Source organism: Melopsittacus undulatus, chromosome 27 (assembly GCF_012275295.1).
Source record: "Melopsittacus undulatus isolate bMelUnd1 chromosome 27, bMelUnd1.mat.Z, whole genome shotgun sequence".
NCBI classification, from domain to species: domain Eukaryota; kingdom Metazoa; phylum Chordata; class Aves; order Psittaciformes; family Psittaculidae; genus Melopsittacus; species Melopsittacus undulatus.
The window spans coordinates 790415-934190 of NC_047553.1; the positions used below are offsets into that span (position 1 = coordinate 790415).

At 55.0% G+C, this 143776-nt stretch overlaps 5 protein-coding genes and 1 non-coding gene across 8 annotated transcripts; 5 read left to right on the forward strand and 1 right to left on the reverse strand.

Moving 5' to 3' along the window:
• Nucleotides 1-12710: 12710 nt before the first annotated feature.
• On the forward strand, nucleotides 12711-20804 carry RPS9 (ribosomal protein S9). Of its 3 annotated transcripts, none has more exons than XM_034072400.1 (6): nucleotides 12711-12786; nucleotides 14532-14642; nucleotides 15700-15822; nucleotides 16693-16879; nucleotides 19433-19625; nucleotides 20756-20804. In XM_034072400.1, exons 2-5 carry the CDS (start codon nucleotides 14546-14548, stop codon nucleotides 19608-19610), a joined length of 585 nt encoding a protein of 194 aa, XP_033928291.1. In that variant the 5' UTR covers nucleotides 12711-12786; nucleotides 14532-14545; the 3' UTR covers nucleotides 19611-19625; nucleotides 20756-20804. The 3 variants fall into 3 exon arrangements, with proteins under 3 accessions (XP_033928291.1, XP_033928289.1, XP_033928290.1); XM_034072398.1 differs by lacking the exons at nucleotides 19433-19625; nucleotides 20756-20804 and adding exons at nucleotides 18542-18719; nucleotides 18938-19027; XM_034072399.1 differs by lacking the exons at nucleotides 19433-19625; nucleotides 20756-20804 and adding an exon at nucleotides 18542-18794.
• LOC117437793 (small nucleolar RNA SNORD88) lies at nucleotides 20561-20654 on the forward strand. Its single transcript, XR_004550504.1, has one exon. It is a non-coding gene; the product is annotated as a small nucleolar RNA SNORD88 (small nucleolar RNA).
• A 690-nt stretch (nucleotides 20805-21494) lies between the features above and the next one.
• Nucleotides 21495-54141, forward strand: POLD1 (DNA polymerase delta 1, catalytic subunit). Its single transcript, XM_034072404.1, has 26 exons — nucleotides 21495-21537; nucleotides 23517-23664; nucleotides 25387-25494; nucleotides 26027-26167; nucleotides 26657-26782; nucleotides 27863-28031; nucleotides 28765-28988; nucleotides 30262-30428; nucleotides 32308-32412; nucleotides 34193-34333; nucleotides 35926-36036; nucleotides 37068-37259; nucleotides 37990-38078; nucleotides 38696-38812; nucleotides 39572-39685; nucleotides 40913-41060; nucleotides 42585-42680; nucleotides 43354-43491; nucleotides 44752-44927; nucleotides 46613-46765; nucleotides 48353-48455; nucleotides 49214-49346; nucleotides 50917-51033; nucleotides 52111-52163; nucleotides 52856-52953; nucleotides 53993-54141. Exons 2-26 carry the CDS (start codon nucleotides 23517-23519, stop codon nucleotides 54087-54089), a joined length of 3264 nt encoding a protein of 1087 aa, XP_033928295.1. The 5' UTR covers nucleotides 21495-21537; the 3' UTR covers nucleotides 54090-54141.
• Nucleotides 54142-56034: 1893 nt separating this feature from the next.
• Nucleotides 56035-74859, forward strand: LOC117437760 (protein arginine N-methyltransferase 1). The gene is made up of 10 exons (XM_034072375.1): nucleotides 56035-56079; nucleotides 59969-60067; nucleotides 63518-63673; nucleotides 66900-66963; nucleotides 67957-68099; nucleotides 69131-69218; nucleotides 69291-69406; nucleotides 70936-71086; nucleotides 73305-73426; nucleotides 74738-74859. Exons 1-10 carry the CDS (start codon nucleotides 56047-56049, stop codon nucleotides 74819-74821), a joined length of 1056 nt encoding a protein of 351 aa, XP_033928266.1. The 5' UTR covers nucleotides 56035-56046; the 3' UTR covers nucleotides 74822-74859.
• Nucleotides 74860-75728: 869 nt separating this feature from the next.
• LOC117437767 (reticulocalbin-3-like) lies at nucleotides 75729-86700 on the reverse strand. Its single transcript, XM_034072389.1, has 7 exons — nucleotides 86658-86700; nucleotides 83998-84218; nucleotides 81397-81581; nucleotides 79368-79525; nucleotides 78241-78301; nucleotides 77433-77632; nucleotides 75729-76522 (listed from the first exon to the last, which is right to left on the reverse strand). The coding sequence occupies exons 2-7, from the start codon at nucleotides 84216-84218 to the stop codon at nucleotides 76415-76417; spliced, it is 933 nt and encodes a 310-aa protein (XP_033928280.1). The 5' UTR covers nucleotides 86658-86700; the 3' UTR covers nucleotides 75729-76414.
• Nucleotides 86701-89176: 2476 nt separating this feature from the next.
• LOC117437759 (carnitine O-palmitoyltransferase 1, muscle isoform-like) lies at nucleotides 89177-117204 on the forward strand. Its single transcript, XM_034072374.1, has 19 exons — nucleotides 89177-89234; nucleotides 91427-91577; nucleotides 92755-92876; nucleotides 94029-94182; nucleotides 97791-97892; nucleotides 98381-98518; nucleotides 100269-100346; nucleotides 101347-101454; nucleotides 102211-102295; nucleotides 103847-104021; nucleotides 105103-105303; nucleotides 106877-106982; nucleotides 108183-108302; nucleotides 109404-109553; nucleotides 112393-112524; nucleotides 115945-116097; nucleotides 116167-116268; nucleotides 116893-116985; nucleotides 117079-117204. The coding sequence occupies exons 2-19, from the start codon at nucleotides 91428-91430 to the stop codon at nucleotides 117157-117159; spliced, it is 2250 nt and encodes a 749-aa protein (XP_033928265.1). The 5' UTR covers nucleotides 89177-89234; nucleotide 91427; the 3' UTR covers nucleotides 117160-117204.
• The last annotated feature ends 26572 nt before the right edge of the window (nucleotides 117205-143776 follow it).

The following is a 143776-nucleotide window of genomic DNA, read 5'->3' on the forward strand; positions in this document are numbered from 1 at the left end:
CCATTGAGAGCCCATTGAACCCATTGAGACCCATTGAGCCCATTGAGCCCCATTGTGCGCCATTGAACCCATTGAGCCCCATTGAGCCCATTGAGCCCCATTGGACCCATTGAGCCCCTTTGAGCAACACTGAGCTCCATTGAACCCCACTGACCCCAGTGAGCCCATTGAGGCCCATTGGACCCATTGAGCCCCATTGAGCCCAGTGAGCCCCATTAACTCCATTGATCCCATTGAGCCCCATTGAGCAACACTGAGCTCCACTGACCCCAGTGAGCCCATTGAGGCCCATTGGACCCATTGAGCCCCATTGAGCCCAGTGAGCCCCATTAACTCCATTGACCCCATTGAGCCCCATTGAGCAACACTGAGCCCCATTGAACCCCATTGACCCCAGTGAGCCCATTGAGGCCCATTGGACCCATTGAGCCCCATTGAGCCCCATTGACCCCAGTGAGCCCCATTGAGCCCCATTGAACACATTGAGCCCCATTGAGCCCATTGATCCCCATTGACCCCAGTGAGCCCCATTGAGCCGCATTGATCACATTGAGCCCCATTCCCCCCATACCCCCATTGCCCCCATTGCCCCCACTCACCACACGTTGCTCTCCTTGCTCTGCTCCCCCATCACCAGGGTCCCGTGGGTCTCCCCCAGCAGCTCTGGGGCCACCCAGCGCAGGGGCACCCACAGCCCAGAGGGGGTCACGTAATAGTCCTCCTATGGGGTGGGGGGCACCCATTGGATCCACCTGGTACCCATGTGACCCCATCCCCATCCCATCCCATCCCCATCCCCATCCCATCCCATCCCATCCCCATCCCATCCCCATCCCATCCCATCCCATCCCATCCCCATCCCATCCCCATCCCATCCCATCCCATCCCCATCCCATCCCCATCCCATCCCATCCCATCCCATCCCCATCCCATCCCATCCCATCCCATCCCCATCCCATCCCATCCCATCCCATCCCCATCCCATCCCATCCCATCCCCATCCCATCCCATCCCATCCCATCCCCATCCCATCCCATCCCATCCCCATCCCATCCCATCCCATCCCATCCCATCCCATCCCCATCCCATCCCATCCCCATCCCATCCCATCCCATTCCCATCCCATCCCATCCCATTCCCATCCCATCCCATCCCCATCCCATCCCATCCCATCCCATCCCATCCCCATCCCCATCCCATCCCCATCCCATCCCATCCCATCCCATCCCATCCCATCCCCCCCTCACCCTATAGTTGCTCTGGGCTAGTCCATAGTCCCCCAGCCTCACAGTCAGCTCCGAGGTCAGCAGCACATTGCGAAGGGCCAAGTCCCTGTAGGGGCAATGGGGGGGACCCCAAAATGGGGGGGTCCCATCATTGGAAGGTCCATCATTGGGGGGGTTCCCATCATTGGACGGGTCCATCATTGGGGGGGGGGGGTTCCCATCATTGGAAGGGTCCATTATAGGGGGAGTTCCCATCATTGGAAGGGTCCATTAGGGGGGGGGGGGGGTTCCCATCATTGGACGGGTCCATTATGGGGGGGGGTTCCCATCATTGGACGGGTCCATCATTATGGGGAGGGGGTTCCCATCATTGGAAGGGTCCATTTTGGGGGGGGGGGGGCGTCCCATCATTGGAAGGGTCCATTATGGGGAGGGGGTTCCCATCATTGGAAGGGTCCATTATGGGGAGGGGGTTCCCATCATTGGAAGGGTCCAATTTTAGGGGAGGGGGTTCCCATCATTGAACGGGTCCATCATTGGGGGGGTGGGTCCATCACTGGACGGGTCCATCACTGTGCTGGGGGGGTTACCGGTGCACGAAGCCGTTGCGGTGCAGGTGCCGCAGCCCCCGGGTCAGCTCCAGCGCCATCCGCTGCAGTGTGGCCACATCCCGGGGGGGCAATGGGGGCGTCCCCGTCCCCCCCAGCCCCGACCCCCGCTGGGCCCGCAGGTACCGCTTGAGGTCACCCTATGGGGGCAATGGGGGGTTAATGGGGTCAGTGGGGTCAATGGGGATCAATGGGGATCAGTGGGGTCAATGGGGATCAATGAGGATCAATGGGTTCAATCGGTCTCAATGGGACTCAATGGGGGGGTCCCCGTCCCCCCCACCCCGGACCCCCGCTGGGCCCGCAGGTACCGCTTGAGGTCACCCTATGGGGGCAATGGGGGGTTAATGGGGTCAGTGGGGTCAATGGGGATCAATGGGGATCAGTGGGGTCAATGGGGATCAATGAGGATCAATGGGTTCAATGGGTCTCAATGGGACTCAATGGGGGGGTCCCCGTCCCCCCCATCCCCGACCCCCGCTGGGCCCGCAGGTACCGCTTGAGGTCACCCTATGGAGGCAATGGGGCCGTTAATGGGGTTCAGTGGGGTCAATGGGGATCAATGGGATTCAATGGGTCTCAATGGGACTCAATGGGGGTGTCCCCGTTCCCCCCAGCCCCGACCCCCGCTGCGCCCGCAGGTACCGCTTGAGGTCACCCTATGGAGGCAATGGGGGGGGTAATGGGGGTCAGTGGGGTTTAATGGGGATCAATGGGACTCAATTGGTCTCAATGGATCTCAGGGGGTTCAATAGGTCTCAATGGAGCTCAATGGGTTCAATGGGTCTCAATGGGACTCAATGGGGGCGTCCCCGTCCCCCCCCAGCCCGGAGCCCCGCTGGGCCCGTAGGTACCGCTTGAGGTCACCCTATGGGGGCAATGGGGGGTTAATGGGGTCAGTGGGGTCAATGGGGTTCAATGGGGATCAATGGGGTTCAATGGGGATCAATGGGTTCAATGGGACTCAATGGGGATGTCCCCGTCCCCCCCAGCCCCGATCCACGCTGCGCCCGCAGGTACCGCTTGAGGTCACCCTATGGAGGCAATGGGGGGATTAATGGGGTCAATGGGGTCAATGGGGATCAATGGGACTCAATGTTGGTCAATGGGGGTCAATGGGGTTCAATGGGATTCAATGGAGGTCAATGGCGATCAATGGGTGTCAATGGAGGTCAATGGGGTTCAATGGGATCAATGAGGGTCAATGGGTGTCAACGAGGGTTAATGGGGTTCAGTGGGATCAATGGGGATCAATGGAGGTCAATGGTGTTCCATGGTGATCAATGGGTGTCAATGAGGGTCAATGGGGTTCAATGGGCTCCATGTTGGCCCATGGGGGTCACGGGAGTTCAGCGGGGGTCAGTGGGGCTCAATGTTGGTCAATGGGGTTCAATGGGGCTCAATGGGGTTCAGTGGGTCTTAATGGGGTTCAGTGGGGCTGTGTTGGTCAGTTGGGCTCAATGGTGTCAATGGGTCTCAATGGGACTCAATGGGGTTCAATGGGCCTCAATGGGTCTCAATGGTGTTCAAGGGGTCTCAATGGGGTTCAATGCGACTCAGTGGGGTTCAAGGGGGCTCAGTGGGGTTCAATGGGACTCAATGGGTTCAATGGTGTTCAATGGGTCTCAATGGATCTCAATGGTTCTCAATGGTTCTCAATGGTCTCAATGGGCTCAATGGTCTCAATGGTTTTCAATGGGCTCAATGGTGTTCAATGGTTGTCAATGTGTCACTCACGAGCTGGCAGAACTCCATCACCAGCAGCAGGGGGGCGCTGTCCCCGCACAGCCCCAGGCACTGCAGCACATGTGGGTGCTGGAGCCTCCTATTGAACACAACGGGAGGGGGGATCCCATCATCCCCGCACCCCCCCATGGACCCCCAGACACCCCCATGGACCCCGAGACCCCCCCATTGACACCAACCCCCCCATTGACACCAACCCCCCATTGACACCAACCCCCCATTGACACCAACCCCCCCATTGACACCAACCCCCCCATTGACACCAACCCCCCATTGACACCAACCCCCCCATTGACACCAACCCCCCATTGACACCAACCCCCCATTGACACCAACCCCCCATTGACACCAACCGCCCCCATTGACACCAACCCCCCCCATGGATCAATGGACCCCCCCCCCCCCGTTACCGGTATGGTTCAGCCTCGCTCAGGAACCGCCGCTGTTCCACCGCCCCGGCCCCCGCCCGCAGCTCCTGCACCACCACGGGGGCGGGGCCGGGATCCCCCCGGAGCTCCCCAAGGATCACCTGGGGGGGGGGGGCAGGAGCCCAGAACAGCCAAAAACACGTTAAATAAACCAGAACAGACCAAAACCAGCTTAAAATACCCCAAAACAGCCCAAAAAGACCTTAAATATACAAAAACAGCTCTAAAACACCTTAGATACCCCAAACCAGCTCTAAAACACCTGAAATACCCAAAACAGCCCCAAAACAGCTTAACTACCCAAAACCAGCCCAAAAAACAGCTTAAATACCCCCCAAAAAGTGCTAAAACACATTAAATACCCCCAAAACAGCTCTAAAACAGCCCGAAAACAGCTTAAATACCCCCAAAAACAGCCCCAAAAGAGCTTAAATACCCCAAAACAGCCCCTAAACACCTGAAATACCCCAAAACAGCCCTAAAACACCTTAAATACCCCCAAAACAGCCCAAAGCAGCTTAAATACCCCAAAACAGCCCCAATACAGCCCCAAAACACCTTAAATACCCCAAAACCAGCTCCAAAACAGCCCCAAAAGCAGCTTAAATACCTCAGAACAGCTCTAAAACAGGTTAAATACCCCAAAAACAGCCCTAAAACACCTTAAATACCCCAAAACAGCCCCAAAACAGCCGAAAGCAGCTTAAATACCCCCAAAACAGCTTAAATACTCACAAACCACCCCCCAAACATCCCGAAAACAGATTAAATACCCCAAAACACCCCCAAAAGAGCTTTAATAACCTCAAACCAGCCACAAAACATCTCGAAACCAACTAAAACACCTCAAAAACAGCTTAAACACCCCAAAACAGCCCCCAAATACACCGAAAGCAGCTTAAATACCCCCCAAACAGCTCTATAACAACGTAAATACCCCCAAAATTCGCCAGAACCAGCTTAAATACCCCCAAACACCTTGAAAACAGCTTAAATACCACAAAACCAAATTAAATACCCCCAAAACGACCTTCAATACCCCAAACACCCCAAAACCAGCTTAAATATCTCCAAAACACCCTGAAAACAGCTAAAACACACCGAAAACAGCTTAAATACCACAAAACCAACCAAAACCACCTTAAATACCCAAAACCAAACCCAAAACCAGCTTAAATAGCCCCAAAACCCAATCCCCCCCATCCCCTATTACCCCCCAACCCCCATGCCCCCCATTACCCCCATTGCCCCCATTGTCCCCATTACCCCCATTACCCCCATTACCCCATTACCCCATTACCCCATTACCCCCATTGCCCCATTACCCCCATTACCCCATTACCCCCATTACCCCCATTACCCCATTACCCCATTACCCCCATTACCCCATTACACCCATTACCCCATTACCCCATTACCCCCATTGCCCCATTACCCCCATTACCCCCATTCCCCCATTACCCCCACTACCCCCACTACCCCCATTACCCCCATTACCCCATTACCCCCATTACCCCATTACCCCATTACCCCCATAACCCCCATTACCCCCACTACCCCCATTACCCCCATTACCCCATTTACCCCCATTACCCCATAACCCCATTACCCCCATTACCCCCATTACCCCATTTACCCCCATTACCCCATTACCCCATTACCCCCATTACCCCCATTACCCCATTACCCCCATTACCCCATTACACCCATTACCCCATTACCCCATTACCCCCATTGCCCCATTACCCCCATTACCCCCATTCCCCCATTACCCCCATTACCCCATTACCCCCATTACCCCCATTACCCCCATTACCCCATTACCCCCATTACCCCCACTACCCCCACTACCCCCATTACCCCCATTACCCCATTACCCCCATTACCCCATTACCCCATTACCCCCATTACCCCCATTACCCCATTACCCCATTACCCCATTACCCCCATTGCCCCATTACCCCCATTACCCCCATTCCCCCATTGCCCCCATTACCCCATTACCCCCATTACCCCCATTACCCCCATTACCCCATTACCCCCATTACCCCCACTACCCCCATTACCCCATTACCCCCATTACCCCATTACCCCCATTACCCCCATTACCCCCACTACCCCCATTACCCCCATTACCCATTACCCCATTACCCCCATTACCCCATTACCCCCATTACCCCCATTACCCCCATTACCCCCATTACCCCATTACCCCCATTACCCCATTACCCCCATTACCCCCATTACCCCCACTACCCCCATTACCCCCATTACCCCATTACCCCATTACCCCCATTACCCCATTACCCCCATTACCCCCATTGCCCCCATTACCCCATTACCCCCATTACCCCCACTACCCCCATTACCCCCATTGCCCCCATTACCCCATTACCCCCACTACCCCCATTACCCCCATTGCCCCCATTACCCCCATTACCCCATTACCCCCATTACCCCCATTGCCCCCATTACCCCATTACCCCCATTACCCCCACTACCCCATTGCCCCCATGCCCCCCCCACCTTCCCGAACCAGCCGGTTCCAATCTCCTGCAGGTAACTGAGGCGCTGCCGGCTCAGGCCAGGGCGGTTGGAGGGGTCTGGAATGGGGGGGGCATGGGGTGACCAAGGACCCCCATAGACACCCCATTGACCCCCTATAGACCCCCCCATAGACCCCCCATAGCACCCATTGGGTGCACAAGGACCCCCATAGACCCCCCCCATAGCACCCATTGGGTGCACAAGGACCCCCCCCCATTGACCCCCCCCATAGTACCCATTGGGTGATCAAGGACCCCCCACTTAGACCCCATTGGTACCCATAGGATGCTCATTAGCACCTATAGATTCCTCTCCATAGCACCCATTGGGTGCCCTAGAACCCCGTTAGACCCCATTGGTACCCATAGGATGCTCCTTAGCACCTATAGGTGCCCCCAAAACCATTGGGTGCCCTAGAACCCCCTTAACACCCCCCCATAGCACCCATTGACTGCCCCAGACCCCCCCCTTAAACCCCATTGGTACCCATGGGAGGCTCCTTAGCACCTATAGATCCCCCCCCCATAGCACCCATAGGATGCCCTACACCCCCCCCACCCCATAGCACCCATTGAGTGCCCCAGACCCCCCCTTTAAAGCCCATTGGTGCCCATAGGATGCTCCTTAGCACCTATAGATCCCCCCCTTATAGCACCCATAGGATGCCCTAGACCCCCCCCCACCCCATAGCACCCATTGAGTGCCCCAGACCCCCCCTTAAACCCCATTGGTACCCATAGGATGCTCTTTAGCACCTATAGATTCCTCTCCATAGCACCCATTGGTGCCCAAGGACCCCCCATAGACCCCCCCATAGCACGCACTGGGTGCCCAAGGACCCCCCCCTTAGACCCCATTGGTACCCATAGGATGCTCCTTAGCACCTATAGGTGCCCCCCCCCAAACCATTGGGTGCCCTAGAACCCCCTTAACCCCCCCCATAGCACCCATTGACTGCCCCAGACCCCCCCCTTAAACCCCATTGGTACCCATAGGATGCTCTTTAGCACCTATAGATTCCTCTACTATAGCAACCATTGGGTGCCCAAGGACCCCCATAGACCCCATTGGTACCCATAGGATGCTCTTTAGCACCTATAGGTGCCCCCCCAAACCATTGGGTGCCCTAGAACCCCCTTAACCCCCCCATAGCACCCAATGGGTGCCCAAGGACCCCCTTAACAACACCCCATAGCACCCATTGACTGCCCCAGACCCCCCCCTTAAACCCCATTGGTACCCATAGGATGCTCCTTAGCACCTATACAACCCCCCCTATAGCACCCATAGGATGCCCTAGACCCCCCCCCACCCCATAGGGTGCCCCCATACCAGGGGCCGGGGGGGGTGCGCTGGGAACGGCCCCCCCCACTTCTCCCAATGGCAGGACATAGACATCGGGCAGGGATGGGGACGACGACGTCTCCTCCGCGGGGGGGGTGAAGTCACCGGAGTCCTCCTCCCCTTCGGGGTTCTCAAACTCCTATAGGGGGACCCATAGATGCTATAGGGTGAGGGGGGTATGGATGCTATAGGGTGGGGGGTATGGATGCTATAGGGTGGGGGTACGGATGCTATAGGGGGGTATGGATGCTATAGGGTGGGGGGTATGGATGCTATAGGGTGGGGGTACGGATGCTATAGGGGGGTATGGATGCTATAGGGTGAGGGGGTATGGATGCTATAGGTGGGGGGGTATGGATGCTATAGCGTGGGGTATAGATGCTATAGGGTGGGGGTATGGATGCTATAGGGTGGGGGTATGGATGCTATAGGGTGGGGGGTATGGATGCTATAGGGTGGGGGGTATGGATGCTATAGGGTGTGGGGGTATGGGTGCTATAAGGTGGGGGGTATGGATGCTATAGGGTGAAGGGGTATGGATGCTATGGGGGGTATGGATGCTATAGGGTAGGTATGGATGCTATAGGGTGGGGGGTATGGATGCTATAGGGGGGGGTATGGATGCTATAGGGTGGGGGTTATGGATGCTATAGGGTGGGGGTTATGGATGCTATAGGGTGGGGGGTATGGATGCTATGGGGGGTATGGATGCTATAGGGTGGGGGGTATGGATGCTATAGGGTGAGGGGGTATGGATGCTATAGTGTGGGGGGTGTATGGATACTATAGGGTTGGGGGGTATGGATGCTATAGGGTGGGGGGTATGGATGCTATAGTTTTGGGGGTAAGGATGCTATAGGGTGGGGGGGTATGGATGCTATGGGGGGTATGGATGCTATAGGGTGTGAGGGTATGGATACTATAAGGTGGGGGGTATGGATGCTATAGGGTGTGAGGGTATGGATGCTATAGGGTGGGGGTATGGATGCTATAAGGTGGGGGGTATGGATGCTATAGGGTGAGTGGGTATGGATGCTATAGGGTGTGGGGGTATGGATGCTATAGGGTGGGGGGTATGGATGCTATAGGGTGAGGGGTATGGATGCTATAGGGTGAGGGGGTATGGATGCTATAGGGTGTGGGGGTATGGATGCTATAGGGTGGGGGGTATGGATGCTATAGGGTGAGGGGTATGGATGCTATAGGGTGGGGGGTATGGATGCTATAGGGTGAGGGGGTATGGATGCTATAGTGTGGGGGGTGTATGGATACTATAGGGTTGGGGGGTATGGATGCTATAGGGTGGGGGGTATGGATGCTATAGTTTTGGGGGTAAGGATGCTATAGGGTGGGGGGGTATGGATGCTATGGGGGGGTATGGATGCTATAGGGTGTGAGGGTATGGATACTATAAGGTGGGGGGTATGGATGCTATAGGGTGTGAGGGTATGGATGCTATAGGGTGGGGGTATGGATGCTATAAGGTGGGGGGTATGGATGCTATAGGGTGAGGGGGTATGGATGCTATAGGGTGTGGGGGTATGGATGCTATAGGGTGGGGGGTATGGATGCTATAGGGTGAGGGGTATGGATGCTATAGGGTGAGGGGGTATGGATGCTATAGGGTGGGGGGTATGGATGCTATAGTGTGGGGGGTGTATGGATACTATAGGGTTGGGGGTTATGGATGCTATAGGGTGGGGGGTATGGATGCTATAGTTTTGGGGGTAAGGATGCTATAGGGTGGGGGGGGGTATGGATGCTATGGGGGGTTATGGATGCTATAGGGTGTGAGGGTATGGATACTATAAGGTGGGGGGTATGGATGCTATAGGGTGTGAGGGTATGGATGCTATAGGGTGGGGGTATGGATGCTATAAGGTGGGGGGTATGGATGCTATAGGGTGAGGGGGTATGGATGCTATAGGGTGAGGGGGTATGGATGCTATAGGGTGTGGGGGTATGGATGCTATAGGGTGGGGGGGTACGGATACTATAGGGTGGGGGTGTATGGATACTATAGGGTGTGGGGGTATGGATGCTATAGGGTGTGAGGGTATGGATGCTATGGGGGTTATGGATGCTATAGGGGTGCCCCACATCCCCCCCTTACCTTGAAGCCCACGTCCCCCCTCTTGCAGCAGAGGCAGGTGAGGAGGAGGAGGATGAAGGCCACGAGCCCCGAGCAGGAGATGAGGACCACGGCATAGGGGGGGGGCAGCCCTCCCCGCCCCATTGGGATGCTCCCTATGGGGGGGGGCAATAGACACGTTATAGGGTGGGGGGGGGTGATGGGAGGGACCATTAGGCATGGGGGGGGGGGGTACCAAGGGGACAATGGGGATTTGGGTGGGGGGACGGACCCACAAACAATGGGGAAGGGGGGGACCCAAACACAATGGGGATGGGGGGGGGGACGGACCCACACAATGGGGATGGGGGGGGACACCAATAGGGATGGGGGGGGACGGACCCATATACAACGGGGACTGGGGGGGGGACACCAATGGGGATGGGGGGGGACGGACCCACACAATGGGGATGGGGGGGGTCGGACCCACACAATGGGGTTGGGGGGGGGGTCTGGACTCACCTCGGGGCGGGGGAGCCCCCAAAGCTCCGTGGGGCCCGAGCGAGGCCATGGGGCCGAGAGGGGGGGGGGGGGCCCGGGCGCCGCATCCCGGCCCCCCCCAATGGGGTTTAACGGAGGGGGGGGGGGGGGCGCGGCCGGTTCCATAACGGAATACGGGGGGGGGGGCACACAATGGAGGGGATGGGAGCGGGGAGGGGGGGGGAGCTCTGGAGCCGCTGTCGCGATGGATCGGGATGGTTCGGCCCCCCCGCGACATCCCCCCCCCCCCCCTCACCCCCCCCCCCCACCTCCGAATGGAGCCGCCGCCTCCCGGCCCCGCCCCCCGCTCCGCGGGCGCTGATTGGTGGAGGGAGGTGCCCGTCGAGAGGGGCGGGGCCAGGGATGCAGGGTTGCCATGGAGACGGGGATGGGTACCAGGGGATGGGGGGGGGCAGAGGTGGGGATGTATGGATACGTATGGACATGTATGGACACGTATGGAGATGTATGGAGATGTATGGACATGTATGGACACATATGGATACATATGGATATGTATGGACATGTATGGAGATGCATGGACACGTATGGACACGTATGGACATGTATGGACATGTATGGATACGTATGGAGATATATGGAGATGTACGGACATGTATGCACATGTATGGACAGGTGTTGACACGTATGGACACGTATGGACACGTACGGACATGTATGGACACGTATGGACATATAAGGACATGTATGGAGATGTATGAACACATATGGACATGTATGGATAGGTATGGATATGTATGGATATGTATGGACACGTATGGATCCATATGGACATACATGGACACATATGCATACATACAGACACACATGGATATATATGAGCGTACATGGATACATATGGGCACCCATGGACACATATGGGCACCCATGGACACCATACATGGACGTGTATGGACATGTATGGGCACATATGGATTGGTCTGGATATGTATAGACGTGCATGGACACGTATGGACATACATGGTCACATATGGACATGCATGGACACATATAGGTACACATGGACACATATGGACCTACAAGGACATACATGGACACATATGGACACACATGGGTACATATGAGTATACATGGACACATGGATACATATAGACACATATGGACCTACAAGGATGTACATGGACACATATGTATACACATGTGTACATATGGATATACCTGGACTCATATACATACATATGGACACATATAGACATACATGGACACATATGGATACATATGGACATACATGGTCATATACGGACACACATGGATACATATGGATATACATGAACACATATGGGTACACATGGGTACATATGCATATACATGGACACATGTAGATACATATGGACATGCATGGACACATATGGGTACGTATGGACACATATGGAACCACATGGACATATATGGACAGATATGGACACACATGGACACATATAGATACATATGAACATACATGGTCACATATGGACATGTATGGACACATATGGAAACATATGGACACATATGGACATGCATGGACACATATGGGTACATATAGACACATATGGACCTACAAGGACATACATGGATAGATATGGACACACATGGGGACATATGGATATACATGGACCCATATGGATACCTATGGAGCTACATGGGCAAACATGGACACATATGGACATGTATCGACACATATGGATACATATGGACATACATGGTACATATTGATATACATAGACACATATAGATACATATGGACATACATACACACATATGGATAAATACGGACACATATGGACCTACATGGACATACATGGACACATATGGATATGCATGGGTACATATGGACACACATGGGTACATATAGATATATGTGGACACATATAGATATGTATAGACATACATGGTCACATATGGACATGCATGGACACATATGGACACATATGGACCTACATGGACATACATGGAAACATATGGACACACACATGTCACATGGTGACATACATGCACGTGACCCACGCCACAGTGCAGGCGTCACGTGGGCCCCCACCCGAACACGTGCGCACACACATGTTCATACATGTTCTCACGTGACCACCCCCCCACCAGGGGGCGCCGTCTGCGCCCTCCCCGCGCGGCCCCTCCCCCGTCTCTGTGCTCTCCGTGCGTCACGCACGCAGCGTGCGCTCCCATTGGCTGAGCGCGGCGAGGGGGCGGGGCTATCCCCGCCGGGCTATATAAGCGGCGCAGGAGGAGCGCTCGGCCTCTGTCTGCTGCCGAGCGGAGCTGAGGTGAGGCCGGGCCCGACCGGAACCGGAACCGGAACCAAAACCGGAACCGGAACCGGGGCTGGAACCGGAACCGATCCCGGGACCGGGGCTGGAACCGGGGCCGAGGCCTCCGGAGCGGAGGGGGGGGGGGGGGAGGCCGCGCGGAGCGGTCTGCGCATGCGCAAGGGACGGAGAGTGGGCCTCAGTGGCGGAGGGAGGCATGGAGCATGCGCAGTGCGGGGCGGGACGGTTCAACACGTGTTTGGGGGGGGGTTAGCTAATGGTATGATCCAATGGGGGGGGCCTCAATGGGGTTAGCCAATGGGGGGCTCCCTTTTAATGGTGTCACCCAATGGGGACCCCCCTCTCAATGGTATCATCCAATGGGGGGCCCCCTCTTAATGGTGTCACCCAATGGGGTCCCCCTCTCATTGCATTCACCCAATGGGGGGCTCCCTTTTAATGGTATCATCCAATGGGGATCCCCCTCTCATTGCTCTCACCCAATGGGGACCCCCCTCTCAATGATGTCACCCAATGGGGAGCTCCCTCTCAATGGGACCACCCAATGGGGGGCTCCCTGTCAATGGTATCATCCAATGGGGACCCCCCTGTCAGTGGTATCACCCAATGGGGGGCTCCCTCTTAATGGTGTCACCCAATGGGGACCCCCCTCTCAGTGTTATCACGCAATGGGGACCCCCCTCTCCTTGCTCTCAGCCAATGGGGATCCCCCTCTCATTGCTCTCAGCCAATGGGGATCCCCCTCTCACAGCTCTCAGCCAATGGGGATCCCCCTCTCACTGCTCTCAGCCAATGGGGATCCCCCTCTCACTGCTCTCAGCCAATGGGGATCCCCCTCTCACAGCTCTCAGCCAATGGGGACCCTCCTCTCACTGCTCTCAGCCAATGGGGATCCCCCTCTCACTGCTCTCAGCCAATGGGGATCCCCCTCTCACAGCTCTCAGCCAATGGGGACCCTCCTCTCACTGCTCTCAGCCAATGGGGACCCTCCTCTCACTGCTCTCAGCCAATGGGGACCCTCCTCTCACAGCTCTCAGCCAATGGGGACCCTCCTCTCACTGCTCTCAGCCAATGGGGATCCCCCTCTCACTGCTCTCAGCCAATGGGGACCCCCCTCTCACTGCTCTCAGCCAATGGGGACCCTCCTCTCACTGCTCTCAGCCAATGGGGACCCCCCTCTCACTGCTCTCAGCCAATGGGGACCCCCCTCTCATTGCTCTCAGCCAATGGGGACCCCCCTCTCACAGCTCTCAGCCAATGGGGATCCCCCTCTCACAGCTCTCAGCCAATGGGGACCCTCCTCTCACTGCTCTCAGCCAATGGGGACCCTCCTCTCACTGCTCTCAGCCAATGGGGACCCTCCTCTCACAGCTCTCAGCCAATGGGGACCCCCCTCTCACTGCTCTCAGCCAATGGGGAGCCCCCTCTCACTGCTCTCAGCCAATGGGGATCCCCCCCTCACTGCTCTCAGCCAATGGGGATCCCCCTCTCACTGCTCTCAGCCAATGGGGATTCCCCTCTCACTGCTCTCAGCCAATGGGGATCCCCCTCTCACAGCTCTCAGCCAATGGGGACCCCCCTCTCATTGCTCTCAGCCAATGGGGATCCCCCTCTCATTGCTCTCAGCCAATGGGGACCCTCCTCTCACTGCTCTCAGCCAATGGGGATCCCCCTCTCACAGCTCTCAGCCAATGGGGATCCCCCTCTCATTGCTCTCAGCCAATGGGATGCTCCCGTTGCAGGCTCCGCCCCCACGATGCCGGTCGCCCGGAGCTGGGTGTGCAGGAAAACCTACGTGACCCCGCGGCGACCTTTCGAGAAATCCCGATTGGATCAGGAGCTGAAGCTGATTGGTGAGGGGAGAGCAGGCCCCGCCCACTGGGGACACCCCTGGGAACCCCCTGGGAACCCCCCTGGGAACCCCCCTGGGAACCCCCTGGGAACCCCCTGGGAACCCCCCTGGGAACCCCCCTTGGGAACCTCCCTTGGGAACACCCTTGGGAACACCCTTGGGATCCCCCTTGGGAACCCCCGTTGGGAACCTCCCTATGGGAACCCCCCTTGGGATCCCCCCTCACGTTGCCATTCCCGTCCCCATTCCCTGTGTCCCATCCCCTGTTCCTGTCCCCATTCCCTATTTCCTGTTCCCATCCCCTGTTCCCTGTTCTCCATTCCGCATTTCCCATCCCCATTCCCTGTATCCCATTCCTCATGTCCCATTCCCTGTCCCCATTCCTGGTGTTCCATTCCCTGTTCCCCGTTCCCTGTTCCCCATTCCCCCATTCCCCATCCCGTTTTCCTGTTCTCCATTCCCTGTTTCCCATCCCCATTCTCTGTTTCCCTGTTTCCCATTCCCTGTTTCCTGTCCCCATTCCTTGAGTCCCATCCCCGTCCCCTGTTCCCCATTCCCCGTTCCCCATTCCCTGTTTCCCTGTTCACCATTCCCCGTTTCCCCATTTACCATCCCCTGTTTCCCATTCCCTGTTTCCTGTTCCCCATTCCCTGTTCCCTATTCCATGTTCCCCATTCCTTGTTCCCCATTCCCTGTTCCCCATCCCTATTCCTGGTGTCTCTGTGTCCCATTCTCTGTTCCCCATTCTATGTTCCCCATTCCCTGTTCCCCATTCCCATCCCTATTCCCGGTGTCTCTGTTTCCCATCCCCTGTCCCCTGTGTCCCATTCCCTGTCCCCATTCCCTGTATTCTGGTGTCCCATTCTCAATGTCCCATTCCCTGTTCCCCATTCCCTGTTCCCCATTCCCTGTTCCCCATTCCCATCCCTATTCCCGGTGTCTCTGTTACCCATTCCCTGTTTCCTGTCCCCATTCCCCGTTCCCCATCCCGTGTATCCCTGTCTCCCTGTCTCCCTGTATCCCATTCCCTGTATCCCAGTCTCCGTGTATCCCCCCAGGTGAGTATGGGCTGCGCAACAAGCGGGAGGTCTGGCGCGTCAAGTTCACGCTGGCCAAGATCCGGAAGGCAGCTCGAGAGCTGCTGACGCTGGATGAGAAGGATCCAAGGCGGCTGTTCGAGGGTGAGATCCTGTTCCCGGCCCCATTCCCATTCCCGACCCCATCCCCATTCCCATCGGATCCCATTCCCAACACAGGGAATGCCCTGCTGCGCAGCCTGGTGCGCATTGGGGTGCTGGACGAGGGCAAGATTCCCCATTCCCCATCCCCATCCCATCCCATCCCCATCCCATTATCCCATTGGATCCCATTCCCATTCCTACCCCAGGTAACGCCCTGCTCCGCCGCCTGGTGCGCATTGGGGTGCTGGATGAGGGCGCCATTCCCCATTCCCATCCCCATCCCATCCCCATCCCATCCCCATCCCATCCCCATCCCATCCCCATCCCATCCCCATCCCATCCCATCCCATCCCCATCTGATCCCATTGGATCCCATTCCTTACCCAGGTAACGCTCTGCTGCGGCGCCTGGTGTGCATTGGGGTGCTGGATGAGGGCACCATTCCCCATCCCCATCCCCATCCCATTGGATCCCATTGGATCCCATTCCATCCCCATCTGATCCCATTGGATCCCATTGGATCCCATTCCCTGTGCAGGTAACGCTCTGCTCCGTCGCCTGGTGCGCATTGGGGTGCTGGACGAGGGCACCATTCCCCATCCCCATCCCATCCCCATCCCATCCCCATCCCCATCCCCATCCCATCCCATCCCATCCCCATCCCATCCCATCCCCATCCCATTGGATCCCATTGGATCCCATTCCATCCCCATCTGATCCCATTGGATCCCATTGGATCCCATTCCCTGTGCAGGTAACGCTCTGCTCCGTCGCCTGGTGCGCATTGGGGTGCTGGACGAGGGCACCATTCCCCATCCCCATCCCCATCCCCATCCCATCTGATCCCATTGGATCCCATCCCGTACCCAGGTAACGCTCTGCTCCGGCGCCTGGTGCGCATTGGGGTGCTGGACGAGGGGAAGATGAAGCTGGATTACATCCTGGGGCTGAAGATCGAGGACTTCCTGGAGCGTCGGCTGCAGACTCAGGTCTTCAAGCTGGGCCTGGCCAAGTCCATTCACCATGCGCGGGTGCTGATCCGGCAGCGCCACATACGGTGGGTAACCCCCCCCCCCGACACCCAATGGGTTACCCCATATGGGTTATAGGGACCCCAGTAACACCCAGTGGGTGCCCCCTTAACATCCTATGGGTGCCCCTTTAGCATCCTGTGGGTGCCCCTCCCCCCAACACCCAATGGGTGATCCCTTAGCATCCTATGGTTGCCCCCTTAGCATCCTATGGGTGCCCCCCTGACACACAATGGGTGACCCCATATGGGTTATAGGGACCCCATTGACACCCAATGGGTGCCCCCTTAACATCCTATGGATGCCCCCAGTAACACCCAATGGGTGCCCCCCCATAGCATCCTATGGGTGCCCCCTTAACATCCTGTGGGTGCCCCCCCCATAGCATCCTATGGGTGCCCCCATTGATACCCAGTGGGTGCCCCCCCCTTAACATCCTATGGGTGCCCCCTTAATGTCCTATGGGTGCCCCCTTAGCATCCTGTGGGTGCCCCCCCCCAACACCCAATGGGTGACCCCAGTAACACCCAATGGGTGCCCCCATTGATACCCAGTGGGTGCCCCCTTAGCATCCTATGGGTGCCCCCAGTAACACAATGGGTACCCCCTTAGCATCCTATGGGTGCCCCCATAGCATCCTATAGGAACCCCATTGACACCCAGTGGGTGCCCCCTTAGCATCTTAAGGGTACCCCCAGTAACACTCAATGGGTGCCCCCATAGCATCCTGTGGGTGCCCCATTAACATTCTATGGGTGCCACCATTGATACCCAATGGGTGCCCCCTTAACATCCTATGGGTCCCCCCATTGACTCCCAGTGGGTGTCCCCATATAGATTATGGGGACCACATTGACATCCAGTGGGTGCCCCCATACGGGTTATGGAAACCCCATTGACACCCAGTGGGTATCCTCTTCAGGGTTATGGGGTCCCCATTGATACCCAATGGGTGCCCCCTTAACATCCTATGGGTGCCCCCAGTAACACCCAGTGGGTGCCACCTAAAGGGTTATGGGGAGCCACACTGACACCCAATGGGTATCCCCTTAGCATCCTATGGGTGCCCGCTTTTGGGTTATGTGGACCCCATTAACCCCCAATGGATGCCCCCTTAGCACCCAATGGGTGCCCTCATTGACATCCATTAACATCTCCCCTTAGCCCCCTATGTTGCCCCCCACTGACACCCAGTTGGGACCCTACTTTAGGGTTATGGGAACCCCATTGACACCCTATTGGGGACAGCCTTAGGGTGTATGGGGATCCCCATTGATGGTTATGGCGAGGACCCCCCCATAGCACCCATTGGCTCCCCATACACCCCCCATAGACCCCCCCCATAGCACTCATTGGGTGCCCACGGACCCCCCATAGACCCCCCTATATACCTCCCTATAGATCGCCCCATAGACCCCCCCATAGTACCCATTTGCTCCCCATAGACCCCCCTATAGACCCCCCCATAGACCCCTCCATAGATCCCCCCAGAGCCCCCCCATAGCCCCCATTGGCTGCCCAAGCCCCCCCTCCGCTCCCAATGGTCCCTCCCAGCCCTCCCTTACCACAGCTCGGCCTGTTCCATTCCCCTCACGACCCGCGGGGGGGGCCGCGTTGATCTCGGCCGTTCTTGGCCCGTTTTTAACGGGGTTTTCGGTGTTCCCCCGTTACCGGACACCCCCCGTTAGTGTCCGTAAGCAGGTGGTGAACATCCCCTCGTTCGTGGTGCGCTGCAATGGGGTCCCCATTGACACCCAATGGTACCTCCCAGTCCTCCATTCCCTCCGCTCGGCCTGTTCCATTCCCCTCACGACCCGCGGGGGGGGCCGCGTTGATCTCGGCCGTTCTTGGCCCGTTTTTAACGGGGTTTTCGGTGTTCCCCCCGTTACCGGACACCCCCCGTTAGTGTCCGTAAGCAGGTGGTGAACATCCCCTCGTGCGTGGTGCGCTGCAATGGGGTCCCCATTGACACCCAATGGTCCCTCCCAGCCCTCCTTTACCACAGCTCGGCCTGTTCCATTCTCCTCATGACCCGCGGGGGGGGCCGCGTTGATCTCGGCCGTTCTTGGCCCGTTTTTAACGGGGTTTTCGGTGTTTTTGGGGTTCCCGGTGTAACCGGTCACCCCCCGTTAGTGTCCGTAAGCAGGTGGTGAACATCCCCTCGTTCGTGGTGCGCCTGCAATGGGGTCCCCATTGACACCCAATGGTACCTCCCAGCCCTCCTTTACCACAGCCCGGCCGGTTCCATTCACCTCACACCGGGCGGGGGGGGCCGCGTTGATCTCGGCCGTTCTTGGCCCGTTTTTAACGGGGTTTTCGGTGTCCCCCCGTTACCGGACACCCCCCGTTAGTGTCCGTAAGCAGGTGGTGAACATCCCCTCGTTCGTGGTGCGCCTGTAATGGGGTCCCCATTGACACCCAATGGTACTTCCCTGTGCTCCATTCCCTCCGCTTGGCCTGTTCCATTCACCTCACACCGGGCGGGGGGGGCCGCGTTGATCTCGGCCGTTCTTGGCCCGTTTTTAACGGGGTTTTCGGTGTTTTTGGGGTTCCCGGTGTAACCGGTCACCCCCCGTTAGTGTCCGTAAGCAGGTGGTGAACATCCCCTCGTTCGTGGTGCGCTTGGACTCCCAGAAGCACATTGACTTCTCGCTGCGCTCCCCCTATGGCGGCGGCCGCCCCGGCCGCGTCAAGCGCAAGAACGCCAAGAAGGGGCAGGGAGGGGGCGGGGCCGGAGAGGACGAGGAGGAGGATTAGGACACGCCCACAACGGTTAGACACGCCCCCTCGGGTTGGCCACGCCCACAGCCCCGCCCCGGGGAGGGGAGGGGAGGGGAAGGGTTTTGGGGCGAATTTGGGGGGTTTAGGGGTGGAAATGGGAGTTTTGGGGTGTTTTTGGGTGGAAAATGGGAGTTTTGGGGGCAGGTAATGTGTTTTGGGGTGAATTATGGGAGAAATAGGAGTTTTTCGGTGGAAAATGGGAGTTTTGGGTGGAAATGGGAGTTTTTGGGTGAAAAATGGGAGTTTTGGGGTGTCTTGGGTGGAAAATGGGAGTTTTGGGGGCAATTAGTGTGTTTTGGGGTGAATTAGGGGGGAAATGGGAGTTTTTGGGTGGAAAATGGGACTTTTGGGGTGTTTTGGGTGGAAAATTGGAGTTTTTTGGGGGAAAATGGGAGTTTTGGGGGGAGTTTGGGGCGTTTTCGGGTGCTTTAGGTGGAATATGGAAGTTTTTGGGGTGGTTTTGGATGAAAAATGGTAGTTTTGGGGGGGGATTTGGGGTGTTTTGGGGTGAATTAGATGGGAAATGGGAGGTTTTGGGTGGATAATGGGAGTTTTGGGGAGTTCTTGGGGTAATTGGGGTGTTTTGGGGCAGTTTGGGGGGGAATTGGGGCGTTTTGGGGGGAAACGAGGTGATTTGAGAGCTTTTAGTTGGCGATTGGGTCATTTTAAGGGGGAATTGGGTCATTTTTGGGTGGAATTGAGTCATTTTTGGGCTGTTTTGGGGTGGAGTTAGGTCATTTTTGGGTGGAATTGGGTCAGTTTTGGGGCTGTTTTGGGTGGAATTGAGTCATTTTTGGGGTGTTTTGGGTGGAATTGGGTCATTTTTGGGGTGTTTTGGGTGGAATTGGGTCATTTTTGGGTTGTTTTGGGTGGAATTGGGTCAGATTTGGGTGGAATTGGGTCAGTTTTGGGGTGTTGCTGCTTTGGGCCCCCCATGATGTCAGCACTGGGCGCTGAACCCCCTGATGCCACCTGTGCCCCCCCCAGGACCATTGAGCCCTGGGGGGGTCTGAGGGGGCCCAATGGGAGGGGTTATGGGGTGGGGGGGTCATTGGGGGATGGGGTCATTGGGAATGGGGTCATTGGGGGTCCCCATTAATCCCCCTCTTTTATATCCACAGGTCCCAGTTCCTGCAATGGGGGGAGATGACAATAAATGGATTGACCCCAGTTCTGTCTATTGTGATTGGGGGGGGGGTCAATACTTGGGGGGAAAACCCAAGTTTTGAGGTGTTTTGGGGGGTCCAGACCCCAATTTTGGAATTAAAAACCCCTTTTATGGGTGTTTTGGGGGGTACAGATCCCAATTTTGGGGTTAAAAAACCCTTTTTGGGTATTTTGGGGGGTCCAGACCCCAATTTTGAGTTTAAAAATCCCTCTTTTGGGTGTTTTGGGGAGGTTCAGACCCCAATTTTGGGGTTAAAAAACCCTATTTTGGGTGTTTTGGGGGATCCAGACCGCAATTTTGGGGTTAAAAAACCCGTTTTTGGGTGTTGGGGGGGTCCGAACCCCCTATGAAGAGGGAGGGTCAATGAGCTGATGCCATACTCAATATGGCGGCGCCCACAGACCAGACGCTGTACGTCACTATGGCGACGCCCATTGGCCGGACGCTGTAAGTCTCTATGGCGGCGCCCATAGGTCCGACGCTGTACGTCACTATGGCGGCGTCCATTGGCCGGACGCTGTACGTCACTATGGCGGCGCCCATTGGCCACGCTCCGTACGTCAACATGGCGGCGTCCGTACGCTGGCTGCCGTACGTTAAGTATGGCGGCGCCCATGGGTCGGAAGCTGCGCGTCACGTGGGGAGGCGACAACCAATAGGGGCGCAGATCCGGGGCGGAAGCGCGCGGTGGCCCCGCCCCTCGGGCTCTTGGCGGGAGAACGCGGCGCAGTGAAGGTGAGGGGGGAACTCGGGGGGACCCATAGGGAAACATTGGACCCCATAGAGCCCTATAGAGACCCATAGAGCCCTATAGAGATCCATAGAGCCCTATAGGGACCCATTGAGCCCCATAGAGACCACATAGATCCCCATAGGGACCCATAGGGAACCATTGAGCCCCATAGAGACCCCACAGAGCCCCATTCTGGACCCATAGGGAACCATTGAGCACCATAGAGACCCAAAGAGCCCCGTAGGGAGCCGTTGAATCCCATAGAGCCCCATGGAAACCCCATAGGGACCCACTGACCCCCATAGAGCCCCATAGGGACACATAGGGATTCAAAGAGCCCCATAGAGCTCCATAGACCCCATAGGGAACCATTGAGCCCCATAGAGCCCCATAGGGACACATAGGGATTCAAAGAGCCCCATAGAGTCCATAGGAAACCATTGAACACCATAGAGGCCTATAGGGACCCATTGAGACCCATAGAGCCCTGTAGGGACCCATAGACAACCCATAGCCCCCCACTGCACCCATAATATCCCATAGCCTCCAATATCGCGCACATCCCCCCCATAGGACCCATAGCACCCCCAATGCCCTCATTGCGACCTATAGAGAACCCATTGCACCCCTTAGGAACCCCATAACCCCACAGATACCCCCATTGTCCCCTATATCCCCCATTAACCCCATATCCCCCCCATTCCCCCATTACCCCCATTACCCCATTACCCCATTACCCCCATTACCCCATTACCCCATTACCCCCATTACCCCATTACCCCCATTCCCCCATTACCCCCATTACCCCATTACCCCATTACCCCCATTACCCCATTACCCCCATTACCCCATTACCCCCATTCCCCCATTACCCCCATTACCCCATTACCCCCATTACCCCCATTACCCCATTACCCCCATTACCCCATTACCCCATTACCCCATTACCCCCATTACCCCCATTACCCCCATTACCCCATTACCCCATTACCCCCATTACCCCCATTACCCCCATTACCCCCATTACCCCATTACCCCCATTACCCCCATTACCCCCATTACCCCATTACCCCCATTACCCCCATTACCCCCATTACCCCATTACCCCCATTACCCCCATTACCCCCATTACCCCATTACCCCATTACCCCCATTACCCCCATTACCCCATTACCCCCATTACCCCCATTACCCCCATTACCCCCATTACCCCCATTACCCCATTACCCCCATTACCCCCATTACCCCATTACCCCATTACCCCCATTACCCCATTACCCCATTACCCCCATTACCCCATTACCCCCATTACCCCCATTACCCCCATTACCCCATTACCCCATTACCCCCATTACCCCCATTACCCCATTACCCCCATTACCCCCATTACCCCATTACCCCATTACCCCCATTACCCCCATTACCCCCATTACCCCATTACCCCATTACCCCCATTACCCCCATTACCCCCATTACCCCATTACCCCATTACCCCCATTACCCCCATTACCCCATTACCCCCATTACCCCCATTACCCCCATTACCCCCATTACCCCCATTACCCCATTACCCCCATTACCCCATTACCCCCATTACCCCATTACCCCCATTACCCCCATTACCCCATTACCCCCATTACCCCCATTACCCCCATTACCCCATTACCCCCATTACCCCATTACCCCATTACCCCCATTACCCCATTACCCCCATTACCCCCATTACCCCATTACCCCCATTACCCCCCATTACCCCCATTACCCCCATTACCCCCATTACCCCCATTACCCCATTACCCCCATTACCCCCATTACACCATTACCCCCATTATCCCCATTACCCCCATTACCCCATTACCCCCATTACCCCATTACCCCATTACCCCCATTACCCCATTCCCCCATTACCCCATTACCCCATTGACCCCCATGACCCCCATTCACCCCCATTGACCCCATTGACCCCATGACCCCCCCACAGATGGACCCCCCCCACCCCAAGCGGCCCCGCCCGGAGCCCTCGGACGCCCCCTCCCGGTTCGAGGAGGAGCTGCTGGAGCTGGAGCGGAACGAGGCTGAGGGGGCGGAGCCTGAGGAGCCCCTCCCCCCTGCGGGCACCGGAGACCTCGGTGAGGGGGGGGGGATGGGCTCTATGGTCTCTATGGGTCTCTATGGTCTCTATGGGCTCTATGGTCTCTATGGTCTCTATGGTCTCTATGGGTCTCTATGGTCTCTATGGTCTCTATGGTCTCTATGGTCTCTATGGGTCTCTATGGTCTCTATGGTCTCTATGGTCTCTATGGTCTCTATGGGTCTCTATAGTCTCTATGGTTTCTATGGTCTCTATGGGTCTCTATGGTCTCTATGGTCTCTATGGGTCTCTATGGTCTCTATGGGTCTCTATGGTCTCTATGGTCTCTATGGGTCTCTATGGGCTCTATGGTCTCTATGGTCTCTATGGTCTCTATGGGTCTCTATGGGTCTCTATGGTCTCTGGTCTCAATGGTCTCTGGTCTCTATGGTCTCTATGGGTCTCTATGGTCTCTATGGGTCTCTATGGTCTCTATGTGTCTCTATGGGTCTCTATGGGTCATGGTCTCTATGGTCTCTATGGGTCTCTAGGGGTCTCTATGGTCTCTATGGGTCTCTATGGGCTCTATGGTCTCTATGGGCTCTATGGTCTCTATGGTCTCTATGGGCTCTATGGTCTCTATGGTCTCTATGGTCTCTATGGGTCTCTATGGTCTCTATGGGTCTCTATGGTCTCTATGGTCTCTATGGTCTCTATGGGTCTCTATGGGTCTCTATGGGGCTCTATGGTCTCTATGGTCTCTATGGTCTCTATGGGTCTCTATGGGTCTCTATGGTCTCTATGGTCTCTATGGGTCTCTATGGTCTCTATGGTCTCTATGGGTCTCTATGGTCTCTATGGTCTCTATGGTCTCTATGGGTCTCTATGGGCTCTATGGGCCCTATGGTCTCTATGGTCTCTATGGGTCTCTATGGTCTCTATGGGTCTCTATGGGCTCTATGGTCTCTATGGGTCTCTATGGGCTCTATGGTCTCTATGGTCTCTATGGTCTCTATGGGTCTCTATGGGTCTCTATGGGTCTCTATGGTCTCTATGGTCTCTATGGGTCTCTGGTCTCTATGGTCTATGGTCTCTATGGGGCTCTATGGTCTCTATGCTCTCTATGCTCTCTATGGTCTCTATGGTCTCTATGGGTCTCTATGGTCTCTATGGTCTCTATGGTCTCTATGGGTCTCTATGGTCTCTATGGTCTCTATGGTCTCTATGGTCTCTATGGGTCTCTATGGTCTCTATGGTCTCTATGGTCTCTATGGGTCTCTATGGTCTCTATGGGTCTCTATGGGTCTCTATGGTCTCTATGCGTCTCTATGGTCTCTATGTGTCTCTATGGGTCTCTATGGTCTCTATGGTCTCTATGGGCTCTATGGTCTCTATGGGCTCTATGGTCTCTATGGGTCTCTATGGGTCTCTATGGTCTCTATGGGTCTCTATGGTCTCTATGTGTCTCTATGGGCTCTATGGTCTCTATGGTCTCTATGGGCTCTATGGTCTCTATGGTCTCTATGGGTCTCTATGGTCTCTATGGTCTCTATGGGTCTCTATGGGCTCTATGGTCTCTATGGTCTCTATGGGTCTCTATGGGTCTCTATGGTCTCTATGGTCTCTATGGTCTCTATGGGTCTCTATGGGTCTCTATGGTCTCTATGGTCTCTATGGGTCTCTATGTGTCTCTATGGTCTCTATGTGTTCCTATGGGTCTCTATGGTCTCTATGGTCTCTCTCTATGGTCTCTGTGTGTCTCTATGGTCTCTCCCCACAGGCAGTCTGTTTGTGGGGGATGTGAACCCCAAGTGGTGGCGCCCTCCCCTCCCCAGGACCCCCCCGGACACCCTCTGCTTCCTGCAGCTCGACATCGACCACTATGTGGGTCAGTACCTGTGGGCCCCCCCATAGCACCCAATGACACCCATTGACCCCCATTGACACCCATTGACACCTATAGCACCCATTAACACCCCCATAGCACCCATTGGCCCCCATAGCACCCATTGACACCCCTAGCACCCATTAACACCCCCATAGCACCCATTGGCCCCCATAGCACCCATTGACACCCCCATAGCGCCCATTGACACCCCTAGCACCCATTAACACCCATTGACCCCCATTGACACCCATAGCACCCATTGACGCCCATTGACACCTCCATAGCGCCCATTGACACCCCTAGCCCCCATTAACACCCATTGACCCCCATTGACACCCATAGCACCTATTGACACCCATTGGCCTCCATAGCCCCCACTGACACCCATCCCCCCCCATAGCCCCCATTGACACCCCCATAGCACCCATAGGCCCCCATAGCACCCATAGGCCCCATAGCAGCCATTGGCCCCCATAGCCCATATTGACACCCATAGCACCCATGGGTGCCCACCCTCCCTCTCCCCCCACAGGCTCCCCCGTGCCAGGGATGCCAGGGGCCACCCATGGGCCCGTCCCCATCCTGCGCCTGTTTGGGGTCACTGCAGAGGGGAACAGTGTGTGCCTGCACCTGCACGGCTTCACCCCATACTTCTATGTGCTGGCACCACAGGGTAAGTGGGGGGGTACAGAGACCCCCATGTACATCAATGGGGTGGAGGGACCCCCATATATGTGAATGGGGTGGAGGGACCCCCATGTACATGAATGGGGTGGAGGAACCCCTATATACATGAATGGGGGGGAGGGACCCCTATATACATCAATAGGGTGGAGGGACCCCCATATAAATGAATGGGGTGGAGGGAACCCATATGCATGAATGGGGTGCAATGACCCCCATATACATGAATGGGTTGCAGTGCCCCCCCCGTGTTTATGAATGGGGTGCTGTGACCCCCATGTACATCAATGGGGTGCAGTGACCCCCATGTACATGACTGGGGTGCAGTGCCCCCCATGCCCATCAATGGGGTTCTGCCCCCCATGTACATCAATGGGGTGCAGTGACCCCCATACACATCAATGGGGTTCTGATCCCCATACCCATCAATGGGGTGCAGTGACCCCCATACCCATCAATGGGGTCCTGCCCCCCCCAGGTGTGGGGGTGCAGCACCTGGAGCCTCTGCGTCAGGAGCTGGACTCGGCTCTGCTGCGGGAGCTGCGCGGGAACAGGGAAGGATTGAGCCGAGCGGTGCTGGGGCTGGAGCTGTGCTACAAACAGAGTGAGTCACCCCAAAAACACACTAAACACCCCAAAACACCCCAAAAACACCCCAATGAACCCCAAAAACACACCAAAAACACCTCAATGTACCCCAAAACCATCCTAATGTACCGAGCGGTGCTGGGGCTGGAGCTGTGCTACAAACAGAGTGAGTCACACCAAAAACAGCCCAAAACACCCCTAAAACACCCTAAAACACCCCAGGAACACCCCTAAACAGCCCCAAAACACCCTAAAACACCCAAACACCCCAGAAACACCCCAAAACACCCCAAAAACAGCCCAAAAACACCTCAATGTACCCCAATGTACCCCCAAAACACCCCAGAAACACCCCAAAAGACCCAAAACACCCCAAAAACACCCCAAAATCAACCCAATGTATCCCAAAAACACCCCTGGGTACTCCAAAACCAAGCCAATGCACCCCAATGTACCCCAAAACCAACCCAATATACTCCAAAACCACCCCAAAACCAACCTAATGTACCCCAAAAACACCCCTGGGTATCCCAAAAACACCCCTGGGTACCCCAAAACCACCCCAAAAGAAACCCAATGTACCCCAAAACCAATCCTGGGTACCCCAAAACCACCCCAATGCACTGCAATGCAATTGGTGGGCTCAGGGATGCTGCTGCTCCCCCATTGGTTGGCTCAGTGATGCTGCTGCTCTCCCATTGGTTGGCTCAGGGATGCTGCTGCTCTCCCATTGGTTGGTTATGGGATGCTGCTCTGCCATCCCTATGCTTCTGCTCTCCCATTGGTGGGTTATGGGATGCTGCTCTCCCATTGGTTGGCTCAGGGATGTTGCTCTCCCATTGGTGGGTTATGGGATGCTGCTCCCCTATTGGTGGGTTCAGGGACGCTGCTGCTCCCCCATTGGTTGGCTCAGTGATGCTGCTGACCCTCATTGGTGGGCTCAGTGATGCTGCTGACCCTCATTGGTGGGCTCAGTGATGCTGCTGCTCTCTCATTGGTTGGCTCAGTGATGCTGCTGCTCTCCCATTGGTTGGTTATGTGCTGCTGCGCTCTCATTGGTTGGTTCATGGTTGCTGACCCCCCTGTCCCCCCCCAGGTCTGCTGGGGTACCACGGGGGGCAGCTGAGCCCCTTTGTGCGGGTGCTGCTGGCTCTGCCTCGCCTGGTGCCCCCTGCCCGGCGCCTGCTGGAGCAGGGGCTGCCATGGGGGGACATGGGGGTGCACAGAGCAGCGCCCTATGAGAGCAACGTGGACTTCGAGATCAGGTGGGGACACATACACCCCATAGACCCCATAGACACCATAGACACCATATAACCCATATACCACATATACCACATATACCCCATATACCACATATACCCCACGTACCTGATATACCCCATGTACCCCATGTATCCCATGTACCCCATAGACCCCATATACCCCATGTACCCCATATACACCATATACCCCACATACACCATATACCATGTATCCCATATATCCCATATCCATGGATACCAGATCCCATATCCCATAGGTCCCATACCCCATATATCCTATATCCCATATATCCCCTATTCCATATCCCATATATTCCATATCCCATATATTGTATATCCCATATATCCCATATTCCATTATCCCATGTAACCCATATTCTATATATCCCATCTCCCTGTATCCCTATATCCCTGTATCCCATCTCCCTGTATCCCATATCCATCCCTGTATCCCTGAAACATCCCTATATCCCTGTATCCTCTATCCCATATCCATCCCTGTATCCCTGATCCATCCCTGTATCCCTATATCCCTGTATCCCTGATCCATCCCTGTATCCCTATATCCCTATATCCCTGTCTCCTATATCCCTGTATCCTGTATCCCATATCCATCCCTGTATCCCTGTATCCCTGATCCATCCCTGTATCCCTGTATCCCTATATCCCTATATCCCTGTCTCCCATATCCCTGTATCCTGTATCCCATCTCCATCCCTGTATCCCCCCCCAGGTTCATGGTAGACTCCGGCCTGGTTGGCTGTTCCTGGGTGGAGGTGCCATCGGGGCAGTTCCATCTGCGGGGTCCCCCCCCCGGGGTCCCCCCCGTGTCCCGGTGCCAGCTGGAGGCCGATGCTGCCTGGGGGGGGCTCCGGTGCCACCCCCCCGAGGGGCAGTGGATGGGGCTGCCCCCCCTGCGCATCCTCAGTGTGGACATCGAGTGCGAGGGCCGCAAGGGTGAGGGGGGAATGGGGAACAATGGGGGGAATGGGGTAATGGGGTCAATGGGGGTAATTGGGGGAATGGGGGTAATGGGAGGGAATGGGGCAATGGGGGACAATGGGGGGAATTGGGTAATGGGGTCAATGGGGGTAATGGGGGAATGGGGGTAATTGGGGTATGGGGCAATGGGGGGAATGGGGATAATGGGAATGGGGGTAATGGGGCAATGGGGGCAGTGGGGGAATGGGGCAATGGGAGGGAATGGGAGCAATGGGGTAATGGGGGGAATGGGGGCAAAGGGGGAATGGGGGTACCATTAGGTTGCTATTGGTTACCATTGGATGCCATTGCGTGCCATTGGGTACCATTGGTAGCACTGGGTACCATTGGGTGCCATTGGGTTCCATTGGGTGCCCTTGGGTTTCATTGGGTATCATTGGTGCCATTGGGTGCCATTGGGTATCATTGGTGCCATTGGGTGCCATTGGGTACCATTGGTTCCATTGGGTACCGTTGGGTATCATTGGTTCCATTGGGTGCCATTGGTTCCATTGGTCCCATTGGGTACCATTGGTTCCATTGGGTGCCATTGGGTACCATTGGGTTCCATTGGGTACCATTGGGTATCATTGTTTCCATTGGGTTCCATTGGGTACCATTGGGTTCCATTGGGTACCATTGGGTTCTACTGGGTGCTATTGGGTGCCATTCTGTACCATTGGTCCCATTGGTTCCATTGGTTCCATTGGGTTCCATTGGGTACCATTGGGTTCCACTGGGTCCATTAAGTACCATTGGTTCCCATTGTCCCCATTGTCCCCATTGCTCCCATTGCTCCCATTGTCCCATTGCCCCCATTGTCCCCATTGCCCCCATTGCTCCCATTGTCCCCATTGTCCCATTGCCCCCATTGTCCCCATTGCTCCCATTGTCCCCATTGTCCCATTGCCCCCATTGCCCCCATTGTCCCCATTGTCCCCATTGTCCCATTGCCCCCATTGTCCCCATTGCTCCCATTGCCCCCATTGTCCCCATTGTCCCCATTGTCCCCATTGTCCCCATTGCTCCCATTGCTCCCATTGCTCCCATTGTCCCCATTGTCCCCATTGTCCCCATTGCTCCCATTGCTCCCATTGTCCCCATTACCCCCATTGTCCCCATTGCTCCCATTGCTCCCATTGTCCCCATTGCCCCCATTGCTCCCATTGCTCCCATTGTCCCCATTGTCCCCATTGCCCTCATTGTCCCCATTACTCCCATTGCTCCCACTGTCCCCATTGCCCCGCAGGTATCTTCCCGGAGCCGGAGCAGGATGCTGTTATCCAGGTGGGCTGTGCAGTTCAGAGGCAGGGGGACCCGGAGCCGTTCCTGCGCCTGGTGCTGGTGCTGAGCTCCTGTGCCCCCATCCCTGGGGCTGCTGTCATCTGCTTCCAGAGGGAGAGGGACCTGCTGCAGGTGGGGATGGGGATGGGGGACACAGTGATCACAGTGTGACCCCAGTGATCCCAGTGCTACCCCATTGATCCCAGTGTGACCACATGGGGCCCAGTTCAACCCCATGGATCCCATTCTAACCCTATTTATCCTATTCCAACCCATGGATCCCATTTCAACCCTATTTATCCCATTCCAACCCCATTGATCCCATTGTATCCCCATTGATCCCATTCCAACCCATGGATCCCATTTCAACACTATTTATCCCATTCCAACCCCATTGATCCCATTCCAACCCCATTGATCCCATTGTATCCCCATGGATCCCATTCCAACCCCATGGATCCCATTCCAACCCCATTGATCCCATTGTATCCCATTGATCCCATTCCAACCCCATTGATCCCATTCCAACCCCATTGATCCCATTCCAACCCCATTGATCCCATTGTAACCCCATTGATCCCATTGTAACCCCATGGATCCCATTCCAACCCCATGGATCCCATTCCAACCCCATGGATCCCATTCAACCCCATGGATCCCATTGTATCCTCATTGATCCCATTCCAACCCATTGATCCCATTCCAACCCCATTGATCCCATTGTAACCCCATGGATCCCATTCCAACCCCATGGATCCCATTCCAACCCCATGGATCCCATTCAACCCCATGGATCCCATTGTATCCTCATTGATCCCATTCCAACCCATTGATCCCATTCCAACCCCATTGATCCCATTGTATCCCCATGGATCCCATTCCAACCCCATTGATCCCATTGTATCCCCATGGATCCCATTCCAACCCCATTGATCCCATTGTATCCCCATGGATCCCATTCCAACCCCATTGATCCCATTCCAACCCCATTGATCCCATTCCAACCGCCTTGATCCCATTGTATCCCATTGATCCCATTCCAACCCATTGATCCCATTCCAACCCCATTGATCCCATTGTATCCCCATGGATCCCATTGTATCCCATTGATCCCATTCCAACCCCATTGATCCCATTCCAACCCCATTGATCCCATTCCAACCCATTGATCCCACTGTATCCCATTGATCCCATTCCATCCCCATTGGTCCCATTCCAACCCCATTGATCCCATTGTATCCCCATGGATCCCATTGTATCCCATTGATCCCATTCCGTCCCCATTGATCCCATTCCAACCGCCTTGATCCCATTCAACCCCATTGATCCCATCCAACCCATGGATCCCATTGTATCCCCATTGATCCCATTCCAACCCCATTGATCCCATTGTATCCCCATTGATCCCATTCCATCCCCATGGATCCCATTGTATCCCCATTGATCCCATTGTATCCCCATTGATCCCATTCCATCCCCATTGATCCCATTGATCCCATTGTATCCCCATTGATCCCATTCCAACCCCATTGATCCCATTCCAACCCATTGATCCCATTGTATCCCATTGATCCCATTCCAACCCCATTGATCCCATTGTATCCCATTGATCCCATTCCAACCCCATGGATCCCATTCAACCCCATTGATCCCATTGTATCCCATTGATCCCATTCCATCCCATTGTATCCCATTGATCCCATTGATCCCATTCCGTCCCCATTGATCCCATTCCAACCCCATTGATCCCATTCCATCCCCATGGATCCCATTCCATCCCCATTGATCCCATTCCAACCCCATTGATCCCATTCCATCCCCATGGATCCCATTCCATCCCCATTGATCCCATTCAACCCCATTGACCCCATTGTAACCCATTGGTCCCATTCCAACCCATTGATCCCATTGTATCCCATTGATCCCATTCCAACCCCATTGTTCCCATTGTATCCCATTGATCCCATTCCAACCCATTGATCCCATTGTATCCCATTGTTCCCATTCCCAGTCCTGGGCAGAGTTCGTTCGGATCCTGGATCCTGACATCATCACCGGATACAACATCCAGAACTTCGACCTCCCCTACCTGCTGCAGCGCGCGCGGGTGCTCAAGGTCAGTGACCCATAGAGACCCATAGAGACCCAGAGTGACCCATAGTGACCCATAGAGACCCATAGAGACCTATAGAGACCCATAGAGACCCATAGCGACCCATAGAGACCCATAGAGACCCATAGAGACCCATAGAGACCCATAGAGACCCATAGAGACCCATAGAGACCCATAGTGACCCATAGAGACCCATAGAGACCCAGAGTGACCCATAGTGACCCATAGAGAGCCATAGTGACCTATAGAGACCCATAGAGACCCATAGTGACCCATAGAGACCCATAGTGACCCATAGAGACCCATAGTGACCCATAGAGACCCATAGAGACCCAGAGTGACCCATAGTGACCCATAGAGAGCCATAGTGACCTATAGAGACCCATAGAGACCCAGAGTGACCCATAGTGACCCATAGAGAGCCATAGTGACCTATAGAGACCCATAGAGACCCAGAGTGACCCATAGTGACCCATAGAGACCCATAGAGACCCAGAGTGACCCATAGTGACCCATAGAGAGCCATAGTGACCTATAGAGACCCATAGAGACCCATAGTGACCCATAGAGACCCATAGTGACCCATAGAGACCCATAGTGACCCATAGAGACCCATAGAGACCCAGAGTGACCCATAGTGACCCATAGAGAGCCATAGTGACCTATAGAGACCCATAGAGACCCAGAGTGACCCATAGTGACCCATAGAGAGCCATAGTGACCTATAGAGACCCATAGAGACCCAGAGTGACCCATAGTGACCCATAGAGACCCATAGAGACCCAGAGTGACCCATAGTGACCCATAGAGAGCCATAGTGACCTATAGAGACCCATAGAGACCCAGAGTGACCCATAGTGACCCATAGAGAGCCATAGTGACCTATAGAGACCCATAGAGACCCAGAGTGACCCATAGTGACCCATAGAGACCCATAGAGACCCAGAGTGACCCATAGTGACCCATAGAGAGCCATAGTGACCTATAGAGACCCAGAGTGACTCATAGAGACCCATAGCGACCCATGGAGACCCAGAGTGACCCATAGCCTGCCCCATAGCGACCCAGAGAGACCCATAGTGACCCATAGAGACACATAGAAACATATAGTGTGCCCCATACTAACCCATAGAGACCCATAGTGACCCATAGCCTGCCCCATAGCGACCCATACAGACCTATAGTGACCCATGGAGACCCATAGTGACCCATAGCCTGTCCCTTAGTGACCCATAGAGACCTATAGCCTGACCCATAGCGACCCATAGAGACCCATAGTGACCCATAGAGACCTATAGCCTGCCCCATAGTGACCCATAGAGACCCATAGTGACCTATACAGACCTAAAGCCTGCCTCATACTAACCCATAGAGACCTATAGTGACCCATAGCCTGCCCCATAGAGACCCATAGTGACCCATAGAGACCTATAGCCTGCCCCACACTAACCCATAGAGACCTATAGTTACCCATAGAGACCCATAGTGACCCATAACCTGCCCCATAGCAGCCCACAGGGACACGCAGAGCCCATAAAGACCTGTAGAGATGCATAGGGCTCCATAGAGACCATAGAGACCATAGAGACCCATAGAGACCCATAGAATCCCATAGAGCCCCATAGATCCCCATAGATCCCCATAAAACCCCATAGATCCCCATAGATCCCATAGATCCCATAGCTCCCCATAGATCCCCATAGATCCCCATAGAACCCCATAGATCCCATAGCTCCCTATAGATCCCATATCCCCCATATCTCCCATGTCCCCCCTGCCGCAGGTGGACTCATTCCCGTTCCTGGGCCGCATCCGGCTGCGGCGCTCGGAGCTCAGGGACTCCACGTTCCAGTCCCGGCAGTTGGGGCGCAGGGAGAACAAGGTGCTGAGTGCTGAGGGCAGAGTGGTGCTGGACATGCTGCAGGTCAGCATACAGGGTATATGGGGTATATGGGGTGTGGGGTGTGAGGTATGGGGTATGGGGTGTGGGGAGAACAAGGTGCTGAGTGCTGAGGGCAGAGTGGTGCTGGACATGCTGCAGGTCAGCACAGGGTATATGGGGTATATGGGGTGTGTGGGGTATATGGGGTATGGGGTGTATGGGGTATATGGGGTGTGGGGTATGGGGTATATGGGGTATGGGGTATATGGGGTATGGGGTGTGGGGTGTGAGGTATGGGGTATGGGGCGCAGGGAGAACAAGGTGCTGAGTGCAGAGGGCAGAGTGGTGCTGGACATGCTGCAGGTCAGCGCTGGGGGTGTGGGGTGTATGGGGTGTATGGGGTATATGGGGTGTATGGGGTATATGGGGTATGGGGTGTATGGGGTGTGTGGGGTATATGGGGTATGGGGTGTATGGGGTGTGTGGGGTGTGGGGAGAACAAGGTGCTGAGTGCGGAGGGCAGAGTGGTGCTGGACATGCTGCAGGTCAGTGCTGGGGGTATGGGGTGTATGGGGTGTATGGGGTGTATGGGGTGTGAGGTATGGGGTATGGGGTGTGGGGTGTGAGGTATGGGGTATGGGGTATGGGGCGCAGGGAGAACAAGGTGCTGAGTGCTGAGGGCAGAGTGGTGCTGGACATGCTGCAGGTCAGTGCAGGGGGTATATGGGGTGTATGGGGTATGGGGTGTGGGGTGTGGGGTGTGGGGTATATGGGGTATATGGGGTGTGGGGTATGGGGTGTGGGGTGTGGGGTATGTGGGATATAGGGGATACGGGGTATAGGCATATGGGGGATATAGGGGGTATGGGGGATATAGGGGATAGATGGGATATAGGGATATAGGGGAGAGATGGGATATAGGGATATAGGGGAGAGATGGGATATAGGGATAGATGGGATATAGGGATAGATGGGATATAGGGGAGAGATGGGATATAGGGATAGATGGGATATAGGGATAGATGGGATATAGGGGAGAGATGGGATATAGGGATATAGGGGAGAGATGGGATATAGGGATAGATGGGATATAGGGATAGATGGGATATAGGGGAGAGATGGGATATAGGGATATAGGGGAGAGATGGGATATAGGGATAGATGGGATATAGGGATAGATGAGATATAGGGGAGAGATGGGATATAGGGATAGATGAGATATAGGGGAGAGATGGGATATAGGGATATAGGGGAGAGATGGGATATAGGGATAGATGGGATATAGGGATAGATGGGATATAGGGATAGATGGGGTATAGGGATATAGGGGAGAGATGGGATATAGGGGAGAGATGGGATAAAGGGATATAGGAGATAGATGGGATATAGGAAATATAGGGGTATAAGGAATATAGGGATAGAAGGAATAGATGGGATAAAGGGATATAGGGAATAGATGGGATATAGAAGAGAGATGGGATATAGGGATATATGGGGTATGTGGGGTATGGGGTATGGGATATGGGGTATGGGGTATATGGGATATGATAAAGAGGTATGGGGTATGGAGTGCATTGTGTCCCATGTGTCCCATGTATCCCTATGGTTCTCTATGTATCCCTATGTTGCCACAGGTGCTGCTCCGGGAGCACAAGCTCCGCTCATACACCCTCAATGCCGTCAGCTTCCACTTCCTGCAGGAGCAGAAGGAGGATGTTCCACATGGGATCATCACTGACCTGCAGGTGGGGACACAGCTCATGGACCCTATACAGCACATACATCATATACATCATATACAGCTCATGGACCCATACAGCATATACATCATATACATCATATACAGCATATACAGCACATGGACACATACATCATATACAGCACATGGACCCATACAGCATATACATCATATACATCATATACAGCACATGGACACATACATCATATACAGCACATGGACACATACATCATATACAGCACATGGACACATACATCATATACAGCACATACATCATATACATCATATACAGCACATGGACCCATACAGCATATACAGCACATGGACACATACATCATATACAGCACATACATCATATACATCATATACATCATATACAGCACATGGACCCCGTACATCATATACAGCACATGGACACATACATCATATACAGCACATGGACCCATACATCATATACAGCACATGGACACATACATCATATACAGCACATACATCACATACAGCACATACATCACATACATCACATACATCATATACAGCACATACATCACATACAGCACATACAGCACATACAGCCCGTTCATCACAAACATCACATAGAGCTCATAGATCAACTAGAGCCCATATATCCCATACATTCTATACATCCCCTAGAACCCATATATCCCTATATATCTGCTATGTCCCTGTAGCCCATGTATCCCTATATCATATATATTTCATATATCTCCTATATCCCATATATCTTCTATAGCCTGTATATTCTTGTATTGCAATATCTTATACATCCCAATATCTCATGTCCCATATATACTATATATCCTATATATGCCATGTACACCATGTATTTCATTTGATTCCATGTATGTTATATATCCCATATACTTCTATTCCCCATATATTCTATATCCCCTATACTCCTATACCTCCCATATCCTCTATCCCCCCTATACCCCTATATCCCCCATATCCCCCATACACCCCATACCCCATATACCCCATACACCCCATCCATACCCCATACCCCCCCCCCTGTAGCGCGGCTCAGCGCAGAGCCGCCGCCGCCTGGCCCTGTACTGCCTCAAGGACACCATCCTGCCCCTGCGGCTGGCTCAGCGCCTGCGGGTGCTGCTGAGCCACGTGGAGCTGGCGCGAGTGACAGGGGTGGCGCTCAGCACCATCCTGTGCCGCGGGCAGCAGGTGCGCGTCGTGGCTCAGCTGCTGCGCCAGGTATGGGGGCTATGGGGTCTATGGGGTCTATGGGGTGTATGGGGTGTATGGGGTGTATGGGGTGTATGGGGTGTGGGGTGTGAGGTGTGGGGAATGGGGGAATGGGGGCACTGGGTTACCAGTGAGGACATTGGGTTATCAATGGGGGCAGTGGTTCTCAATGGGGGCAGTGGGTTCTCAATGGGGACATTGCGTTCTCAATGGGGGCAGTGGGTTCTCAATGGGGGCAATGGGTTATCAATGGGGGCAGTAGTTATCAATGGGGACATTGGGTTATCAATGGTGATATTGGATTATCAATGGGGGCTATGGGTTATCAATGGAGACAGTGGGTTATCAATGGGGACATTGGGTTATCAATGGGGACATTGGGTTTTCAATGGGGACAGTGGTTATCAATGGGGGCAGTGGTTATCAATGGGGGCTATAGGTTATCAATGAGGACATTCGGTTATCAATGGGGGCAGTGGTTATCAATTGGGACAGTGGTTATCAATGGGGCAGCGGTTATCAATGGGGACATTGGGTTCTCAATGGGGGCAGTGGTTATCTATGGGGACAGTGATTATCAATGGGGACAGTGGGTTATCAATGGGACATTGGGTTCTCAATGGGGACATTGGGTTCTCAATGGGGGCAGTAGTTATCAATGAGGACATTGTGTTCTCAATGGGGGCGAGGGGTGCACAGGGGTCACCTGTGGGTGTCTGACCCCCATCTATGGGGCCAGGCCATGCGCGAGGATCTCCTGATGCCAGTGGTGAAGGTCGAGGGGGGGGAGGACTACGAGGGAGCCACAGTGATCGAGCCCCTCAAGGGGTGAGTGTGGGGCTGAGCCCCCATTGACCCCCATTGAAACCCATTGAAACCCATTGCCCCCATTGACCACCATTGACTCCCATTGAAACCCGTTACCCCCATTGAAACCCATTGCCCCATTACCCCCATTGCCCCATTGCCCCCATTGCCCCCATTACCCCCATTACCCTCATTGACACCATTACCCCCATTGACACCATTACCCCCATTCCCCCCATTACACCATTATCCCCATTACCCCCATTACCCCCATTCCCCCCATTACCCCATTACCCCCATTACCCCCATTACCCCCATTACCCCCATTACCCCATTACCCCCATTACCCCCATTACCCCCATTACACCATTACCCCCATTATCCCCATTACCCCCATTACCCCCATTACCCCATTACCCCCATTACCCCCATTGCCCCTATTACCCCTTTACCCCCATTGCCCCCATTACCCCCATTACCCCATTACCCCCATTACCCCCATTGCCCCTATTACCCCTTTACCCCCATTGCCCCCATTACCCCCATTGACCCCATTTCCCCCATTACCCCCATTGCCCCTATTACCCCATTACCCCCATTACCCCCATTACCCCCATTACCCCCATTTTCCCCCACAGGTACTACGACGTGCCCATTGTGACTCTGGACTTCTGCTCCCTGTACCCGTCCATCATGATGGCTCATAACCTGTGCTATAGCACCCTGCTGCCTCCGGGGGGCGTGCAGCGCTTCGGGTACGGCAATGGGGGTACCCACAGCCTACATCCCATATCCCACATCCCACATCCCATATCCCATATCCCATATCCCACATCCCACATCCCATATCCCATATCCCACATCCCATATCCCATATCCCATACTCCATATCCCACATCCCATATCCCATATCCCACATCCCATATCCCATATCCCATACTCCATATCCAACATCCCATATCCCACATCCCACATCCCATATCCCATATCCCACATCCCATATCCCATACCCCATACCCCATACCCCATATCCCATACCCCATATCCCACATCCCACATCCCATACCCCATATCCCATATCCCATATCCCACATCCCACATCCCATACCCCATATCCCATACCCCACATCCCATACCCCATATCCCATATCCCATATCCCACATCCCATATCCCATACCCCATATCCCATACCCCATATCCCATACCCCATATCCCATACCCCATACCCCATATCCCATATCCCACACCCCATATCCCATATACCCCATTTCCCATACCCCATATCCCATACCCCATACCCCATATCCCATATCCCATATCCCATATCCCACACCCCATATCCCATATACCCCATATCCCATATCCCATACTCCATATCCCATATCCCATATCCCACACCCCATATCCCATATACCCCATATCCCATACCCCATATCCCATACCCCATATCCCATACCCCATATCCCATACCCCATATACCCCACCCCCCATCTCCATCCCTGTCTCCCCCCAGGTTGGGCCCCACTGATTACATCCGGACACCCTCCGGGGATCTCTTTGTCACTTCCGGGGTGCGCCGAGGGCTGCTGCCGAGGGTGCTGGAGGGGCTGCTGGAGGCCAGGAGCAGGTGGGGGCTATGGGGGCTATGGGGCTATGGGGCTCTATGGTCTCTATGGTCTCTATGGGGCTCTATGGTCTCTATGGTCTCTATGGGCTCTATGGTCTCTATGGTCTCTATGGGTCTCTATGGTCTCTATGGGCTCTATGGGCTCTATGGTCTCTATGGGCTCTATGGTCTCTATGGGTCTCTATGGTCTCTATGGTCTCTATGGTCTCTATAGTCTCTATGGTCTCTATGGTCTCTATGGTCTCTATAGTCTCTATGGTCTCTATGGTCTCTATGGGTCTCTATGGGTCTCTATGGGTCTCTATGGTCTCTATGGTCTCTATGGTCTCTATGGTCTCTACGGTCTCTATGGGTCTCTATGGTCTCTATGGTCTCTATGCTCTCTATGGTCTCTATGGTCTCTATGGTCTCTATGGTCTCTATGGTCTCTATGGTCTCTATGCTCTCTATGGTCTCTATGGTCTCTATGCTCTCTATGGTCTCTATGGTCTCTATGGGTCTCTATGGTCTCTATGGTCTCTATGGTCTCTATGGTCTCTATGGTCTCTATGGTCTCTATGTCTCTCTGGTCTCTATGGTCTCTATGTCTCTCTGGTCTCTATGGGTCTCTATGGTCTCTATGGTCTCTACGGTCTCTATGGGTCTCTATGGTCTCTATGGTCTCTATGCTCTCTATGGTCTCTATGGTCTCTATGGTCTCTATGGTCTCTATGGTCTCTATGGTCTCTATGTCTCTCTGGTCTCTATGGTCTCTATGGTCTCTATGGTCTCTATGGGTCTCTCTGGTCTCTCTGGTCTCTATGGTCTCTATGGTCTCTATGGTCTCTCTGGTCTCTATGGGTCTCTATGGTCTCTATGGTCTCTATGGTCTCTATGTCTCTCTGGTCTCTATGGTCTCTATGGTCTCTATGGTCTCTCTGGTCTCTATGGGTCTCTATGGTCTCTATGGTCTCTATGGTCTCTATGTCTCTCTGGTCTCTATGGTCTCTATGGTCTCTATGGTCTCTATGGTCTCTATGGTCTCTATGGTCTCTATGTCTCTCTGGTCTCTATGGTCTCTATGGTCTCTATGGTCTCTATGGGTCTCTCTGGTCTCTCTGGTCTCTATGGTCTCTATGGTCTCTATGGTCTCTATGGGTCTCTATGGGTCTCTATGGGTCTCTATGGGTCTCTATGGGTCTCTATGTCTCTATGGTCTCTATGGTCTCTATGGTCTCTATGTCACAGGGTGAAGCAGGAGCTGGCTCAGGAGCAGGATGTGTTCCGCCGTCAGGTCCTCCACGGTCGGCAGATGGCGCTCAAGGTCAGCGCCAACTCTGTCTATGGCTTCACTGGGGCACAGGCTGGGAAACTGCCGTGCCTGGAGGTCAGCCAGGTGAGACCAGGGCACACATGGGGACACATAGGGACCCATAGGGACCCATTGAACCCATAGGGATCCATAGGGACCCATAGGGATCCATAGCACCCATAGAGCCCCATAGCACCCCATAGAGCCCCGTAGAACCCATAGCGCCCCATAGCACCCATAGCGCCCCATATCACTCCATAGTACCCATAGTGCCCCATAGTGCCCCATAGCACTCAATAGCACCCCATTGAGCCCCATAGCCCCCATAGCAGCCATAACACCCATAGCACCCCATAGCACCCCATAGCACTCCATAATACCCATAGTGCCCCATAGTGCCCCATAGCACTCCATAATACCCATAGTGCCCCATAGTGCCCCATAGCACCCAATAGCACCCCATAGAGCCCCATAGCACTCCACAGTACCCATAGTGCCCCATAGCACCCCATAGTACCCCATAGCACCCCATAGTACCCCATAGCGCCCCATAGCCCCCATAGCCCCCATAGCCCCATAGCCCCCATAGCCCCCATAGCCCCCATACCCCCATAGCCCCCATAGCCCCATAGCCCCCATACCCCCATAGCCCCATAGCCCCCATAGCCCCCATAGCCCCATAGCCCTCATAGCCCCCATAGCCCCATAGCCCCCATAGCCCCATAGCCCCCATAGCCCCCATAGCCCCATAGCCCCCATAGCCCCATAGCCCCCATAGCCCCATAGAGCCCCATAGCCCCATAGAGCCCCCATACCCCCCATAGCCCCATAGCCCCCATAGCCCCCATAGCCCCATACCCCCCATACCCCCCATAGCCCCCATAGTTCCCATTCCCGCCCATAGCCCCATAGCCCCCATACCCCCATAGCCCCATAGCCCCATAGCCCCCATAGCCCCATAGCCCCATAGCCCCATATCCCCCATAGCCCCATAGCCCCATAGTGCCCCATAGCCCCCATAGCCCCATAGCCCCATAGCCCCATAGCCCCCATAGCCCCATAGCCCCATAGCCCCCATAACCCCCATAGCCCCATAGCCCCATAGCCCCCATAGCCCCATAGCCCCCATAGCCCCCATAGCCCCCATAGCCCACATAGCCCCATAGCCCCCATAGCCCCATATCCCCCATAGCCCCCATATCCCCCATAGCCCCCATATCCCCCATAGCCCCATAGCCCCATAGCCCCCATAGCCCCCATAGCCCCCATAGCCCCATAGCCCCCATAGCCCCCATAGCCCCCATAGCCCCATAGCCCCATAGCCCCATAGAGCCCCATAGCCCCCATAGCCCCATAGAGCCCCATAGCCCCCATAGCCCCCATAGCCCCCATAGCCCCATAGCCCCCATAGCCCCATAGACACCCCATAGAGCCCCATAGCCCCCATAGCCCCCATAGCCCCCATAGCCCCATAGCCCCATAGCCCCCATAGCCCCCATAGCCCCATAGCCCCATAGCCCCTATAGCCCCCATAGCCCCATAGCCCCCATAGCCCCCATAGCCCCATAGACACCCCATAGAGTCCCATATCATCCCTCTGTGCCCCAGAGTGTTACAGCCTTCGGGCGCCAGATGATCGAACGCACCAAGCAGCTGATCGAGGAGAGATACTGCCTGAGGCAGGGGTACCCTGCGGACGCCAAGGTGGGGATGGGGGTAGGGGGGGATGGGGGGGCTATGAGGGGGTATATAGGGGGCTATAGGGGTCTATAGGGGTCTATAGGAGGGTCTATAGGGGACTATAGGGGGCTATATGCAGAGTCTATAAGGGGGTCTATAGGGGGCTATAGGGTTGGTCTATAGGGGGAGTCTATAGGAGGGTCTATAGGGGACTATAGGGGGTCTATAGGGGGAGTCTATAGGGGGTCCATAGGGTTGGTCTATAGGGGGGGCTATAGGGGGCTATAGGGGTCTATAGGGTTGGTCTATAGGGGGGACTATATTGGGCTATAGGGGTCTATAGTGGGAGTCTATAGGCTGGTCTATAGGGGTCTATAGGGTTGGTCTATAAGTGGGTCTATAGGGGGAGTCTATAGGGGTCTATAGGGTTGGTCTATAGAGGAGTCTATAGGGGTGTATAGGGGTCTATAGGGTTGGTCTATAGGGGTGTCTATAGGGGTCTATAGGGGTCTATAGGGTTGGTCTTTAGGGGTGTGTATAGGGGGCTATAGGGGTCTATGGGGGGGCTATAGGGGGGTCTATAGGGGGCTATAGGGGTCTATAGGGGGAGTCTATGGGGGGTTTACAGGGGGCTATAAGGCTCTATATGGTTGGTCTATAGGGGGCTATGAAGGTCTATGTCTCTCCTCCCCTCTAGGTGGTCTATGGGGACACGGACTCGGTCATGTGCCGCCTGGGGGTGACCTCGGTGGCCGAGGCCATGACCCTGGGTCAGGAGGTCGCGACCTGGGTGTCCCAGCACTTCCCAGCCCCCATCCGGCTGCAGTTCGAGAAGGTGATGGGGGGGGGGGGGTCAATGGGGGTCAATGGGGGTCAATGGGGTCAATGGGGGTCAATGGGGGGTATGGGGCTATAGGTGTCTATGGGTGCCTATGGGTGTCTCTATGTTCCCTATGGGTGCCTATATGTTCTCTATAGGTGTCTGTAGGTGTCTATAGGTGTCTCTATAGGTGTCTAGGTGTCTATAAGTGTCTCTATAGGTGTCTATGGGTATCTATAGGTGTCTCTATAGGTGTCTAGGTGTCTATAGGTGTCTATAGGTGTCTCTATAGGTGTCTCTATAGGTGTCTATAGGTGTCTCTAGGTGTCTCTATATGTCCCTATAGGTGTACTGGCCATACCTGCTCATCAGTAAGAAGCGCTAGAGGTGTCTATAGGTGTCTATAGGTCTCTATAGGTGTCTCTATATGTCCCTATAGGTGTACTGGCCATACCTGCTCATCAGTAAGAAGCGCTATAGGTGTCTCTAGGTGTCTCTATATGTCCCTATAGGTGTACTGGCCATACCTGCTCATCAGTAAGAAGCGCTATAGGTGTCTCTAGGTGTCTCTATATGTCCCTATAGGTGTACTGGCCATACCTGCTCATCAGTAAGAAGCGCTATAGGTGTCTCTAGGTGTCTCTATATGTCCCTATAGGTGTACTGGCCATACCTGCTCATCAGTAAGAAGCGCTATAGGTGTCTCTATATGTCCCTATAGGTGTACTGGCCATACCTGCTCATCAGTAAGAAGCGCTATAGGTGTCTCTATATGTCCCTATAGGTGTACTGGCCATACCTGCTCATCAGTAAGAAGCGCTAGAGGTGTCTCTATATGTCCCTATAGGTGTACTGGCCATACCTGCTCATCAGTAAGAAGCGCTATAGGTGTCTCTATATGTCCCTATAGGTGTACTGGCCATACCTGCTCATCAGTAAGAAGCGCTATAGGTGTCTATAGGTGTCTCTAGGTGTCTCTATATGTCCCTATAGGTGTACTGGCCATACCTGCTCATCAGTAAGAAGTGCTATAGGTGTCTATAGGTGTCTCTAGGTGTCTCTATATGTCCCTATAGGTGTACTGGCCATACCTGCTCATCAGTAAGAAGCGCTATAGGTGTCTCTATATGTCCCTATAGGTGTACTGGCCATACCTGCTCATCAGTAAGAAGCGCTATAGGTGTCTCTAGGTGTCTCTATATGTCCCTATAGGTGTACTGGCCATACCTGCTCATCAGTAAGAAGCGCTATAGGTGTCTCTATATGTCCCTATAGGTGTACTGGCCATACCTGCTCATCAGTAAGAAGCGCTATGCTGGCCTGTGTTACTCCTCCAGCCCGGAGGTCTCAGATGGGTTGGACTGTAAGGGGCTGGAGGCCGTGAGGAGAGACAACTGCCCCTTGGTGGCCAATGTGGTGACTGCCTGTCTGCAGAGGCTGCTGCTGCACCGGTGGGACAGGGGGCTCTATGGGGATCTATGGGTCTCTATGGTCTCTATGGTCTCTATGGTCTCTATGGTCTCTATGGTCTCTATGGGTCTCTATGGTCTCTATGGTCTCTATGGTCTCTATGGGCTCTATGGTCTCTGTGGGTCTCTATGGGCTATATGGGCTCTATGCTCTCTATGGTCTCTATGGGCTCTATGTGTCTCTATGGTCTCTATGGGCTCTATGGTCTCTATGGGCTCTATGGGCTCTATGGTCTCTATGGGTCTCTATGGGTCTCTATGGTCTCTATGGGCTCTATGGTCTCTATGGGCTCTATGGTCTCTATGTCTCTATGGTCTCTATGGGCTCTATGGTCTCTATGGTCTCTATGGGCTCTATGGGCTCTATGGTCTCTATGGGTCTCTATGGGCTCTATGGTCTCTATGGGCTCTATGGTCTCTATGGTCTCTATGGGCTCTATGGGCTCTATGGTCTCTATGGGTCTCTATGGGCTCTATGGTCTCTATGGGCTCTATGGTCTCTATGGTCTCTATGGGCTCTATGGGCTCTATGGGCTCTATGGTCTCTATGGGCTCTATGGGCTCTATGGGCTCTATGGTCTCTATGGGTCTCTATGGTCTCTATGGGCTCTATGGTCTCTATGGTCTCTATGTCTCTATGGTCTCTATGGGCTCTATGGGTCTCTATGGTCTCTATGGATCTCTATGGTCTCTATGGTCTCTATGGTCTCTATAGTCTCTATGGTCTCTATGGTCTCTATGGTCTCTATAGTCTCTATGGTCTCTATGGGTCTCTATGGTCTCTATGGTCTCTATGGTCTCTATGGGTCTCTATGGTCTCTATGGTCTCTATGGTCTCTATGGTCTCTATGGGTCTCTATGGTCTCTATGGTCTCTATGGTCTCTATGGTCTCTATGGGTCTCTATGGTCTCTATGGTCTCTATGGTCTCTATGGTCTCTATGTCTCTATGGTCTCTATGGTCTCTATGGGGCTCTATGGGTCTCTATGGTCTCTATTGTCTCTATGGTCTCTATGGTCTCTATGGTCTCTATGTCTCTATGGTCTCTATGGGTCTCTATGGTCTCTATGGGTCTCTATGGGTCTCTATGTGTCTCTATGGGTCTCTATTGTCTCTATGGGTCTCTATGGTCTCTATGGTCTCTATGGTCTCTATGGTCTCTATGGTCTCTATGTCTCTATGGTCTCTATGGTCTCTATGGTCTCTATGGGTCTCTATGGGTCTCTATGTGTCTCTATGGGTCTCTATGGTCTCTATGGGTCTCTATGGTCTCTATGGTCTCTATGGTCTCTATGGGTCTCTATGGTCTCTATGGTCTCTATGGGTCTCTATGGTCTCTATGGGTCCCTATGGGTCTCTATGGTCTCTATGGTCTCTATGTCTCTATGGTCTCTATGGTCTCTATGGTCTCTCTGGTCCCTATGTCTCTATGGGTCTCTATGGTCTCTATTGTCTCTATGGTCTCTATGGTCTCTATGTCTCTATGGTCTCTATGGTCTCTATGGTCTCTATGGGTCCCTATGGGTCTCTATGGTCTCTATGGTCTCTATGGTCTCTATGGGTCCCTATGGGTCTCTATGGTCTCTATGGTCTCTATGTCTCTATGGTCTCTATGGTCTCTATGGTCTCTCTGGTCTCTCTATCTCTATGTCTCTATGTGTACACAGTGACCCGGCCGGTGCAGTCCTCCACGCGCAGGAGGTGATCTCAGACCTGCTGTGTGACCGGTTGGATCTGTCCCAGCTGGTGATCACCAAGGAGCTCACACGCTCAGACAGCGAGTACAGTGCACCCCAGGCTCACGTGCGGCTGGCGCAGCGGTGAGAGCGCCCCCTGCCGCCGGACCTCCTGCACGCACCTATGGACATCCCCTATAGACACCCACTATGGACAACCACTATGGACACACCCTATGCACCCCTATGGACACCCCTATAGACACCCACTATGGACACCCACTATGGACACCCCCTATGGACACCCCCTATGGACCCCCCATAGGGACACCTATGGACACCCCCTGTAGACACCCACTATGGACACCCCCTATGGACATCCATTATAGACACCCCCTATGGACACCCACTATGCACAGTCCCTATGGACCCCTAGAGACACCCCCTATAGACACCCACTATGGACACTCGTTATAGACACCCCCTATGGACCCCTATAGACATCCCCTATAGACGCCCACTATGGACACCCACTATGGATACCCCCTATGGACACCCTCTATGGACCCCTATAGACATCCACTATGGACACTCCCTATGGACATCCATTATAGGAACCCCCTATAGACACCCCCTATGGACACCCCCCTATGGACCCCTTGGACACCCCCTATAGACACCCACTATGGACCCCTATAGACACCCCCTATGGACACCCCCCTATGGACCCCTTGGACACCCCCTATGGACACCCATTATGGACCCCTATAGACATCCACTATGGACACTCCCTATGGACATCCATTATAGACACCCACTATGGATACACGTTATAGGCACCCCCTATGGATATCGCCTATGGATATCCATTATAGACAGACACCCCCTATGGACACCCTCTATGGACACCCATTATAGACACCCCCTATGTACAACCCCTATGGAACCCTAGAGACATCCCCTATAGACACCCCCTATGGACATCCATTATTGACCCCCCCTATGGACATCCATTATTGACCCCCCCTATGGACACCCATTATAGACACCCCCTATGGACACCCATTATAGACAACCCCTATGGACACCCCCTATGGACACCCATCATAGACACCCCCTATGGACCCCTATAGACCCCCTATGATACCCCCTATGGACCCCTACAGACAGCCCCTATGGACACCCGTTATAGGCATCCCCTATGGGACACCTCCTATAGACACCCGCTATAGACTCCTATGGCCACCCTCTATGGACCCCTATAGACCCCCTATGATACCCCCTTTGGACCCTTATAGACACCCCCTGTAGACCCTTAGAGACACCCCCTATAGACACCCGCTATAGACTCCTATGGCCACCCTCTATGGACCCCTATAGACCCCCTATGATACCTCCTATGGACACCTATAGACATCACCTATAGACACCCCCTGTAGCCACCCCCTATAGACCTCCCCTGTAGATCCCTTATACACCCCCTCTAGACCTCCACTGACACCCCCATAGACACCCCCTATAGACCACCATTGACATCTCCATTGACCCCCCCATAGACACCCCCTATAGACCACCATTGACATCTCCATTGACACCCCCTATAGACATCCCATAGATCCCTATAGACCCCGAGAGTCACCCCCTATAGCACCCCCATAGACCCCCATTGACCTCCCTATTGATGCCCATTGACCCCCCATAGACCCCTATAGCCCCTATTGCCCCCCATAGGATGCGTCAGCGGGACCCCGGCAGTGCCCCTGCCCTGGGTGACCGTGTCCCATATGTCATCGTCACCGGGGCCAAGGGGGCAGCCGCTTACACCAGGTCTGAGGTGGGTCCATAGGGGACAATGGGGAATGGGGCCCCATAGGGGTCAATGGGGAGTGGGTTCCATTGGGGTCAATGGGAGCAGGCTCCATTCATGTCAATGGGGAGCGGGTTCCATTCATGTCAATGGGAGCGGGTTCCATTGGGGTCAATGGGAGTGGGTTCCATTGGGGTCAATGGGAGCAGGCTCCATTTATGTCAATGGGGAGCGGGTTCCATTGGGGTCAATGGGAGTGGGTTCCATTGGGGTCAATGGGAGTGGGTTCCATTGGGGTCAATGGGGAATGGGTCCCATTGAGGTCAATGGGGAATGGGTCCCCATAGGGGTCAATGGGGAACGGGCTCCATTGGGGTCAATGGGAGCGGGTTCCATTGAGGTCAGTGGGGAATGGGTTCCATTGGGGTCAATGGGAGCGGGCTCCATTCATTGCAATGGGAGTAGGCTCCATTCATGTCAATGGGAGTGGGTTCCATTGGGGTCAATGGGGAATGATGGGGAATGAGTCCCATTGATGTCAATGGGAGCGGGCTCCATTCATTTCAATGGGGAGCGGGCTCCATTGGGGTCAATGGGGAGTGGGCTCCATTGGGGTCAATGGGGAATGAGTCCCATTGGGTTCAATGGGGAGTGGGTTCCATTGATGGAAATGGTGAGCGGGCTCCATTGAGGTCAATGGTGAATGAGTCCCATTGGTGTCAATGGGGAATGAGTCCCATTGAGGTCAATGTGTGGGGTGACCCCAAACCCTCTGTGTCCCCCAGGACCCCATCTATGCCCTGGAGCACAACCTGCCCATTGACAGCCGCTATTACCTGGAGCAGCAGTTGGCCAAGCCCCTGCTGCGCATCTTTGAGCCCATCCTGGGGGAGGGCCGGGCCGAGAGCATCCTGCTCAGTGAGGACACCACAAACACCCTAAAAACAGCACCAAAACACCCCAAAAACAGCCCAAAACAGCCCAAAAACAGCACCAAAACACCCTGAAACAGCCCAAAAACACCCTGAAACCACCCGGAAACACCCCCAAACAGCCCAAAACACCCCAAAACAGCCCCAAACCACCCTGAAACAGCCCCAAAATACCCCAAACCAGCCCCAAATACCCCAAAATGGGTGAATGGGACCCCCGAAAATGGGATCTGGGGACCCCAGTAGGAGGGTCCTCCCCATTTAACTCTATGGGAGGGTGCCCATTGAACCCAATGGGGGTGGGATTGGGGGGGTCCCCTTTGTAATCCAATGGGGGGGTCATTGGGGCATCCCCTTTGTAACCCAATGGGGGGGAGGTCACTGGGGGGTCCCCATTGAAAGCAATGGGGGGGTTCCCCCTTTATAACCCATTGGGGAGGGATCCCCCCTTTATAACCCAATGGGGGGTCATTGGGACGGTCCCCACTTTATAACCCATTGGGGGGGGGGTCATTGGGGGGGTCTCCCCTCTATAACCCAATGGGGAGGTTATTGGGGCATCCCCTTTGTAACCCAATGAGGGGGAGGTCACTGGGGGGTTCCCATTGAAAGCAATGGGGGGATCCCCCCTTTATAACCCCGTGGGGGGTGGGGTCATAGTGGGGTCCGCCCCCCATTGACCCCAATGGGGGGGGATCCCCCCTTTATAACCCATGGGGGCGTTATTGGGGGGGGGTCTCCCCTTTACAACCCAATGGGGGTCCCCCCATTCACCCCAATGGGGGGGGATTCCCCCTTTATAACCCAATGGGGGGTCATTGGGGAGGTCTCCCCTCTATAACCCAATGGGGGGGTCCCCCCTTTATAACCCAATGGAGGGGTTCATTGGGGGGGTCTCCCCTCTATAACCCAATGGGGGTGCCCCCCTTTATTACCCTATGGGGGGCTCCCCATTAACCCTAATGGGGAGGGGATCCCCCCTTTATAACCCATGGGGAGGTTATTGGGGGGGGTCTCCCCTTTACAACCCAATGGGGGGCTCCCCATTAACCCCAATGGGGGGGATCCCCCCTTTGTAACCCATTGGGGGGGTCATTCGGGGGGTCCCCCTTTATAACCCAATGGGGGGGAGGTCACTGGGGGGTCCCCATTGAAAGCAATGGGGGGATCCCCCCTTTACAACCCAATGGGGGGGGATCCCCCCTTTATAAGGCAATGGGGACTCCCCATTGACCCCAATGGGGGGGATCCCCCCTTTATAACCCATTGGGGGGGTCCCCCCTTTATAACCCAATGGAGGAGTTCATTGGGGGGGTCCCCCTTTATAGCCCAATGGTGGGGTCCCCCCTTTATAACCTATTGGGGGGGGTCATTGGGGGGGTCTCCCCATTTACTCCAATGGGGGGGATCCCCATTAACCACAATGGGGGGGTCCCCCCTTTATTACCCAATGGGGGGCTCCCCATTTACTCCAATGGGGGGGGTCCCCATTAACCCCAATGGGGGTCCCCCCCATAGACCCCCATGCCCCCCCCCTTGACCTTTGCCCTCCGCAGGGGGGGAGCACACCCGCTGTAAGACGCTGCTGACAGCTCAGCTCGGGGGGGGGCTCATGGCGTTCACCACCCGGAAGAGCAGCTGCGTGGGCTGCCGGGCGGTACTACCGCACCACGGTAGGGGGCGCTGCGGTGCCGTGTCCATAGGGGTCTATGGGACAGGGCAGGGGAACACCCCTCCGTAGGGGAATGGGAGCGTCCAAGGGTGGGCGGTACTACCGCACCACGGTAGGGGGGGATGCTGTGCACTGCCCATAGGGGTCTATGGGACCGGGAGGGTGAACCCCCCCCTTAGCACAATGGGAGTGTCCGAGGGTGGGCGGTACTACCGCACCACGGTAGGGGGGGATGCTGTGCCACGTCCATAGGGGTCTATGGGACCGGGAGGGGGAACCCCCCTCCATAGGGGAATGGGAGTGTCCGAGGGTGGGCTGTGCCATAGAGACACGGGAGGGGGCGCTGCTGTGCGATGCCCATAGGGCTCCATTGTGTGTGTCCCATTGCCCCATAACTGCCCCATAGCTGCCCCATTGCCTCCCATTGCCCCATAACTGCCCTCATTGCCCCCACTGCCCCATAACTGCCCCATTGTCCCCCATTGCCCCATAGCTGCCCCCGTTGCCCCTGTTGCCCCATAAGTTCCCTTATTGCCCCATAACTACCCCCATTGCTCTGTAACTGCCCCCATTGCCCCGTATTGCCCCATAGCTGCCTCCATTGCCCCTTATTGCCCCCATTGCCCCATAACTGCCCCCATTGCCCCATAACTGCCCCCATTGCCCCCCCATTGCCCCATAACTGCCCTCATTGCCCCCACTGCCCCATAGCTGCCCCATTGCCCCCCATTGCCCCATAATTGCCCCCATTGCCCCATAACTGCCCCATTGTCCCACATTGCCCCATAGCTGCCCCATTGCCCCTGTTGCCCCATAACTTCCCTCATTGCCCCTTATTGCCCCATAACTACCCCCATTGCCCCGTAACTGCCCCCATTGCCCCTTATTGCCCCCATTGCCCCATAACTGCCCCCATTGCCCCCCCATTGCCCCATAGCTGCCCCATTGCCCCTTATTGCCCCCATTGCCCCAAAACTGCCCCTATTGCCCCATATTGCCCCATAATTGCCCCCATTGCCTCTTATTGCCCCCATTGCCCCATAGAAGCCTTCATTGTCCCCCATTGTGTCCCCCCCAGGAGCTGTTTGTGACTTCTGCAGCCATCGCCAGGCTGAGCTCTACCAGAAGGAGGTGATGGGGGGCTATAGGGGGGCTATAGGGGGTCTATGGGGGTCTATGGGGGGGCTATAGGGGGTCTATGGGGGTCTATGGGGGGGCTATAGGGATGTATGGGGGGCCTATAGGGGCCTATTGGGGGGCTACAGGGGTCTATGGTGTCTATAAGGGAGTCTATGGGGTGTCTTTAGGAGTCCATGGTATCTGTAGAGTGGTCTATAGGGGCTATAGGGTACTATGGGGTCTATGGTGTCTATAGGGGGGTCTCTGGGGTGGCTATAGGGGTCTATGGGGGGGTCTATAATGCTCCATGATGTCTATAGGTGGGTCTATAGGGGGGATTTAGTGGTATATGGGGTCTATGGGGGGCCTATAGGGGGTCTGTGGCATCTATAGGGGTCTGTGGGGTCTATAGGGGATCTACAGGGGGGGTCTATGGGTTCTATAGGGTCTATAGGGGGTCTATAGGGGTCTATGGGGTCTGTAGAGGTGTATGGGGACTATAAGGGTCTATAGGCGGTCTATAGGGGCATCTACGGGGTCTATAGGGGGGTCTATGGGGGGGTCTATAGGGGGTCTATGGGGCCTGTAGGGGTCTATGGGGTCTATAGGGGGTCTATAGGGTTCTATGGGGTCTATAGGGGTCTATAGGTCTCTATGGGGGGGTCTATGGGTTCCATGGGTCTGCCCCATCTCTGCCCTCACAGGTTGGGGCTCTGGCCACTCTGGAGCTGAGGTTCTCCCGTCTGTGGAGTCAGTGCCAGCGATGCCAGAGCTCAATGCACCAGGATGTGCTGTGCACCAGGTGAGCGCTGGGGGGCGGCACTGAGCACACTGACACCCACTGACACCCATTGACACCCATTGATACACATTGAGATCCATTGATGCCCATTGAGAACCATTGAGACCCATTGATACCCATTGACACCCATTGATACCCATTGAGAGCCATTGATGCCCATTGATGCCCATTGATACCCACTGAGACCCATTGATACCATTGAGAGCCATTGAGAACCACTGAGAGCCATTGAGAACCATTGAGAGCCATTGATACCCATTGAGACCCATTGAGACCCATTGAGACCCATTGATACCCATTGATACCCACGACACCCATTGATACCATTGAGAGCCATTGACACCCATTGATACCCATTGAGAGCCATTGATGACCATTGATGCCCATTGAACCCATTGAGACCATTGAGAACCATTGAGATCCACTGATACCCATTGAGCCCCATTGACACCCATTGAGAACCATTGTCCCCATTAACAGCCACTGAGCCCATGGACCCCATTGACCCCATTGACACCCACAGACACCCACTGAGCCCATTAACACCCATTGGACCCATTGAGCCCATTGAGCCCCTTTGAACCCATTGAACCCCATTGAGAGCTATTGAGCCCCATTTTACCCCATTGAGCCCCATTGAACCCACTGAACCCCATTACCCCCATTACCCCCATTACCCCCATTACCCCCATTACCCCATTACCCCCATTACCCCATTCCCCCATTACCCCCATTACCCCCATTACCCCATTACCCCCATTACCCCATTACCCCCATTACCCCCATTACCCCCATTACCCCATTCCCCCATTACCCCATTACCCCATTACCCCCATTACCCCATTACTCCCATTACCCCCATTCCCCCATTACCCCCATTACCCCATTCCCCCATTACCCCCATTCCCCCCATTCCCCCATTACCCCCATTACCCCCATTACCGCATTACCCCATTACCCCCATTACCCCACTGACCCCATTGCCCCCATTACCCCATTGACCCCCATCCCCCCCCCACTGACCCCTCCCCTCCCCCAGCCGGGACTGCCCCATATTCTACATGCGTCGGAAGGTGCAGAAGGATCTGGATGTGCAGCAGTCGCTGCTGGACAGGTTTGGGGTCCCCTCCTGGTGACCCCAATGACCCCCAATGGGGTCCTGGGCGCAATAAACCCCATACAAGCACATTGGGTCCTATTGATCTATGGGGTACGGGGGGGGCCTATAGAAACACATTGGGGTCCCATTGACCTATGGGGCATGGGGGGGGGCCCATAGAAACACATTGGGGTCCCTTTGATCTATGGGGCGGGGGGGGCCTATAGAAACACATTGGGGTCCCATTGATCTATGGGGCACGGGGGGGGGCTATAGAAACCCATTGGGGTCCTATTGATCTATGGGGCATGGGGGGGGAGGGGGCCCATAGAAACACATTGGGGTCCTATTGATCTATGGGGCTTGGGGGGGGAGGGGGCCCATAGAAACACATTGGGGTCCTATTGATCTATGGGGCTTGGGGGGGGGGGGGGCGCCCCATAGGAACACATGGGGACCCATTGATCTATGGGGCAGGGGAGGGTGCCCCATAGAAACACATTGGGTCCCATTGATCTATGAGGCATGGGGGGGGGGGGCGCCCCATAGGAACACGTGGGGACCCATTGATCTATGGGGCATGGAGGGGCACCCCATAGAAACCCATTGGGGTCCCATTGATCTATGGGGCACGGGGGGGGGTCCTGTGCTCAATAAACCCCATAGAAACACATTGGGGTCCCCTTGATGCCCCATTGAAACCCATTGGGGTCCTATTGACCTATGGGGCATGGGGGGGGAGGGGGCCCATAGAAAACCATTGGGGTCCCATTGATCTATGAGGGGCGGGCGCCCCATAGAAACACATTGGGGTCCTCTTAACCTATGGGGCATGTTGGGGGGGGGCATAGAAACCCATTGGGGACCCATTGATCTATGGGGCATGGGGGGGGGGGGGGCGCCCCATAGAAACCCATTGGGGTCCCCTTGATATATGGGGCATGGGAGTGGGCGCCCCATAGAAACCCATTGGGGTCCTATTGATCTATGGGGCATGGGGGGGCCCATAGAAACCCATTGGGGTCACATTGATGCCCCATAGAAACCCATTGGGGTCCTATTGATCTATGGGGCATGGGGGGAGGGGGCCCATAGAAACACATTGGGGTCCCATTGATCTATGGGGTGGGGGGGGGGCATAGAAACCCATTGGGGTCCTCTTGATCTATGGGGCGGGGGGGGGGGCCATAGAAACACGTTGGGGATCCATTGATCTATGGGGCAGGGGGGGGGGCTCATAGAAACCCATTGGGGTCCCCTTGATGCCCCATAGAAACCCATTGGGGACCCATTGATCTATAGGGCATGGGGGGGAGGGTCCTGTGCACAATAAACCCCATAGAAGCACATTGGGTCCCATTGATCTATGGGGCACGGGGGGGGAGGGGGCCTATAGAAACACATTGGGGTCCCCTTGATGCCCCATAGAAACCCATTGGGGACCCCTTGATCTATGGGGCATGGGAGGGGGTGCCCCATAGAAACATATTGGGGTCCCCTTGATCTATGGGGCATGGGGGGGGGAGAGGGCCCATAGAAAACCATTGGGGTCACATTGATCTATGGGGCATGGGGGGGGGGTGCTCCATAGAAACCCATTGGGGTCCCCTTGATCTATGGGGCACGGAGGGGGGGTGCCCCATAGAAACACATTGGGGTCCCCTTAACCTATAGGGCATGTTGGGGGGGGCACCCCATAGGAACCCATTGGGGACCCATTGACCTATGGGGCATGGGGGGGGAGGGGGCCTATAGAAACCCATTGGGGTCCTATTGATCTATGGGGCATGGGTCCTCCGAGCCGCTAGGGGGCGCTCTTCGTGCTCCGCCGTGGGCGGGGCTTGGCTGTGGCCGTGGGGACGCGCGGACCAATCACGACGCAGCTCCGGGAGCGCTCGGCCAATGGGGACGCGCGGAGGGAGGGTCCGGGCTCCGCCCACCGCCCAGAACGAGGCTGCCGGGAGGGGGCGGGGCCAGGCGGTGGCGCTCACAAGATGGCGGAGGCGGCGGCGAACTGCATCATGGAGGTGAGAGCGGCCTGTGGGATCTATGGGGAGATATGGGGAGATATGGGGAGATATGGGGTTCTATGGGACCATATGGGGCTCTATGGGGCTCTATTGGGATCTATGGGGATCTATGGGGTTCTGTGGGCCTCTATGGGGCTCTGTGGGGATCTATGAGGTTCTGTGGGGCGCTACGGGGCTCTATGGGGCTCTGTGGGGTTCTATGGGGCTCTATGGGGCTCTATGGGGATATATGGGCATCTGTGGGGCTCTGTGGAGATCTATGGGGCGCTATGGGGATCTATGGGGATCTATGGGGCTCTATGGGGAGCTATGGGGATATATGGGGATCTATGGGGCTCTATGGGGATCTATGGGCCTCTATGGAGATATATGGGGATCTCTGGGGCGCTATTGGGATCTATGGGGTGCTGTGGGGGCCCTGTAGGGTGCTGTGGGTATCTATGGGGCTCTATGAGGCGCTATGGGGCCTGGTGCTCTATGGGGTTCTATGGGGTGCTGTGGGCTTCCATGGCGCTCTATGGGGTTCTATGGGGCTCTATGGTGCTCTGTGGGGCGCTATGGGGGCCCTATAGGGTGCTATGGGGCTCTGTAAGGCGCTATGGGGTTCTGTAAGGGTCTATGGGGGCTCTATGGGCCTCTATGGGTCTTTGTGGGGATCTATAGGCCGCTATGGTGTCTCTGTGGGGCTCCGTGTGGGTTCTATGGGGCCCGGGTTGGGGCCTTGGCGGCCTCTATGGGGGGGGCGCGGCCTATAGGGGTCTGTGGGGGCTTTATGTGGCGCTATGGGGCACATAGAAGAGCCGGGGTCTTTATGGGGCGCTATGGGGCTCAATGGGACCTCAATGGGGCTCAGTGGGACCTCTATGGGTCTCAATGGGACCTCAGTGGGGCTCTATGTGGCTCTATATGGCTCAATGGGGCCTCTGTGGGGCTCAATGGGCCCTCTATGGGGCTCAATGGAGCTCTATGGGGCCTATATGGGGTTCTATGGGTCCGGGTGGGCCCCAGGAGCACGTGGGGCCCTGGCCCCGCCCCCTCAAGCCACGCCCCCCTCCAGGCCACGCCCCCGCCACGCGGCTCCCGCCAGTGCGGGAACAAAGGGGAGGGGGGAGGGGCGGAGCCTGTCGCGATAGAGGGGGGAGGGGCAGCCCCATAGAGAACAATGGGGCTGAGACCCCATAGAGAACAATGGGGCTGAGACCCCATAGAGAACAATGGGGCTGAGACCCCATAGAGAACAATGGGCTGAGACCCCATAGAGAACAATGGGGCTGAGACCCCATAGAGAACAATGGGGCTGAGACCCCATAGGGAACAATGGGGCTGAGACCCCATAGAGAACAATGGGGCTGAGACCCTATAGAGAACAATGGGGCTGAGACCCCATAGAGAACAATGGGGCTGAGACCCCATAGAGAACAATGGGGCTGAGACCCCATAGAGAACAATGGGGCTGAGACCCCATAGGGAACAATGGGGCTGAGACCCCATAGAGATCAATGGGGCTGAGACCCTATAGAGAACAATGGGGCTGAGACCCCATAGAGAACAATGGGGCTGAGACCCCATAGAGAACAATGGGGCTGAGACCCCATAGAGATCAATGGGGCTGAGACCCCATAGAGAACAATGGGGCTGAGACCCCATAGAGAACAATGGGGCTGAGACCCCATAGAGAACAATGGGGCTGAGACCCCATAGAGAACAATTGGGCTGAGACCCCATAGAGAGCAATGGGGCTGAGACCCCATAGAGAACAATGGGGCTGAGACCCCATAGGGAACAATGGGGCTGAGACCCCATAGAGAACAATAGGGCTGAGACCCCATAGAGAGCAATGGGGCTGAGACCCCATAGAGAACAATGGGGCTGAGACCCCATAGAGATCAATGGGGCTGAGACCCCATAGAGAACAATGGGGCTGAGACCCCATAGAGAACAATGGGGCTGAGACCCCATAGAGAACAATGGGGCTGACACCCCATAGAGAACAATGGGGCTGAGACCCCATAGGGAACAATGGGGCTGAGATCCCATAGAGAACAATGGGGCTGAGACCCCATAGAGAACAATGGGGCTGAGACCCCATAGGGAACAATGGGGCTGAGACCCCATAGAGAACAATGGGGCTGAGACGCCATAGAGAACAATGGGGCTGAGACCCCATAGAGAACAATGGGGCTGAGACCCCATAGAGAACAATGGGGCTGAGACCCCATAGAGAACAATGGGGCTGAGACCCCATAGGGAACAATGGGGCTGAGACCCCATAGAGAACAATGGGGCTGAGACCCCATAGAGAACAATGGGGCTGAGACCCCATAGAGAACAATGGGGCTGAGACCCCATAGGGAACAATGGGGCTGAGACCCCATAGGGAACAATGGGGCTGAGACCCCATAGAGAACAATGGGGCTGAGACCCCATAGAGATCAATGGGGCTGAGACCCCATAGAGAACAATGGGGCTGAGACCCCATAGAGAACAATGGGGCTGAGACCCCATAGAGAACAATGGGGCTGAGACCCCATAGGGAACAATGGGGCTGAGACCCCATAGGGAACAATGGGGCTGAGACCCCATAGAGAACAATGGGGCTGAGACCCCATAGAGATCAATGGGGCTGAGACCCCATAGAGAACAATGGGGCTGAGACCCCATAGAGATCAATGGGGCTGAGACCCCATAGAGAACAATGGGGCTGAGACCCCATAGAGAACAATGGGGCTGAGACCCCATAGGGAACAATGGGGCTGAGACCCCCCCCCATAGAGAACAATGGGGCTGAGACCCCATAGAGAACAATGGTGCTGAGACCCCATAGAGAACAATGGGGCTGAGACCCCATAGAGAGCAATGCGGCTGCCCCCCCCATAGAGCACAGTGGAGCCATAGAGCCCTATAGGCACCCATAGTGTCCCATTGATGCCCCATGGACCCCTATGTGCTCCCACCCCATTGATCCCTATGTGCTCCCAGCCCCATTGATCCCTATGTGCTCCCAGCCCCATTGATCCCTATGTGCTCCCAGCCCCATTGATCCCTATGTGCTCCCACCCCATTGATCCCTATGTGCTCCCAGCCCCATTGACCCCTATGTCCCTCTGCCCCATTGATCCCTATGTGCTCCCAGCCCCATTGATCCCTATGTGCTCCCAGCCCCATTGACCCCTATGTGCTCCAGCCCCATTGATCCCTATGTGCTCCCAGCCCCATTGACCCCTATGTGCTCCCAGCCCCATTGACCCCTATGTGCTCCCAGCCCCATTGACCCCTATGTGCTCCCAGCCCCATTGATCCCTATGTCCCTCTGCCCCATTGATCCCTATGTGCTCCCACCCCATTGATCCCTATGTGCTCCCAGCCCCATTGATCCCTATGTGCTCCCACCCCATTGATCCCTATGTGCTCCAGCCCCATTGATCCCTATGGGCTCCCAGCCCCATTGATCCCTATGGGCTCCAGCCCCATTGACCCCTATGTGCTCCAGCCCCATTGATCCCTATGTGCTCCCAGCCCCATTGACCCCTATGTGCTCCCAGCCCCATTGATCCCTATGTCCCTCTGCCCCATTGATCCCTATGTGCTCCCAGCCCCATTGATCCCTATGGGCTCCAGCCCCATTGACCCCTATGTCCCTCTGCCCCACAGGTCTCCTGCCCCCCAAGTGCCAGCCCCATTGATCCCTATGGGCTCCAGCCCCATTGATCCCTATGTCCCTCTGCCCCACAGGTCTCCTGCCCCCCAAGTGCCAGCCCCATTGATCCCTATGGGCTCCAGCCCCATTGATCCCTATGTCCCTCTGCCCCACAGGTCTCCTGCCCCCCAAGTGCCAGCCCCATTGATCCCTATGGGCTCCAGCCCCATTGATCCCTCTGCCCCACAGGTCTCCTGCCCCCCAAGTGCCAGCCCCAAACCTCCAGCTGAGGAGATGACCTCCAAGGATTATTACTTTGACTCCTACGCTCACTTCGGCATCCACGAGGTACCAAAATCCTGCTTTTTCACCCCAAAAACTCCTTTAACCCAAAATCCTCCTTTCTCACCCCAAACCTGTTTTCCAAAAATCCCATTTTTCCCCCCCAAAACCCTGTATTTCCCCAAAATTCAAGTTTTTCACCCTAAAACCTGTTTTTTCCCAAAATCATGTTTTTCCACCCCAAAACCTTTTTTCCCAAAACACCATTTTTTCACCCAAAATCCTTTTTGCCCAAAATCCATGTTTTCCACCCAAAAAACCCTGTTTTTGCCCAAACCCCCCATATTTGCCCCAAAACCCTCATTTTCACCCCCCCCCGGTTATTATGGTCTGTCCCCATTGCCCCTATAGGAGCTGCTGCAGGACGAGGTTCACACCCTCACCTACCACAACTCCATGTTTCACCTAAACCCCCTTTTTCTCCCCAAAACTCCTTTTTCCCAAAACACCATTTTTTCACCCCAAAACACCATTTTTGCCCAAAATTCATGTTTTTCACCCCAAAACCCCCATTTTTTTTCCCAAAACCCCCATATTTCCCCCCAAACCCCCATCCTCACCCCCCCTCCCATGGTTATTATGGTCTGTCTGTGCCCCCCCCATGGTTATTATGGTCTGTCCCATAGGAGATGCTGCAGGACGAGGTTCGCACTCTCACCTACCGCAGCTCCATGTGTGACCAAAACCCCCTTTTTCCAGCTCAAAACTCCTTTTTCCCAAAATCCTCTTTTTTCACCCCAAAACTGCTTTATCCCAAAACCCCCTTTTCCACTCCAAACCTGTTTTGCCCAAAATCCCTTTTTTTGGCCCCAAAACTCCTTTAAACCAAAACGCCATATTTCCACCCCAAAATTCTTTTTACCAAAATCCCCTTTTTTTAACCCAAACCTGTTTTGTCCAAAATCCCACTTTTTCACCCCAAACCCCTTTTTGCCCAAAATCCTTGTTTTTCACCCGAAAACCCCATTTTCCACCCAAAACCTCCATTTTCACACCCCCCCCATGGTTATTATGGTCTGTCCCATAGGAGCTGCTGCAGGACGAGGTTCGCACCCTCACCTACTGGAACTCCATGTTTGCCCAAAACCCCCTTTTTTAACCCCAAAACTCCTTTTTTGTGAAATCTCCTTTTTTCACCCCAAAACCATTTTTCCCAAAATCCACATTTTTCACCCCAAAATCCTATTTTTGCCCAAAATCCATGTTTTTCACCCCAAAATTGTTTTACCCAAAATCCCATTTTTTCACCCCAAAATCCTCATTTTTCACCCCAAAACCACATGTTTCTCACCCCCCCCCCCGGTTATTATGGTCTGTCCCATAGGAGGTGCTGCAGGACGAGGTTCGCACCCTCACCTACTGCAGCTCCATGTTAGACCAAAATCCCCTTTTTTCACCCCAAAACTCTTTTTCCCAAAACCCCCTTTTTTTAACCCAAACCTGTTTTGTCCAAAATCCCATTTTTTCAGCCCAAAACCCTTTTTCCCAAAATCCACGTTTTTCACCCCAAAACCCTTTTTCCTGAAATCCCCTTTTTCCACCCCAAAAACCTTTTTTACCAAAACCCGTTTTTTTCACCCCAAACCTGTTTTGTCCAAAATCCCACTTTTTCACCCCAAACTCCTTTTTCCCAAAACACCATTTTTTCACCCCAAAACCCATTTTTGCCCAAAATCCTCATTTTTCACCCGAAAACCCCCGTTTTTTTGCCCAAAACCCCTGTTTTTCACCCCAAACCCCTGTTCCCCCATGGTTATTATGGTCTGTCCTCACCCCCCCCCCATGGTTATTATGGTCTGTCCCATAGGAGATGCTGAAGGACGAGGTTCACACCCTCACCTACTGCAACTCCATGTGTGACCAAAACCCCCTTTGTTCACCCCAAAACCCTTTTACCCAAAATCCCCTTTTTTCCCCCAAAAACCCTATTTCCCAAAATCTCATTTTTTCACCCCAAAACTTTTTTTCCCAAAATTCCCTTTTTTCACCCCAAAATGTTTTTTCCCAAAATCCACATTTTTCACCCCAAAATCCACGATTTCCACCCCAAACCCCTGTTCCCCCATGGTTATTATGGTCTGTCCATAGCAGATGCTGCAGGATGAGGTGTGCACACTGATGTACTGCAACTCTATGATTACCCAAAACTCCTTTTTCCCAAAATCCCGTTTTTTTACCCCAAAACTCTTTTTCCCAAAACCCCCTTTTTTTAACCCAAACCTGTTTTGTCCAAAATCCCACTTTTTCAACCCAAAACTCCTTTTTCCCAAAACACAATTTTTTCACCCCAAACCCCTTTTTGCCCAAAATCCATGTTTTTCTCCCCAAAATCCACATTTTTCACCCCAAAAACCCCATTTTTCCCAAAATCCCCATTTTTTGCCCCAAAACCCCCTGTCCCCGTATGGTTATTATGGTCTGTCTGCCCCCCCCATAGGAGATGCTGAAGGACGAGGTTCGCACCCTCACCTACCGCAACTCCATGTTTGACCAAAACCTCCTTTTTTCACCCCAAAATGTTTTTTCCCAAAATCCATGTTTTTCACCCCAAAACTCTTTTTCCCAAAATCCCCTTTTTTCACCCCAAACCCCTTTTTGCCCAAAACCCCTGTTTTTCACCCCAAAACCTTTTTTCCCAAAATCCATGTTTTTCACCCCAAAACCCATTTTTGCCTAAAATCCACATTTTTCACCCCAAAATCCCATTTTTGCCCAAAATTCCCATTTTTCACCCCAAAACCTCCATTTTCACCCCCTCCCATGGTTATTATGGTCTGTCCTCACCCCCCCATGGTTATTATGGTCTGTCCCATAGGAGCTGCTGCAGGACGAGGTTCGCACCCTCACCTACCGCAACTCCATGTGTGACCAAAATCCCCTTTTTTCACCCCAAAACCTTTTTTCCCAAAACCCCCTTTTTTTAACCCAAAACCTGTTTTGCCCAAAATTCCATTTTTTGACCCAAAACCTGTTTTGTCCAAAATCTCCTTTTTTCCCCAAAATACTCCTTTTTCCCAAAATCCCCTTTTTTCACCCCAAAACTCTTTTACCCAAAACCCCCTTTTTTTAACCCAAACCTGTTTTGTCCAAAATCTCATTTTTTCACCCCAAAACCTTTTATCCCAAAATCCCCTTTTTTCACCCCAAAATGTTTTTTCCCAAAATCCATGTTTTTCACCCCAAAACTCTTTTTCCCAAAACCCCCTTTTTTAACCCAAACCTGTTTTGTCCAAAATCCCACTTTTTCACCCCAAAACTCCTTTTTCCCAAAACACCATTTTTTCACCCCAAAACCCCATTTTTGCCCAAAATCCTCATTTTTCACCCGAAAACCCCCGTTTTTTTGCCCAAACCCCCTGTTTTTCACCCCAAACCCCCTGTCTCACCCCCCTCCCATGGTTATTATGGTCTGTCCTCACCCCTCCCATGGTTATTATGGTCTGCCCCCCCCTATAGGAGATGCTGAAGGACGAGGTTCGCACCCTCACCTACCGCAACTCCATGTTCCACAACCGACACCTGTTCAAGGATAAGGTTGTTCTGGACGTCGGCTCCGGCACCGGAATCCTCTGCATGTTTGCGGCCAAGGCTGGAGCCAGGAGGGTCATCGGGGTAACAACAGCACCTATGGGGTCCTATGGGGGCCTATGGGGGCTATGGGGGCTATGGGGTTCTATAGAGTCCTATGGGGTCCTATAGGGTTTCTATGGGGTCCTATGGGGTCCTATAGGGTCCTATGGGGGCTATGGGTTCTATAGGGGTCTATGGGGTCCTATAGGGGCTATGGGGTCTGTGGAGTCTATGGGGTCCTATAGGGATCTATGGGGTCCTATAGAGTCCTATGGGGTCCTATGGGGCATATGGGGTCCTATAGGGCTCTATGGGGTTCTATGGGGTCTTAAATGGGGTCTATGGGGTTTTAAAGTGGTCTATGGGGTCCTAAAGGTGTCTATGGGGTCCTATAGGGGTCTATGGGGTCTTAAAGGGGGTCTATCGGGTCCCATGGGGGTCTGTGGGGTCTTAAATGGGGTCTATGGGGTCCTAAAGAGGGTCTATGGGGTCCTATGGGGTCTTGAATGGGGTCTATGGGGTCCTATGGGGGTCTATGGGGTCCTGTGGGGTCTTAAATGGGGTCTTAAAGGGGGTCTATGGGGTCCTATGGGGGTCTATGGGGGTCCTATGGGGGCTATAGGGGCTGTGGAGTCCTGTGGGGTCTTAAAGAGGTCTGTGGGGGTCCTGTAGGGTCCTATGGGGATCTATGGGGTTTTAAAGGGGTTTATGGGGTCTTAAAGGGGGTCTACGGGGTCCTATGGGGTCTTGAATGGGGTCTATGGGGTCTTAAAGGGGGTCTATGGGGGTCTATGGGGTCCTGTGGGGTCTTAAATGGGGTCTGTGGAGTCTTAAAGGGGGGCTATGGGGTTATAAAGGGTCTATGGGGTCTGTAGGGTCTTAAAGTTGGTCTGTGGAGGTTATAAAGGGGTCCTATGGGGGTCTGTTGGGTCTTAAATGGGTTCTATGGGATCCTATGGGGGTCTGTGGGGTCTTAAATGGGGTCTGTGGGGTCTTAAAAGGGGTCTATGGAGTCCTATGGAGGTCTGTGGGGTCCTATGGGGGTCCTATAGGGGGGTCCTATGAGGGTCTATGGGGGCTATGGGGTTTCTATGGGGTCTGTGGAGTCTATGGGGTCCTATAGGGATCTATGGGGTCCTAAAGGGGGTCTATGAGGTCCTATGGGGTCTTAAAGGGGGGCTATGGGGTCCTATGGGGGATATGGGGTCTATGGGGTCTGTGGAGTCTATGGGGTCCTATAGGGATCTATGGGGTCCTAAAGGGGGTCTATGGGGTCCTATAGGGGTCTATGGGGGTCCTGTGGGGGCTATAGGGGCTATAGGGGCTGTGGAGTCCTGTGGGGTCTTAAAGAGGTCTGTGGGGGTCCTGTAGGGTCCTATGGGGATCTATGGGGTTTTAAAGGGGTTTATGGGGTCCTAAAGGGGGTCTATGGGGTCTTGAATGGGGTCTATGGGGTCTTAAAGGGGGTCTGTGGGGTCCTATGGGGGTCTATGGGGTCCTGTGGGGTCTTAAATGGGGTCTATGGGGTCCTATGGGAGTCTATGGGGTCCTATGGAGGTCTGTGGGGGTCTATGGGGTCTTAAATGGGGTCTGTGGGGTCCTACAGGGGTCTATGGCAGTTATAAAGGGGTCCTATGGGGGTCTATGGGGTCCTATGGGGTCTTAAATGGGGTCTATGGGGTATTAAAAGGGGGTCTATGGGGTCCTACGGGAGTCTATGGGGTCCCATGGAGGTCTGTGGGGGTCTATTGGGTCTTAAATGGGGTCTGTGGGGTCCTACAGGGGTGTATGGGGGGTTATAAAGGGGGTCTATGGGGTCCTATAGGAGGGTCCTATGGGCATCTATGGATTCCTATAAGGTCTTAAATGGGGTCTGTGGGGTATTAAATGGGGACTATGGGGGTCCTATAGGGGTCTATGGGGTCTTAAAGGGGGTCTGTGGGGGTTCTGTAGGGTCCTATGGGGGACTATGGGGTCTTAAATGGGGTCTGTGGGGTCTTAAAGGGGGTCTATGGGGTCCTGCAGGAGTCTGTGGGGTTATAAAGGGTTCCTATAGGGGTCTATGGGGTCTTAAAGGGGGTCTATGCAGGTCCTATAGGGGGGTCCCATAGTGTCCTATGGGGGTCTATGGAATCCTATAGAGTCTTCAATGGGGTCCATGGGGTCTTAAAGGGGGTCTGTGGGGTTCAATGGGGGTTATAAAGGGGGTCTATGGGGTCTTAAATGGGGTCTGTGGGGTCTTAAGGGGGGTCTATGGGGATCCTATGGGGTACTATGGGGGTCTATGGTGTCCTATGGGATCTTAAAAGAGGTCTGTGGGATCTTAAAGGGGGCCTGGGGTCCTACAGGGGTCTATGTGGGTTATAAAGGGGTCCTATGGGGGTCTATGGAGGTTATAAAGGGGGTCTATGGGGTCCTATGGGGGTCCTATAAGGGTGTATGGGGGTTATAAAGAGGTCCTATGGGCATCCTGTAGGGTTCTGTGGGGGTCTATGGAATCCTATGGAGTCTTAAATGGGGTCTGTGGAGTCTTAAAGGGGGTCTATGGGGTCCTATGGGGGTCCTATAGGGGTATATGGGGGTTATAAAGGGGGTTTATGGGGGTCCTATGGGGGTCTATGAAGTCCTTTGGGGTCTTAAATGGGGTCTATGGGGTCTTAAAGGGGGTCTGTGGGGTCCTATGGGGCTCTATGGGGGTTATAAAGGGGTCCTATAGGGGTTATAAAGGGGGTCTATGGGGGTCCTATAGGGGGGTCCTATTGGGTCCTATGGGCATCTATGGAGTCCTATGGGGTCTTAAAGGGGGTCTCTGGCGTCCTATGGGGGTCCTATAGTGGTCTATGGGGGTCTGTTAGGTCCTATAGGGGTGTAGGGTTGTTTAAAGGGGGGCTATGGGGTCTTAAAGGGGTTTATGGGGGTTATAAAGGGGTCTATGGGGGCCTCTAGGGTGTCTATGGGGGTTAAATGGGGTATATGGGGTTTTAAAGGGGGTCTGTGTGGTCCTATAGGGGTTTAAAGGGGTTTGGGGGGGTCTGTATGGTGGGTCTGTAGGGGTTCTATGGGTTCTATGGGGCTCTATAGGGCTCTATGGGTTCTATGGGTCTATGGGGCTCTATGGGTTCTATGAGCTCTATAGGGCTCTATGGGTTGTATGAGCTCTATGGGTCTCTATAGGGCTCTATGGGTTCTATGAGCTCTATAGGGCTCTATAGGGCTTTATGGGGCTCTATGGGGCTGGCCGTGGGTCTCACCCCCCCTTGCCCCACAGATCGAGTGCTCCAGCATCTCTGACTACGCTGTCAAGATCATCAAGGCCAATAAACTGGATCATGGTGAGAGCCTGCCCCATAGCCTGCCCCATAGCAACCCATAGCCTGCCCCATAGCGACCCATAGAGACCCATAGCGACCCATAGGGTCCCATAGCGACCCATAGGGTCCCATAGAGACCCATAGAGACCTATGGAGCCCCATAACTGCCCCATAGAACCCCATAGTGCCCCATAACTCCTCCATAGCACCCTGTAACACCCCATAGAGCCCCATAACTGCCCCATAGTGACCCATAGGGACCCATAGAGACCCATAGTGACCCATAGAGACCCATAGAGACCTATGGAGACCTATGGAGCTCCATAACTGCCCCATAACAACCCATAACTGCCCCATAGCGACCCATAGGTGCCCATAGCGACCCATGGAGACCTATGGAGCTCCATAACTGCCCCATAGTGCCCCATAACTCCTCCATAGCACCCCGTAACACCCCATAGAGCCCCATAACTGCCATATAGTGACCCATAACTGCCCCATAGTGACCCATAACTACCCCATAACCAACCCATAGTGACCCAGAGGGGCCCATGGAGACCTATGGAGCTCCATAACTGCCCCATAGAACCCCATAGTGCCCCATAACTTCTCCTTAGCACCTCGTAACACCCCATAGAGCCCCATAACTACCCCATAGTGACCCATAACAGCCACATAGTGACCCGTAACCGCTCCATAGTTACCCATAACTGCCCCATAGTGACCCATAACCGCCCCATAGTGACCCATAACTACCCCATAACTGCCCCATAGTGACCCATAACCACCCCATAGAGCCCCATAACTGCCCCATAACCTCCCCATAGTGACCCATAACTGCCCTATAGTGACCCATAACCAGCCCATAGAGCCCCATAACCACCCCATATTGACCCATAACTACCCCATATAACTGCCCTACAGTGACACATAACTGCCCCATAGTGAACCATTACCCCATAGCCTCCCCATAGCTGCCCCATAGCCGCCCCACATCCCCCCCTCTCTCTGCAGTGGTCTCCATCATCAAGGGGAAGGTGGAGGAGGTGGAGCTGCCAGTGCCCAAGGTCGATGTGATCATCAGCGAGTGGATGGGATACTGCTTGTTCTATGAGTCCATGCTCAACACGGTCATCTATGCCAGGGACAAGTGGCTGGTCAGTGGGGCTGCCCCATAGCCCTGCCCCATAGCCTGCCCCATAGCCCTGCCCCATAGCCTGCCCCATAGCCCTGCCCCATAGCCTGCCCCATAGCCCTGCCTCATAGCCCTGCCCCATAGCCTGCCCCATAGCTTGCCCCATAGCCTGCCCCATAGCCTGCCCCATAGCCTGCCCCATAGCCCTGCCCCATAGCCTGCCCCATAGACCTGCCCCATAGCCTGCCCCATAGCCTGCCCATAGCCTGCCCCATAGCACTGCCCCATAGCCCTGCCCCATAGCCCACCCCATAGCCTGCCCCATAGCCTGCCCCATAGCCCTGCCCCATAGCTCTGCCCCATAGCCCTGCCCCATAGCCTGCCCCATAGCCTCACCCACAGCCCTCCCCCACAGCCCACCCCATAGCCCAGCCCCACAGCCTGCCCCATAGCCTGCCCCATAGCCCTGCCCCATAGCCTGCCCCATAGCTTGCCCCATAGCCTCCCCCACATTCCTGCCCCATAGCCCTGCCCCATAGCCTCCCCCATAGCCTCCCCCATAGCCCTGCCCCATAGCCTGCCCCATAGTTGTGTCCCATAGCCCTGCCCCATAGCCTGTCCCATATCCTGCCCCATAGTTGTGCCCCATAGCCCTGCCCCATAGCCTGCCCCATAGACTGCCCCATAGCCCTGCCCCATAGCCTGCCCCATAGCCCTGCCCCGTAGCCTGCCCCATAGCCTGCCCCATAGCCCTGCCCCATAGCCTGCCCTATAGCCTTGCCCCATAGCCCTGCCCCATAGCCTGCCCCATAGCCCACCCCATATCCTGCCCCACAGCCCTGCCCCATAGCCTGCCCCATAGCCCTGCCCCATAGCCCACCCCATAGCCAGCCCCATAGCCCACCCCACACCCTGCCCCATAGCCCTGCCCCATAGCCTGCCCCACAGCCTGCCCCATAGCCCTGCCCCATAGCCTGCCCCATAGCCTGCCCCATAGCCCTGCCCCATAGCCCTGCCCCATAGCCCACCCCATACCCCCCCTGTGCCCCACAGACCCCCGACGGCCTCATCTTCCCCGACCGCGCCACCCTCTATGTGACGGCCATTGAGGACAGACAGTACAAGGACTACAAGATCCATTGTAAGCTATGGGGTGTGTGGGTCCTCCAGCCGCCAGGGGGCGCCGCTCACCCCCTGCCCCACACATCTATAGGGTGGGAGAACGTCTATGGCTTCGACATGTCCTGCATCAAGGACGTGGCCATCAAGGAGCCGCTCGTGGATGTGGTGGACCCCAAACAGCTTGTGACCAATGCCTGTCTCATCAAGGTGGGTGCTATGGGGCAGCCTATGGGGTGATATGGGGTCTCTATGGTCACTATGGTCTCTATGGTCTCTATGGTCTCTATGTTCTCTATGGTCTCTATGGGTCTCTATGTGTCTCTATGGTCTCTATGGTCTCTATGTGTCTCTATGGTCTCTATGTGTCTCTATGGTCTCTATGGGTCTCTATGGTCTCTCTGGTCTCTATGGTCTCTATGGGTCTCTATGGTCTCTATGGTCTCTATGGTCTCTATGGGTCTCTATGGGTCTCTATGGTCTCTATGGTCTCTATGGTCTCTATGGGTCTCTATGGTCTCTATGGTCTCTATGGTCTCTATGTGTCTCTATGGTCTCTATGGGTCTCTATGGTCTCTATGTTCTCTATGGTCTCTATGTTCTCTATGGTCTCCATGGTCTCTATGGTCTCTATGTGTCTCTATGGTCTCTATGGGTCTCTATGGTCTCTATGTTCTCTATGGTCTCTATGTTCTCTATGGTCTCTATGTCTCTATGGTCTCTATGATCTCTATAGGTCTCTATGTTCTTTATGGTCTCTATGTGTCTCTATGTTCTCTATGTTCTCTATGGTCTCTCTGGTCTCTATGGATCTCTATGTTCTCTATTGGTCTCTATGTGTCTCTATGGGTCTCTATGTGTCTCTATGGGTCTCTATGGTCTCTATGAGTCTCTATGGGTCTCTATGGTCTCTATGGGTCTCTATGGTCTCTATGGGTCTCTATGGTCTCTATGGTCTCTATGGTCTCTATGGTCTCTATGTTCTCTATGGTCTCTATGGTCTCTATGTGTCTCTATGGTCTCTATGGTCTCTATGGTCTCTATGTCTCTCTGGTCTCTATGGGTCTCTATGGGTCTCTATGGTCTCTATGGTCTCTATGGGTCTCTATGGTCTCTATGGTCTCTATGGTCTCTATGGTCTCTATGGTCTCTATGTCTCTCTGGTCTCTATGGGTCTCTATGGGTCTCTATGTCTCTATGGTCTCTATGATCTCTATAGGTCTCTATGTTCTTTATGGTCTCTATGTGTCTCTATGTTCTCTATGTTCTCTATGGTCTCTCTGGTCTCTATGGATCTCTATGTTCTCTATTGGTCTCTATGTGTCTCTATGGGTCTCTATGTGTCTCTATGGGTCTCTATGGTCTCTATGAGTCTCTATGGGTCTCTATGGTCTCTATGGGTCTCTATGGTCTCTATGGGTCTCTATGGTCTCTATGGTCTCTATGGTCTCTATGGTCTCTATGTTCTCTATGGTCTCTATGGTCTCTATGTGTCTCTATGGTCTCTATGGTCTCTATGGTCTCTATGGTCTCTATGTCTCTCTGGTCTCTATGGGTCTCTATGGGTCTCTATGGTCTCTATGGTCTCTATGGGTCTCTATGGTCTCTATGGTCTCTATGTGTCTCTATGGGTCTCTATGGGTCTCTATGGTCTCTATGGGTCTCTATGTGTCTCTATGGTCTCTATGGTCTCTATGTCTCTCTGGTCTCTCCATGTCTCTCTCTGTCTCCCCCCCCAGGAGGTTGACATCAACGTGGTGAAGGTTCCTGACCTCAGCTTCACTGCTCCCTTCTGCCTGCAGGTCAAGCGCAATGATTATGTCCATGCTCTGGTCGCCTACTTCAACATCGAGTTCACGCGCTGCCACAAGCGCACAGGCTTCTCCACCAGTGAGAGCCAATGGGAGCGCGGCAGGGGGGCGGGGACACGGCGAGACAGCCAATCAGGGGCTGGGATGGGCGAGGGGGCGGGGACACGGCGAACCGGCCAATCAGGGGCTGGGATGGGCAAGGGGGCGGGAGGATGGGTTATTATAGGGGAGGGTGGGTTATTATAGGGGGGTGGGGTTAAAGGGGCGGGGCTAAGGGTGAGCGGCCAATCAGGGTTGAGCATTGCTCACAGTGTAAGTGAATGGAGGGTGAGGACAAGGAGGGGGCGGGGCTAAGGAAGAGCAGCCAATCAGGGATGAGCAGTGCTTACAATGTAGGTGAATAGAGGGTGGAGATGAGGGGGTGGGGCTAAGGCAGAGCAGCCAATCGGGTTGGAGAGGGTGGAGCCTGATCTAAGGGGAGGGGCTAAGGATGAGCAGCCAATCAGGGTTGAGCAGTGCTCACAATGTGGGTGAATGGAGGGTGGAGACAGAGGGAGGGGGTGGAGCCTATTCTAAGGGGTGGGGCTAAGGATGAGCAGCCAATCAGGGTTGAGCAGCGCTCACAGTGTAAGTGAATGGAGGGTGAGGATTAGGAGAGGGCGGGGCTAAGAGCAGCCAATCAGGATTGAGCAGCGCTCACTGTGTGGGTGAATGGAGGGTGGAGACAATAGGAGGGGGCGGGGCTAAGGAAGAGTGGCCAATCGGGTTAAAGGGGGTGGGACCTGATCTAAGGGGAGGGGCTTAAGGAAGAGCAGCCAATCAGGGTTGAGCAGCACTCAGTGTAAGTGAATGGAGGGTGAGGACGAGGGGCGGGGCTAAGGGAGAGCAGCCAATCGGGTTGGAGGGGGTGGAGCCTGATCTAAGGGGAGGGGCTAAGGATGAGCAGCCAATCAGGGTTGAGCATTGCTCATTGGGGGTGAATGGAGGGTGGAGATGAGGGGGTGGGGCTAAGGAAGAGCAGCCAATCGGGTGGAGGGGGTGGAGCCTGGTATAAGGGGCGGGGCTAAGGATGAGCAGCCAATCAGGGTTGAGCAGCGCTCGCAGTGTGGGTGAATGGAGGGTGGGGACATGAGGGGGCGGGGCTAAGGTTGTAGGGGGTGGGGAGCACTGTTAAGGGGCGTGGCCAGGCTGGACCAATGAGCAGGGAGGGGGCGGAGCCTCAGGGGTGCCTCTGGTTACCGGTCACCCTTGGGCTGTTCCATTGCCCTAACGGGGGGGGGTTCTGGTGCCATAGGGGGGCCTGTGCCCCACAAGTGTGTGTCTGTGCCCCATATGTGTTGGTCTGTGCCCCATATGTGTGTGTCTGCCCCACATGTGTGGGTCTGTGCCCCATATGTGTGTGTCTGTGCCCCATATGTGTGTGTCTGTGCCCCATATGTGTGGGTCTGTGCCCCCCATGTTTGGGTCTGTACCCCCCATGTGTGGGTCTGTGCCCCATATGTGTGGGTCTGTGCCCCCCATGTTTGTGTCTGTGCCCCCCATGTTTGGGTCTGTGCCCCATATGTGTGGTTCTGTGCCCCCCATGTTTGTGTCTGTGCCCCCCATGTTTGGGTCTGTGCCCTCCATGTTTGGGTCTGTGCCCCACATGTTTGGGTCTGTGCCCCATATGTGTGGCTCTGTGCCCCACACGTGTGAGCCTGTGCCCCATATGTGTGGGTCTGTGCCCCATATGTTTGGGTCTGTGCCCCATATGTGTGGGTCTGTGCCCCACATGTGTGTGTCTGTGCCCCATATGTGTGTGTCTGTGCCCCACAAGTGTGGGTCTGTGCCCCATATGTTTGGGTCTGTGCCCCATATGTGTGTGTCTGAGCCCCATATGTGTGTGTCTGTGCCCTACAAGTGTTGGTCTGTGCCCCCCATGTTTGTGTCTGTGCCCCACATGTGTGGGTCTGTGCCCCATAAGTGTGTGTCTGTCCCCCATATGTTTGGGTCTGTGCCCCCCATGTTTGGGTCTGTGCCCCACACGTGTGGGTCTGTGCCCCACATGTGTGTGTCTGTGCCCCACAAGTGTAGGTCTGTGACCCCATGTTTGTGTCTGTGCCCCACAAGTGTGGGTCTGTGCCCCACAAGTGTGGGTCTGTGCCCCCCATGTTTGGGTCTGTGCCCCACATGTGTGGGTCTGTGCCCCCCATGTTTGGGTCTGTGCCCCACATGTGTGTGTCTGTGCCCCCCATGTTTGGGTCTGTGCCCCACATGTCTGGGTCTGTGCCCCACACGTGTGGGTCTGTGCCCCCCAGGCCCAGAGTCCCCATACACACACTGGAAACAGACTGTGTTCTACATGGAGGATTATCTGACAGTCAAGAGTGGGGAGGAGATCTTCGGAACCATCACCATGAAACCCAATGCCAAGAACAACGTGAGATGGGGGGCAATGGGGACAATGGGGTGCTGGTGGCAATGGGGTGATGGGAGGCAGTGGTTTGATGGGGGGCAATGGGGTGATGGGGGTAATGGGTTAATGGGGGACAATGGGGTAATGGGGAGATAGGGGGAAATGGTGGACAGTGGGGTGATTTGGAGCAATAGGGTAAAATGGGGGTAATGGGAGGTAATGGGGTGATGGGGGCAGTGGGGTACTGGGGGGCAGTTGGGTGTTGGGGACAGTGGGGTAATGGGGGGTGATGGGGGCAATGGGGGTAATGGGCAATGGGGTAGTGCGGACCAATGGGGTGCAATGGGGTGCTGGTGGCAATGGTTTGATGGGGGCAATGGGGTAGTGTGGGTTAATGGGGGGCAATGGGGAGATGTGGGGTCCAATGGGGCTCACACACAGTGGGGGTCATGGCAGCCCCATAGGGGGGACATTGACCCAATGGGGATCAATGGGGCTATGTGGGGTGGGGGGGGGGGGGTTGCTCCTTTGTGCCTCTAGACTGGGCTCCCTGTGCTATGGGGCTGTCCCCATTGGCTTCAATGGGTGGGGGTCAGCCCCACACTGACCCTCCCTCTGCCCCATAGCCATTGTGTTCAATGGGGGGGGGTCAGCCCCACACTGACCCCCCCTCTGCCCCATAGCCATTGTGTTCAATGGGGGGGGGTCAGCCCCACACTGACCCCCCCCTCTGCCCCATAGCCATTGTGTTCAATGGGGGGGGCTCAGCCCCACACTGACCCCCTCCCCTCTGCCCCATAGCCATTGGGTTCAATGATGGGGGGTGGGGGTCAGCCCCACATTGACCCCCCCTCTGCCCCATAGCCATTGTGTTCAATGGGGGGGGCTCAGCCCCACATTGACCCCCCCCTCTGCCCCATAGCCATTGTGTTCAATGGGGGGGGCTCAGCCCCACATTGACCCCCCCCTCTGCCCCATAGCCATTGGGTTCAGTGGGGGTGGGGTCAGCCCCACATTGACCCCCCCCTCTGCCCCATAGCCATTGTGTTCAATGGGGGGGGCTCAGCCCCACACTGACCCCCCCTCTGCCCCATAGCCATTGTGTTCAATGGGGGGAGGGCTCAGCCCCACACTGACCCCCCCTCTGCCCCATAGCCATTGTGTTCAATGGGGGGGGGCTCAGCCCCACACTGACCCCCCCTCCCCTCTGCCCCATAGCCATTGGGTTCAATGGGGGGGGCTCAGCCCCACACTGACCCCCTCCCCTCTGCCCCATAGCCATTGTGTTCAATGGGGGGGGCTCAGCCCCACACTGACCCCCCCTCTGCCCCATAGCGTGACCTGGACTTCACCATTGACCTGGACTTCAAGGGGCAGCTCTGTGAGCTCTCCTGCTCCACCGACTACCGCATGCGTTAGGGGGGGTCCCATAACCGGGGGGGGACCCCAACACCCCCTCCCCTCCCCCACCCCAGCGCCCCCAGTCAATGTGGGGCTGGGGCTTTAAACCCACCCCCCCCATTTATCCCTATGGGGGGGAGGGGGGGGGTCTGTTATGGGTCAACCCCACCCCCCATCGTGGGGGTGGGGGGGGAGGGGGAGGCCCCGGCCCCTCCCCCCCCTTGTGCCCCTCCCCCTTTCATAAGTTATGTTTTTATATGGGAAGGAATAAAGATGTGACTTCATTGGGGTGATGACGTCATCGGGTTTGTGATGTCATCATTGGGGTTGTGACGTCATCATTGGGGTTGTGACGTCATCGGGTTTGTGATGTCATCATTGGGGTTGTGACGTCATCATTGGGGTTGTGACGTCATCATTGGGGTTGTGACGTCACCATAGGGGAGCAGGTGAAGCTTTATTGAGTGCACAAGGGGTAACCCCCCCCCCCCCCAACAATGGTACTTTCCATTGGCCCATAGGGATCCATGCACCCCATAGGGATCTATGTGTCCCATAGGGAACCATGTGCCCCATAGGGATCTATGTGCCCCATAGGGTGTCTTGGTGCCCCATAGTGGGTCCGTGTTTTCTATAGGGGGACCTGGTGCCCCATAAGAGTCCATGTGCCCCATAGATGTTCATGTGCTTCATAGGGATCCATGCTCCCCATAGGGGTCCATGCACCCCACAGGGGTCCATGTGTCCCATAGGGATCCATTCACCTGATAGGGCGTCCATGTGTCCCATAGGGCATCCATGTGCCCCATAGGTGTCCATGCACCCCATAGGGATCCATGCGCCCCATAGATGTTCATGTGCCCCATAGGGCTCCATGTACCCCATAGGGCTCCATGTGTCCCATAGGGCTCCACGTGTCCCATAGGGCTCCACGTGCCCCATAGGTCTCCACGTGCCCCATAGGGCTCCACGTGCCCCATAGGGCTCCACGTGCCCCATAGGGCTCCACGTGCCCCATAGGGCTCCATGTGCCCCATAGGGCTCCATGTGCTCCATAGGGCTCCACGTGCCCCATAGGGCTCCACGTGCCCCATAGGGCTCCACGTGCCCCATAGGGCTCCATGTGCCCCATAGGGCTCCATGCACCCCATAGGGCTCCATTCACCCCATAGGGATCCATGTGCCCCATAGGGCTCCACGTGCCCCATAGGGCTCCACGTGCCCCATAGGGCTCCATGTGCCCCATAGGGCTCCACGTGCCCCATAGGGCTCCACGTGCCCCATAGGGCTCCATTCACCCCATAGGGCTCCATGCACCCCATAGGGCTCCATTCACCCCATAGGGATCCACGTGCCCCATAGGGCTCCACGTGCCCCATAGGGCTCCATGTGCCCCATAGGGCTCCACGTGCCCCATAGGGCTCCACGTGCCCCATAGGGCTCCATGTGCCCCATAGGGCTCCATGTGCCCCATAGGGCTCCACGTGCCCCATAGGGCTCCACGTGCCCCATAGGGCTCCATTCACCCCATAGGGATCCATGTGCCCCATAGGGCTCCACGTGCCCCATAGGGCTCCATTCACCCCATAGGGCTCCACGTGCCCCATAGGCTCAGAGCTCATCGTGGGGCAGCTCCAGGTCCTCCCCATAGTTGGTTCCCTGGCTCCCAACAAACATCTCCCAGTTGGCCATGACCTCAGCCTCGGTCAGGAGCCTGTCCTGGAGCACAGGGGACATGGGGGTCGCTATGGGGCTATGGGGTAGGTACGGGGCTCTATGGTCTCTATGGGTCACTATGGTCTCTATGGGTCTCTATGGTCTCTATGGTCTCTATGGGTCTCTATAGTCTCTATGGGTCTCTATGGTCTCTATGGTCTCTATGGTCTCTATGTGTCTCTATGGTCTCTATGGGTCTCTATGGTCTCTATGGTCTCTATGGGTCTCTATGGTCTCTATGGTCTCTATGGTCTCTATGGGGCTCTATGGTCTCTATGGGTCACTATGGTCTCTATGGGTCTCTATGGTCTCTATGGTCTCTATGGGTCTCTATAGTCTCTATGGGTCTCTATGGTCTCTATGGTCTCTATGGTCTCTATGGGTCTCTATGGGTATCTATGGTCTCTATGGTCTCTATGGTCTCTATGGGTCTCTATGGTCTCTATGGTCTCTATGGTCTCTATGGTCTCTATGGGTCCCTACACCTCCACATCCCCTCCCTCCCATCCACACATCACCAATGGGGCCCCTCCCCCACCCCATCCAGAACCCCAATGGGGGGGGAGGGGTGGCTGGGCAATGGGTGGGGGCGGGGCATTGAAGGGGGGGGGCAAGGGGAGGGGCGCTAGGAAGGGGCGGGGCTAAAGAAGGGGGCGTGGCTATAGGAGTGGCTATAGGAGGGGGCGGGGCCATGGGAAGGGGCAGAGCAATGGGAGGGGTCGGGGGGGGGGGTGTCAATGGGAAGGGGTGGGGCTCGGGGGGGGGCGTGGCCACGAGAGGGGGCGTGGCTCTAGAGGGGGCGTGGCCAGTGACAGGGGGCGGGGTCACGGGGACGTTGCTCTGGAGGGGGCGTGGCCACGGGATGGGGCGTGGCTATAAAGGGGGCGTGGCCATTGCAGGGGGCGGGGCTTACCCCGTCCCTGTCCGTGTGGTGCAGCAGGTGCTCAGCCTCCAGCTGGGCCCAATCCGGCTCCGGGGGGCGGAGCCAGTGACTGAGCTCAGCTGGGCCCAAAGCTCCATCCCCATCCTGGTCCCGGTGCTGCCGGAACTGAACCCGCTCCTGCTGCAGCCAATGGGGCTCCGGGGAGCCGGGGGGGGCGTCCCACAGGTCAGCTGGGGACACAGACACATAGGGACACATAGAGACCCATAGAGACCATAGAGACCATAGAGACCATAGAGACCCATAGAGACCATAGAGACCATAGAGACCATAGAGACCCATAGAGACCATAGAGCCCATAGAGCCCATAGAGACCATAGAGACCCATAGAGACCATAGAGACCATAGAGACCATAGAGACCCATAGAGACCATAGAGACCATAGAGACCATAGAGACCCATAGAGACACATAGAGACCATAGAGACCATAGAGACCATAGAGACCATAGAGACCCATAGAGACCCATAGAGACACATAGAGACACATAGAGACCATAGAGTCCCATAGAGACCCATACAGACCATAGAGACCATAGAGACCCATAGAGACCCATAGAGACCCATAGAGACCCATAGAGACCATAGAGACCATAGAGAGAGACCCATAGAGACCATAGAGACCATAGAGACCCATAGAGAACATAGAGACCATAGAGAGCATTGAGACCCATAGAGACCATAGAGACCCATAGAGACCATAGAGACCATAGAGACCCATAGAGACCCATAGAGACCCATAGAGACCCATAGCTCCCCACAGCTCCCATAGGCCCTCACCAATGTATTCATCCTCCTGGATGAGGCCGTCTCCGTTCTTGTCCATGTCCTCAATGGTCTCCTATGGGGCCACAGGGGGGTGGACATAAGGGACCCCATAGACCCCCATAGAAACCCCATAGGACACCAAGGACACCCCATAGACACCCTATGGAGCCCCATAGCACCCCTGACACACCCTATAGCCCCCCCATAGAATGCCATAGACCCCCATATTCATTCCATAGCCACCCACAGCCACCCCATATTCACCCCATAGCCCCCATAGAAACCCCATAGACCTCCACAGACACCCCCTAGATACCCCATAGACCCTCAGGTTCAACCCATAGCCCCCCATAGCCACCCCATAGAAACCCCATAGACCTCTATAGACGCGCCCTAGAAACCCCATAGACCCCCCATAGTACCCCATATTCAACCCATAGATCCCCATAGCCCTCCATATTCACGCCATAGCCCCCCAAAGACCCAACATAGACCCCCTATAGACCCCCATAGAAACCCCACAGACACCCCCTAGAAACCCCATAGACTCCCATATTCATTCCATAGACCCCATAGCCCCTCCATAGACCCCCATAGCCCCCCATAGACCCCCTATAGCCCCCAATAGCCCCCCATATTCACCCCATAGCCCCCCATAGACCCCCATAGACCCACTATAGCCCCCATAGACCCCCATACCCCCCCATAGCTGCCCATAGACACCTTACAGCCCCCATAGAAACGCCATAGACCTCCATATTCACCCCATAGCCCTCCATAGCCCCCCATAGCGACCCCATAGACTGCCACAGCCCCCCCCAGAAACCCCATAGACCCCGATATTCACCCCATAGACCCCCTATAGCCCCCACAGATGCCCATATTCACCCTATAGACCCCCCATAGCCCCCATAGGCCTCCCATACTCACCCCATAGCCCCCCTACAGATCCCCCATAGACCCCCTATAGTCCACCCATACCCCCCATAACCCCCCATAGCCCCCCATAGACCTCTATAGCCCCCATAGCCCCCCTATAGACCCCATATTCAGCCCATACACCCCCCATAGCCCCCCCATATTCACCCCATAGCTCCCCATAGCCCCCCCATAGCCCCATAGCCCCCCCCCCCCGTTACCATGACCACCACTCCGCGCATGCTCTCGCAGTCCCCCGGATGTAGGAAGGCCTCCAGCTCCTCCCCCCGCACGGCTCCATCCCCGTCCCCGTCGGCGGACCGGAAGCGGCGCTCGTGGCGCGCCAGCTGCAGCCGCGAGGGGGCGCTCAGGGGCGCGTCTGTGGGAGACTCTATGGTACCCATTGCGTTCTATGGGACTCTATGGTACCCATTGGGTTCTATGGGACTCTATGGTACCCATTGGGTTCTATGGTACCCATTGGGGTCTATGGGGCTCTATGGTACCCATTGGGGTCTATGGGACTCTATGGTACCCATTGGGGTCTATGGGGCTCTATGGTACCCATTGGGGTCTATGGGGCTCTATGGTACCCATTGGGGTCTATGGGGCTCTATGGTACCCATTGGGGTCTATGGGGCTCTATGGTACCCATTGGGTTCTATGGGACTCTATGGTACCCATTGGGTTCTATGGGACTCTATGGTATGAATTGGGTTCTATGGGACTCTATGGTACCCATTGGGGTCTATGGGACTCTATGGTACCCATTGGGGTCTATGGTGTCCATTGGGTTCTATGGGGCTCTATGGTACCTATTGGGGTCTATGGGACTCTATGGTACCCATTGGGGTCTATGGGGCTCTATGGTACCCATTGCGGTCTATGGGGCTCTATGGTACCCATTGGGTTCTATGGGACTCTATGGTACCCATTGGGTTCTATGGGACTCTATGGTACCCGTTGGGTTCTATGGGACTCTATGGTGTCCATTGAGGTCTATGGGGCTCTATGGTGTCCATTGGGGTCTATGGGGCTCTATGGTACCCATTGGGGTCTATGGGGCTCTATGGTACCCATTGGGGTCTATGGGGCTCTACGGTACCCATTGGGTTCTATGGGACTCTATGGTACCCATTGGGTTCTATGGGGCTCTATGGTACCCATTGGGTTCTATGGGGCTCTATGGTGTCCATTGGGGTCTATGGGGCTCTATGGTACCCATTGGGGTCTATGGGACTCTATGGTACCCATTGGGTTCTATGGGGTTCTATGGTGTCCATTGGGTTCTATGGTGTCCATTGGGTTCTATGGGACTCTACGGTACCCATTGGGTTCTATGGGACTCTATGGTACCCATTGGGTTCTATGGTACCTGTTGGGTTCTATGGGGCTCTACGGTACCCATTGGGTTCTATGGTACCCATTGGGGTCTAAGGGTTCTATGGTACCCATTGGGTTCTATGGGACTCTATGGTACCCATTGGGTTCTATGGGGCTCTATGGTACCCATTGGGTTCTATGGTACCCGTTGGGTTCTATGGGGCTCTATGGTACCCATTGGGGTCTATGGGACCCATTGGGTTCTATGGGACTCTATGGTACCCATTGGGTTCTATGGTACCCATTGGGTTCTATGGTACCCGTTGGGTTCTATGGGGCTCTATGGTACCCATTGGGGTCTATGGGGCTCTATGGTACCCATTGGGCTCCATGGTACCCATTGGGTTCTATGGGACTCTATGGTACCCACTGAGTTCTATGGGGCTCTACGGTACCCATTGGGATCTATGGGACCCATTGGATTCCATGGGACTCTATGGTACCCATTGAGTTCTATGGGGTTCTACGGTACCCATTGGGTTCTATGGGGCTCTATGGTGTCCATTGGGTTCTATGGAACTCTATGGTGTCCATTGGGTTCTATGGGGCTCTATGGTACCATTGGGTTCTATGGGGTCCATTGAGTTCTATGGGGCTCTATGGTACCCATTGGGTTCTAGGGGACTCTGTGGTACCCATTGAGTTCTATGGGGTTCTACGGTACCCATTGGGTTCTATGGGGCTCTACGAGGTCCTATTATCTTCTATGGGGCTCTATGGGTCCCACTGGGCTCTGTGAGGGTCACAGGTCTGTATTGCTCCCCATGGGTCCAGCCCTGCCCCATAGCCCCCATCCCCCCCATACCCCCATACCCCCCATACACCCATCCCCCCTCCCCCATCCCCCCCCCCCCGCCCCTCCCCCACCTCCATAGGCCTCCCCCCTGAACTCCTCCCAGGTCAAGGCCCCGTCCCGGTCCCGGTCGTGCTCGCGCAGGGCGCGCTCCACACTGCGCATGCGCCCGAGGCTCCGCCCCCTCTCCAGCCACTGCCGCAGCTCAGACACGGTCACGTGGCCGTCACCGTCTGCGTCCACGTGACCCAGGAGCTGCCTGCGGGAGGGGCAGAGAGAACATAGAGACCATAGAGACCATAGAGACCATAGAGACCATAGAGACCATAGAGACTATAGAGACCATAGAGACCATAGAGACCATAGAGACCCATAGAGACCCATAGAGACCATAGAGACCATAGAGACCATAGAGACCATAGAGACCATAGAGACTATAGAGACCATAGAGACCATAGAGACCATAGAGACCATAGAGACCATAGAGACCATAGAGACCATAGAGACCATAGAGACCATAGAGACTATAGAGACCATAGAGACACAGAGACCCATAGAGACCATAGAGAACATAGAGACCCATAGAGACCCATAGAGACCATAGAGACCCATAGAGACCATAGAGCCCATAGTGACCATAGAGCCCATAGAGACCCATAGAGACCATAGAGACATAGAGACCATAGAGACCATAGAGACTATAGAGACCATAGAGACCATAGAGACCCATAGAGACTATAGAGAACATAGAGACCCATAGAGACCATAGAGACCATAGAGACCATAGAGACCCACAGAGACCATAGAGACCCATAGAGACCATAGAGCCCATAGAGCCCATAGAGACCATAGAGACCATAGAGACCATAGAGACCCATAGAGACCATAGAGACCATAGAGACCCATAGAGACCCATAGAGACCATAGAGACCCATAGAGACCATAGAGACCATAGAGACCATAGAGACCATAGATACCCATAGAGACCCATAGAGACCATAGAGACCATAGAGCCCCATAGGGACCATAGAGACCATAGAGACCATAGAGACCCATAGAGACCCATAGAGACCATAGAGACCATAGAGACCATAGAGACCATAGAGACCCATAGAGACCATAGAGACCATAGAGACCCATAGAGACCATAGAGAAATAGAGACCATAGAGACCATAGAGCCCCATAGAGACCCATAGAGACCATAGAGACCATAGAGACCCATAGAGACCATAGAGACCCATAGAGACCCATAGAGACCATAGAGACCATAGAGACCCATAGAGACCCATAGAGACCCATAGGGACCATAGAGACCATAGAGACCATAGAGACCCATAGAGACCCATAGAGACCATAGAGACCCATAGAGCCCATAGAGACCATAGAGACCCATAGAGACCATAGAGACCATAGAGACCCATAGAGACCATAGAGACCATAGAGCCCCATAGGGACCATAGAGACCATAGAGACCATAGAGACCATAGAGACCCATAGAGACCCATAGAGACCCATAGAGACCATAGAGACCATAGAGACCATAGAGACCATAGAGACCATAGAGACCCATAGAGACCCATAGAAACCATAGAGACCATAGAGACCCATAGAGACCATAGAGAGCATAGAGACCATAGAGACCATAGAGACCATAGAGACCCATAGAGACCCATAGAAACCATAGAGACCCATAGAGACCCATAGAGACCATAGAGAGCATAGAGACCCATAGAGACCATAGAGACCATAGAGACCATAGAGACCCATAGAGACCATAGAGACCATAGAGACCCATAGAGACCCATAGAGACCCATAGAGACCATAGGGACCATAGAGACATAGAGACCATAGAGACCCATAAAGACCCATAGAGACCATAGAGACCATAGAGACCATAGAGACACAGAGACCCATAGAGACCCATAAAGACCCATAGAGACACATAGAGACCATAGAGACCATAGAGACCCATAGAGACCATAGAGACCATAGAGACCATAGAGACCATAGAGACCATAGAGACCCATAGAGACCATAGAGACCCATAGAGACCATAGAGACCATAGAGACCCTAGAGACCCATAGAGACACATAGAGACCATAGAGACCATAGAGACCATAGAGACCCATAGAGACCATAGAGACCCATAGAGACCATAGAGACCATAGAGACCCATAGAGACCATAGAGACCCATAGAGACCATAGAGACCATAGAGACCATAGAGACCCATAGAGACCATAGAGACCATAGAGACCCATAGAGACCATAGAGACCATAGAGACACATAGAGACCATAGAGACCATAGAGACCATAGAGACCCATAGAGACCATAGAGACCATAGAGACCATAGAGACACATAGAGACCATAGAGACCATAGAGACCCATAGAGACCATAGAGACCATAGAGACCATAGAGACCCATAGAAACCAAAGAAACCCATAGAGACCCATACAGACTATAGAGACCCATAGAGACCATAGAGACCATAGAGACCATAGAGACCATAGAGACCATAGAGACCATAGAGACCATAGAGACCCATAGAAACCAAAGAAACCCATAGAGACCCATACAGACTATAGAGACCCATAGAGACCATAGAGACCATAGAGACCCATAGAGACCATAGAGACCCATAGAGCCCCATCACCCCCATCCCCCCCCACCTCAGCCTCCTCTTGCTCTCCTCCGGCCGCAGCTTCAGAAACTCTTTTGCCTCCTCCCCCCCCCCCAAAAACGCCTCTTGGTCTGCTCCGAACCCGTCCCTGTGCTCGGGGTCATGACCCAGGGAGGGGGGCGGGGCATGGGGGGCAGAGGGGGCGGGGCCTCCTCGCTCCGCCCCCCCCGGCCCCAGCAGCAGCCACAGGCATGGGACCCACAACAGCATCTGGGGGGTAATGGGGTCAATGGGGTCAATGGGGTCATTGGGGTAATGGGAACAATGGGGTAATGGGGGTATTGGGTATAATAGGGGTCAATGGGGGGCAATGGGGGTAATGGGGGGTAATGGGGCGTAGTGGGGAGATCCCCCTTAAACTCCCTTTAGGACACCCCAAACCCATTTAGGACCCCATAGACCCCCTATAGGACCCCATAGAACCCTATAGGACCCCATAGACCCCTTTAGGATCCCATACACCCCCTGTAGGACCACATAGACCCCTATAGGACCCCATAGAAACCGTTTAGGACCCCATAGACCCCTATAGGACCCCATAGACCCCTTTAGGACCCCATAGACCCCCATAGAACCCCATAGACCCCTATAGAACCCCATAGACTCCCATAGGACCCCACAGACCCCTATAGAACCCCATAGTCCCCTATAGGACCCCATAGTCCCCTATAGAACCCCATAGACCCCTATAGGACCCCATAGACCCCTATAGGACCCCATAGACCCCCTATAGAAACCCATAGACCCCTATAGGACCCCATAGACGCCTATAGAACCCCATAGACCAATTTAGGACCCCATAGACCCACTTTAGAACCCCATAGACCCATATAGAACTCCATAGTCCCCTATAGGAACCCATAGACCCCTATAGGACCCCATAGACCCCTTTAGAACCCCATAGACCCCCTTTAGGACCCCATAGACCCCTATAGAACCCCATAGAAACCCTTTAGGACCCCATAGACCCCTATAAGACCCCATAGACCCCTATAGGACCCCACAGAAACCCTTTAGAAACCCATAGAACCCCTTAGAACCCCATAGACCCCTATAGAACCCTATAGACCCCCTATAATACCCCATAGACCCCTATAGGACCCCATAGACACCCTTTAGAACCCCATAGACCCCTATAGAACCCCATAGACCCCCTTTAGAACCCCATAGACCCCTATAGAACCCCATAGACCCCTATAGGACCCCACAGACCCCTATAGAACCCGATAGAACCACTTTAGGACCCCATAGACCCCTATAGGACACCATAGACCCCCTATAGAACCCCATAGACCCCTATAGGACCCCATAGACCCCCTTTAGAACCCCATAGACCCCTATAGAACCCCATAGACCCCTATAGGACCCCATAGACCCCTATAGAACCCCACAGACCCCTATAGAACCCCATAGAACCCTATAGGACCCCATAGACCCCTTTAGGATCCCATACACCCCTATAGGACCACATAGACCCCTATAGGACCCCATAGAAACCGTTTAGGACCCCATAGACCCCCATAGAACCCCATAGACCCCCATAGGACCCCACAGACCCCTATAGAACCCCATAGTCCCCTATAGGACCCCATAGTCCCCTATAGAACCCCATAGACCCCTATAGGACCCCATAGACCCCTATAGAACCCCATAGACCCCCTATAGAAACCCATAGACCCCTATAGGACCCCATAGACGCCTATAGAACCCCATAGACCAATTTAGGACCCCATAGACCCACTTTAGAACCCCATAGACCCATATAGAACTCCATAGTCCCCTATAGGAACCCATAGACCCCTATAGGACCCCATAGACCCCTTTAGAACCCCATAGACCCCCTTTAGGACCCCATAGACCCCTATAGAACCCCATAGAAACCCTTTAGGACCCCATAGACCCCTATAAGACCCCATAGACCCCTATAGGACCCCATAGAAACCATTTAGGACCCCATAGACCCCTATAGGACCCCATAGACACCCTTTAGAACCCCATAGACCCCTATAGAACCCCATAGACCCCCTTTAGAACCCCATAGACCCCTATAGAACCCCATAGACCCCTATAGAACCCCATAGACCCCTATAGGACCCCACAGACCCCTATAGAACCCGATAGAACCACTTTAGGACCCCATAGACCCCTATAGGACACCATAGACCCCCTATAGAACCCCATAGACCCCTATAGGACCCCATAGACCCCCTATAGAACCCGATAGACCCACTTTAGGACCCCATAGTCCCCCTTAGGACCCCATAGACCCCTATAGGACACCATAGACCCCCTTTAGAACCCCATAGACCCCCTATAGAACCCCATAGACCCCTATAGGACCCCATAGACCCCTATAGGACACCATAGACCCCCTATAGAACCCCATAGACCCCTATAGGACACCATAGACCCCCTATAGAACCCCATAGACCCCTATAGGACCCCATAGAATCCCTTTAGGACCCCATAGACCCCTATAGAACCCCATAGACCCCTATAGGACACCATAGACCCCTATAGGACACCATAGACCCCCTATAGAACCCCATAGACCCCTATAGGACCCCATAGACCCCTTTAGAACCCCATAGACCCCCTATAGAACCCCATAGACCCCTATAGGACCCCATAGACCCCTATAGGACCCACCTCGCCCGGTCCCGGTTCACCCCCTCGGGTGGTCTCGCCCCGCCTCCGGCCTGGCCCCGCCCCCCGCTGCGCTCCTGACCAATGAGGAGGCTCCGTGGGGCAGGGGGCGGGGCCAGGCCGCGCTCCCATTGGCTGCCGCCCGCCACGTTGCTGCGGCTGGGCCGAAATGAGCGGTTCTTAACCCAGAGCTGGGGGGGGATGGGATAGACTGGGAGGGACTGGGAGGGACTGGGATAGACTGGGATGGACTGGGATGGACTGGGATGGACTGGGATGGACTGGGAGGGACTGGGATGGACTGGGAGGGACTGGGAGGGACTGGGAGGGAATGGGAGGGACTGGGAGGGACTGGGATGGACTGGGAGGGACTGGGAGGGAATGGGATGGACTGGGATGGACTGGGAGGGACTGGGATGGATTGGGAGGGACTGGGATGGGATGGGATAGAATGGGATGGACTGGGAGGGACTGGGAGGGAATGGGATGGACTGGGATGGACTGGGATAGACTGGGATGGACTGGGATGGACTGGGATGGGATGGGATGGACTGGGATAGACTGGGAGGGAATGGGATGGACTGGGATGGGATGGGATGGACTGGGATGGACTGGGTTATAATGGGATAGACTGGGATGGAATGGGATGTAACGGGATATAATGGGATGTAATGGGATATAATGGGATAGAACAGGATATAATGGGATAGAACAGGGTACAATGGGATAGACTGGTCTATAATAGGATATAATGGGATATCCTGGGATATGCTGCGTTATACTGAGATATAATGGGATTTACTGGGATGGACTGAGTTCTACTGGGCTGGAATGGGGTGGACTGGGATATAATAGAACGGACTGGGTCTGGGCTGCACTGCACTGGTTTATACTGGGATACACAAGGTCTGAACAGAGTCCTGCACGGATAAACTGGGTTATACTGGTCTGTACTGGGTTATACTGGTCTATACTGGGTTATACTGGGTCTATATTGGTCTATACTGGGTTATACTGGGTTATACTGGTCTATACTGGGTTATACTGGTTCTATACCGGTCTATACTGGGTTATACTGGGTCTATATTGGTCTATACTGGGTTATACTGGGTTATACCGGTCTATACTGGGTTATACTGGTTCTATACCGGTCTATACTGGGTTATACTGGGTCTATATTGGTCTATACTGGGTTATACCGGTCTATGCTGGGTTATATTGGGTTATACCGGTCTATACTGGGTTATACTGGGTTATACTGATCTATACTGGGTTATACTGGGTCTATACTGGTCTATACTGGGTTATACTGGGTTATACTGGTCTATACTGGGTTATACTGGGTTACACCGGTCTATACTGGGTTATACTGGGTTATACAGGTCTATACTGGGTTATACTGGGTTATACTGATCTATACTGGGTTATACTGGGTTATACCGGTCTATGCTGGGTTATATTGGGTTATACCGGTCTATACTGGGTTATACTGGTCTATACTGGGTTATACTGGGTTATACCGGTCTATGCTGGGTTATATTGGGTTATACCGGTCTATACTGGGTTATACTGGGTTATACTGGGTTATACTGGTCTATACTGGGTTATACTGGGTTATACCGGTCTATACTGGGTTATACTGGTCTATACTGGGTTATACCGGTCTATGCTGGGTTATACTGGGTTATACCGGTCTATACTGGGTTATACTGGTCTATACTGGGTTATACTGGGTTATACTGGTCTATACTGGGTTATACTGGGTTACACCGGTCTATACTGGGTTATACTGGGTTATACTGGTCTATACTGGGTTATACTGGGTTACACCGGTCTATACTGGGTTATACTGGGTTATACCGGTCTATACTGGGTTATACTGGGTTATACTGGTCTATACTGGGTTATACTGGGTTATACTGGTCTATACTGGGTTATACTGGGTTATACCGGTCTATACTGGGTTATACTGGGTTATACTGGTCTATACTGGGTTATACTGGGTTATACTGGTCTATACTGGGTTATACTGGGTTACACCGGTCTATACTGGGTTATACTGGGTTATACTGGTCTATACTGGGTTATACTGGGTTACACCGGTCTATACTGGGTTATACTGGGTTATACCGGTCTATACTGGGTTATACTGGGTTATACTGGTCTATACTGGGTTATACTGGGTTATACCGGTCTATACTGGGTTATACTGGGTTATACTGGTCTATACTGGGTTATACTGGGTTATACTGGGTTATACTGGTCTATACTGGGTTATACTGGGTTATACCGGTCTATACTGGGTTATACTGGGTTATACCGGTCTATACTGGGTTATACTGGGTTATACTGGTCTATACTGGGTACCTATGGGGCCCGAAGCCCCAATTGCCTCCCACTGATCGCAATGGACCTATGAGAAGCGGCGGCGGAGGGGAGGGGGCGTGGCCTGGGAAGAGGCGTGGCCAATGGGAGGGCTCAGGCTGCGGCCTGGCCAATGAGGCGCAGGGGGCGTGGCCTGGGGTCGGCCCCGCCCCCTCCCGCCGGGGTTGCGGGTTCGGATCCGGCGGAAGCCGCGAGGTGAGGGATGGGGGGAGGGGAGGGGAGGGGGGGGATGTATGGGATCTATGGGTCTGTATGGGATCTATGGGTCTGTATGGGGTCTATGGGTCTGTATGGGGTCTATGGGTCTGTATGGGGTCTATGGGTCTGTATGGGGTCTATGGGTCTGTATGGTGTCTATGGGTCTGTATGGGGTCTATGGGTCTGTATGGTGTCTATGGGTCTGTATGGGGTCTATGGGTCTGTATGGGGTCTATGGGTCTGTATGGGGTCTATGGGTCTGTATGGGATCTATAGGTCTGTATGGGGTCTATGGGTCTGTATGGAGTCTATGGGTCTGTATGGGGTCTATGGGTCTGTATGGGGGCTATGGGTCTGTATGGGGTCTATGGGTCTGTATGGGATCTATGGGTCTGTATGGGATCTATGGGTCTGTATGGGGTCTATGGGTCTGTATGGGGTCTATGGGTCTGTATGGGGTCTATGGGTCTGTATGGCTGCTATGGGTCTGTATGGGATCTATGGGTCTGTATGGGGTCTATGGGTCTGTATGGGGTCTATGGGTCTGTATGGGGTCTATGGGTCTGTATGGCTGCTATGGGTCTGTATGGGATCTATGGGTCTGTATGGGATCTATGGGTCTGTATGGGGTCTATGGGTCTGTATGGGATCTATGGGTCTGTATGGGGTCTATGGGTCTGTATGGGGTCTATGGGTCTGTATGGGATCTATGGGTCTGTATGGGATCTATGGGTCTGTATGGGATCTATGGGTCTGTATGGGGCTATGGGTCTGTATGGGATCTATGGGTCTGTATGGGATCTATGGGTCTGTATGGGGTCTATGGGTCTGTATGGGGTCTATGGGTCTGTATGGGATCTATGGGTCTGTATGGGATCTATGGGTCTGTATGGGGTCTATGGGTCTGTATGGGATCTATGGGTCTGTATGGGATCTATGGGTCTGTATGGGGTCTATGGGTCTGTATGGGATCTATGGGTCTGTATGGGGGCTATGGGTCTGTATGGGGGCTATGGGTCTGTATGGGGTCTATGGGTCTGTATGGGGGCTATGGGTCTGTATGGGATCTATGGGTCTGTATGGGGTCTATGGGTCTGTATGGGATCTATGGGTCTGTATGGTGTCTATGGGTCTGTATGGGATCTATGGGTCTGTATGGGGTCTATGGGTCTGTATGGGGTCTATGGGTCTGTATGGGATCTATGGGTCTGTATGGGGTCTATGGGTCTGTATGGGATCTATGGGTCTGTATGGGGTCTATGGGTCTGTATGGGATCTATGGGTCTGTATGGGGTCTATGGGTCTGTATGGGATCTATGGGTCTGTATGGGATCTATGGGTCTGTATGGGGGCTATGGGTCTGTATGGGATCTATGGGTCTGTATGGGATCTATGGGTCTGTATGGGGGCTATGGGTCTGTATGGGTGTCTATGGGTCTGTATGGGTCTGTATGGGGTCTATGGGTCTGTATGGGGGCTATGGGTCTGTATGGGGTCTATGGGTCTGTATGGGGGCTATGGGTCTGTATGGGGTCTATGGGTCTGTATGGGATCTATGGGTCTGTATGGGGGCTATGGGTCTGTATGGGTGTCTATGGGTCTGTATGGGTCTGTATGGGGTCTATGGGTCTGTATGGGGGCTATGGGTCTGTATGGGGTCTATGGGTCTGTATGGGGGCTATGGGTCTGTATGGGATCTATGGGTCTCTATGGGTCCCTATGGGTCTCTATGGGTTTCTATGGGTCTCTATGGTCTCTATGGGTCTCTATGGGTCTCTATGGGTCTCTATGGTCTATATGGGTCTCTATGGGTCTCTATGGTCTCTATGGGTCTCTATGGTCTCTATGGGTCTCTGTGGGTCTCTATGGTCTATATGGGTCTCTATGGGTCTCTATGTTCTCTATGGGTCTCTATGGTCTCTATGGGTCTCTATGGGTCCCTATGGGTCTCTATGGTCTCTATGTGTCTCTATGGGTCTCTATGGGTCTCTATGGGTCTCTATGGGTCTCTATGGTCTCTATGTGTCTCTATGGGTCTCTATGGGTCCCTATGGGTCTCTATGGGTCTCTGTGGGTCTCTATGGTCTCTATGGTCTCTATGGGTCTCTGTGGGTCTCTATGGGTCCCTATGGGTCTCTATGGGTCTCTATGTATCCCATTGCCCCCCCCTGACCCTCTGTCCCCCCCAGCATGGCCGAGGCTGCTCCGGTCGCTGCCTTCGGGGCCTCGCTATGGGGCAGGGGCAGCCTCGCTATGGGGCAGGATGTGGGGCAGGGTCCCCTGCGCTGCCTGGGCCGGGAGCTGCTGGGATCTGTGGGGCGGAGGCTGCGGAGGCTGCGGGTATGGGGCACATGGGGGGTGTGTGCATGGGGTGGATATGGGGTTATAAGCATATATATATATGGGGTATGTGTATGGGTTATATATGGGGTTATAGGTGTATAGACTATATGTATGGGGTATATATGGGGTTATAGACATATAGAGTATATATATAGGGTATGTATATGGGGTATATATGGGTTTATGGGCATGGAGAGTATATATATAGGGTATGTATATGGGGTATATATGGGGTTATAGGCAGATAGAGTACATATAGGGTATGTATATGGGGTATATATGGGGTTATAGGCATATAGAGTATATATATAGGGTATGTATATGGGGTATATATGGGGTTATAGGCATGTAGAGTACATATTGGGTATGTATATGGGGTATATATGGGGTTATAGGCATATAGGATATATATATGGGGTATATATAGGGGTGCATATGGGGGTATACATGTGTGTATATATATATGGGGGTGTATACATGGGGGTGTATTTGGGGTATATATATGGGGGTATATGTATATGGTATATATCCATGGGGTATACACATGAGGTCTATCTATGGGGTATACATATAGGGGGGCATATATATGGGGATGTATGTATGAGAGCACATATATGGAGGATATATGGGGTATATATATGGGGGTATATGTATGTGGTATATACATGGGGTGTATATGGGGTGTACATATGGGGGTATACGTATGGGAGTATATATATGGGGTATGTATATATATGGGGGTATACATAAGGAGTGTATGTATGGGGTGTATATATATGGGGGTACATGTAAGGGGTATATATATGGGGTATATGTATGGGGGTATATATATGGGGTATATGTATGGGGGTATATATATGGGGTATACATATGGGAGACCATATGGGGTGTACCTATATGGGGTATAAGTGGGTGCATGTGCATAGGGGTATATATGGCTGTATATCTCTATAGGGCTCTATGGGGCTCTATAGGGCTCTGTGGGGCTCTATGGGGCTCTATGGGGCTCTATAGGGGGGGTACATCTCTATAGGGCTCTATGGGGCTCTATGTGGCTCTATGGGGGGTACATCTGTATAGGTCTCTATGGTGCTCTATAGGGCTCTATAGGGCTCTATGGGGCTCTATAGGTCTCTATGGGGCTCTATGGGGTGTACCTCTCTATCACCCCCAGGCTCACCCCGCAGGCCTCCGGACGTGGCTGTTCCTGGGGGGGGCTCTGGGGCTCTGTGAGGCTGTGGGGCTGGACCCATCCATGGGGCTGGTGGCAGCTATAGCAGGGGGGCTGCCCCACAGGTAAGGGGGGGGGGGGCGATGAGGCTGCCCCATATCTATGGGGCTGGGGGGGGATTAAAGTGGCTGCCCCATATCTATGGGGCTGGGGGTGGGGGGGTATTAAAGGGGCTGCCCCATAGATATGGGGCTGGGGGGTTATTAAAGGGGCTGCCCCATAGATATGGGGCTGGGGGTGGGGGGGTATTAAAGGGGCTGCCCCATAGATATGGGGCTGAGGGTGGGGGGTTATTAACGGCACTGCCCCCTCTCTATGGGGCTGGGTATTAAAAGGGCTGACCCATAGATATGGGTCTGGGGGGGTATTAACGCCGCTGCCCTGTCTATGGGGCTGCCCCCTATCTATGGGGCTGGGAGGGGTATTAAAGGGGCTGCCCCATAGATATGGGGCTGGGGGGGGTATTAAAGTGGCTGCCCCATAGATATGGGTCTGGGGGGTTATTAAAGGGGCTGCCCCATAGATATGGGTCTGGGGGGGTTATTAACGCCGCTGCCCCTGTCTATGGGGCTGGGATGGGTGTTAAAGGGGCTGCCCCATAGATATGGGGCTGAGGGTGGGGGGTATTAACGGTGCTGCCCCCTCTCTATGGGGCTGCCCCATATCTATGGGGCTGGGAGGGGTATTAAAGGGGCTGCCCCCTATCTATGGGGCTGGGGGTGGGGGGGTTCTTAAAGGGGCTGCCCCATGGATATGGGGCTGAGGGAGGGGGTATAAAGGGGGGGCCCATAGATATGGGGCTGAGGGGGGTTACTAACGGCGCTGTTCTCTCCATGGGGCTGCCCCATATCTATGGGGCTGGGGGGGGTATTAAAGGGGCTGCCCCATAGATATGGGTCTGGGGGTCTATTAATGGTGCTGTTCTCTCTATGGGGCTGCCCCATAGATATGGGGCTGGGGGGGGCCTATTAATGGGGCTGCCCCATAGATATGGGTCTGGGGGGTTATTAACGCCGCTGTTCTCTCCATGGGGCTGCCCCATAGATATGGGTCTGGGGGGGGGGTTATTAATGCCTCTGTTCTCTCCATGGGGCTGCCCCATAGATATGGGTCTGGGGGGGTTATTAACGCCGCTGCCCTGTCTATGGGGCTGCCCCATAGATATGGGTCTGGGGGGGGGGGTTATTAACGCCCCTGTCTATGGGGCTGCCCCATAGCTCCCCCCTGCCGGGGGCGGCTCTGGCTCTGCTGCTGTTCACGTCGGGGCTGTGGCTGCTGCTGGGGCTGATCCTGCGCCTGGGACTGAGGCTCCTGCTGGGGGGAACTGGAACTGCAGTGGGGAGAGCAGGAGACCCCCCCAGGCTGTGGATGGTACCGGCCGGGGGGGGGGGTGGGGGGTATGGGGCTATGGGGCTATGGGGGTTATGGGGCTATGGGGGCTATGGGGCTATGGGGGCTATGGGGGCTATGGGGACTATGGGGGGTATGGGGGCTATGGGGCTATGGGGGGTATGGGGGGTATGGGGCTATGGGGGGTATGGGGCTATGGGGCTATGGGGGGTATGGGGCTATGGGGCTATGGGGGCTATGGGGCTATGGGGGCTATGGGGCTATGGGGGCTATGGGGCTATGGGGGGTATGGGGGCTATGGGGCTATGGGGGGTATGGGGGCTATGGGGCTATGGGGGCTATGGGGCTATGGGGGGTATGGGGGCTATGGGGGCTATGGGGCTATGGGGGCTATGGGGGCTATGGGGGCTATGGGGGCTATGGGGCTATGGGGGGTATGGGGGCTATGGGGCTATGGGGCTATGGGGGCTATGGGGGCTATGGGGGCTATGGGGCTATGGGGGCTATGGGGCTATGGGGGCTATGGGGCTATGGGGGGTATGGGGGCTATGGGGCTATGGGGGGTATGGGGGCTATGGGGCTATGGGGGCTATGGGGCTATGGGGGGTATGGGGGCTATGGGGGCTATGGGGCTATGGGGGCTATGGGGCTATGGGGGCTATGGGGCTATGGGGGCTATGGGGCTATGGGGGGTATGGGGGCTATGGGGCTCTGGGGGGTATGAGGGGTATGGGGCTATGGGGGGTATGGGGGGTATGGGGCTATGGGGCTATGGGGGTATGGGGGCTATGGGGCTATGGGGGGTATGGGGGCTATGGGGCTATGGGGGCTATGGGGGCTATGGGGGCTATGGGGGCTATGGGGCTATGGGGGGTATGGGGGCTATGGGGCTATGGGGCTATGGGGCTATGGGGCTATGGGGGCTATGGGGCTATGGGGGGTATGAGGGGTATGGGGCTATGGGGGGTATGGGGGCTATGGGGCTATGGGGCTATGGGGGCTATGGGGCTATGGGGCTATGGGGGCTATGGGGCTATGGGGCTATGGGGGCTATGGGGCTATGGGGACTATGGGGTCTATGGGGGGTATGGGGGGTATGGGGCTATGGGGGCTATGGGGGGTATGGGGCTATGGGGGGTATGGGGCTATGGGGGCTATGGGGCTATGGGGGGTATGGGGCTATGGGGGGTATGGGGCTATGGGGGCTATGGGGGGTATGGGGCTATGGGGCTATTGGGGCTATGGGGGGTATGGGGCTATGGGGCTATGGGGGCTATGGGGCTATGGGGCTATGGGGGTTATGGGGGCTATGGGGCTATGGGGGTATGGGGGGTATGGGGGGTATGGGGCTATGGGGAGTATGGGGCTATGGGGCTATGGGGGCTATGGGGCTATGGGGGCTATGGGGGCTATGGGGCTATGGGGGCTATGGGGCTATGGGGGGTATGGGGGCTATGGGGGCTATGGATCTATGGGGGCTATGGGGGCTATGGGGCTATGGGGGTATGGGGCTATGGGGGCTATGGGGGCTATGGGGCTATGGGGCTATGGGGGCTATGGGGGCTATGGGGCTATGGGGGGTATGGGGCTATGGGGGCTATGGGGGCTATGGGGCTATGGGGGCTATTGGGGCTATGGGGGGTATGGGGCTATGGGGCTATGGGGGGTATGGGGTGTATGGGGCTATGGGGCTATGGGGGGTATGGGGGGTATGGGGGGTATGGGGCTATGGGGCTATGGGGGGTATGGGGCTATGGGGGCTATGGGGACTATGGGGTCTATGGGGGGTATGGGGGGTATGGGGGCTATGGGGCTATGGGGCTATGGGGGCTATGGGGGCTATGGGGCTATGGGGCTATGGGGGGTATGGGGCTATGGGGCTATGGGGCTATGGGGCTATGGGGCTATGGGGCTATGGGGGCTATGGGGGCTATGGGGCTATGGGGGCTATGGGGGCTATGGGGCTATGGGGCTATGGGGGCTATGGGGGCTATGGGGCTATGGGGCTATGGGGGGTATGGGGCTATGGGGCTATGGGGCTATGGGGCTATGGGGCTATGGGGGCTATGGGGGCTATGGGGCTATGGGGGCTATGGGGCTATGGGGCTATGGGGGCTATGGGGGCTATGGGGCTATGGGGGGTATGGGGGGTATGGGGCTATGGGGGGTATGGGGGCTATGGGGCTATGGGGGCTATGGGGGGTATGGGGCTATGCGGCTATGGGGGCTATGGGGGGTATGGGGCTATGGGGCTATGGGGGCTATGGGGCTATGGGGGGTATGGGGCTATGGGGGGTATGAGGGCTATGGGGCTATGGGGGGTATGGGGGCTATGGGGCTATGGGGGCTATGGGGCTATGGGGGGTATGGGGGCTATGGGGCTATGGGGGGTATGAGGGGTATGGGGCTATGGGGCTATGGGGGTATGGGGGCTATGGGGTCTATGGGGGGTATGGGGGGTATGGGGGGTATGGGGCTATGGGGGCTATGGGGTATGGGGCTATGGGGGCTATGGGGCTATGGGGGCTATGGGGACTATGGGGTCTATGGGGGGTATGGGGGGTATGGGGCTATGGGGGCTATGGGGGGTATGGGGCTATGGGGGGTATGGGGCTATGGGGGCTATGGGGGCTATGGGGGCTATGGGGGGTATGGGGCTATGGGGGCTATGGGGGCTATGGGGGCTATGGGGGGTATGGGGCTATGGGGCTATGGGGGCTATGGGGCTATGGGGGCTATGGGGCTATGGGGCTATGGGGGTTATGGGGGCTATGGGGCTATGGGGGTATGGGGGGTATGGGGGCTATGGGGGCTATGGGGCTATGGGGCTATGGGGGGTATGGGGCTATGGGGGGTATGGGGCTATGGGGGCTATGGGGGGTATGGGGCTATGGGGGGTATGGGGCTATGGGGGCTATGGGGGCTATGGGGCTATGGGGGCTATGGGGGGTATGGGGCTATGGGGCTATGGGGGCTATGGGGCTATGGGGGCTATGGGGCTATGGGGCTATGGGGGTTATGGGGGCTATGGGGCTATGGGGGTATGGGGGGTATGGGGGCTATGGGGGCTATGGGGCTATGGGGGCTATGGGGGCTATGGGGCTATGGGGGGTATGGGGCTATGGGGGCTATGGGGGCTATGGGGCTATGGGGGCTATTGGGGCTATGGGGGGTATGGGGTGTATGGGGCTATGGGGCTATGGGGGGTATGGGGGGTATGGGGGGTATGGGGCTATGGGGCTATGGGGGGTATGGGGGGTATGGGGCTATGGGGCTATGGGGGGTATGGGGGGTATGGGGCTATGGGTGTATGGGGGCTATGGGGGCTATGGGGAGCTATGGGGGCTGTGGGGGCTATAGGGTCTGTGGGGGTTTATGAGGGTCTATGGGGCCTATGTGGTCTGTGGGGTCTATGAGTTCTATGTGGGGCTGTGGGGTCTATAGTGTCTATGGGGTCTATGGGGGTCTATGGGGGAATGTGGGGGTGTATACGGTGTATGGGGGTCTATGGGGGTCTATGGTGATCTATAGGGTCTATGGGGGTCTATGGGTTCTACGGGGGGGTATACGGGGTATTGGTGTCTATGGTGTCTCTATGGGGTCTCTATGGTCTCTATGGGTCCCTGCAGGCTCTGGTGCGGATGTTCGTGGGGCGCCGGCCCCGGCTGCGGAGCTGCCAGGGGGTCCTGCCCCCCCTGCCCCTGCCCCCCCTGCCCCACACCGTGCACAGGGTGAGGCTCTGGGCGGCCTATGGGGCTCTATGGTCTCTATAGGTCTCTATGGGTCTCTATGGTCTCTATGGTCTCTATGGTCTCTATGGGTCTCTATGGGTCTCTATGGTCTCTATAGGTCTCTATGGGTCTCTATGGTCTCTATGGTCTCTATGGTCTCTATGGTCTCTATGGTCTCTATGGTCTCTATGGGTCTCTATGGTCTCTATGGTCTCTATGGTCTCTATGGGTCTCTATGGTCTCTATGGTCTCTATGGTCTCTATGGGTCTCTATGGGTCTCTATGGTCTCTATAGGTCTCTATGGGTCTCTATGGTCTCTATGGTCTCTATGGTCTCTATGGTCTCTATGGTCTCTATGGTCTCTATGGGTCTCTATGGTCTCTATGGGTCTCTATGGGTCTCTATGGTCTCTATGGTCTCTATGGTCTCTATGGTCTCTATGTGTCTCTATGGTCTCTATAGTCTCTATGGTCTCTGCCCCCCCCAGGCTGTCTCCTCGCTTCAGGCTCTGGGCCCAGGGGGGGGCAGGGATCAGGTTCCTGCTCTCGCCCAAAGCTTCTTGGGGGGCCCCGGACCCCAACTCCAGCGATGGCTGCGGCTGCGGCAATGGGCTCTGCCCAGCTACGTATGGGGCTGAGGGGCTATGGGGCTATGGGGGCTATGGGGGCTATGGGGGCTATGGGGCTATGGGGGGTATGGGGGCTATGGGGCTATGGGGGGTATGGGGCTATGGGGCTATGGGGGCTATGGGGCTATGGGGCTATGGGGGCTATGGGGGCTATGGGGGCTATGGGGCTATGGGGGCTATGGGGGCTATGGGGGCTATGGGGCTATGGGGGGTATGGGGCTATGGGGCTATGGGGGCTATGGGGGCTATGGGGCTATGGGGGCTATGGGGGGTATGGGGCTATGGGGCTATGGGGCTATGGGGCTATGGGGGTTATGGGGGCTATGGGGGCTATGGGGGCTATGGGGCTATGGGGCTATGGGGCTATGGGGGGTATGGGGCTATGGGGGCTATGGGGCTATGGGGCTATGGGGGCTATGGGGGCTATGGGGCTATGGGGGCTATGGGGCTATGGGGCTATGGGGCTATGGGGGCTATGGGGGCTATGGGGGCTATGGGGCTATGGGGGCTATGGGGGGTATGGGGGCTATGGGGGCTATGGGGCTATGGGGGCTATGGGGGCTATGGGGCTATGGGGGCTATGGGGGGTATGGGGCTATGGGGGCTATGGGGGCTATGGGGCTATGGGGGCTATGGGGGCTATGGGGCTATGGGGGCTATGGGGGGTATGGGGCTATGGGGGCTATGGGGGGTATGGGGGCTATGGGGGCTATGGGGCTATGGGGGCTATGGGGCTATGGGGCTATGGGGCTATGGGGGCTATGGGGCTATGGGGGCTATGGGGCTATGGGGGGTATGGGGCTATGGGGGGTATGGGGCTATGGGGCTATGGGGGCTATGGGGGGTATGGGGCTATGGGGCTATGGGGGGTATGGGGCTATGGGGGCTATGGGGGCTATGGGGTCTATGGGGCTATGGGGGGTATGGGGCTATGGGGCTATGTGGGCTATGGGGGGTATGGGGGCTATGGGGGGTATGGGGCTATGGGGCTATGGGGCTATGGGGGTTATGGGGTCTATGGGGCTATGGGGCTATGGGGGTTATGGGGTCTATGGGGCTATGGGGCTATGGGGGGTATGGGGGCTATGGGGGGTATGGGGCTATGGGGCTATGGGGGTTATGGGGTCTATGGGGCTATGGGGGCTATGGGGGCTATGGGAGCTATGGGGGCTATGGGGCTATGGGGGTTATGGGGTCTATGGGGGCTATGGGGGCTATGGGGCTATGGGGGCTATGGGTTCTCTGGGGGCTATGGGGGGTATGGAGGCTATGGGGATCTGTGGGGTCTATGCGACTATGTGGGCTATGGGGGTAGGGGGGGCTATGGGGGTCTATTGGGGGCTATGGGGTCTATAGGGGGCTATGGGAGCTATGGAGGTGGGGGATGGCGGCTCTGGGGGCTATGGGGCCTATGGGGCTATGGGTATCTGTGTTGGCTATGGGGCTAGAGGGGCTATGGGGGCTATAGGGGGCTATGGAGTCTATGGGGATCTGTGGGGGCTATGGGGCCTATTGCGCTATGGGGGTTTATGATGGGGTATGGGGGCTATGGAGCTATGGGTGTCTATGGGGGCTATGGGGCTCTATGGGGCTATGGGGGGCTATGGGGGCTATGGAGCTATGGGGGCTATGGAGCTATGGGGGCTATGGAGACTATGGGGTCTATGGAGCTATGGGTGTCTATGGGGGCTATGGGGCTCTATGGGGCTCCATGGCTCCCCTATAGGGCTCCCCCCTTTCCCTATAGCTCGGTGACCTATGGGATGAGCAGGTGCACTTGGGGGGCAGGGACCCCCTCCCTGCCTCCGGCAACTACTACCTCATGGTGCGCCCCATAGGTGGGGGTCAATGGGGGGTTCCCAATGGGGTTCAATGGGGGGGTCCCACAATGGGGGTCAATGGGGGTCCCCAATGGGGTTCAATGGGAGGGTCCCCATTGGGTTTCAATGGGAGGGTCCCACAATGGGGTTCAACGGGGTGTCCCCAATGGGTTCAATGGGTGGTTCCCCAACGGGGGTCAATGGGGGGGGTCCCCAATGGGGTTCATTGGGGGGGTTCCACAATGGGTTTCAATTGGGGGGTCCCCAATGGGGATCAATGGGGGGGTCCCACAATGGGGTTCAATGGGGGGGTCCTCAATGGGTTTCTATGGGGGGGTCCCACAATGGGTTTCAATGGGGGAGTCCCCAATGGGTTTCAATGGGGGGTTCCCAATGGGTTTCAATGGGGGGATCCCAGATTGGGTTTCAATGGGGGTGTCCCCAATGGGTTTCAATGGGAGGTTCCCCAATAGGGATCAATGCGGGGGTCCCCATTGGGTTTCAATTGGGAGGTCCCACAATGGGGTTCAATGGGAGGTCCAACAATGGGGTTCAATGCGGGGGTCCCCATTGGGTTTCAATGGGGGGATCCCCATTAAGTTTCAATGGGGGGTCCCCACTGGGATTCAACGGGGGGGTCCCAATTGGTTTTCAATGGGGGGGGTTCCCAATGGGGTTCAATGGGCGGGTCCCCAATGGCTGTCAATGGGGGATCCCCAATGGGGTTCAATGGGGGGATCCCCAATGGCTGTCAATGGGGGATCCCCAATGGAGTTCAATGGGGGGATCCCCAATGGGGTTCAATGGGGGATCCCCAATGGGGTTCAATGGGGGGTTCCCCAATGGGTTTCAATGGGGGGATCCCCAATGGGTTTCAATGGGCGGGTCCCCAATGGGGTTCAATGGGGGGATCCCCAATGGGGTTCAATGGGGGGATCCCAAATGGGGTTCAATGGGGGGGTTCCCCATTGGTTTCAATGGGGTCCCCCTCTCTGCCCCCCCCAGGACCTCCCAGGCCCCCCCCCCACCCCCCTCCAGGCTGCACGTGCAGCCAATGCTGTGTGTGCCCTACTGAGCTTCCGGAGCCGCGTGAGCAGCGGGACCCTGCCTGCGGTGAGGGTGTATGGGGTCTATGGGGTCTATGGGGTCTATGGGGTCTATGGGGTGTATGGGGTGTATGGGGTCTATGGGGTGTATGGGGTGTATGGGGTGTATGGGGTGTATGGGGTGTATGGGGTGTATGGGGTCTATGGGGTCTATGGGGTGTATGGGGTGTATGGGGTGTGTGGGGTGTATGGGGTCTATGGGGTGTATGGGGTCTATGGGGTGTATGGGGGTGTATGGGGTGTATTGGGGTGTATGGGGTCTATGGGGTGTATGGGGGTGTATGGGGTGTATGGGTTGTATAGGGTATGGGGTGTTTGGGGTGTATGGGGGTATGGGGTGTATGGGGTGTATAGGGGATGTATAGGGATGTATAGGGGTGTCTAGGAGATGTATAGGGGTTGTATAGGGGGTCTATAAGGGTGTATAGGGGATTTATAGGGGTGTATAGAGGTGTATAGGGTACATAGGGGTGTATAGGGATGTATAGGGGTGTATGGGGGCGTATGGGGTGTATGGGATGTATAGGGATGTATAGGGGTGTATTGAAGATGTATAGGGGTGTATAGGGATGTATAGGGGACGTATAGGGGATGTATATGGGATGCATAGGGGTTGTATAGGGGTGTATAATGTTTGTATAGGGGGTGTATAGGGGATGTTATATGGTGTGTATAGGGGTGTGCAATGTCTGTATAGGGTCTCTGGGGTTCTGGGGGTGTCAGGGGATGTTTTGGGGTGAAACTCAGTGTTTTTGGGTCACAGGTTCTGTTTCGGGGTTCGCTCCCCACGTGCTCAGCTCAGTACGAGCGGCTCTTCAACACCACCCGGGTACCCGGAGAGACATGTGGTGAGCCCCATAGGGACCCATAGAGCACATGGGGACCCCATAGAGCACATAGGGACCCATAGAGCACATAGGGACCCATAGAGCCCATGGGGACCCATAGAGCCCATAGGGACCCATAGAGCCCATAGGGACCCATAGAGCCCATGGGGACCCATAGAGCCCATAGGGACCCATAGAGCACATGGGGACCCCATAGAGCCCATAGCAACCCATAGGGACCCATAGAGCCCATGGGGACCCATAGAGCACATTGGGACCCATAGAGCACATATTGACCCCATAGACCCCATGGGGACCCATAGAGCACATTGGGACCCATAGAGCACATGGGGATCCCATAGAGCCCATAGGGACCCACAGACCCCATAGGGAACCCATAGAGCCCATAGGGACCCCATAGAGCACATAGGGAACCCATAGAACCCATAGGGATCCACAGAATCCTTAGGGACCCCATAGAGCCCATGGGGACCCATAGAGCCCATGGGGACCCATAGAGCCCATAGGGAACCCATAGAGCGCATAGGGACCCCATAGAGCACATAGGGAACCCATAGAGCTCATAGGGACCCATAGAGCCCATAGGGACCCCATAGAGCCCATAGGGACCCCATAGAGCCCATAGGGACCCCATAGAGCCCATAGAAACCCCACAGACCCCATAGGGTCCCCATCCAGCCCATAGGGACCCACAGACCCCATAGGGACCAATAGAGCCCATAGGGACCCACAGACCCCATAGTGACCCCATCCAGCCCATAGGGACCCACCAACCCCATAGGGACCCCACAGGGACCAATAGAGCCCATAGGGACAAACAGACCCCATAGTGACCCCATAGATCCCATAGAAACCCCATAGAGCCCATAGACACCCCATAGTCCCCATAGTGACCCCGTAAGTCCAAATATACCCCATGTAGGGAACCTATATACGCCATAGAGAGTATTATGGGTCTAGTTTGGGTCTATTTCCGGCTATTTTAGGTCTATTTTGAGCTATTTTGGGTCTATTTTGGGCTATTTGGGCCTAGTTTGGGCTATTTTGGGTCTATTTTGCTCTAATTTGGGCTATTTTGGGTCTGTTTTGGGTCTATTGGGTTTATTTTGGGTCTATTTCTCTCTATTTTGGGTGTATTTCTCTCTATTTCGGGTCTATTTCTCTCTATTTTGGGTGTATTTCTCTCTATTTCGGGTCTATTTCTCTCTATTTTGGGTGTATTTCTCTCTATTTCGGGTCTATTTCTCTCTATTTTGGGTCTATTTCTCTCTATTTCGGGTCTATTTCTCTCTATTTTGGGTCTATTTCTCTCTATTTTGGGTCTATTTCTCTCTATTTCGGGTCTATTTCTCTCTATTTTGGGTCTATTTCTCTCTATTTCGGGTCTATTTCTCTCTATTTTGGGTCTATTTCTCTCTATTTTGGGTCTATTTCTCTCTATTTTGGGTCTATTTCTCTCTATTTTGGGTCTATTTCTCTCTATTTTGGGTCTATTTCTCTCTATTTTGGGTCTATTTCTCTCTATTTCGGGTGTATTTCTCCCCCCCCCAGACCGGCTGCAGCGGGGGGGAGGGGCCGGTCACGTGGCAGCGCTGCGGGGGGGCCGCCTGTTCCTCGTGCCCGTGGGGCGGGGCCTGGCGCCGCGCGCGCTCCAGCGCCGCTTCGAGCGCGTGCTCCGTGCGTCGGGGGGCGGGGCCGGAGCCGGCGTCATGACGTCAGCGAGGAGGTGAGCGGGGGGCGGGGCGAGGGGCGGGGCTGCCGGGGGGTAATGGGGGCAATGGGGGTTAATGGGATCTATGGGGCTCTATGGATGCTAATGGGTGTCTATGGGGCTCTGTGGGTGCTTATGGGGCTCTATGGGTGCTACTGGGTTCTATGGGGCTCTATGGGTGCTTATGGGTTCTATGGGGCCCTATGGGTGCTTATGGGGCTCTATGGATACTTATGGGTTCTATGGGGCTCTATGGGTGCTGATGGGTTCTATGGGGCCCTATGGGTGCTTATGGGGCTCTATGGATACTTATGGGTTCTATGGGGCTCTATGGGTGCTTATGGGGCTCTATGGGGCTCTATGGGTGTCTATGGGGCTCTACGGGTGGATATGGGTTCTATGGGGCTCTATGGGTGCTACTGGGTTCTATGGGGCTCTATGGGTGCTGATGGGTTCTATGGGGCTCTATGGGTGTCAATGGGGCTCTATGGGTGCTTATGGGTTCTATGGCACCCTATGGGTGCTAATGGGCTCTATGTTGTCTATGGGGCTCTATGGATGCTAATGGGCTCTATGGGGCTCTATGGGTGTCTATGGGGCTCTATGGGTGCTAATGGGTTCTATGGGTCTCTATGGTTGCTAATGGGTTCTGTGGGTCTCTATGGGTACTATGGGTCTCTATGGGTGCTATTGGTCTCTTTTGTTCTCTATGGGTCTCTATGGTCTCTATGGTCTCTATGGTCTCTATGGGTCTCTATGGTCTCTATGGGTCTCTATGGTCTCTATGGTCTCTATGGTCTCTATGGGTCTCTATGGTCTCTATGGGTCTCTATGGGTCTCTATGGTCTCTATGGTCTCTATGGTCTCTATGTCTCTATGGTCTCTATGGTCTCTATGTGTCTCTATGGTCTCTATGGTCTCTATGGGTCTCTATGGTCTCTATGGGTCTCTATGGTCTCTATGGTCTCTATGGTCTCTATGGTCTCTATGGTCTCTATGGGTCTCTATGGTCTCTATGGGTCTCTATGTGTCTCTATGGTCTCTATGGTCTCTATGGTCTCTATGTCTCTATGGTCTCTATGGTCTGTGCCCCCAGGTCAGCCTGGGCTCAGGTCCGAGCTGTGCTGCAGTCAGGAGGTCCCAGCTCAGCTGCTCTCAGGGCTCTGGAGGAGGCTCCGTTCGTGGTGGCTCTGGACCCCCCCCCAGGGCCCCCCCCCAACGGGCACCGGGACCCCCCCTCTGATGGGGACCTGGATGCGGAGGCCAAGGAGCTGCTGCTGGGGCCCTGCTACAACCGGTGAGACACCATTGACCCCATTGAACCCCATTGAAACCCATTGACCCCATTGAACCCCATTGAAACCCATTGACACCCGTTGACATCCATTGACATCCATTGAACCCCATTGACACCCATTGACATCCATTGATCCCATTGAACCCCATTGACACCCATTGACATCCATTGACATCCATTGACATCCATTGACACCCATTGACACCCATTGACCCCATTGACACCCATTTACACCCATTGACATCCACTGACACCCATTGACATCCATTGACATCCATTGACACCCATTGACACCCATTGAACCCCATTGACATCCATTGACATCCATTGACATCCATTGACACCCGTTGACACCCATTGACACCCATTGACCCCATTGACACCCATTTACACCCATTGACATCCATTGACACCCATTGACATCCATTGACATCCATTGACACCCATTGACACCCATTGACCCCATTGACACCCATTGAACCCCATTGATACCCATTGATCCCCATTGACACCCATTAACACCCATTGACATCCATTGACACCCATTGACACCCATTGACATCCATTGACACCCATTGACACCCATTGATATCCATTGACATCCATTGACATCCATTGACATCCATTGACATCCATTGAGCCCCACTGAACCCCATTGACACCCACTGAACCCCATTGACACCCATAGACATCCATTGACACCCATTGAGCCCCACTGAACCCCATTGACAGCCATTGAACCCCATTGACAGCCATTGAACCCCATTGAACCCCATTGACAGCCATTGAACCCCATTGACACCCATTGACACCCATTGAACCCCACTGAACCCCATTGACACCCATTGAGCCCCATTGAACCCCATTGACACCCATTGAGCCCCATTGACACCCATTGACACCCATTGACACCCATTGAACCCCACTGAACCCCATTGACACCCATTGACACCCATTGAGCCCCATTGAACCCCATTGACACCCACTGAACCCCATTGACACCCATTGAGCCTCATTGAACCCCATTGACACTCATTGACATCCATTGAACCCCATTGACACTCATTGACATCCATTGAACCACACTGAACCCCATTTACACCCATTGACATCCACTGAAACCCATTGACACCCATTGAACCCCATTGAGCCCCACTGAACCCCATTGACACCCACTGAACCCCATTGACTCCTATTGACATCCATTGATCCCCATTGAGCGCCACTGATCACCATTGACCCCCATTGAGTCCATTGATCCCCATTGTGTCCCATTGAGCCCTATTGAACCCCATTGATCCCCATTGATCACCATTGACACCCATTGATCACCATTGAGTCCCATTGAGCCCTATTGAACCCCATGATCCCCATTGAACCCTATTGATCACCATTGAACCCCATTGATCACCATTGACAGCCATTGATCCTCATTGATCACCATTGAGTCCCATTGATCCCCATTGAACCCCATTGATCCCCATTGACACCCATTGATCCCCATTGACCCAACCCCCCCCACATTGACCCCTTGGGGTTGCCCCCCCCATATCTCTGGGTCCTGCCCCCCCAGCTGGTTTGACAAGAGCCTGACCCTGATCGTGTTCAGCACTGGGCGCATGGGGCTCAACGTGGAGCACTCCTGGGGGGACCCCCCCGTTGTGGGGCACCTATGGGAGGTACCGACCCCCCCCATTGACCCCCAAGTACCCCCCATGGAACCCAAATACCCCCCATTGACCCCCAAATACCCCCATTGACCCCCAAATACCCCCCATGGACCCCAAATACCCCCCCATGGACCCCCAAGTATCCCCCATGGACCCCAAATACTCCCCCATTGATCCCTAAATACCTCCCCCATTGACCCCCAAATACCCCCCCATTGACCCCCAAGTGCCCCACCATTGACACCAAATAGGCCCCATTGACCCCAAATATCACCCATTGATCCCTAAATACCCCCCATTGACCCCAAATACCCCCCATTGACCCCCAATACCCCCCATTGACCCCAAATGCCCCCCCATTGACCCCCAAATGCCCCCCCATTGACCCCAAATACCCCCCCATTGACCCAAATACCCCCCATTGACCCTTAATACCCCCCCATTTACCCTAAATACCCCCCCATTGACCCAAATACCCCCCCATTGACCCCAAATGCCCCCCCATTGACCCCCAAATAGCCCCCATTGACCCAAATACCCCCCCATTGACCCTAAATACCCCCCCATTGACCCCAAATTCCCCCCATTGATCCCTAAACCCCCCCAGTGACCCACAAATACCCCCCAATGACCCCAAATAACCCCCCATTAACCCCCAAATGCCCCGCCATTGACCCCCAAGTGCCCCCCCATTGACCCCAAATAGCCCCTATTGACCCCAAATATCACCCATTGATCCCTAAATACCCCCCATTGACCCCCAAGTGCCCCACCATTGACACCAAATAGGCCCCATTGAACCCCAAATACCCCCCATTGACCCCAAATACCCCCCATTGATCCCTAAATACCCCCCATTGACCCCCAGATACCCCCCCATTGATCCCCAAATACCCCCCCATTGACCCAAATACCCCCCATTGATCCCTAAATACCCCCCATTGACCCCCAGATACCCCCCCATTGACCTAAATACCCCCCATTGGCCCCCAAGTACCCCCCATTGACCCCAAATACCCCCCATGGACCCCCAGATACCCCCCCATTGATCCCCAAATACCCCCCCATTGACCCAAATACCCCCCATTGACCCCCAAATACACCCCCATTGACCCCAAATACCCCCCCATTGACCCTAAATACCCCCCATTGACCCCAATTACACCCATTGACCCTAAATACCCCCCCATTGACCCCCCCCCCCCCCAGTACACACTGGCCACTGACCTGGAGCTGGGCTATGAGGCCAATGGGGACTGCAGGGAGGGGCCCGAGGAGGAGCCTGGGGTCCCCCCCCCCCAGCACCTGCAATGGAACATCCCAGATGAGGTGCGGTGGGGGTGGGAGGGTCCATTGGGAGCCAATGGGGGGGGAATGGGGGAATTGGGGTGATTTGGGGCTATTTTGGGGTATTTTGGGCTGTTTGGGGGCTATTTTGGGCTATTTTAAGGTATTTTGAGGCTATTTTGGGCTATTTTGTGCTATTTCGGGCTGTTTTGGGGCTATTTGTGATGTTTTGGGGCTATCTTGGGCTGGTTTGGGGCTGGTTTGGTCTATTTTGGGGCTATTTTGGTATATTTGGGGCTATTTTGACCTGTTTGGAGGTTTTTCGTGTTGTTTTGGGGCTATTTTGGTCTATTTAGTGCTATTTTGGGGGTATTTTCATCTATTTTGGGCTATTTGGGGCTGTTTTGGGGCTATTTTGGTCTATTTGGGGCTGTTTTGGGGCTGTTTGAGGCTGCCTTGGGGCTGCTTTGGGGCTGTTTTGGGGATATTTGGGGCTATTTGGGTCTATTTGGGGCTGTTTTGGGTTATTTTGGTTTTATTTGGGTCTATTTGGGGCTCTTTTGGGTCTATTTGGGGCTGTTTTGGGGCTATTCGGGGCTATTTGGGGCTATTTTGGTGTATTTGGGGCTATTTTGGGTCTATTTGGGTCTATTTTGTGTCTATTCGGAGCTATTTTGGGTGTATTCGGTGTTATTTTGGGTCTATTCGGGGCTATTTTGGGTGTATTTGGGGCTATTTTGTGTCTATTCGGGGCTGTTTTGGGGCTATTTGGGTCTATTTTGCGTCTATTGTGGGTCTATTTGGGTCTATTCTGGGTCTTTTGGGTCTATTTGGGTCTATTTTGGGTCTATTCGGGGCTATTTTGGGTCTATTTTGGGTCTATTTGGGTCTATTTTGGGGCTGTTTGGGGCTATTTTGGGTCTATTTTGGGTTTATTCGGGGCTATTTTGGGGCTATTTGGGTCTATTGTGGGTCTATTTTGGGTCTATTTTGGGTTTATTCGGGGCTATTTTGGGTCTATTTGGGTCTATTTTGGGTCTATTCGGGGCTGTTTTGTGTCTATTTTGGGTCTATATGTGTGTATTGCTGCTCTCGGGGCCGGTTCCATTACCCTGTCTGTGTGGGGGGGGTCGGTGCCGTCAGTGCCTCCCGGCGCTAGGGGTCGCCCTGGACACGTGGCAGGCGCTGGAAGCTGATCTCCAGGTGCACGTGGCCACGTTCGTGCCCCCCCCGGAGCTCCCCCCCCCCCCCGATGGACTCGTCCAGGTGGCGCTGCAGCTGGCGGTGGTCAGGGTGAGCCCCCCCCCCCGGAGCTGGCCAATGGGAGAGGCCAAAGGGGGACAACCAATGGGAGAGGCCAATGGGAGACTCCAATGGGAGCCAACCAATGGGAGAGGCCAATGGGAGCTGACCAATGGGAGACAACCAATGGGGACAACCAATGGGAGAGGCCAATGGGAGACAACCAATGGGAGACACCAATGGGAGAGGCCAATGGGAGACCCAATGGGAGAGCCCAATGGGGGACAACCAATGGGAGCCAACCAATGGGAGAGGCCAATGGGAGCCAACCAATGGGAGACAGCCAATGGGAGAGCCCAATGGGAGACAGCCAATGGGAGCTGACCAATGGGAGACAACCAATGGGAGACAACCAATGGGAGACAGCCAATGGGAGACAACCAATGGGAGAGCCCAATGGGAACCAACCAATGGGAGACAACCAATGGGAACAAACCAATGGGAGACAACCAATGGGAGACAACCAATGGGAGACAACCAATGGGAACAAACCAATGGGAGACAACCAATGGGAGACAACCAATGGGAGACAACCAATGGGAGAGCCCAATGGGAGACAACCAATGGGAGACAGCCAATGGGAGACAACCAATGGGAGACAAGCAATGGGAGACAGCCAATGGGAGACAACCAATGGGAGACAACCAATGGGAGAGCCCAATGGGTTTGGGTCCTTTTGAGATGTTTTGGGGCATTTGGGGTCATTTTGGGGTGTTTTAAGATATTTTGGGGGTGTTTGGGGGTGTTTTGGGTCAGTTTAAGGTGTTTTGAAGTGTTTTAAGGTATTTTTGGGATGTTTTGGTCATTTTGAGGCATTTTGGTGGGGTTTTGGGGTGTTTTGGTTCATTTTGAGGTTTTTTTGGGTGTTTTGGTTCATTTTGAGGTTTTTTTGGGTGTTTTGGTTCATTTTGAGGTTTTTTTGGGTGTTTTGGATCATTTTGAGGTTTTTTGGGGTGTTTTGGATCATTTTGAGGTTTTTTGGGGTGTTTTGGATCATTTTGAGGTGTTTTGGGGGTGTTTTAAGCTATTTTAGGCTGTTCCGAGCACGTTCTGGGTCATTTAGGCTCATTTGAAGGTGTTTTAAGGTGTTTTCTGCTATTTTGGGGGTGTTTCGGGTGTGTTTTAAGGCATTTTGTGTCATTTTGAGGTGTTTTGGTTCATTTTGAGGTGTTTTGGGTCATTTTCAGGCGTTTTGGGTCATTTTCGGGTGTTTTGGGTCATTTTGTGGTGTTTTATGGTCATTTTGAGGTGTTTTCGGTCATTTTCAGGTGTTTTGGGTCATTTCGAGGTGTTTTAGGGTTATTTTCAGGTGTTTTGGGACGATTTTTGGGTGTTTTGGGTCATTTTGAGGTGTTTTGGGTCATTTTCAGGTGTTTTTGGTCATTTTGTGGTGTTTTATGGTCATTTTGAGGTGTTTTGGGTCATTTTGAGGTGTTTTGGGTCATTTTCAGGTGTTTTTGGTCATTTTGTGGTGTTTTATGGTCATTTTGAGGTGTTTTGGGTCATTTTCAGGTGTTTTGGGTCATTTTGTGGTGTTTTCGGTCATTTTCAGGCGTTTTGGGTCATTTTCGGGTGTTTTGGGTCATTTTGAGGTGTTTTGGGTCATTTTGAGGTTTTTTGGGTCATTTTGGGGTGTTTTGGGTCATTTTTGGGTGTTTTGGGTCATTTTGTGGTGTTTTAGGGTCATTTTGAGGTGTTTTGGGTCATTTTGAGGTGTTTTGGGTCATTTTCAGGCTTTTTGGGTCATTTTGAGGCGTTTTGGGTCATTTTGTGGTGTTTTATGGTCATTTTGAGGTGTTTTGGGTCATTTTGAGGTGTTTTGGGTCATTTTCAGGCTTTTTGGGTCATTTTGAGGTGTTTTGGGTCATTTTGTGGTGTTTTAGGGTCATTTTGAGGTGTTTTGGGTCATTTTGAGGTGTTTTGGGGTCATTTTGAGGTGTTTTGGGTCATTTTGAGGTGTTTTGGGTCATTTTTGGGTGTTTTGGGCCATTTTGAGGTGTTTTGGGGTCATTTTGTGGTGTTTTATGGTCATTTTGAGGTGTTTTGGGCCATTTTGAGGTGTTTTGGGTCATTTTGAGGTGTTTTGGGTCATTTTCAGGTGTTTTGGGACGATTTTCGGGTGTTTTTGGTCATTTTGTGGTGTTTTATGGTCATTTTGAGGTGTTTTGGGTCATTTTGAGGTGTTTTGGGTCATTTTTGGGTGTTTTGGGCCATTTTGAGTTGTTTTGGGGTCATTTTGTGGTGTTTTAGGGTCATTTTGAGGTGTTTTGGGTCATTTTGAGGTGTTTTGGGTCATTTTGAGGTTTTTTGGGTCATTTTGGGGTGTTTTGGGTCATTTTTGGGTGTTTTGGGTCATTTTGTGGTGTTTTAGGGTCATTTTGAGGTGTTTTGGGTCATTTTGAGGTGTTTTGGGTCATTTTCAGGCTTTTTGGGTCATTTTGAGGTGTTTTGGGTCATTTTCAGGTGTTTTTGGTCATTTTGTGGTGTTTTATGGTCATTTTGAGGTGTTTTGGGTCATTTTGAGGTGTTTTGGGTCATTTTTTGGTGTTTTGGGCCATTTTGAGGTGTTTTGGGGTCATTTTGTGGTGTTTTAGGGTCATTTTGAGGTGTTTCGGGTCATTTTCAGGTGTTTTGGGTCATTTTGAGGTGTTTTGGGTCATTTTGAGGTGTTTTGGGTCATTTTCAGGTGTTTTGGGTCATTTTCAGGTGTTTTGGGATGATTTTCGGGTGTTTTGGGTCATTTTGCGGTGTTTTAGGGTTATTTTAACGTGACCTTCGCCCCCCCTCCCCTCTCTCCCCCCCCCCGGTGACCCCCCGTGACCCCACGCAGGAGCGCGGCGCGTGCCTGACGTACGAGGCGGTGCCCACGTGGCTGTTCCTGGAGGGGCGCGCGGAGGCTGCGCGAGGCTGTGGGCGCCCCCTGCTGGAGCTGGCGGCAGCCATGGAACAGACCAACGCCTCGGTCCGGGGGGGGGGAGACACCAATGAGGGGCTATGGGGGGAGACACCAATGAGGGGCTATGGGGGGAGACACCAATGCAGGGCTATGGGGGGAGACCAATACAGGGCTATGGGGGGAGACCAGTACAGGGCTATGGGGGAGACCAATACAGGGCTATGGGGGGAGCTCAATACAGGGCTATGGGGGAGACACCAATACAGGGCTATGGGGGAGAGCAATACAGGGCTATGGGGGGAGACCAATACAGGGCTATGGGGGGAGACCAGTACAGGGCTATGGGGGAGACCAATACAGGGCTATGGGGGGAGCTCAATACAGGGCTATGGGGGAGACACCAATACAGGGCTATGGGGGAGAGCAATACAGGGCTATGGGGGAGACCAATACAGGGCTATGGGGGAGACACCAATACAGGGCTATGGGGGACACCAATACAGGGCTATGGGGGGAGACCAATACAGGGCTATGGGGGGAGACCAATACAGGGCTATGGGGGGAGACCATAGAGGGCTATGGGGGAGACCAATACAGGGCTATGGGGGAGACCAATACAGGGCTATGGGGGAGCTCAATACAGGGCTATGGGGGGAGAGCAATACAGGGCTATGGGGGGGAACTATAGAGGGCTATGGGGGGAGACCAATACAGGGCTATGGGGGGAGACACCAATGCAGGGCTATGGGGGGAGACACCAATGCAGGGCTATGGGGGGAGACACCAATGCAGGGCTATGGGGGAGACCAATACAGGGCTATGGGGGAGACCAATACAGGGCTATGGGGGAGCTCAATACAGGGCTATGGGGGGAGAGCAATACAGGGCTATGGGGGGGAACTATAGAGGGCTATGGGGGGAGACCAATACAGGGCTATGGGGGGAGACACCAATACAGGGCTATGGTGGGAGACCAATACAGGGCTATGGGGGAGACCAATACAGGGCTATGGGAGGAGACCAATACAGGGCTATGGGGGAGACCAATACAGGGCTATGGGGGGAGAGCAATACAGGGCTATGGGGGGGAACTATAGAGGGCTATGGGGGGAGACCAATACAGGGCTATGGGGGAGACCAATACAGGGCTATGGGGGGACACCAATACAGGGCTATGGGGGGACACCAATACAGGGCTATGGGGGAGACCAATACAGGGCTATGGGGGGAGACCATAGAGGGCTATGGGGGGGGACCAATACAGGGCTATGGGGGGACACCAATACAGGGCTATGGGGGGACACCAATACAGGGCTATGGGGGGAGACCAATACAGGGCTATGGGGGGAGACCAATACAGGGCTATGGGGGGACATACCAATACAGGGCGATGGGGGGAGACCAATACAGGGCTATGGGGGGAGACCATAGAGGGCTATGGGGGGGGACCAATACAGGGCTATGGGGGGACACCAATACAGGGCTATGGGGGGACACCAATACAGGGCTATGGGGGGAGACCAATACAGGGCTATGGGGGGAGACCAATACAGGGCTATGGGGGGACATACCAATACAGGGCTATGGGGGGAGACCAATACAGGGCTATGGGGGGAGACCAATACAGGGCTATGGGGGGACACCAATACAGGGCTATGGGGGACACCAATACAGGGCTATGGGGGAGACCAATACAGGGCTATGGGGGGACACCAATACAGGGCTATGGGGGAGACCAATACAGGGCTATGGGGGGAGCTCAATACAGGGCTATGGGGGGGAACCATAGAGGGGTAATGGGGGAGACCAATATAGGGGTAATGGGGGAGATCAATATAGGGGTAATGGGGGAGATCAATATAGGGGTAATGGGGGGGACCAATATAGGGGGTAAAGGGGGGGCCAATATAAGGGTAATGGGGGAGACCAATATAGGCGTAATGGGGGAGACCAATATAGGGGTAATGGGGGGAGAGCAATATAGGGGTAATGGGGGAGAGCAATATAGGGGTAATGGGGGAGACCAATATAGGGGTAATGGGGGGAGAGCAATATAGGGGTAATGGGGGAGACCAATATAGGGGTAATGGGGGAGGACCAATATACGGGTAATGGGGGAGACCAATATAGGGGTAATGGGGGAGGCCAATATAGGGGTAATGGGGGAGACCAATATAGGGGGCAATGGGGGGAGACCAATATAGGGGGTAATGGGGGGACCAATATAGGGGTTAATGGGGGAGACCAATATAGGGGTAATGGGGGAGACCAATATAGGGGGTAATGGGTGAGACCAATATAGGGGTAATGGGGGAGACCAATATAGGGGTAATGGGGGAGACCAATATAGGGGGTAATGGGGAGACCAATATAGGCGGTAATGGGGGAGACCAATATAGGGGTAATGGGGGAGACCAATATAGGGGGTAATGGGGGAGACCAATATAGGGGTAATGGGGGAGACCAATATAGGGGTAATGGGGGGGGCCAATATAGGGGTAATGGGAGGAGACCAATATAGGGGTAATGGGGGAGACCAATATAGGGGTAATGGGGGAGACCAATATAGGGGTAATGGGGGAGAACAATATAGGGGTAATGGGGGAAGAGCCCTATATAGGGGGCAATGGGGGGAATCCAATATTGGGGGTAATGGGGGGGAGCCCAACATAGGGGGAGTGGGGGGAGCCCAATGTAGGGGGCAATGGGGGGACCCCGATATAGGTGGTAATGTGGGGGACCCGAATGTAGGGGGCAATGGGGGGGGGGTAGACCAATATAGGGGGCAATGTGGGGAGACCTATATAGGGGGTAATGGGGGGAGCCCAATATAGGGGGTAATGGGGGCGAGACCAATATAGGGGTAATAGGGGGGACCAATATAGGGGGTAATGGGGGGAGGACCAATACAGGGCAATGGGGGGGATCAATATAGGGGGAATGTGGGGAAGACCACAATATAGGGGGCAATGGGGGGACCCCAATATAGGGGGTAATGGGGAGGGGCAGACGCCATAGGGGTCAGTGTGTGTCAATGACCTCGAGTAACCCCCCCCCCCCCCCCAGCGCGCGCTCCGGCGCCGGCTCCTGCAGGGGTAATGGGGGAGACCAATATAGGGGTAATGGGGGGAAGACCTCAATATAGGGGGCAATGGGGGGAGACCAATATAGGAGTAATGGGGGGAGACCAATATAGGTGGTAATGGGGTGACCCCAGTATAGGGGTCAATGGGGGAGGGAACCCGATATAGGGGGCAATGGGGGGACCTCAATATAGAGGGTAATGGGGGGGGGACCCCAATATAGGGGGCATTGGGGGACCCTAATATAGGGGGTAATGGGGGGAGACCAATGTAGGGGTAATAGGGGGGACCAATACAGGGCAATGGGGGAGACCAATATAGGGGTCAATGGGGGGGGGGGGGGGGCAGACCCCATAGGGGTCACTGTGTGTCACTGACCTCCAATAACCCCCCCCCCCTCTAGCGCTCCCTCCGGCGCCGGCTCCTGCAGGGGGCGCTGCGGGACGTGCTGGCGCGCATGCGCGCGGCCGCGGCGGGGGCGGGGCTGGACCGGCACCTGCACGCGCTGGCGGCCGTGGCGCGCCAGATGAGGCTCCACCCCCCGCTGCTGGAGGAGGTGGGCGGGGCTTAAGGGAGGGGGGCGGGGTCAGTGCGAGGGGGCGTGGTCTCATTTGCATACCCGCAGGTGCTCAGCCAACCGTGGGCTCTGGCTTATAGCCCCGCCCCCAGGGCGGAGCCGCCGCTCTTGCCACGCCCACTGTGCCCCGGAGGGGCGGGGTTTGCACCGGTGGGTGTTGGGGGGGGGGGGGGTATTATGGGATGGGGGTGGGTTTGGGGGGGGTCATTTGGGGATGGGGGTATATGGGGGGTATTTGGGGGTATTGGAGGGTATTTGGGGTATATGGGGGTATATGGGGGTATTGGAGGGTATTTGGGGTATATGGGGGGTATTGGGGGTATTGAGGGGGTATTTGGGGTATATGGGGGGTATTTGGGGTATATGGGGGGTATTGGGGGGGTATTTCGGGTATATGGGAGGGTATTTGGGGTATTGGGGGGGTATATGGGGGATATTTGGGGTATAGGGGGTGGATTATGGGGGGTATTTTAGGGATGGGGGCATTTTGGGGGGGTATTTTGGGGCTTTTTGGGGTGTATAGGGGGTATTTGGGGTATAGGGGGTATTTGGTGGGTTGGGGTTGGATTTAGGGGGGTATTTGGGGCTGGGGGTGGTTTTGGGGCATAATGTGGGGATTGGATCATTTTTGGGGGTATTTTGGGGCATATTTGAGTGTTTTTGGGTTTTATTTTAGGAGTGGGGTTATCTTGGGGGGGTATTTAGGGTTTTAAGGGGGTATTTAGGGGGGTCTCCCCCCATCACCCCCCCTTCCATCCCCCCCCCCCCCTTTAGCCCCATCCCGATGCCTACGGGGTCTCCTACGCCCAGGGCAGGGGCGGCTCCATCCTCTTCCATGTGTCCTGTAGAGCCTCCAGCCCCATAACAGTGTGGGGGGGGGGGGGGGGTACCCCATAACCTGACCCCCCCATATAACCCCCCCTATATAACCTATATGATCTCCCATATAACCCTATATAGGATGCTCGACGCTTTGCTGCCCAGATCAAGGCTGCACTGGGAGAACTGGGGGAGCTACTGGGGGGGGGCACTGAGGAGTGAGGGGGGAACCCCCATAATAAAGAGATGGGGACCCCCCCCAGTTCCTTATATAGGGGTTTGCAGTGTGTGATTGGGGGTAATGGGGCCTATGGGAGGTTATGGGGGGTAATGGGGGTCTATGGGAGGTTATGGGGGGGTAATGGGGTCTATGGGAGGTTATGGGGGCGTAATGGGGGTCTATGGAGGTTATGGGGGGTAATAGGAAGTGAATGTCTCTGCCCACTGTGGTGGAGAGATCTGAACTGGTCTGAAAGGGGCTGGACTGGGCTGGACTGGGCTGGACTCAACTGGGCTAAACTGGGCTTGAGTTGGCTGCAGGTCCTGGCTGGGCTGGGCTGGGTTAAACTGAGCTGAATGGTGCTGAACTGGGGCTCACTGGGCTCCCCTTGTCTGGGCTGGGCTGTAAACTGGGCTAAACTGGGCTGGACTGGTCTGGGGTAAGTGAAACTGGTTTGAAGTGTAGTGAACGATGCTGGGCTTGGCCGGGATAAACTGGGATCAATGACAGAGAGTGAGCACTGCACATATAGAAGCATAGAAGAGTGGGGGTCACGTGGTGCGCCTGTGGGGTGCTATAGGGGTCTATGGGGGGGTATTGGGGTTCCTATGGGTGCTATGGGGGGCAATGGGGTGTGAACAGCCCCCAATACACCTCCCCACACCCCATAGAATCCTAGAACAGTGTGGGTTGGAAGGGGCTAGGAGCTCATCCAGTTCCAACCCTAACTAACCCAAACTCTAACCCTAACCCTAACCCTAACCCTAACCCTAACCCTAACCCTAACCCTAACCCTAACCCTAACCCTAACCCTAACCCTAACTCTAACCCTAACCCTAACCCTAACCCTAACCCTACCCCTAACCCTAACCCTAAACCCTAACCCTAAACCCTAACCCTAACCCTAACCCTAACTCTAACCCTAACCCTAACCCGAACCCTAACCCTAACTAACCCAAACTCTAACCCTAACCCTAACCCGAACCCTAACCCTAACCTGCCGCGGAAAGGACTCAGTCAGAGACCAATATGATCAGACAAGAAGCCCTTTATTACAAAGCATTAACTCCTTATATACTATTGCTTACACACACCTACAGTAATCTGGCATATCATGATTGGATACTTGTCTTGAAGACCCTTAGTGACTAACATAGAATTGGTTAAGCACAGGTGTGAGAACTTGACCTCGAACGCTTGCCAACAGTCCACAGTTCTCATCACTCAGTGAATTACAGCTTCTTCTTATCTTGCTTGCTTAGGCTTCCTCAGGCCTCCCACGGCCTTGCTGTATCCCTCGGAGTTATTCAGAGCTCATGTACCAAATACCCATTCTCCTGTGAGAACTGTCTCCACATTTCCCCCTTTTTAGGTTTACTAAAGGTTTTGGTGTGTCTGCTCTATCACTGCTTGACTTGTGTAACATAACAACCCACTACTCTAGGTAGCATTAGTTCAGTAAGATTAGTCTGATTTGAAGTCACTGGAACCTTTATAACATGTGGCATACCAGTGAATCCTACACACCATGTAACAGGATGGACTAATGGGGATTTAACACATGTGCTCAGTATACTTGTCCATTACCCACGGTCACACATAATAGCACAGATATTACAAAGGTTTTACACAGATTCCTACCATTGCTGTTTCTTTATGTTGTTCTGCAGCTTTATACTATTCGCTGGCAGCCAGTATGGTCCTGTTGATAGCTGTACCCAGCTGGGCCTGCCCTTATCTCCTGGATGGCTCTCTGATAACAGCAGAGGCCATCCCTCACATCAAGGTCTGGCATGACATGTGTCTCCACCGCTCTATGCCTGCTGGGTTGCAGCCAGCAGCGGAGCTAAAGGTTCTTCTTGGTGGCAAACACAGAGGCCAACCCAGTCTTGCCCTTGACTGTGGTAGCAGGCATTTGGTCAATCTCTGTCCTTGCACCTTGTTGTCAATGCAGAGTTTCACCTGCTTAACCCAGTAACAAGTCACTACTACAGCAAAGCACACACAGATTTACATTAGCAGTGACTATCACAGAGTGCATCAGCATGTTGAAGATGCTGATGACAGTGAGGGACTAACCAAAGAAACTTCTTACCAGTGGAGTTCTCCCACCCTCTTAATTTGTTCCATTACCTGCTTTATAACAGTACCATCATCTTAGAATCTTTCTAGCTTTTGCCTTAGTATTTTCTAGCAGCTGCTGTAAATTTGCATGTTCTAACATCTCTTTTCAATCCATACAATACAATGTATAGTTTCTTGTTAGCAACTGGCTAGTAAATACAGGTGGTTTTATACACAAAATCACAACCTCTAATAATAGCTACTTTACAAGCATGCATATTCAAGCTGTTAATTTTCAGTTGCTTGAAGCAATATACATCAAAACTACAGTCATTAATAACAGCTAGAATGTGTTATCATTACCCTTTTTTTCCTATTTTTTCTATTTTTTTTCTATTTTTTTCTATTTTTTCTATTTTTTCTATATTTTTTTTCTATTTTTTTCTTTTTTTTTCTATCTATTTTTTTGTTTTGTTTTGTTTTGTTCTGTTTTTAAAGTTGCTCACCCTGCTTTGCACAGCTAAAACCACCGGCCTATCGGCAACTGCACTTTTGCATTAACCTTTTCTTGCCCGAAAGGTTAAACTGCTACCTGTTAAACCTTTTACATGAACCTGACAACAAAAAATATACAGAACACTGTCTGCCCTCATCACACACACACACAGACACACACACACACACATATGGGATCCCACAAGCACACTCCACACAACTACAGTATTTGAAACACAAAATCCAGACAATCATTGTTCCCACTACACAGTCCCACATACAGGACGTGGCACAAGGACCCTGTAAAGACTATCAGGAAACCAGCTCCGAGAAGCATCATCGCAGTGCAAGGTGGCAGGCTGAACCTTAGCAGGCGTCCCCGCAGAGGCTCTGCCTCCCTCACATCGCATGAGGCTTGGGCTTTTATACTGACCAAAATGCACACTCGTTCCGACACAGGTGGCCAGCCTATGTTGGAAGAAGTTGCCAGCAATATCTATAAAGGTTTCCAAGGGTAGATAGAAACGTGGACATACTTATATTTACCAACTTCTAGTACTTGAGTATCACAGAGAGACTGTATCAAAGGGGTTGTATATGGGGTCCCAACTCCACGGTCTGACACATTCTGCCCGATACCCCTGATAAGAGCATACAAGAGACCTTCCCATCTCGGGTGGGAAGCACACACACCATAGGAAACCGTGCAATACATCCACATCCCCCACCCATCTCACTTCTCCCTTTACAGCTACCCATTTATCATGAGGATATGGGGGATATAAATCAGGCTTCTTTTCCGGATGAATAGGCTCCAGGTCAAGGGCACCATCCAGGTCAGCATCGGCATTATCAGGCATCTCAGGAGCAGCAACAGCAAACTGATGAACGTGCACAGGCTCCTTCTCGGGGTCAATAGGGTCTGAGTCAAAAGCATCATCTTCATCCTCATCTTCAGTCTTCACAGCCATGGCAGCAACCAGCGGAGGTTTGGGGGGGACGGGGGGGGGGGGGGGTGCTGATCTCCATGGTCTCATTCTTTGACTTTAACATCTCTAAAACAGTTCTCCAAATGACTAACAAACTTTTCACAGCATCATTGCCTTTTGTAGCTGCATTCCACAGCTTAACTCCTGCCCCATTCCACAGCTTAACTCCTGCCTCATTCCACAGCTTAACTCCTGCCCCATTCCACAGCTTAACTCCTGCCCCATTCCACAGCTTAACTCCTGCCCCATTCCACAGCTTAACTCCTGCCCCATTCCACAGCTTAACTCATGCCCCATTCCACAGCTTAACTCCTGCCCCATTCCACAGCTTAACTCCTGCCCCATTCCACAGCTTAACTCCTGCCCCATTCCACAGCTTAACTCCTGCCCCATTCCACAGCTTAACTCCTGCCTCATTCCACAGCTTAACTCCTGCCCCATTCCACAGCTTAACTCCTGCCCCATTCCACAGCTTAACTCATGCCCCATTCCACAGCTTAACTCCTGCCCCATTCCACAGCTTAACTCCTGCCCCATTCCACAGCTTAACTCCTGCCCCATTCCACAGCTTAACTCCTGCCCCATTCCACAAGGATATCTCAAATCCGGTAGACTCATAAATCTCTGGGTAACGTGTCTTCAACCATTTCAACATTAACTTTAGGTCTGTCTCTTTAAGGGTTGCTCCCTTCACCTTAGGAAGGACTGAAAACATCCATAAATCAGGGGCTTCTTCCTTAGTAATTTTCTCCCAAGTCTCGAGATTAAAAGCTTCACCGACTCCCACAATTCTTCCCCTATCTTACGCCATTGATCTTTGGAGAATAACTGTCCAGTATTTTCTAACAACCCCCTTCGTCAGCACCAAAATAAAAAGTCCACAAGTTCCTGTCGGGGTATTGAGTACCCTGTTTTCTTCGCTACACATAGCACTCCTTCTGTCGTAGCCTTTTCTATCGCTGATACAGCGAAACCCATCCCGAACCAGACCGCAGTCTGCCTGACTCACCGGTCAGCCGTGGCCACGTAATTTGAGCTCCTTTCCTGCCTCTCTCGGGCAGCCTGCCTCTCTCGGGCAGCCGGGATCTCCACCTTCTCTCGTCCACGGTCTCTCTCTCTCCTGGTATCACGTAGGGTCACCAGAATGCCGCGGCCAGGTGGAGGGGAGAAAACACCGATACGATGTAGGTTCACAAAATGCTCCGTTTATTGATTACAAGGCTGCTCTTAATATACTGTCTTACACGCGATCACGCATTACTTGATTGGCTGCTTCGCTTTGCCCACGAGGGATACACGCTCCCCTTTACCTCTCCTGATTGGTTTCACACCTTCGCTTCAGCTTAGCATTACATCATGCTTCTGCAATTACCGGCATCCTGTTATTGGATTCCTGTTTTGCTGATCTTGACACTTCTTCTTCTTTTAACCTGGGGTCATAAGTTCACTTTCTCACAGCTTGCTGTAGGCCTGTTCAAGCGCCCATGCTCGACCCCCAACAGTATGGGTTGTTTCTGTACCACTATGATGTTTTTCTCCCAGACTATAACTTGTTGTACTTGTTGTCTGAACTGAAAAAGGAGAGGGTGAGGGTGGATGGGACTGGCCATTGATGTTGTACTTGTATGGGTTGTTTCTGTACCCCTATGATGTTTTCCTCCCTGATTATAACTTGTTATAATTGTTGCCTTAAAAAGGGAGAGGGTGAGTGTGGATGGGATGGACTATTGATCTTGTATGGGTTGTTTCTGTACCCCTATGATGTTTTCCTCCCTGAATATAACTTGTTATAATTGTTGCCTTAACTGAAAAAGCAGAGGGTGGGGGGGGATGGGAGGGACTATGTATCTTGTACTTGTATGGGTTGTTTCTGTACCCCTATGATGTTTTGGCAGGTAAGTCAATTTTCCAGGTAAGTCAATTTTCCAGGTAAGTCAATGCTAGATGATAGATGGGTACATGATCGATGGTAGATGATAGATGATGACAGTTGGGTACATGATAGATGGCAGACGATAGATGGCAGTTGAGAGATGGCAGATGAGACATGATAGATGACAGCAAGGCAAGGCAAATTAGGCGCTAGGTAGATCCGTTCCGGGTCGCCGCTAGGGCTAGGGTCGTCACTAGGGTTAGGGTACACTCTTCCTGACATCATTAAGGTTAGGGTGCACTCTTCCCGACATTAGGGTTAGGGTACCCACTTTCCGACATTAGGGTTAGGGTGCACTCTTCCCGACATTAGGGTTAGGGTGCACTCAATCTGACATTTTGGCTGGGGTGCACTCTTCCCGACATTAGGGTTAGGGTACCCACTTTCCGACATTAGGGTTAGGGTGCACTCTTCCCGACATTCGGGTTAGGGTTCACTCAATCTGACATTATGGCTGGGGTGCACTCTTCCCTACATTAGGGTTAGGGTACCCACTTTCCGACATTAGGGTTAGGGTGCACTCTTCCCGACATTAGGGTTAGGGTACCCACTTTCCGACATTAGGGTTAGGGTGCCCTCTTCCCGACATTAGGGTTAGGGTGCACTCAATCTGACATTATGGCTGGGGTGCACTCTTCCCGACTTTAGGGTTAGGGTACCCACTTTCCGACATTAGAGTTAGGGTGCACTCTTCCCGACATTAGGGTTAGGGTTCACTCAATCTGACATTATGGCTGGGGTGCCCCCTTCCCGACATTAGGGTTAGGGTACCCACTTTCCGCCATTAGGGTTATTGTCCCCCCTTTCCGACATTAGGGTTAGGGCCCCCCCCCCCCCCATCTCCGACATTAGGGCTAGGGTGCCCTCTTCCCGCCATTAGGGTTAGGGTGCCCTCAGTCTGACATTATGGCTGGGGTGCCCCCTTCCCGACATTAGGGTTAGGGTACCCACTTTCCGCCATTAGGGTTATTGTCCCCCCTTTCCGACATTAGGGTTAGGGCCCCCCCCCCCCCCCCATCTCCGACATTAGGGCTAGGGTGCCCTCTTCCCGCCATTAGGGTTAGGGTGCCCTCAGTCTGACATTATGGCTGGGGTGCCCCCTTCCCGACATTAGGGTTAGGGTACCCACTTTCCGCCATTAGGGTTATTGTCCCCCCTTTCCGACATTAGGGTTAGGGCCCCCCCCCCCCATCTCCGACATTAGGGCTAGGGTGCCCTCTTCCCGCCATTAGGGTTAGGGTGCCCTCAGTCTGACATTATGGCTGGGGTGCCCCCTTCCCGACATTAGGGTTAGTGTACCCACTTTCCGCCATTAGGGTTATTGTCCCCCCTTTCCGACATTAGGGTTAGGGTACCCACTTTCCGCCATTAGGGTTATTGTCCCCCCTTTCCGACATTAGGGTTAGGGCCCCCCCCCCCCCTATCTCCGACATTAGGGCTAGGGTGCCCTCTTCCCGCCATTAGGGTTAGGGTGCCCTCAGTCTGACATTATGGCTGGGGTGCCCCCTTCCCGACATTAGGGTTAGGGTACCCACTTTCTGCCATTAGGGTTATTGTCCCCCCTTTCCGACATTAGGGTTAGGGCCCCCCCCCCCCCATCTCCGACATTAGGGCTAGGGTGCCCTCTTCCCGCCATTAGGGTTAGGGTGCCCTCAGTCTGACATTATGGCTGGGGTGCCCCCTTCCCGACATTAGGGTTAGGGTACCCACTTTCCGCCATTAGGGTTATTGTCCCCCCTTTCCGACATTAGGGTTAGGGCCCCCCCCCCCTATCTCCGACATTAGGGCTAGGGTGCCCTCTTCCCGCCATTAGGGTTAGGGTGCCCTCAGTCTGACATTATGGCTGGGGTGCCCCCTTCCCGACATTAGGGTTAGGGTACCCACTTTCCGCCATTAGGGTTATTGTCCCCCCTTTCCGACATTAGGGTTAGGGCCCCCCCCCCCCCATCTCCGACATTAGGGCTAGGGTGCCCTCTTCCCGCCATTAGGGTTAGGGTGCCCTCAGTCTGACATTATGGCTGGGGTGCCCCCTTCCCGACATTAGGGTTAGGGTACCCACTTTCCGCCATTAGGGTTATTGTCCCCCCTTTCCGACATTAGGGTTAGGGCCCCCCCCCCCCCCCCCATCTCCGACATTAGGGCTAGGGTGCCCTCTTCCCGCCATTAGGGTTAGGGTGCCCTCAGTCTGACATTATGGCTGGCGTGCCCCCTTCCCGACATTAGGGTTAGGGTACCCACTTTCCGCCATTAGGGTTATTGTCCCCCCTTTCCGACATTAGGGTTAGGGCCCCCCCCCCCATCTCCGACATTAGGGCTAGGGTGCCCTCTTCCCGCCATTAGGGTTAGGGTGCCCTCAGTCTGACATTATGGCTGGTGTGCCCCCTTCCCGACATTAGGGTTAGGGTACCCACTTTCCGCCATTAGGGTTATTGTCCCCCCTTTCCGACATTAGGGTTAGGCCCCCCCCCCCCCCCCCCGTCTCCGACATTAGGGCTAGGGTGCCCTCTTCCCGCCATTAGGGTTAGGGTGCCCTCAGTCTGACATTATGGCTGGGGTGCCCCCTTCCCGACATTAGGGTTAGGGTACCCACTTTCCGCCATTAGGGTTATTGTCCCCCCTTTCCGACATTAGGGTTAGGGGCCCCCCCCCCCCCATCTCCGACATTAGGGCTAGGGTGCCCTCTTCCCGCCATTAGGGTTAGCGTGCCCTCAGTCTGACATTATGGCTGGGGTGCCCCCTTCCCGACATTAGGGTTAGGGTACCCACTTTCCGCCATTAGGGTTATTGTCCCCCCTTTCCGACATTAGGGTTAGGGCCCCCCCCCCCCATCTCCGACATTAGGGCTAGGGTGCCCTCTTCCCGCCATTAGGGTTAGGGTGCCCTCAGTCTGACATTATGGCTGGGGTGCCCCCTTCCCGACATTAGGGTTAGGGTACCCACTTTCCGCCATTAGGGTTATTGTCCCCCCTTTCCGACATTAGGGTTAGGGCCCCCCCCCCCCTATCTCCGACATTAGGGCTAGGGTGCCCTCTTCCCGCCATTAGGGTTAGGGTGCCCTCAGTCTGACATTATGGCTGGGGAGCCCCCTTCCCGACATTAGGGTTAGGGTACCCACTTTCCGCCATTAGGGTTATTGTCCCCCCTTTCCGACATTAGGGTTAGGGCCCCCCCCCCCCATCTCCGACATTAGGGCTAGGGTGCCCTCTTCCCGCCATTAGGGTTAGCGTGCCCTCAGTCTGACATTATGGCTGGGGTGCCCCCTTCCCGACATTAGGGTTAGGGTACCCACTTTCCGCCATTAGGGTTATTGTCCCCCCTTTCCGACATTAGGGTTAGGGCCCCCCCCCTCCATCTCCGACATTAGGGCTAGGGTGCCCTCTTCCCGCCATTAGGGTTAGGGTGCCCTCAGTCTGACATTATGGCTGGGGTGCCCCCTTCCCGACATTAGGGTTAGGGTACCCACTTTCCGCCATTAGGGTTATTGTCCCCCCTTTCCGACATTAGGGTTAGGGCCCCCCCCCCCCCCCCCATCTCCGACATTAGGGCTAGGGTGCCCTCTTCCCGCCATTAGGGTTAGGGTGCCCTCAGTCTGACATTATGGCTGGGGTGCCCCCTTCCCGACATTAGGGTTAGGGTACCCACTTTCCGCCATTAGGGTTATTGTCCCCCCTTTCCGACATTAGGGTTAGGGCCCCCCCCCCCCATCTCCGACATTAGGGCTAGGGTGCCCTCTTCCCGCCATTAGGGTTAGGGTGCCCTCAGTCTGACATTATGGCTGGGGTGCCCCCTTCCCGACATTAGGGTTAGGGTACCCACTTTCCGCCATTAGGGTTATTGTCCCCCCTTTCCGACATTAGGGTTAGGGCCCCCCCCCCCCATCTCCGACATTAGGGCTAGGGTGCCCTCTTCCCGCCATTAGGGTTAGGGTGCCCTCAGTCTGACATTATGGCTGGGGTGCCCCCTTCCCGACATTAGGGTTAGGGTGCCCTCAGTCTGACATTATGGCTGGGGTGCCCCCTTCCCGACATTAGGGTTAGGGTGCCCTCAGTCTGACATTATGGCTGGGGTGCCCCCTTCCCGACATTAGGGTTAGGGTACCCACTTTCCGCCATTAGGGTTATTGTCCCCCCCTTTCCGACATTAGGGTTAGGGCCCCCCCCCCCCCATCTCCGACATTAGGGCTAGGGTGCCCTCTTCCCGCCATTAGGGTTAGGGTGCCCTCAGTCTGACATTATGGCTGGGGTGCCCCCTTCCCGACATTAGGGTTAGGGTACCCACTTTCCGCCATTAGGGTTATTGTCCCCCCTTTCCGACATTAGGGTTAGGGCCCCCCTCCCCCAATCTCCGACATTAGGGCTAGGGTGCCCTCTTCCCGCCATTAGGGTTAGGGTGCCCTCAGTCTGACATTATGGCTGGGGTGCCCCCTTCCCGACATTAGGGTTAGGGTACCCACTTTCCGCCATTAGGGTTATTGTCCCCCCTTTCCGACATTAGGGTTAGGGCCCCCCCCTCCCCATCTCCGACATTAGGGCTAGGGTGCCCTCTTCCCGCCATTAGGGTTAGGGTGCCCTCAGTCTGACATTATGGCTGGGGTGCCCCCTTCCCGACATTAGGGTTAGGGTACCCACTTTCCGCCATTAGGGTTATTGTCCCCCCTTTCCGACATTAGGGTTAGGGCCCCCCCCCCCCCATCTCCGACATTAGGGCTAGGGTGCCCTCTTCCCGCCATTAGGGTTAGGGTGCCCTCAGTCTGACATTATGGCTGGGGTGCCCCCTTCCCGACATTAGGGTTAGGGTACCCACTTTCCGCCATTAGGGTTATTGTCCCCCCTTTCCGACATTAGGGTTAGGGCCCCCCCCCCCTATCTCCGACATTAGGGCTAGGGTGCCCTCTTCCCGCCATTAGGGTTAGGGTGCCCTCAGTCTGACATTATGGCTGGGGTGCCCCCTTCCCGACATTAGGGTTAGGGTACCCACTTTCCGCCATTAGGGTTATTGTCCCCCCTTTCCGACATTAGGGTTAGGGCCCCCCCCCCCATCTCCGACATTAGGGCTTGGGTGCCCTCTTCCCGCTATTAGGGTTAGGGTGCCCTCAGTCTGACATTATGGCTGGGGTGCCCCCTTCCCGACATTAGGGTTAGGGTACCCACTTTCCGCCATTAGGGTTATTGTCCCCCCTTTCCGACATTAGGGTTAGGGCCCCCCCCCCCCCTATCTCCGACATTAGGGCTAGGGTGCCCTCTTCCCGCCATTAGGGTTAGGGTGCCCTCAGTCTGACATTATGGCTGGGGTGCCCCCTTCCCGACATTAGGGTTAGGGTGCCCTCAGTCTGACATTATGGCTGGGGTGCCCCCTTCCCGACATTAGGGTTAGGGTACCCACTTTCCGCCATTAGGGGTATTGTCCCCCCTTTCCGACATTAGGGTTAGGGCCCCCCCCCCCATCTCCGACATTAGGGCTAGGGTGCCCTCTTCCCGCCATTAGGGTTAGGGTGCCCTCAGTCTGACATTATGGCTGGGGTGCCCCCTTCCCGCCATTAGGGTTAGGGTGCCCTCAGTCTGACATTATGGCTGGGGTGCCCCCTTCCCGACATTAGGGTTAGGGTACCCACTTTCCGTCATTAGGGTTATTGTCCCCCCTTTCCGACATTAGGGTTAGGGCCCCCCCCCCCCATCTCCGACATTAGGGCTAGGGTGCCCTCTTCCCGCCATTAGGGTTAGGGTGCCCTCAGTCTGACATTATGGCTGGGGTGCCCCCTTCCCGACATTCGGGTTAGGGTACCCACTTTCCGCCATTAGGGTTATTGTCCCCCCTTTCCGACATTAGGGTTAGGGCCCCCCCCCCCATCTCCGACATTAGGGCTAGGGTGCCCTCTTCCCGCCATTAGGGTTAGGGTGCCCTCAGTCTGACATTATGGCTGGGGTGCCCCCTTCCCGACATTAGGGTTAGGGTACCCACTTTCCGCCATTAGGGTTATTGTCCCCCCTTTCCGACATTAGGGTTAGGGCCCCCCCCCCCCCATCTCCGACATTAGGGCTAGGGTGCCCTCTTCCCGCCATTAGGGTTAGGGTGCCCTCAGTCTGACATTATGGCTGGGGTGCCCCCTTCCCGACATTAGGGTTAGGGTGCCCTCAGTCTGACATTATGGCTGGGGTGCCCCCTTCCCGACATTAGGGTTAGGGTACCCACTTTCCGCCATTAGGGGTATTGTCCCCCCTTTCCGACATTAGGGTTAGGGCCCCCCCCCCCATCTCCGACATTAGGGCTAGGGTGCCCTCTTCCCGCCATTAGGGTTAGGGTGCCCTCAGTCTGACATTATGGCTGGGGTGCCCCCTTCCCGACATTAGGGTTAGGGTACCCACTTTCCGCCATTAGGGTTATTGTCCCCCCTTTCCGACATTAGGGTTAGGGCCCCCCCCCCCCCAATCTCCGACATTAGGGCTAGGGTGCCCTCTTCCCGCCATTAGGGTTAGGGTGCCCTCAGTCTGACATTATGGCTGGGGTGCCCCCTTCCCGACATTAGGGTTAGGGTACCCACTTTCCGCCATTAGGGTTATTGTCCCCCCTTTCCGACATTAGGGTTAGGGCCCCCCCCCCCCATCTCCGACATTAGGGCTAGGGTGCCCTCTTCCCGCCATTAGGGTTAGGGTGCCCTCAGTCTGACATTATGGCTGGGGTGCCCCCTTCCCGACATTCGGGTTAGGGTACCCACTTTCCGCCATTAGGGTTATTGTCCCCCCTTTCCGACATTAGGGTTAGGGCCCCCCCCCCCTATCTCCGACATTAGGGCTAGGGTGCCCTCTTCCCGCTATTAGGGTTAGGGTGCCCTCAGTCTGACATTATGGCTGGGGTGCCCCCTTCCCGACATTAGGGTTAGGGTACCCACTTTCCGCCATTAGGGTTATTGTCCCCCCCTTTCCGACATTAGGGTTAGGGCCCCCCCCCCCTATCTCCGACATTAGGGCTAGGGTGCCCTCTTCCCGCCATTAGGGTTAGGGTGCCCTCAGTCTGACATTATGGCTGGGGTGCCCCCTTCCCGACATTAGGGTTAGGGTACCCACTTTCCGCCATTAGGGTTATTGTCCCCCCTTTCCGACATTAGGGTTAGGGCCCCCCCCCCCATCTCCGACATTAGGGCTAGGGTGCCCTCTTCCCGCCATTAGGGTTAGGGTGCCCTCAGTCTGACATTATGGCTGGGGTGCCCCCTTCCCGACATTAGGGTTAGGGTACCCACTTTCCGCCATTAGGGTTATTGTCCCCCCTTTCCGACATTAGGGTTAGGGCCCCCGCCCCCTATCTCCGACATTAGGGCTAGGGTGCCCTCTTCCCGCCATTAGGGTTAGGGTGCCCTCAGTCTGACATTATGGCTGGGGTGCCCCCTTCCCGACATTAGGGTTAGGGTACCCACTTTCCGCCATTAGGGTTATTGTCCCCCCTTTCCGACATTAGGGTTAGGGCCCCCCCCCCCCATCTCCGACATTAGGGCTAGGGTGCCCTCTTCCCGCCATTAGGGTTAGGGTGCCCTCAGTCTGACATTATGGCTGGGGTGCCCCCTTCCCGACATTAGGGTTAGGGTACCCACTTTCCGCCATTAGGGTTATTGTCCCCCCTTTCCGACATTAGGGTTAGGGCCCCCCCCCCCCATCTCCGACATTAGGGCTTGGGTGCCCTCTTCCCGCTATTAGGGTTAGGGTGCCCTCAGTCTGACATTATGGCTGGGGTGCCCCCTTCCCGACATTAGGGTTAGGGTACCCACTTTCCGCCATTAGGGTTATTGTCCCCCCTTTCCGACATTAGGGTTAGGGCCCCCCCCCCCCATCTCCGACATTAGGGCTAGGGTGCCCTCTTCCCGCCATTAGGGTTAGGGTGCCCTCAGTCTGACATTATGGCTGGGGTGCCCCCTTCCCGACATTAGGGTTAGGGTACCCACTTTCCGCCATTAGGGTTATTGTCCCCCCTTTCCGACATTAGGGTTAGGGCCCCCCACCCCTATCTCCGACATTAGGGCTAGGGTGCCCTCTTCCCGCCATTAGGGTTAGGGTGCCCTCAGTCTGACATTATGGCTGGGGTGCCCCCTTCCCGACATTAGGGTTAGGGTACCCACTTTCCGCCATTAGGGTTATTGTCCCCCCTTTCCGACATTAGGGTTAGGGCCCCCCCCCCCCATCTCCGACATTAGGGCTAGGGTGCCCTCTTCCCGCCATTAGGGTTAGGGTGCCCTCAGTCTGACATTATGGCTGGGGTGCCCCCTTCCCGACATTAGGGTTAGGGTACCCACTTTCCGCCATTAGGGTTATTGTCCCCCCTTTCCGACATTAGGGTTAGGGCCCCCCCCCCCCCCATCTCCGACATTAGGGCTAGGGTGCCCTCTTCCCGCCATTAGGGTTAGGGTGCCCTCAGTCTGACATTATGGCTGGGGTGCCCCCTTCCCGACATTAGGGTTAGGGTGCCCTCAGTCTGACATTATGGCTGGGGTGCCCCCTTCCCGACATTAGGGTTAGGGTACCCACTTTCCGCCATTAGGGGTATTGTCCCCCCTTTCCGACATTAGGGTTAGGGCCCCCCCCCCCCATCTCCGACATTAGGGCTAGGGTGCCCTCTTCCCGCCATTAGGGTTAGGGTGCCCTCAGTCTGACATTATGGCTGGGGTGCCCCCTTCCCGACATTAGGGTTAGGGTACCCACTTTCCGCCATTAGGGTTATTGTCCCCCCTTTCCGACATTAGGGTTAGGGCCCCCCCCCCCCCTATCTCCGACATTAGGGCTAGGGTGCCCTCTTCCCGCCATTAGGGTTAGGGTGCCCTCAGTCTGACATTATGGCTGGGGTGCCCCCTTCCCGACATAAGGATTAGGGTACCCACTTTCCGCCATTAGGGTTATTGTCCCCCCTTTCCGACATTAGGGTTAGGGCCCCCCCCCCCCCAATCTCCGACATTAGGGCTAGGGTGCCCTCTTCCCGCCATTAGGGTTAGGGTGCCCTCAGTCTGACATTATGGCTGGGGTGCCCCCTTCCCGACATTAGGGTTAGGGTACCCACTTTCCGCCATTAGGGTTATTGTCCCCCCTTTCCGACATTAGGGTTAGGGCCCCCCCCCCCATCTCCGACATTAGGGCTAGGGTGCCCTCTTCCCGCCATTAGGGTTAGGGTGCCCTCAGTCTGACATTATGGCTGGGGTGCCCCCTTCCCGACATTCGGGTTAGGGTACCCACTTTCCGCCATTAGGGTTATTGTCCCCCCTTTCCGACATTAGGGTTAGGGCCCCCCCCCCCTATCTCCGACATTAGGGCTAGGGTGCCCTCTTCCCGCTATTAGGGTTAGGGTGCCCTCAGTCTGACATTATGGCTGGGGTGCCCCCTTCCCGACATTAGGGTTAGGGTACCCACTTTCCGCCATTAGGGTTATTGTCCCCCCTTTCCGACATTAGGGTTAGGGCCCCCCCCCCCTATCTCCGACATTAGGGCTAGGGTGCCCTCTTCCCGCCATTAGGGTTAGGGTGCCCTCAGTCTGACATTATGGCTGGGGTGCCCCCTTCCCGACATTAGGGTTAGGGTACCCACTTTCCGCCATTAGGGTTATTGTCCCCCCTTTCCGACATTAGGGTTAGGGCCCCCCCCCCCATCTCCGACATTAGGGCTAGGGTGCCCTCTTCCCGCCATTAGGGTTAGGGTGCCCTCAGTCTGACATTATGGCTGGGGTGTCCCCTTCCCGACATTAGGGTTAGGGTACCCACTTTCCGCCATTAGGGTTATTGTCCCCCCTTTCCGACATTAGGGTTAGGGCCCCCGCCCCCTATCTCCGACATTAGGGCTAGGGTGCCCTCTTCCCGCCATTAGGGTTAGGGTGCCCTCAGTCTGACATTATGGCTGGGGTGCCCCCTTCCCGACATTAGGGTTAGGGTACCCACTTTCCGCCATTAGGGTTATTGTCCCCCCTTTCCGACATTAGGGTTAGGGCCCCCCCCCCCTATCTCCGACATTAGGGCTAGGGTGCCCTCTTCCCGCCATTAGGGTTAGGGTGCCCTCAGTCTGACATTATGGCTGGGGTGCCCCCTTCCCGACATTAGGGTTAGGGTACCCACTTTCCGCCATTAGGGTTATTGTCCCCCCTTTCCGACATTAGGGTTAGGGCCCCCCCCCCCCCCTATCTCCGACATTAGGGCTAGGGTGCCCTCTTCCCGCCATTAGGGTTAGGGTGCCCTCAGTCTGACATTATGGCTGGGGTGCCCCCTTCCCGACATTAGGGTTAGGGTACCCACTTTCCGCCATTAGGGTTATTGTCCCCCCTTTCCGACATTAGGGTTAGGGCCCCCCCCCCCCTATCTCCGACATTAGGGCTAGGGTGCCCTCTTCCCGCCATTAGGGTTAGGGTGCCCTCAGTCTGACATTATGGCTGGGGTGCCCCCTTCCCGACATTAGGGTTAGGGTACCCACTTTCCGCCATTAGGGTTATTGTCCCCCCTTTCCGACATTAGGGTTAGGGCCCCCCCCCCCCATCTCCGACATTAGGGCTAGGGTGCCCTCTTCCCGCCATTAGGGTTAGGGTGCCCTCAGTCTGACATTATGGCTGGGGTGCCCCCTTCCCGACATTAGGGTTAGGGTACCCACTTTCCGCCATTAGGGTTATTGTCCCCCCTTTCCGACATTAGGGTTAGGGCCCCCCCCCCCATCTCCGACATTAGGGCTTGGGTGCCCTCTTCCCGCCATTAGGGTTAGGGTGCCCTCAGTCTGACATTATGGCTGGGGTGCCCCCTTCCCGACATTAGGGTTAGGGTACCCACTTTCCGCCATTAGGGTTATTGTCCCCCCTTTCCGACATTAGGGTTAGGGCCCCCCCCCCCCTATCTCCGACATTAGGGCTAGGGTGCCCTTTTCCCGCCATTAGGGTTAGGGTGCCCTCAGTCTGACATTATGGCTGGGGTGCCCCCTTCCCGACATTAGGGTTAGGGTACCCACTTTCCGCCATTAGGGTTATTGTCCCCCCTTTCCGACATTAGGGTTAGGGCCCCCCCCCCCCATCTCCGACATTAGGGCTAGGGTGCCCTCTTCCCGACATTAGGGTTAGGGTGCCCTCAGTCTGACATTATGGCTGGGGTGCCCCCTTCCCGACATTAGGGTTAGGGTACCCACTTTCCGCCATTAGGGTTATTGTCCCCCCTTTCCGACATTAGGGTTAGGGCCCCCCCCCCCCATCTCCGACATTAGGGCTAGGGTGCCCTCTTCCCGCCATTAGGGTTAGGGTGCCCTCAGTCTGACATTATGGCTGGGGTGCCCCCTTCCCGACATTAGGGTTAGGGTACCCACTTTCCGCCATTAGGGTTATTGTCCCCCCTTTCCGACATTAGGGTTAGGGGCCCCCCCCCCCCTATCTCCGACATTAGGGCTAGGGTGCCCTCTTCCCGCCATTAGGGTTAGGGTGCCCTCAGTCTGACATTATGGCTGGGGTGCCCCCTTCCCGACATTAGGGTTAGGGTACCCACTTTCCGCCATTAGGGTTATTGTCCCCCCTTTCCGACATTAGGGTTAGGGCCCCCCCCCCCCTATCTCCGACATTAGGGCTAGGGTGCCCTCTTCCCGCCATTAGGGTTAGGGTGCCCTCAGTCTGACATTATGGCTGGGGTGCCCCCTTCCCTACATTAGGGTTAGGGTACCCACTTTCCGCCATTAGGGTTATTGTCCCCCCTTTCCGACATTAGGGTTAGGGCCCCCCCCCCCTATCTCCGACATTAGGGCTGGGGTGCCCTCTTCCCGCCATTAGGGTTAGGGTGCCCTCAGTCTGACATTATGGCTGGGGTGCCCCCTTCCCGACATTAGGGTTAGGGTACCCACTTTCCGCCATTAGGGTTATTGTCCCCCCTTTCCGACATTAGGGTTAGGCCCCCCCCCCCATCTCCGACATTAGGGCTAGGGTGCCCTCTTCCCGCCATTAGGGTTAGGGTGCCCTCAGTCTGACATTATGGCTGGGGTGCCCCCTTCCCGACATTAGGGTTAGGGTACCCACTTTCCGCCATTAGGGTTATTGTCCCCCCTTTCCGACATTAGGGTTAGGGCCCCCCCCCCCCCTATCTCCGACATTAGGGCTAGGGTGCCCTCTTCCCGCCATTAGGGTTAGGGTGCCCTCAGTCTGACATTATGGCTGGGGTGCCCCCTTCCCGACATTAGGGTTAGGGTACCCACTTTCCGCCATTAGGGTTATTGTCCCCCCTTTCCGACATTAGGGTTAGGGCCCCCCCCCCCCCCTATCTCCGACATTAGGGCTAGGGTGCCCTCTTCCCGCCATTAGGGTTAGGGTGCCCTCAGTCTGACATTATGGCTGGGGTGCCCCCTTCCCGACATTAGGGTTAGGGTACCCACTTTCCGCCATTAGGGTTATTGTCCCCCCTTTCCGACATTAGGGTTAGGGCCCCCCCCCCCCCCATCTCCGACATTAGGGCTAGGGTGCCCTCTTCCCGCCATTAGGGTTAGGGTGCCCTCAGTCTGACATTATGGCTGGGGTGCCCCCTTCCCGACATTAGGGTTAGGGTACCCACTTTCCGCCATTAGGGTTATTGTCCCCCCTTTCCGACATTAGGGTTAGGGCCCCCCCCCCCCATCTCCGACATTAGGGCTAGGGTGCCCTCTTCCCGCCATTAGGGTTAGGGTGCCCTCAGTCTGACATTATGGCTGGGGTGCCCCCTTCCCGACATTAGGGTTAGGGTACCCACTTTCCGCCATTAGGGTTATTGTCCCCCCTTTCCGACATTAGGGTTATGGCCCCCCCCCCTATCTCCGACATTAGGGCTAGGGTGCCCTCTTCCCGCCATTAGGGTTAGGGTGCCCTCAGTCTGACATTATGGCTGGGGTGCCCCCTTCCCGACATTAGGGTTAGGGTACCCACTTTCCGCCATTAGGGTTATTGTCCCCCCTTTCCGACATTAGGGTTAGGGCCCCCCCCCCCCTATCTCCGACATTATAGCTAGGGTGCCCTCTTCCCGCCATTAGGGTTAGGGTGCCCTCAGTCTGACATTATGGCTGGGGTGCCCCCTTCCCTACATTAGGGTTAGGGTACCCACTTTCCGCCATTAGGGTTATTGTCCCCCCTTTCCGACATTAGGGTTAGGGCCCCCCCCCCCTATCTCCGACATTAGGGCTAGGGTGCCCTCTTCCCGCCATTAGGGTTAGGGTGCCCTCAGTCTGACATTATGGCTGGGGTGCCCCCTTCCCGACATTAGGGTTAGGGTACCCACTTTCCGCCATTAGGGTTATTGTCCCCCCTTTCCGACATTAGGGTTAGGCCCCCCCCCCCCTATCTCCGACATTAGGGCTAGGGTGCCCTCTTCCCGCCATTAGGGTTAGGGTGCCCTCAGTCTGACATTATGGCTGGGGTGCCCCCTTCCCGACATTAGGGTTAGGGTACCCACTTTCCGCCATTAGGGTTATTGTTCCCCCTTTCCGACATTAGGGTTAGGGCCCCCCCCCCCCATCTCCGACATTAGGGCTAGGGTGCCCTCTTCCCGCCATTAGGGTTAGGGTGCCCTCAGTCTGACATTATGGCTGGGGTGCCCCCTTCCCGACATTAGGGTTAGGGTACCCACTTTCCGCCATTAGGGTTATTGTCCCCCCTTTCCGACATTAGGGTTAGGGCCCCCCCCCCCATCTCCGACATTAGGGCTAGGGTGCCCTCTTCCCGCCATTAGGGTTAGGGTGCCCTCAGTCTGACATTATGGCTGGGGTGCCCCCTTCCCGACATTAGGGTTAGGGTACCCACTTTCCGCCATTAGGGTTATTGTCCCCCCTTTCCGACATTAGGGTTAGGGCCCCCTCCCCTATCTCCGACATTAGGGCTAGGGTGCCCTCTTCCTGCCATTAGGGTTAGAGTGCCCTCAGTCTGACATTATGGCTGGGGTGCCCCCTTCCCGACATTAGGGTTAGGGTACCCACTTTCCGCCATTAGGGTTATTGTCCCCCCTTTCCGACATTAGGGTTAGGGCCCCCCCCCCCCCTATCTCCGACATTAGGGCTAGGGTGCCCTCTTCCCGCCATTAGGGTTAGGGTGCCCTCAGTCTGACATTATGGCTGGGGTGCCCCCTTCCCGACATTAGGGTTAGGGTACCCACTTTCCGCCATTAGGGTTATTGTCCCCCCTTTCCGACATTAGGGTTAGGGCCCCCCCCCCCCCTATCTCCGACATTAGGGCTAGGGTGCCCTCTTCCCGCCATTAGGGTTAGGGTGCCCTCAGTCTGACATTATGGCTGGGGTGCCCCCTTCCCGACATTAGGGTTAGGGTACCCACTTTCCGCCATTAGGGTTATTGTCCCCCCTTTCCGACATTAGGGTTAGGGCCCCCCCCCCCTATCTCTGACATTAGGGCTAGGGTGCCCTCTTCCCGCCATTAGGGTTAGGGTGCCCTCAGTCTGACATTATGGCTGGGGTGCCCCCTTCCCGACATTAGGGTTAGGGTACCCACTTTCCGCCATTAGGGTTATTGTCCCCCCTTTCCGACATTAGGGTTAGGGCCCCCCCCCCCCATCTCCGACATTAGGGCTAGGGTGCCCTCTTCCCGCCATTAGGGTTAGGGTGCCCTCAGTCTGACATTATGGCTGGGGTGCCCCCTTCCCGACATTAGGGTTAGGGTACCCACTTTCCGCCATTAGGGTTATTGTCCCCCCTTTCCGACATTAGGGTTAGGGCCCCCCCCCCCCATCTCCGACATTAGGGCTAGGGTGCCCTCTTCCCGCCATTAGGGTTAGGGTGCCCTCAGTCTGACATTATGGCTGGGGTGCCCCCTTCCCGACATTAGGGTTAGGGTACCCACTTTCCGCCATTAGGGTTATTGTCCCCCCTTTCCGACATTAGGGTTAGGGCCCCCCCCCCCCTATCTCCGACATTAGGGCTAGGGTGCCCTCTTCCCGCCATTAGGGTTAGGGTGCCCTCAGTCTGACATTATGGCTGGGGTGCCCCCTTCCCGACATTAGGGTTAGGGTACCCACTTTCCGCCATTAGGGTTATTGTCCCCCCTTTCCGACATTAGGGTTAGGGGCCCCCCCCCCCATCTCCGACATTAGGGCTAGGGTGCCCTCTTCCCGCCATTAGGGTTAGGGTGCCCTCAGTCTGACATTATGGCTGGGGTGCCCCCTTCCCGACATTAGGGTTAGGGTACCCACTTTCCGCCATTAGGTTATTGTCCCCCCTTTCCGACATTAGGGTTAGGGCCCCCCCCCCCCATCTCCGACATTAGGGCTAGGGTGCCCTCTTCCCGCCATTAGGGTTAGGGTGCCCTCAGTCTGACATTATGGCTGGGGTGCCCCCTTCCCGACATTAGGGTTAGGGTACCCACTTTCCGCCATTAGGGTTATTGTCCCCCCTTTCCGACATTAGGGTTAGGGCCCCCCCCCCCTATCTCCGACATTAGGGCTAGGGTGCCCTCTTCCCGCCATTAGGGTTAGGGTGCCCTCAGTCTGACATTATGGCTGGGGTGCCCCCTTCCCGACATTAGGGTTAGGGTACCCACTTTCCGCCATTAGGGTTATTGTCCCCCCTTTCCGACATTAGGGTTAGGGCCCCCCCCCCCTATCTCCGACATTAGGGCTAGGGTGCCCTCTTCCCGCCATTAGGGTTAGGGTGCCCTCAGTCTGACATTATGGCTGGGGTGCCCCCTTCCCGACATTAGGGTTAGGGTACCCACTTTCCGCCATTAGGGTTATTGTCCCCCCTTTCCGACATTAGGGTTAGGGCCCCCCCCCCCCTATCTCCGACATTAGGGCTAGGGTGCCCTCTTCCCGCCATTAGGGTTAGGGTGCCCTCAGTCTGACATTATGGCTGGGGTGCCCCCTTCCCGACATTAGGGTTAGGGTACCCACTTTCCGCCATTAGGGTTATTGTCCCCCCTTTCCGACATTAGGGTTAGGGCCCCCCCCCCCCTATCTCCGACATTAGGGCTAGGGTGCCCTCTTCCCGCCATTAGGGTTAGGGTGCCCTCAGTCTGACATTATGGCTGGGGTGCCCCCTTCCCGACATTAGGGTTAGGGTACCCACTTTCCGCCATTAGGGTTATTGTCCCCCCTTTCCGACATTAGGGTTAGGGCCCCCCCCCCCTATCTCCGACATTAGGGCTAGGGTGCCCTCTTCCCGCCATTAGGGTTAGGGTGCCCTCAGTCTGACATTATGGCTGGGGTGCCCCCTTCCCGACATTAGGGTTAGGGTACCCACTTTCCGCCATTAGGGTTATTGTCCCCCCTTTCCGACATTAGGGTTAGGGCCCCCCCCCCCCCATCTCCGACATTAGGGCTAGGGTGCCCTCTTCCCGCCATTAGGGTTAGGGTGCCCTCAGTCTGACATTATGGCTGGGGTGCCCCCTTCCCGACATTAGGGTTAGGGTACCCACTTTCCGCCATTAGGGTTATTGTCCCCCCTTTCCGACATTAGGGTTAGGGCCCCCCCCCCCCATCTCCGACATTAGGGCTAGGGTGCCCTCTTCCCGCCATTAGGGTTAGGGTGCCCTCAGTCTGACATTATGGCTGGGGTGCCCCCTTCCCGACATTAGGGTTAGGGTACCCACTTTCCGCCATTAGGGTTATTGTCCCCCCTTTCCGACATTAGGGTTAGGGCCCCCCCCCCCTATCTCCGACATTAGGGCTAGGGTGCCCTCTTCCCGCCATTAGGGTTAGGGTGCCCTCAGTCTGACATTATGGCTGGGGTGCCCCCTTCCCGACATTAGGGTTAGGGTACCCACTTTCCGCCATTAGGGTTATTGTCCCCCCTTTCCGACATTAGGGTTAGGGCCCCCCCCCCCCATCTCCGACATTAGGGCTAGGGTGCCCTCTTCCCGCCATTAGGGTTAGGGTGCCCTCAGTCTGACATTATGGCTGGGGTGCCCCCTTCCCGACATTAGGGTTAGGGTACCCACTTTCCGCCATTAGGGTTATTGTCCCCCCTTTCCGACATTAGGGTTAGGGCCCCCCCCCCCCATCTCCGACATTAGGGCTAGGGTGCCCTCTTCCCGCCATTAGGGTTAGGGTGCCCTCAGTCTGACATTATGGCTGGGGTGCCCCCTTCCCGACATTAGGGTTAGGGTACCCACTTTCCGCCATTAGGGTTATTGTCCCCCCTTTCCGACATTAGGGTTAGGGCCCCCCCCCCCCATCTCCGACATTAGGGCTAGGGTGCCCTCTTCCCGCCATTAGGGTTAGGGTGCCCTCAGTCTGACATTATGGCTGGGGTGCCCCCTTCCCGACATTAGGGTTAGGGTACCCACTTTCCGCCATTAGGGTTATTGTCCCCCCTTTCCGACATTAGGGTTAGGGCCCCCCCCCCCCATCTCCGACATTAGGGCTAGGGTGCCCTCTTCCCGCCATTAGGGTTAGGGTGCCCTCAGTCTGACATTATGGCTGGGGTGCCCCCTTCCCGACATTAGGGTTAGGGTACCCACTTTCCGCCATTAGGGTTATTGTCCCCCCTTTCCGACATTAGGGTTAGGGCCCCCCCCCCATCTCCGACATTAGGGCTAGGGTGCCCTCTTCCCGCCATTAGGGTTAGGGTGCCCTCAGTCTGACATTATGGCTGGGGTGCCCCCTTCCCGACATTAGGGTTAGGGTACCCACTTTCCGCCATTAGGGTTATTGTCCCCCCTTTCCGACATTAGGGTTAGGGCCCCCCCCCCCCATCTCCGACATTAGGGCTAGGGTGCCCTCTTCCCGCCATTAGGGTTAGGGTGCCCTCAGTCTGACATTATGGCTGGGGTGCCCCCTTCCCGACATTAGGGTTAGGGTACCCACTTTCCGCCATTAGGGTTATTGTCCCCCCTTTCCGACATTAGGGTTAGGGCCCCCCCCCCCCCATCTCCGACATTAGGGCTAGGGTGCCCTCTTCCCGCCATTAGGGTTAGGGTGCCCTCAGTCTGACATTATGGCTGGGGTGCCCCCTTCCCGACATTAGGGTTAGGGTACCCACTTTCCGCCATTAGGGTTATTGTCCCCCCTTTCCGACATTAGGGTTAGGGCCCCCCCCCCCCCTATCTCCGACATTAGGGCTAGGGTGCCCTCTTCCCGCCATTAGGGTTAGGGTGCCCTCAGTCTGACATTATGGCTGGGGTGCCCCCTTCCCGACATTAGGGTTAGGGTACCCACTTTCCGCCATTAGGGTTATTGTCCCCCCTTTCCGACATTAGGGTTAGGGCCCCCCCCCCCCATCTCCGACATTAGGGCTAGGGTGCCCTCTTCCCGCCATTAGGGTTAGGGTGCCCTCAGTCTGACATTATGGCTGGGGTGCCCCCTTCCCGACATTAGGGTTAGGGTACCCACTTTCCGCCATTAGGGTTATTGTCCCCCCTTTCCGACATTAGGGTTAGGGCCCCCCCCCCCCTATCTCCGACATTAGGGCTAGGGTGCCCTCTTCCCGCCATTAGGGTTAGGGTGCCCTCAGTCTGACATTATGGCTGGGGTGCCCCCTTCCCGACATTAGGGTTAGGGTACCCACTTTCCGCCATTAGGGTTATTGTCCCCCCTTTCCGACATTAGGGTTAGGGCCCCCCCCCCCCATCTCCGACATTAGGGCTAGGGTGCCCTCTTCCCGCCATTAGGGTTAGGGTGCCCTCAGTCTGACATTATGGCTGGGGTGCCCCCTTCCCGACATTAGGGTTAGGGTACCCACTTTCCGCCATTAGGGTTATTGTCCCCCCTTTCCGACATTAGGGTTAGGGCCCCCCCCCCCCCTATCTCCGACATTAGGGCTAGGGTGCCCTCTTCCCGCCATTAGGGTTAGGGTGCCCTCAGTCTGACATTATGGCTGGGGTGCCCCCTTCCCGACATTAGGGTTAGGGTACCCACTTTCCGCCATTAGGGTTATTGTCCCCCCTTTCCGACATTAGGGTTAGGGCCCCCCCCCCCCATCTCCGACATTAGGGCTAGGGTGCCCTCTTCCCGCCATTAGGGTTAGGGTGCCCTCAGTCTGACATTATGGCTGGGGTGCCCCCTTCCCGACATTAGGGTTAGGGTACCCACTTTCCGCCATTAGGGTTATTGTCCCCCCTTTCCGACATTAGGGTTAGGGCCCCCCCCCCCCATCTCCGACATTAGGGCTAGGGTGCCCCTCTTCCCGCCATTAGGGTTAGGGTGCCCTCAGTCTGACATTATGGCTGGGGTGCCCCCTTCCCGACATTAGGGTTAGGGTACCCACTTTCCGCCATTAGGGTTATTGTCCCCCCTTTCCGACATTAGGGTTAGGGCCCCCCCCCCCCTATCTCCGACATTAGGGCTAGGGTGCCCTCTTCCCGCCATTAGGGTTAGGGTGCCCTCAGTCTGACATTATGGCTGGGGTGCCCCCTTCCCGACATTAGGGTTAGGGTACCCACTTTCCGCCATTAGGGTTATTGTCCCCCCTTTCCGACATTAGGGTTAGGGCCCCCCCCCCCCATCTCCGACATTAGGGCTAGGGTGCCCTCTTCCCGCCATTAGGGTTAGGGTGCCCTCAGTCTGACATTATGGCTGGGGTGCCCCCTTCCCGACATTAGGGTTAGGGTACCCACTTTCCGCCATTAGGGTTATTGTCCCCCCTTTCCGACATTAGGGTTAGGGCCCCCCCCCCCCCATCTCCGACATTAGGGCTAGGGTGCCCTCTTCCCGCCATTAGGGTTAGGGTGCCCTCAGTCTGACATTATGGCTGGGGTGCCCCCTTCCCGACATTAGGGTTAGGGTACCCACTTTCCGCCATTAGGGTTATTGTCCCCCCTTTCCGACATTAGGGTTAGGGCCCCCCCCCCCCTATCTCCGACATTAGGGCTAGGGTGCCCTCTTCCCGCCATTAGGGTTAGGGTGCCCTCAGTCTGACATTATGGCTGGGGTGCCCCCTTCCCGACATTAGGGTTAGGGTACCCACTTTCCGCCATTAGGGTTATTGTCCCCCCTTTCCGACATTAGGGTTAGGGCCCCCCCCCCCCTATCTCCGACATTAGGGCTAGGGTGCCCTCTTCCCGCCATTAGGGTTAGGGTGCCCTCAGTCTGACATTATGGCTGGGGTGCCCCCTTCCCGACATTAGGGTTAGGGTACCCACTTTCCGCCATTAGGGTTATTGTCCCCCCTTTCCGACATTAGGGTTAGGGCCCCCCCCCCCTATCTCCGACATTAGGGCTAGGGTGCCCTCTTCCCGCCATTAGGGTTAGGGTGCCCTCAGTCTGACATTATGGCTGGGGTGCCCCCTTCCCGACATTAGGGTTAGGGTACCCACTTTCCGCCATTAGGGTTATTGTCCCCCCTTTCCGACATTAGGGTTAGGGCCCCCCCCCCCCATCTCCGACATTAGGGCTAGGGTGCCCTCTTCCCGCCATTAGGGTTAGGGTGCCCTCAGTCTGACATTATGGCTGGGGTGCCCCCTTCCCGACATTAGGGTTAGGGTACCCACTTTCCGCCATTAGGGTTATTGTCCCCCCTTTCCGACATTAGGGTTAGGGCCCCCCTCCCCCTATCTCCGACATTAGGGCTAGGGTGCCCTCTTCCCGCCATTAGGGTTAGGGTGCCCTCAGTCTGACATTATGGCTGGGGTGCCCCCTTCCCGACATTAGGGTTAGGGTACCCACTTTCCGCCATTAGGGTTATTGTCCCCCCTTTCCGACATTAGGGTTAGGGCCCCCCCCCCCATCTCCGACATTAGGGCTAGGGTGCCCTCTTCCCGCCATTAGGGTTAGGGTGCCCTCAGTCTGACATTATGGCTGGGGTGCCCCCTTCCCGACATTAGGGTTAGGGTACCCACTTTCCGCCATTAGGGTTATTGTCCCCCCTTTCCGACATTAGGGTTAGGGCCCCCCCCCCCCATCTCCGACATTAGGGCTAGGGTGCCCTCTTCCCGCCATTAGGGTTAGGGTGCCCTCAGTCTGACATTATGGCTGGGGTGCCCCCTTCCCGACATTAGGGTTAGGGTACCCACTTTCCGCCATTAGGGTTATTGTCCCCCCTTTCCGACATTAGGGTTAGGGCCCCCCCCCCCCTATCTCCGACATTAGGGCTAGGGTGCCCTCTTCCCGCCATTAGGGTTAGGGTGCCCTCAGTCTGACATTATGGCTGGGGTGCCCCCTTCCCGACATTAGGGTTAGGGTACCCACTTTCCGCCATTAGGGTTATTGTCCCCCCTTTCCGACATTAGGGTTAGGGCCCCCCCCCCCCCATCTCCGAC

Excerpts from the sequence above, each read along its gene's own strand:
- POLD1 (XM_034072404.1), top strand. The coding sequence starts at position 23,517 with ATGGACCCCCCCCACCCCAAGCGGCCCCGCCCGGAGCCCTCGGACGCC. Across the intron at positions 30,429-32,307 it reads GGGAGAGGGACCTGCTGCAG|TCCTGGGCAGAGTTCGTTCG; the intron begins GTGGGGATGGGG and ends TCCCATTCCCAG. Across the intron at positions 38,079-38,695 it reads GTGATCGAGCCCCTCAAGGG|GTACTACGACGTGCCCATTG; the intron begins GTGAGTGTGGGG and ends TTTCCCCCACAG.
- LOC117437759 (XM_034072374.1), top strand. The coding sequence starts at position 91,428 with ATGGCCGAGGCTGCTCCGGTCGCTGCCTTCGGGGCCTCGCTATGGGGC. Across the intron at positions 98,519-100,268 it reads AATGGGCTCTGCCCAGCTAC|CTCGGTGACCTATGGGATGA; the intron begins GTATGGGGCTGA and ends CTTTCCCTATAG. Across the intron at positions 101,455-102,210 it reads GCAGCGGGACCCTGCCTGCG|GTTCTGTTTCGGGGTTCGCT; the intron begins GTGAGGGTGTAT and ends TTTGGGTCACAG.
- LOC117437760 (XM_034072375.1), top strand. The coding sequence starts at position 56,047 with ATGGCGGAGGCGGCGGCGAACTGCATCATGGAG. Across the intron at positions 71,087-73,304 it reads GCGCACAGGCTTCTCCACCA|GCCCAGAGTCCCCATACACA; the intron begins GTGAGAGCCAAT and ends TGTGCCCCCCAG. Across the intron at positions 73,427-74,737 it reads AACCCAATGCCAAGAACAAC|CGTGACCTGGACTTCACCAT; the intron begins GTGAGATGGGGG and ends TCTGCCCCATAG.
- RPS9 (XM_034072398.1), top strand. The coding sequence starts at position 14,546 with ATGCCGGTCGCCCGGAGCTGGGTGTGCAGGAAAACCTACGTGACCCCG. Across the intron at positions 16,880-18,541 it reads ATCCGGCAGCGCCACATACG|TGTCCGTAAGCAGGTGGTGA; the intron begins GTGGGTAACCCC and ends ACCCCCCGTTAG. Across the intron at positions 18,720-18,937 it reads CTTGGCCCGTTTTTAACGGG|GTTTTCGGTGTTTTTGGGGT; the intron begins GTTTTCGGTGTT and ends GTTTTTAACGGG.
- LOC117437767 (XM_034072389.1), bottom strand. The coding sequence starts at position 84,218 with ATGCTGTTGTGGGTCCCATGCCTGTGGCTGCTGCTGGGGCCGGGGGGG. Across the intron at positions 79,526-81,396 it reads CAGGGGGGAGGCCTATGGAG|ACGCGCCCCTGAGCGCCCCC; the intron begins GTGGGGGAGGGG and ends AGTCTCCCACAG. Across the intron at positions 77,633-78,240 it reads CCAGGAGGATGAATACATTG|CTGACCTGTGGGACGCCCCC; the intron begins GTGAGGGCCTAT and ends CTGTGTCCCCAG.